This window comes from Pelophylax lessonae (genome assembly GCF_965119305.1).
Source record: "Pelophylax lessonae genome assembly, chromosome: 5".
NCBI lineage: Eukaryota > Metazoa > Chordata > Amphibia > Anura > Ranidae > Pelophylax > Pelophylax lessonae.
The window spans coordinates 327,012,695-327,156,873 of NC_138772.1; the positions used below are offsets into that span (position 1 = coordinate 327,012,695).

Genomic DNA, 144,179 nt, shown 5'->3' on the forward strand with positions numbered 1-144,179 from the left:
TTTGAAGTGTAGCTGGAAAAAAACATTTATAGATCATTTTGTTGTGTCTTAGAGCCTCCGTGATTGAAGAAAATTGTCTCCGTCTTGCTAGCATTGCCGCTAAGAGGTAAGCATAAATAGAGGTATGAGAGAAGGGCTCAGGAAGTTTACCTGCCTTGGGGCCTGCCTCCATAACGTGAAAAAAATGGATTCTTGCCAGAATGTCCCGTGGGACTGTATCTGGAAGCGAGTTTGGTTTGGCAATTCTGTGGGCTCTGTCGGTTTTAAGCAGTTGGAGGAGATAGGGAGCAATCTCAGAAAGAGAAATTGTTTCAGTTACACCTCTAAATTTGAGATTGTTTCTCTTAGACCTATCTTCCAAATCTGCAACTTTATTTTTCAGCCACTGGATGTCAGTGTCTTGCCCCTGATAGCAGTCCACTAAATCATAGTTCCATAGTTTGTGAGGTTGAAAAAAGTAATCAGTCCATCCAGTTCAACCTATGATGTGTGTGTGTGTGTTAGTACATTGTATACCCCCGTATGTTGTGGTCTTTAAGGTGCCCATCTAATAGTTTTTTGAAACTATCGATGCTCCCTGCTGATACTACTGCTTGTGGAAGAGAATTCCCCTTACGTATTTAAAGGTTAAACTGTTTTTCCTCTAGTTTTAGTGAGTGGCCCCGTGTCGTATTCCCTTTCTCTAAAAAGTTTGTTCCTTATGCTAGGGTCATCACCAGTACAGTATTTGTACATTGATAAAACACAATATTGCCGCACTAAGGATAACTGACAAAATAAATTCTAAAGCAGGAAAAGCAGCCACACTAATCTGGAACAATACAGATCATAAAAAATATAAAACAGCATCTGTGGCGCTAAACCTTAAAATACAGTCCCAAATGAATGAGGAAAGGAACAGCAGTCCATAAAGGTGCATCCCAAACTTGTAAAAGGATGAGGCAGCTTCTGAACCGAAATCCCACCACCGGACAGCACACCAATCACCACTCCTTACCAACTGTAATGGATCCCCATGACAGAGATCTCACAAGCCATTCTAAATGTGAACCAGAGAACCAGATGATCCCGCTCTCCAATCCCGAATAGGTAGACTTGACAGACAGTATATGCAAAAAAGCAGGGACACTAACATAGCGTAGACTGCTATTTATTGTAAAATTGCACACGAGTGGATAACACTTACTAGATCACAGAAAATACATCACATCTCTCTGAGTGGTGTGTGGTCCTCCCTGGATGTTCACTGGGCTGTCAATGCATTGATAACCATAGAGATGGCCGCCGTGTCTCCTCCACGCTATGGTGAGCGTCACCTCGAGCGCCACCCAACGCTCACCATAGCGTGGAGGAGACACGGCGGCCATCTCTATGGTTATCAATGCATTGACAGCCCAGTGAACATCCAGGGAGGACCACACACCACTCAGAGAGATGCGATGTATTTTCTGTGATCTAGTAAGTGTTATCCACTCGTGTGCAATTTTACAATAAATAGCAGTCTACGCTATGTTAGTGTCCCTGCTTTTTTGCATATACCGTCTGTCAAGTCTACCTATTCGGGATTGGAGAGCGGGATCATCTGGTTCTCTGGTTCACATTTAGAATGGCTTGTGAGATCTCTGTCATGGGGATCCATTACAGTTGGTAAGGAGTGGTGATTGGTGTGCTGTCCGGTGGTGGGATTTCGGTTCAGAAGCTGCCTCATCCTTTTACAAGTTTGGGATGCACCTTTATGGACTGCTGTTCCTTTCCTCATTCATTTGGGACTGTATTTTAAGGTTTAGCGCCACAGATGCTGTTTTATATTTGTACATTGATATCATATCCCCCCTCAAGCGCCTCTTCTCCAGAGAGAATAAGTTCAATGCGTGTAGTCTTTCCTCATAGCCGATGCCCTCCATTCCCCTAATTATTTTTGTTACCCTTCTCTAGACTTTCTCCAGTTCCAGCACATCCTTCCTGATGACTGGTGCCCAGAACTGGACAGCATACTACAGATGTGCCCGGACCAGAGTCTTGTAGAGTGGGAGAATAATCTCTTTATTTCTGGAGTGAATCCCCATTTTTATACATGCCAGTATTCTGTTGGCTTTGCTTGCAGCGGATTGGCATTGCACATCACTGCCAAGCCTGTTGTCCACTAGGACCCCCAGGTCCTTTTCCATCTTAGATTCACCCAGAGGTTTCCCCCCTAGTGAGTAGCTTGCTTTCATGTTTCTGACGCACCAAGTGCATTACTTTACATTTTTAAACATTAAACCTCATCTACCATGTAGTTGCCCACCCCATTAATTTTGTTCAGGTCCGCTTGTAAGATTTCCACATCCTGCATAGAAGATATTGGCATGCTTAATTTAGTATCATCTGCAAATACAGAGATTGTGCTAGATATCCCCTCCTCTAGATCATTTATTAATAAATTAAAAAAGATTGGTCCCAGGACAGAACCTTGGGGGACCCCACTTTCCACACCCGCCCAATCCGAGTACTCCCCATTTATCACCATCATCTGGACTCTCCCCTGGAGCCAGTTCTCTATCCAGGTACTCACCCTATGGTCCATACCTGCATTGCTTAGTTTGTACAGTAAGCGTTTGTGGGGAACGGTGTCAAAGGCCTTTGCAAAGTCCAGATACACCACATCCACAGGCTTACCTTTATCTAGGTGGCAGCTCACTTCATCGTAGAGAGTTAATAGATTGGTTTGGCAAGAACGATTTTTCATGAATCCATGCTGATTACTACTAATAATACCATTTTCATTACTAAAGTCTTGTATATGGTCCCTTAACATCCCCTCCAAAATCTTGCAGACTACTGATGTTAGGCTGACCGGCCTATAGTTACCCGGGATATATCTCTGCGCTTTTTTAAATATTGGTACCACGTTGGCTTTTTTCCAATCAGCTGGCCCCATACCCATCTGTAGACTATCCTTAAAGATCAGGAATAATAGTCTGGCAATCACCTGGCTGAGCTCTTTAAGAACCCTTGTGTGCAAGCCATCCGGTCCCGGTGATTTACTTATGTTAAGTTTCTCTAGTTTGGTTCTAAGTCTATCTTCTTTTAGCCATGGTGGTACTTCCTGTGGTGTATTATTTAGTTTAGCCTTACAAGCTGGGTTATTGTAGCCCCCCGATTCTTTTGTGAATACTGAAGAGAAGAAATTATTTAACACTTCCGCCTTTTCTCTGTCCTCTGTGGCCATATTTCCCTTGTCGTCTTTTATGGGGCCAATGTGTTCTGGCCTCGCTTTCTTACTGTTTATATACATATACATACATATACAATATATCATTATGTGCAGTTACAGAATCTCCTAGCTTTAATTCCACATTTTCAACCCTTTCCTCTCTCTGATCCACTTTTACTAAAATTAGTGAGTAAATTAGTGATGTTTTTACACAGTTCCCCTTTTTTAGGGAGTCGTATTTTAGGGAAATGAGCATTACTTTTAGTGTTTGCTCTGATGCTGGTTGATCAGTGGCAGGAAAAGAGGATAGTATCTCATGCGGCTCCTGTCCTAAGTCACAGTTCTCCATAGAAGTGTTGTATTTTTAACTTACATTTTCTTTAGACTGTGGTGAGGCAAAAGGAGAAGATGCATGTCTCTTATTTGTCTGCTTTTCCTCTTGCTCCATGTCTTGGTTTGCTACATCTGATGGGCTGGAAGGTGGTGGAGTCTCTGTGTTAGGAAGAGATGTGACCGAGCTGTTTCCAGTGTCATCTTGTGAGCCCTCTCTGCCGGCCCCAACGAAGAAATCTGTAAGCTTTTTAGACTGGTTAGAGCTGGAGGAGCGGCAGGAGAGAGCTCCTCTGGTCATCTCTGCTTCAGGCTGTGACAGGCGCTCAATCATGTGGGCTGAGGCTGCTGATTAGTAGCTGTAGGAGCTTTCCTCTGCCAGAGCTCTGAGGTGAGGCGTTTCTATTGAAGTATATGGGGTATATAGATAGGTATAAAAGATTGTCTAGATATACTATCACTGATATCCCTTGAGACCTTAGAGTCACCAATACTGAAGCTAGGATCTTTGTGAACACTCTTGGAGCTGTGGCCAACCCGAAGGGCAGGGCCAGAAACTGATAATGACTGTTTTCCACTGCAAAGCATAAAAATCTTTGCTAGGCCTGAAATATAGCCATGTGAAGATATGCATCCTTGATGTCTATAGATGCTAGAAATTCTTCTCCCTGTAGGGAGGCCATGAATGAAGGAATTGAATCCATACTGAAAGTATGAATGTTAAGAAACTGGTTCAAAGCTTTGAGATCCAGAATAGGTCTCACATCTCTGTTCGGCTTGGGGACTAGGAAAAGGTTTGAGTAAAAATCCCTGAATCTTTCGTCCTCTGGAATCTCTGTAATCACTCTTTGGGACCTTAAATGGTCCAGAGCCAGAAAGAGAGATCTTCTTTTTAGATGATCTGCAGGTATGTTCGACTTTACAAACCGAAGATGTGGGAACACCCGAAATTCCAGTTTGTATCACCGCAAGATGGTGGAAATAACCCAGTTGTCCTGAATTATTTTTTACCCAGACCTTTGAGAACCGTAGCAGCCTTCCCCCCACCCGACTGAGTGGGGGTGCCTCTTCACAAGGTAGGCTTGGAGGTAGACTTGGTAGATCTCTGGGCCCAGGGTTTCTTTTGCCCTTGCCCTGAAGGCTTGGTTCTACCACACGGCTGGGGCTGTCGCAACTGCCTGGGTTAGAAGCACTAGGAGTGTGAGTGCTGGGAATCTTAAAAGAAGGACATTTGCTTTTCCACTTAACAGGTAGCAATGCACTCTTCCCTCCCAAAATCCTTTGGATATACTTATCCAGATCATCACCAAATAGGCATTCTCCACGACAGGGAAAGCCAGCCAGCAACTTGTACACTGTAATTCCGCAGACCAGCTTTTTAGCCAAAGGATTCTGCGCATATGCACTGTTAAAAGAGCAAACCTTGACATCGGCTGTATGGAGTCTTTTTAGGAACATCCACTGCAAAACATAAAGTGCAAGGTAGATCCGTCAAATCTTCCACAGACTCTCTTTGAGAAGGAAGCATCCTGGACACTCGCTTAATACGGTCTTTTAAAGACTGACAAACTCCTATAGCTGCCACTGCTGGTTGTATCGCAGACCCTGCAGCAGCAAAGGAGGCTTTTAGAAAAGAGTCCAACTTCTTATCAGCTGGACATGGAATTATACGTTATAAAACCAGGGCATTCTCCACAGGACAAGTTAAATTTTGTTAACTGAAGAAATGGCAGCATCCACAGTAGGTATACTCCATCTTTTAGTGAATTTTTCCTCCATAGGATATAATAGTGAAAAACTTTTAGCAGGAACAAAAATCCTATCAGGATAATCCTAATCAGCATACTTTACCTGCTCCAAGAGTGGATGTAAGGGAAAAGCCTGAGGATTATGAGGAGGGCGCAATGAGCCTAGAGAGGAAAAAGAGACTTCAGACATCTCTAAAGGAGGTAATTTGTATTCAAACTGGACCATTTCAGTGAGAGACTGAATTAACAATCTCTGGGTTTGAGAGGCCAGGTAGGACTCCTCACGTCCTGACTTCCTAGAAGTGGATCCAGCTTGACCTTCTATAGGGTCCTCCACAGCTGCTTCTTCCACATCCTCTGCCCAATCCTGAACTGATTCAGGTGGTGGCTCAGTCGAGGGGGATCTATCATATTTCCTCCCTCCTTTCAAGGCTAAAAATCAAGCCAGCAATCTTACCCTAAAGACTGGCTAAAGCCGATGCCAAATTGTCCTTAGTGACATAGGTTGCGATAGAATCACTAGGATTAGCTACTCTGACAACAGTATTTGCTCAGATTGGCTAATCGCCTCTGGCTCTTCAGGAGGAGAAGACACAGAGGATGCATGGCTAGGATCTCCAGGGCCTGACGGTGGCATCACAGTGACCCTTCCAGCTGTGCCATACCCCCTCCCCCCCCCCCAGCTCTTTTTTTCGGGTGGACATTGCTCTTAGGCAAGACAAACTTGAGGTATTAACTTTAGTGTACTCAAGGCTTTTGCCAAGCTTATCACACGCATCACTGATTATCCTAAAGATACAGAACCTGTCTGTGCCAGTAAACATACACCACAGTTAATCACGCAACCCAGCTGCTGCTGCTCTGGGATCCTTCCAGCTTCTAACAGAGGCTTGCACGCTGAAACTCCTGTTTAAGAATTGTGCCGCTAGTGGTTATACTGTGCATGCGCTTTGATCAACGTAGCGTCCATGTGCACGCCAATCACATCCAGACACACCTCTCTTGCTCCAAGTGTATTCTTGTGTATAAATGGCGAAGATTCACGAGTGCAAACGATCCCTCGCTACAAACGCACCACTGAAGGCATTGCTTGACCAGAGCTTTCCGAGGAGACGAATGCACACGCGCTTTCGCGCCAAGTTGAAGACAACATGCCAACAACATTGGATGAGAGCAGCTTAGGCAGACAGGTGCTTTGTCACAGCTGATACCTTTCAGGTGATCAGCACAGGGTGAAAACAGAGTGTTTAAACAAACAAGGTATGCTTTAACATAGCTAACACCCCTGCTGTTTTGCACAGGCAAAGAGAAATGTTTAAACCATAAGGTGCTTTAACAAAGCTGATGCACCTACTGTTTTGCACATGGGGAGCAAACATATTTTTAAAAAAGGTGTAGTATGACATTGTTGATACACCCACTGCTTTGCACATAAAAAGCAAAATATGTTTAAATAAACAAGGTGTGCTTTAACATAGCTAATACACCCATTGTCTCTTGCAGAGACCACATGGCATCCGGTATCTGTTATCTTTTAAGGGAACAGTGCATAAAAATATTTTTACAAATATTTTTAAAGTGGACTTACTGGTCCCGCCGCAGGATTCTGTCTTGTAACAAGAAACCAATCTTCACTCTTCGCGGTGAACTTTGTCCCTTGCCGACCTTCAAGGACTGGGTTCCTTTGTTTTTGAGGGGCCACTTCCTTGGACCTGTAAAGCACCCTGCTGGAGCACCTTTAGAATTGGTTTTACCAAGGGTCTGGATCCCAGGGTCTAGTGCCTAAGGACAACGTTACAGGCAAAACCTCGTATCTGCTTTCCCGAGGCTCAGGTACCATCCTTTTAGTCTTTGACATTTTAGTATGGATCTGATTGATAACCTCTTAGATTCAGAGATCTTTGATCGGGGTATGTAGCATAATCTTCTTTCTTCTTCTTTGAGAAAACATAAAAAAGTGTGGGGTGACCATCATCTTTTAGACACTGGCCAAAAAACTGATGTACTTCCAGTGTAGGAGGGGTTATATAGGGGAACTTCCTGTCTGATTGGTTGCCAGTGTCCATTCACCTGAAGGTGGCGTATAACCCATATGGTAATGAATATGGCTCTGTGACCCATGATGTACGAAAAAGAAAAGTTCTTTACCATAATTGTCAACAAGAGACACCTAAAAATATACCTTTACATAAAGGAAACAGATACAACAGGAAAGCAAACTCAAGAAACAACTTTTCAGAATAGCAAAATATCCTGCAAACATCCTTACATCCTCAACAGCAAAAATGTCTAAGTTACAAAGAGAGAGACTTTCAGTAAAATTATCAGTTAAGTAAAACTCCAATAATTAATTAGGCATGACTATATAACATTTAAATAAAGCATAATCCTAACAAGTATGATAGTGAAGATCGCAGTTACAGTATTACAGGAAAGCTTTACCACACGCTTAATGGCGAAAATAGAGCATGCAGCATTCAGTGCCTTCTATTTTGCATCTCATTCTCTCTATGTGATTGTCTTACTGAAGGCAAGAGAACTATCCTCAGAGGATAGTGAATGAGGTTGAACTTTACTCTGTAAAGAATACCCAATTAGGTGCAAGGAAAAAAAAAATAATAATTTTGCTTGCACATGATTGGATGATGAAATTCAGCAGAACTTCAACTCATTCACTAAACTCTGAGGAAAATTCCCTTGCAAAATGCAAATTTCAAATTGAAATTTTTGCCTTTGTTAAATTAACCCCTATGTGTAGGTTAATGAGCTGCAAAGACAGATTCGGTGCATTTTCAACAAGGCAACTGCACTGAGCTACAATGCAAATTGATACATAGACTTTAGTTTCCAGACAAAGGTACTCCCATGCTCACAGTCTTTACTTGCAAAAATATTCAACAGCCCTGAGATTTTGCTAATTTCTATAACAAAACCTCAGCGCAGATAGGCCATATAAAGCATAACTTTTTATATTTTGTAAATACGGAAATTACCAAAATTAAAAGTAGCACTGGTAACAAAAAAAGGCTTAATTATTAAAAACATTACAGTGATCAAAGAGTTACATTTCATAGCAAAATTCAGAATAAAGGTGGTTCTGGTCTGACTAAAGTGTTAAAGTTTATATTAGAAGTTTCTTACAATACAAGATTATTTATACTTCCCTGTCCCTGGATTCTTTACTTTGTTTGAGAGCTATAGTCATCTGAGGAATCTTCACATCCAGCACTTCCAGGAGTGTCAATTGTCAAATTCCATTTACTACTATTTTATCCTGGACTAACGTAGGGACCGCCAGAGGAAACCACAACATTCAGTAGGGGACCAGACATGCAACAAACCTGGAAGGGTATCAGATGTGGAGGTTCTTTGCCTGTATCCCTTCAAGAGAACAAAGATTCCAGTGGGCAGGTAAGTATAAACAATCTATAGGGTGCTTTTCATATCATTTGTTCTTTTAAAGATGACAGAGCTTTCAGTAAAGTGAATTCTGATTGGTTGCTGTGCTTTTGTACCTACCACAGTTTGCTCAAAAAGCCTTATAATGCATATATTTTTTTCTTCTGTTGCATCCATGATTTGTATATTTATAGGAACTCAGGTCCTGCTCAGCTAAAGCACTGATTACACAGGCCAAATCCGTTCGTTTCTTGCAATACCCCAAGGATAAGAATACAAGATATGATGCATTCAGAGGGCTTATACATGAATAGCAACCTAAGTGGTATTATTTTTTAAATATGTGCACTTCTGTATTATGTTTTGATGCCTCATATCTCTTGTTTCAACCAGGAAAGCTTTTGCCAGCATTCCTATTTCTTTGCTACACTATAGTCATGGTAACATGCTAGAGGGTACAGTAGCAACTGTTAATGTTATAATTGATATATTAAAAGAGCTAACCTTGCAAGCAAGGCTGTTTTTAGCTTAAAGCGGAGCTTCACTCAAAAGGGGAAGCTCCGCTTGTTTGCACCTTCCCCCCTCCACTGCCACATTTGGCACTTTTTGGGTGGGGGGTACCAGGTACCTGGTTTTGACAGGTATCCGCTCCTACTTCCCTCCTGCTTTCCCCCACTGCTTTCTGGGACATACACAGGTCCCAGAAGACGGCGGGACAATTCAGAAAGTGCAGCGCGACTTGCGCACACGCAGTAGGAAAACTGCTGTGAAGCCTGAAGGCTTCACTGCCGGTTTCCCTTACTTACAATCCCGGCTCCTGACCCAAAGACGATTTGATGAATCGGCTTGGGGTGCGGATATTGCAGGATCCCTGGACAGCTAAGTGTCCTTATATTAAAAGTCAGCAGCTAAAGTATTTGTAGCTACTGACTTTAAACATTTTTTTCACAGACTGGAGCGCCACAAAGCAGCTCTGCCTGTGCTTCCAGTTTTAGACTGAACTTCTTCACCATCCAACCTCCCTTGCCCCCCCTCCTATGCCACCCATGGTCCAAGGGTTCACTTTAATTTCTTGTGATTTTGCTATTGTGATTCTGGGAACTCATGATGCCAAGCAGGGGCAGATCAGTGAACTTCAATTAAAGGCAAAACTTTATTTTTTTTTTTTTTTCATTATGGAAAATAATTGAGAGTAATAATTCCTGTTGCCAGCTGTGTCCCATTGGGGAGTTTTCCCTTCACTCTTGTCCCAAGCCAACACAAAAAGTGAGAAGTAGAGTTGAGCGGACACCTGGATGTCCATGTTCGGGGGGTTCGGCCGAACTTAAAAAAAAAGTCCGGGTCCATGTCCCGGACTTTTTCCGAACTTTACCCGGACACGAATCCCATTGAAGTCAATGGGGACCCGAACTTTCAGGCACTAAAATGGCTCTAAAACACCAATGGAAAGGGCTAGAGTGCTGCAAATGGCAGCAAAACGTAGTTAAGAGCATGGCGAGTGCTCTGCAAACAAATGTGGATAGGGAAATAACTTAAAACAACAAAAAAAACAGAAAAATTAAACAATGTTCTTCATCTGTGAAGCAAGGCCCATATGGAGTAGCAGGGAGGTTGAGGTGGTGGTGGATGTGGCGGTATCATAGGCGTGCGCACAGGGTGTGCCGGGTGTGCCTGGGCACACCCTAATCACCTAGGGTACATTAGCATTATCGCTCTGTTTGCCAGTGAGGAGATGGGAAAGATCTCCCTCGGACCTGCTCTGCCATAAGAGAAGTGCCACACACTTCTATTTCACTTTGCCAGCAGGGAGAGTAATGTACCGGGGCCATATACATGTACATCTACATATATATGTAGGCAAACACATGCATGTGTATTTAAACTTTGGGGTGCACACCCTAATGCAATAGGCTGCGCACACCTATGGGCAGTGTAGGTGGAAGTGGCGGTGGAGGAGGACAAGGTAGCCAACACTGCTTTTTTTCAGTCATTTTAAATGAGGGTACACCCCAAAAGAGTGAGAAAGATCAAAAATAGAACAATGGCTGGGTAAGGTCAGTATCCATCTCTATTCTACACAAGGTACGGAAAAGTCCTGTGGGATCCATGCCTGGTTCATTTTAATGAACGTGAGCTTGTCCACATTGTCTCTGGACAGGCGGCTGCGCTTGTCTGTGATAACGCCCCCAGCCGTGCTAAATACACGTTCAGATAATACACTGGCTGCAGGGCACGCCAGCACCTCCAAGGCGTAAAGGGCAAGCTCAGGCCATGTGCCCAATTTGGAGACCCAGAAGTTGAAGGGGGCAGACCCATCATTCACTACATGTAGGCGTGTGCACACATACTGCTCCACCATGTTGGGGAAATGCTGCCTCCTGCTAAGACGTTCCATCGTTCCATATGAGCTGCTGGTGCTGCTGTTTGTTGTGGCGTGCTGACAAAGCTTTTCCACATTTCGGCCATGCTAAACCTGCCTTCTGAGGTGCTGGAGGTGCCCTGGTTGCGTTGGCGACCTCTTTCTCCTCCTCCTCTGCCTTGGCCTTGTGCTTCCACTGTGGCCCCGCTGTCAGGTGGGAATGCCAGCAGCATCGCGTCTACCAGCGTGCGCTTGTACTCGCACATCTTGCGATCACGCTCCAGTGAGTGAATTAAGGACGGTACGTTGTCCTTGTAACGGGGATCCAGCAGCGTGGCCACCCAGTAATCAGCACAAGTTAGAATGTGGGCAACTCGGCGGTCGTTGTGGAGACACTGCAGCATGTAATTGCATGTGTGCCAGGCTGCCCAGAGGCAACGAAAGGCTGTCCTCTGTGAGAGGTGTATCGTCCGTGTCCTCTGTATCCCCCCAGCCACGCACCAGTGAGCTGGCCTGGGTGCCACCCTGCTGTGAACATGGTTCCATCTCCTCCTCCATCTCCTCCTCCTCATCCTCCAGAACTGTGCCCCTGCTGGACAATTGTGTCCCTGGCGTTTGTGTGTGCAGGAACCCACCCTCGGAGCCCCTTGCGAATGACTGCCCTGAAAGCCTTGGAAATGTTACCTCTTCATCCTCCTCCTCCTCATCCTCTTCCATCATCGCCCGAATCGTTTTTTGAAGGAGGCATAGAAGTGGGATAGTTAAGCTGACAACGGCGTCATCGGCACTGGCCATGTTGGTGGAGTACTCAAAACAGCGCAACAAGGCACACAGGTCTCGCATGGAGGCCCAGTTATTGGTGGTGAAGTGGTGCTGTTCCGCAGAGCGACTCACGCGTGCGTGCTGCAGCTGAAACTCCACTATGGCCTGCTGCTGCTCGCACAGTCTTTGCAGCATGTGCAAGGTGGAGTTCCACCTTGTGGGCACGTCACATATGAGGTGGTGAGCGGGAAGGCCGAAGTTACGCTGCATCGCTGACAGGCGAGCAGCAGCAGGGTGAGAACCCCGAAAGTGCGCACAGACGGCCCGCACTTTCTGCAGCAGTTCTGACATATCGGGGTAATTTTTAAGGAACCTCTGCACCACCAAATTCAGCACATGCGCCAGGCAAGGGATGTGCGTCAAACCGGCTAGGCCCAGAGCTGCTATGAGATTTCGCCCGTTATCGCACACCACCAGGCCGGGCTTGAGGCTCGCTGGCAGCAACCACTCATTTGTCTGCTGTTCCATGCTCCTCCACAACTCCTGCGCGGTGTGTGGTTTTTCCCCCAAACAGGCAAGTTTTAAAACTGCCTGCTGTCGTTTACCCCTGGCTGTGCTGAAGTTGGTGGTGAAGGTGTTACGCTGACCGGATGAGGAGGCGGTAGAGGATGAGGAAGCGGAGTAGGAGGAGTTAGGAACAGGAGGCAAACTGAATGTAATGTTCCGGTACCTATGGTACCCTTGTTCCTATATTTCTCCTCTCTTTGCGTCCCATCTTGTATATACAAAGGACGCATACACCTTTAAGACCGGATGACATCACTGCCGAGCGCCGCTATGAGCGGCTATTTCAATCGCCGGTTTGCTCTCACTCATCGCTCGTTCAAACCCACATGTTCATCGCACCTACGCCTGAGAAGTCGGAGCTGCTGACATACCTTCCTTGCTGAACTAGGCCGGAAACCTCGCTGGTGATCCGTATCCCGCTACGGGATCACCCCTCTCCTCTGGACATTGTATTTCCTAACCTATCTAAGTGATAAGTACCCCGCAGGGGATTCTTACTAACCAATCTCCTACTGTCATCTACTGCAATTACCAAGACTATCTGTATCTATCTATTCACTATCATCTGCATAAGACTGTTAGCTCTTGGGACTACCTTGAACTATCCTTGCACTAGGTTACTCTGTCTAAAGTATACTCCATCTGTGTCCTCTTACCATCTGCACTATACTTAACATCAGAACCTATCTGCTTACCATCACCTGCAACTCTCCTATACTACTTCTAGTGCTCACCATACCATAGCCTGTCTCTCATCTATATATCCTCATATACTCTATCTCTCCATTAAATATCTATTAATATATATAGTATATAACAGGCTGTACACGGTGATGAAGTCCTGAGAGTTGGATATGTTGTTCAACACATTCTCTACAAGGCTACTGAGTGTAATAATTCTGCAGCTGTAAATCCATCCGCAAACAAAAACGCATGAACGTTACACTGAAGCACCCTGCAATCCTCGGTGGTGGAAGGACGTGCAACAAATTGCTATCCGCCTCAGGCCCATACGCCACTGCATTTACCCAGTGTGCCGTTAGGGAGATATAACGCCCCTGACCGCGCTTACTGGTCCACGTATCGGTAGTTAGGTGGACCTTGGCACAGATGGCGCTGCGCAGTGCACACCTGATTTTTTCCCCCACTTGGTTGTGCAGGGAAGGGATGGCTTGCCTGGAAAAGTAGTGGCGGCTGGGCACGACGTACTGTGGGACAGCCACCGACATAAGGCTTTTAAAACTGTGCGTCTCCACCAGACAGAATGACAGCATTTCAAAGGCCAGGAATTTTGAAATGCTGGCATTCAGGGCCAGGGATCGCGGGTGGGTAGGGGGGTACTTCCTCTTCCTCTGAGGTGTTTGGGAGATGGAAAGCTGAATGCTTCCACGGGACATTGTGGAGATGGTTGGTGACCCAGGTCGTGGTGTTGCTGACAGATCGTCTGTTTGCGGGGTGGCAGGTGCCGGTATCACTACAGATGTGGATGGAGAGGCCGAGACTGCAGCAGAAGAGGAAGCAGGAGGAGCCAGAGACCTTTCTTGGTTTTGAAGGTGTCTACTCCACTGCAGCTCGTGCTTTGCACTTAGATGCCTGATCATGCAGGTTGTGCTCAGGTTGAGAAGGTTTATGCCTCGCTTCAGGCTCTGATTGCACAGGGTGCAAACCACTCGTGTCCTGTCATCAGCACATTTTCTGAAGAACTTCCACGCTAGAGAACTCCTTTGAGCTGGCTTTGCTGTGTTGGGCAGTAGCAGGCGTAGTGTCTAGGGCACGGCCGCTCCGCTTCTGCACCCTGCTCCCTCTTCTGCTGTGCTGGTGGCTCTGTGCTACCACCGCCTCTTCCTCCAAACTACTCAGGTCACCTGCATGACCTTCATTCCATGTGGGGTCAAGGACCTCATCGTCCTCCACATCATCTTCCACCCTTCACGTCTTCACCCCTGCCCTCCTTGTCGGTCTCCACAATTCTGAATGCCGCAGCAGTTGGCACCTGCGTTTCGTCATCATCGGAGACATGCTGCGATGGTCCTTCCATGTACTCATCTTGAGAAATAAGTGGTTGGGCATCGCTGCACTCAATCTCTTCCACTTCTGGGGCAGGGCTAGGTGGATGCCCCTGGGAAACCCTGCTGACAGAGTCATCAAAAAGAAGAAGAGACTGCTGCATGACTTGGGGCTCAGACTGCTTGCCTGATTTGCAAGGGGGTGAGGTGAAAGACGGTTGGACATTGGCTGCAGGTGCCAACTCTGACCTTTCTGCAGTAGACTGGGTGGGAGACAATGTGAAGGAACTGGAGGCACTGTCAGCAACCCAATCTACTATCGCCTCTACTTCTTCTGGCCTCATCACTTCTAGAGGCGTATGATGCCCTACCAAATACTGCTGCAGGTTCTGTCGCCTACTCACACTTGAGGAAGGTGTTTCACTTGTGCGTGTGGCTGGCACAGATCGACCACGTCCTCTCCTTGCAACAGGAGCTCTACCAGCAGCACCACGGCCCCTATTTGACGGTCTCCTCATATTTCTGTAATTTATGATCTTGCCCTAGAAAGGTGTTTATTGAATAGCGGAACAAAACAACAACAGTATCGCACGGGTGTATCTCACAGTCAAATATGCAAACTATGCCGCAATTTAAATTTTTTTACCCCAAAAGGGTGTATATTGAATAGCGGAATAGAAAAAAGGATAAAAAACGGTGTATCTCACACGTACAAACACAGACTAGGCCCCGATTACAATTTTTTGTACCCTAAAGGCAGGATTAGGAAGAGGAGTAGGAGAAGTTCGGAACAGGAGGCAAACTGAAGCGCCCTGCAATCCTCGGCGGTGGAAGGAGATGCGCCAAACAAATTTAAAAAGGTGTATCTCACATGTACCGATACAGACTATGCCGTAATTTAATTTTTTACACTCAAACAGGGTGTATATTGAATAGCAGAATAGGAAAAATTTTACAAAACGGTATATCTAACACATACAAACACAGACTAGGCCCTGATTACAATTTTTTGTACCCTAAAGGCAGGATGAGGAGTAGGAGGAGGTCCGAACAGGAGGCAAAATGAAGCACCCTGCAATCCTCGGCGGTATGAGATGCGCCCCAAAAATTGGAAAGGTGTATCTCACACGTACCGATACAGACTATCCCGCAATTTATTTGTTTTTACCCAAAGGGTGTAGATTGAATAGCGGAATAGAAAATATGATATCAAAAGGTGTATGTATCTCACACGTACAGACCCAGACTAGGCCCCGATTACTATTTTTTGTACCCCCAAAGGCAGGATGAGGAGTAGGAGGAGGTCCGAACAGGAGGCAAAATTAAGCACCCTGCAATCCTCGGCGGTATGAGATGCGCCCCAAAAATTGGAAAGGTTTATCTCACACGTACCGATACAGACTATCCCGCAATTTAATTGTTTTTACCCCAAAGGTGTAGATTGAATAGCGGAATAGAAAATATGATATCAAAAGGTGTATGTATCTCACACGTACAGACCCACACTAGGCCCAAATTACTATTTTTTGTACCCCCAAAGGCAGGATGAGGAGTAGGAGGAGTTCGGAACAGGCAGGAGGCACACTGAAGCACCCTGCAATTCTCGGCTGTATGAGATGCGCCCCAAAAATTGGAAAGGTGTATCTCACACGTACCAATACAGACTATCCCTCAATTTAATTGTTTTTACCCCAAAGGTGTAGATTGAATAGCGGAATAGAAAATATGATATCAAAAGGTGTATGTATCTCACACGTACAGACCCAGACTAGGCCCAAATTACTATTTTTGTACCCCCAGAGTCAGGATGAGGAGTAGGAGGAGTTTGGAACAGGCAGGAGGCACACTGAAGCACCCTGCAATCTTCGGCAGTATGAGATGCGCCCCAAAAATTGGAAAGGTGTATCTCACACGTACCGATACAGACTATCCCGCAATTTAATTGATTTTACCCCAAAGGTGTAGATTGAATAGCGGAATAGAAAATATGATATCAAAAGGTGTATGTATCTCACACGTACAGACCCAGACTAGGCCCAAATTACTATTTTTTGTACCCCCCAAAGGCAAGATGAGGAGTAGGAGGAGTTCGGAACAGGCAGGAGGCACACTGAAGCACCCTGCAATCCTCGGCAGTATGAGATGCGCCCCAAAAATTGGAAAGGTGTATCTCACACGTACCGATACAGACTATCCCGCAATTTAATTGTTTTTACCCCAAAGGTGTAGATTGAATAGCGGAATAGAAAATATGATATCAAAAGGTGTATGTATCTCATACGTACAGACCCACACTAGGCCCAAATTACTATTTTTTGTACCCCCAAAGGCAGGATGAGGAGTAGGAGGAGTTTGGAACAGGCAGGAGGCAGACTGAAGCACCCTGCAATCCTCGGTGGTATGAGATGCGCCCCAAAAATTGGAAAGGTGTATCTCACACGTACCGATACAGACTATCCCGCAATTTAATTGTTTTTACCCCCAAAGGTGTAGATTGAATAGCGGAATAGAAAATATGATATCAAAAGGTGTATGTATCTCACACGTACAGACCCACACTAGGCCCAAATTACTATTTTTTGCACCCCCAAAGGCAGGATGAAGAGTAGGAGGAGTTCGGAACAGGCAGGAGGCACACTGAAGCGCCCTGCAATCCTCGGCGGTATGAGATGCGCCCCAAAAATTGGAAAGGTGTATCTCACACGTACCGATACAGACTATCCCGCAATTTAATTTTTTTTACCCCAAAGGTGTAGATTGAATAGCGGAATAGAAAATATGATATCAAAAGGTGTATGTATCTCACACGTACAGACCCAGACTAGGCCCAAATTACTATTTTTTGTACCCCCAAAGGCAGGATGAGGAGTAGGAGGAGTTCGGAACAGGCAGGAGGCACACTGAGGCACCCTGCAATCCTCGGCAGTATGAGATGCGCCCCAAAAATTGGAAAGGTGTATCTCACACGTACCGATACAGACTATCCCGCAATTTAATTGTTTTTACCCCAAAGGTGTAGATTGAATAGCGGAATAGAAAATATGATATCAAAAGGTGTATCTATCTCACACGTACAGACCCAGACTAGGCCCAAATTACTATTTTTTGTACCCCCAAAGGCAGGATGAGGAGTAGGAGGAGTTCGGAACAGGCAGGAGGCACACTTAAGCACCCTGCAATCTTCGGCAGTATGAGATGCACCCCAAAAATTGGAAAGGTGTATCTCACACGTACCGATACAGACTATCCCGCAATTTAATTGTTTTTACCCCCAAAGGTGTAGATTGAATAGCGGAATAGAAAATATGATATCAAAAGGTGTATGTATCTCACACGTACAGACCCAGACTAGGCCCAAATTACTATTTTTTGTACCCCCAAAGTCAGGATGAGGAGTAGGAGGAGTTCGGAACAGGCAGGAGGCACACTGAAGCACCCTGCAATCCTCGGCAGTATGAGATGCGCCCCAAAAATTGGAAAGGTGTATCTCACACGTACCGATACAGACTATCCCGCAATTTAATTGTTTTTACCCCAAAGGTGTAGATTGAATAGCGGAATAGAAAATATGATATCAAAAGGTGTATGTATCTCACACGTACAGACCCAGACTAGGCCCAAATTTCTATTTTTTGTACCCCCAAAGGCAGGATGAGGAGTAGGAGAAGTTTGGAACAGGCAGGAGGCACACTGAAGCACCCTGCAATCCTCGGCAGTATGAGATGCGCCCCAAAAATTGTAAAGGTGTATCTCACACGTACCGATACAGACTATCCCGCAATTTAATTGTTTTTACCCCAAAGGTGTAGATTGAATAGCGGAATAAAAAATATGATATCAAAAGGTGTATGTATCTCACACGTACAGACCCAGACTAGGCCCAAATTACTATTTTTTGTACCCCCAAAGGCAGGATGAGGAGTAGGAGGAGTTCGGAACAGGCAGGAGGCACACTGAAGCACCCTGCAATCCTCGGCAGTACGAGATGCGCCCCAAAAATTGGAAAGGTGTATCTCCCACCTACCGATACAGACTATCCCGCAATTTAATTGTTTTTACCCCAAGGGTGTAGATTGAATAGCGGAATAGAAAATATGATATAAAATTGGTGATTTTTCAATAGCACATGTGAACAGCAGTGTCTTATATCAGTCAGCTCTGCTGCAGGCTATGGAGGGGGAAAAAAAAGAAAATTCCCCTTTTAAGTTTGTAATTTTTAAATAGATTAGTACAGACTATGCCAGAATTTATTTTTTTTAACCCAAAAGGGTGTATATTGAATAGTGGAATAGAAAAAAGTGTATAAATTTTGAAATCACTCAATAATAGCACATGTGAACACAGCAGTGTATTATCACAGTCAGCAGCACTGAAGGAAAAACGCTGCACACAACTGACTGATAAAAAAGATTTTTTTCTCCCTCCTCCTCAGCGGGCAAAAAGATTGTGTTTACACCACCCCACACACAGCAAAATCGATGTGGACCACTGACCCTGCCTATCTCCAGCCTCGCCCTAAAATGATCGATAAGATCGGTCACTGCCGGCACTGCAAACCCCCCACACAGCAAAATCGATTGTAGAACACTGACCCTGCCTATCTCCAGCCTGGCCCTAAAATGATCGATAAGATCGGTCACTGCCGGCACTGCAAACCCCCCCACACAGCAAAATCGATTGTAGAACACTGACCCTGCCTATCTCCAGCCTCGCCCTTAAATGCCCTAACAACTCGCCCTGCCTGCAGCACTCCGACCTGTCCCTGGTTCTGAATTATTTTCGGACACAATATAATTTATGACTGTCTGTCCCTAATCAGCAGCCAGCGCGTATGATGTGTGCTCTGTCCCTGTACTACAGCAGAATGACGCAGCGGCGCTCGGTCTCGAACTCATAAAGACTTGGTCACATGCTTCAGATGGCCAATCACAGCTACTAATACATTTGTAGGCATGGCTGGGATGGCTTAAGGCACACCAGTTAAACGCTTGTTGATTGGCTGTTGAAAGCCCGCCATTAAAAGCGCGCCAATACATACAAACACGGAAATAAAATGACCGAACACGGATTTTAAACCCGAACATACAGTAAAGTTTTCGGGTCCGCGTTCGGGTAATAAAAATCCAATTATTCGGTATGAACACGAATAATACAGTCCGTGTTCGCTCAACACTAGTGAGAAGAAATCCCTCCAAAGTGAGGGAATTCCTGGTTTTTACCAGAACTAGTGTCCCCATTAGAAGAGTTCCCCAATTCTAGGGACAAACAAAAATGTGGGATATTCTTTCACTATCAATTATCAAAGTAAACATGACAAATAGGGTGAATCTCCCTAAGGAGGGCACAGCCAGCATTAAAAAAAACTCATAGGTGTTCTTATCCGTCTCCACTCTCTCCAAATTTACAAAAAAAAAAGCTTTGCCTTTAGTAAAAATGTTGGTCCACCAATCTCGTCTGCAGACACTGGTGTTTCTGCCCTTGTACCTACCAACCTCCTGATTTTAGCAGCAAAAGTCCCACCCTAACCTTCCTCTCCTGTGAGCCACGACTTCCAAAGTTTGCAGACTTAAAGAAGAAAGCACTGCTCCAAAACTCACTGATCCTCCTTGGTCCTGACCTCTCTTGTATTAGGTGCCAGCTAAAGGGAGCTCATCTCTGCTCTATACACTGCCTCTGTATCAACCAGGGATACACACTGATGATGCCTTAAATAGAAAACTTTAATAGGCCAACACAAACACACAAGAGTCCTCACCTACAGGCTACCCCTCTCTGCATTTCACCCTTAAGGACTTAGTTGAACTTCACTGTTACTTTCAAGATGGAGAATGAGAGGAGACTGGTGAACTGCAATTCTCTTATCTCTGCAGGCACCAAGCTTTCACCACCTCCTGATTGCACTTCCTGGGTGCGGAACAGAAGAAGGTGAGCCTGGGACCTTCACCACTACAGTCAGCATACTGAGCAGGAGGAGATAGGTCTAATAGGTCTCCTTATTCTCTATAAACAGGGCATGTCAGTAACAAGAATACCATGACATGGGGGGCATCAGGCTCTTTGTGACTGCATTTAAAGTTAACATATGCTTTGCCATGCAGGGAAGTTAACAGCCTTAAGTAAATGGCACACACCAGCTGTTTAGACTTACCTACCTTTGCTCTACTACTGCTCCATTACTCCATTGGAACAAAGTGGAAACATCTTCTGCCCACTCCTGTCTTTTTGTTCCCAACAGTTGAAAAGGCTTCCAAAACTGTCATTATGCTGGCCACGTTACATTTCAATAGCTTTGTGAATCTTTCATAAAGCTGCTTGTCTGCTACACTACCCCAGTGCCCAGTCTGCCAATCATGTCTGTCTGCTCTTCTGCCATTGGCACCTATGTCCAAGAAGTAGTATATTTTAGGCAACAAAATATAGGTAAACTCCAAAATGGTATTATGTATTTTACACCACCGTAATTACCTACCGTATCTCACAAAAGTGAGTACACCCCTCACATTTTTGTAAATATTTTATTATATCTTTTCATGTGACAACACTGAAGAAATTACACTTTGCTACAATGTAAAGTACTGAGTGTACAGCTTGTATAACAGTGTAAATTTGCTGTCCCCTCAAAATAACTCCACACACAGCAATTAATGTCTAAACCGCTGGCAACAAACGTGAGTACACCCCTAAGGAAAAATGTCCAAATTGGGCCCAATTAGCCATTTTCCCTCCCCGGTATCATGTGATTTATTAGTGTTACAAGGTCTTAGGTGTGAACGGGGAGCAGATGTGTTAAATTTGGTGTTATCGCTCTCACTCTCCCATACTGGTCACTGGAAGTTTACCATGGCACCACATGGCAAAGAACTCTCTGAGGATGTTGGCTATAAGAATATTGCCAAGACCCTGAAACTGAGCTGCAGCATGGTGGCCAAGAGCATACAGCAGTTTAACAGGACAGAATTCACTCAAAACAGGCCTCGCCATGGTCGACCAAAGAACTTGAGTGCACGAGGTCAGCATCATATCCAGAGGTCGTCTTTGGGAAATAGATGTATGAGTGCTGCCAGCATTACTACAGAGTTTGAAGGGGTGGGGGGTTGGCCTGTCAGTGCTCAAACCATACGCCGCACACTGCATCAAAGTGGTCTGCATGGCTGTCGTCCCATAAGAAAGCCTCTTCTAAAGATGATACACAAGAAAGCCCGCAAACAGTTTGCTGAAGACAAGCAGACTAAGGACATGAATTACTGGAACCATGTCCTGTGGTCTGATGAGACCAAGATAAACTTAGTTGGTTTAGATGGTGTCAAGCGTGTGTGGCGCAACCAGGTGAGGAGTACAAAGACAAGTGTGTCTTGCCTACAGTCAAGCACGGTGGTGAGAGTGTCATGGTCTGGGGCATCTGTGTTATCTATACGCCCTTACACCTTATTTCTTTGGTAAGGTGCCAATCCGGATATGGTGGTGGGATCACTTGCACCCTAATTGCTGTGGATTTGTCACCAAGGAGTTCATTTTATTCACAATACATGAACTTTTGTTTGGATTGGACTTTATTTACCTCACTTTATATATTTTTTTCAAGAGTGCACCCTGATGCACCACCTATTTATTCAGTTTTTACACTGTGACACGTTATGTTTGGTTGTAATTAACAATTTGATATACGTTACACTGGTTTGTATGATTTCAAATCGCATTTTGGTTTATCCCTTTAGGGAATACCCTGTAAGAGTTTAGTGCACCTTTTTTTCCCCACTGTCACTATATACTTTTTCAGGTTGCAGCTTTACCATATTGTATCCAGCGCACTTTTCACATAACACCATGGTCTGAGGCTGCATTTGTGTTGCCGGCACTGGGGAGCTACAGTTCATTGAAGGAACCATGAATCCTGACATGTTCTGTGACATACTGAAGCAGAGCATGATCCCTTCCCTTTGAAAACTGAGCCGCAGGGCAGTATTCCAGCATGATAACGACATCAAACACACCTCCAAGATGACCACTGCCTTGCTAAAGAAGCTGAAGGTAAAGGCGATGGACTGGCCAAGCATGTCTCCAAACCTAAACGTTATTGAGCATCTGTGGGGCATCCTCAAACGGAAAGTGGAGGAGCACAAGGTCTCTAACATTCACCAGCTCCGTGATGGAGGAGTGGAAGAGGACTCCAGTGGCAACCTGTGAAGCCCTGGTGAACTCCATGCCCAAGAGGGTTTAAGCAGTGCTGGAAAATAATGGAGGCCACTAAAAATATTGACACTTTGGGCCAAATTTGGACTTTTCACTCAAAAGGTGTACTCCCTTTTGTTGCCGGCGATTTAGACATTAATGGCTGTGTGTTGAGTTATTTGAGGGGACAGCAAATTTACACTATTATACAAGCTGTACACCCACTAATTTACATTGTAGCCAAGTGTCATTTCTTCAGTGTTGTCACATGAAAAGATATAATAAAATATTTGCAAAAGTGTGAGAGGTGTACTCACTTTTGTGAATACTGTAAGTCCCCGATACAACATCTAAGCAATCTTGTCTGTTCTTTTTACATGTTCATGAAGCATTTGAGATATTAATCTAATTTGTGACTACTTACAGCAGCATTACAATGCTTTTTTGAAGCTTGACTTTTAGGTGCATAAGGTAGATTTTCCAATTTTGTTTTGAGAATGTGCATACTACATTAAACACTACATTGTTCAGATCCCACATTTGCATTTACAGTGCCTTGCGAAATTATTCGGCCCCCTTGAACTTTGCGACCTTTTGCCACATTTCAGGCTTCAAACAAAGATATAAAACTGTAATTTTTTGTGAAGAATCAACAAGTGGGACACAATCATGAAGTGGAAAGAAATTTATTGGATATTTCAAACTTTGTTAACAAATAAACAACTGAAAAATTGGGTGTGCAAAATGATTCAGCCCCCTTAAGTTAATACTTTGTAGCGCCACCTTTTGCTGCGATTACAGCTGTAAGTCGCTTGGGGTATGTCACTATCAGTTTTGCACATCGAGAGACTGAAATTTTTGCCCATTCCTCCTTGCAAAACAGCTCAAGCTCAGTGAGGTTGGATGGAGAGCGTTTGTGAACAGCAGTTTTCAGTTCTTTCCACAGATTCTCGATTGGATTCAGGTCTGGACTTTGACTTGGCCATTCTAACACCTGGATATGTTTATTTGTGAACCATTCCATTGTAGATTTTGCTTTATGTTTTGGATCATTGTCTTGTTGGAAGGCAAATCTTCGTCCCAGTCTCAGGTCTTTTGCAGACTCCATCAGGTTTTCTTCCAGAATGGTCCTGTATTTGGCTCCATCCATCTTCCCATCAATTTTAACCATCTTCCCTGTCCCTGCTGAAGAAAAGCAGGCCCAAACCATGATGCTGCCACCACCATGTTTGACAGTGGGGATGGTGTGTTCAGGGTGATGAGCTGTGTTGCTTTTACGCCAAACATAACGTTTTGCATTGTTGCCAAAAAGTTCGATTTTGGTTTCATCTGACCAGAGCACCTTCTTCCACATGTTTGGTGTGTCTTCCAGGTGGCTTGTGGCAAACTTTAAACGACACTTTTTATGGATATCTTTAAGAAATGGCTTTCTTCTTGCCACTCTTCCATAAAGGCCAGACTGATTGTTGTCCTATGGACAGTCTCCCACCTCAGCTGTAGATCTCTGCAGTTCATCCAAAGTGATCATGGACCTCTTGGTTAGAGATGTCGCGAACCTAAAATTTGCCATTTGCGAAAGGCGAACGCGAACCTCCGCAAATGTTCGCGAACGGGCGAACCGGGCGAACCGCCATAGACTTCAATAGGCAGGCGAATTTTAAAACCCACAGGGACTCTTTCTGGCCACAATAGTGATGGAAAAGTTGTTTCAAGGGGACTAACACCTGGACTGTGGCATGTCGGAGGGGGATCCATGGCAAAACTCCCATGGAAAATTACGTAGTTGACGCAGAGTCGGGTTTTAATCCATAAAGGGCATAAATCACCTAACATTCCTAAATTGTTTGGAATAACGTGCTTTAAAACATCCAGTGTGTGTATACGATCAGGTATGATGTTGTTTCAATCAGGTAGTGTAAGGGTTACGCTGACTTCACAGTGACAGACCAAACTCTGACAGACCAAACTCCCCGTTTAACGCATCGCAAACAACTGCAAACAGTCCATTTGCAGTGGGTACAGTACAGTCTGTGGACCTGACACTCACTGGCAGGCAACTATAAAAAATATATTTTTTTTTAATTTGCAAGGTGCTGTGCCACCGTATAAATCAGTGGTGGGCACTGCAGTGGGCACAGTACACTCTGTGGACCTGACACTCACTGGCAGCCGGCAGGCAACTGCAATTATGACAGAGGAAAAAAAATAATTTTTTTAAACTGCAAGGTACTGTGCCACCCGATATGAGTGTGGTGTGCACACAGTACAGTCTGTGGTGGGTTTGTGGCCTCTCACACACGGCGGGCAGGCAACTGCACAATAGATATATATATATATATATATATATATATATATATATATATAAATTTACTGAAATACTTAAAAGGGCTTTTTGGGGTGCTGTCAGGATGCTGTCCTTACAGCAGGAGTGGACCGAGAACACTATCTAACAACTGTCCCTATTAACAGCAGCAGCAGCACTCTCCCTGCTATAACTAACACACTGCTTCAGAATGATCTAAGATGGATGCTGCCCTTGCTTTTTAATAGGAGGTGGGAGGGTGTGGGAGGGAGGGTATGCTGATTGGCTGGAATGTGTCTGCTGACTGTGAGGTACAGGGTCAAAGTTTGCCTCAATGATGAAGTATAGGGGGCGGACCTGAACATTGCATATGTTCGCCCGCAGCGGCGGATGCGAACAAGCGATGTTCGCCGGGAACTGTTCGCCGGCGAATAGTTCGGGACATCTCTACAGTCTTGGCTGCATCTCTGATCAGTCTTCTCCTTGTATGAGTTGAAAGTTTAGAGGGACGGCCAGGTCTTTGTAGATTTGCAGTGGTCTGATACTTCTTCAATTTCAATATTATCTCTTGCACAGTGCTCCTTGGGATGTTTAAAGCTTGGGAAATCTTTTTGTATCCAAATCCGGCTTTAAACTTCTCCACAACAGTATCTCGGACCTGCCTGGCGTGTTCCTTGTTCTTCATGATGCTCTCTGCGCTTTAAACGGACCTCTGAGACTATCACAGTGCAGGTGCATTTATACGGAGACTTGATTACACACAGGTGGATTCTATTTATCATCATTAGTCATTTAGGTCAACATTGGATCATTCAGAGATCTTCACTGAACTTCTGGAGAGAGTTTGCTGCACTGAAAGTAAAGGGGCTGAATAATTTTGCACGCCCAATTTTTCAGTTTTTTATTTGTTAACAAAGTTTGAAATATCCAATAAATTTCGTTCCACTTCATGATTGTGTCCCACTTGTTGATTCTTCACAAAAAATTACAGTTTTATATCTTTATGTTTGAAGCCTGAAATGTGGCAAAAGTTCGTAAAGTTCAAGGGGGCCGAATACTTTCGCAAGGCACTGTATTTGAGCAAAGCCAGCCAGCTGTATGATGTGCCAACAGTTCTGTTCCTTAGGAGGTTGCAAGGGAAGTGACTCAGGTTTCCTTCAGATCACAGCCAAATAAAACATATACTCAAAAAATGTGCACAACTTGGTTCTTTGTGAAGAATGGTGGCTCTGTAAGCTCAAATATGAGTCAAAAGCGTTAGAGCCCAGTGCTTTACCAGGAGGGACCGCCTGTATTTTGGAGATTCTAAATAAACAGTATTGAAGGTTTTTATATGCTGAGCAGCCCCAACCCCCCCCCCCCAACCCCCAACCCCCTTTCTTTTTGAGAGTTTGAGTTTGAAGAGCGGCTAGCAACCAACTGCTCCCTGAAGTTGTGGTTTGTGGAGAAGTGAGGAGTAAGTTTTGTTTTCCATGCAGGCAGTGCCCTGGTGAAAATTAAACCAAGCATTGCAATTAGAATATGGCAACCACTTATTAGAAATAGGAAATGCCATACAGGACACAAAGGGGATATGACCAGATGTCTAGCCATGAATACATAAGGGTTGCTGCTGTGTCTTTATTTCACAGTAATTTACACTTTTGGTAATGAAGTCTGTGAAGTGTACTTTTGATCACTATTTATTTTTCATCCAGTTAATGAAGCCCATACGGCAGGTACCTGCTTAAAGTTGGTACATGGAGCTGTAGTGGCTTTCTACCTCTTCTTTGTGATACCCACCATTTATTTGTTATTCCCTTTTATAATTAATTATTCATTTACATTTAAAAAGAAATTCCTCTAATCTCTTCCCTAATACATATCTATCTACATACAGTACATTTAAATATACACATAAATATATGACATCGGGTCCGCCGGTCACACGCGCGGAGGGGTCCGTGACCACGCGGGAGCGCGCCTCCGGGGGCGCGCGCTCGCTCCCTAGACCCTCACAAGCTAGTGACGTAGCCCTACGTCACTTTGCCTGTGAGGGGCTGACTGCCAACGTAGATCGGCGTTAGGCAGTCGGCAAGTGGTTAACTACATAACACAGTACTTGTACTTTTACTTTCAGTACTTGAGTAGCATTTTTTTTCAAAACTACTGGTACTTTTACTTTCAGTACTTGAATAGAAAAATTTTAAAAAAAACTACTTGCAATACTTAAGTACAAAAAATGTTGAATACTTTAGTACTTCTACTCAAGTCACTTTTTGATTGAGCACTTTGACTTCTACTCAAGTCACTTTTTGATTGAGCACTTGTACTTTTACTCAAGTATGGGTTTTGAGTACTTTATACAACTCTGGTTGCATTACACACCTCCTGTTTGGCACTTTTCTCCACAGTAACTCCTTTTCATCAGTAGAAGGACATCATTCAACTCATAAGCCTAGGAAATACTGTGAGTACAGGTTGCCATTGATCACCATGGGTATATTCAGTCAGTGTTATTATGCATATGTATCATTGAGGACCATTCAGTGCTAGAGAAAAGGAGGAGAGGGAGAAAGCCCATTGCATAACGTGACTGGTCTGACATCATCTGGGAAAAAAAAGTAATTATAAAAATATAAGCATAGAGGCCTTGAGGTTCCTATGTAGGAGTGTATAAAGCCTGGAGCTGGGCTTTAAACATTGGTGTGCATGGGCTAGTGTTCACGGTAAAGGACTGTGGAGTATGCTGATGCTCAGTGAATTTAATAAAATGAAAAATACTATAAACATAAGCAGGCCTACATACACATGAAATTGCTTCTAACTTATGGAGTTACCTAAAGGAAAACATCCTGTTTCAAGTGCATCGATCCAAAACTGGAAAATAATGTTCCCACTGAAAAAAATATGATGATAGTTTTTATAGTTATCACAAAAATTTTATTTTTTTTTTTTTTTAGACAGTGCATTTGTGGACAAATTCAAGATGATATTCAGTAATACAGAATTATTGATCAATTTTCCTTGGATCGCTGATTAAATAAATTGTATTATAGTAAACACACAAGGTGTATTTCATGTTGTGTGCTCTATTCCTACAATTTTTTTTTATTTAAATTAATTTGATTAAAGGCTGCTGCTATATGTTAGGGAATAGCACCCTCTAGAGGGAGACAGCCTAATTAAGCAAGCATTTGCAGTCTGTGGAAAAACTATGGAACCTTTTTTTTTTAATGTTCCGACTAGATATTATTACAGTTAAGTGCACCAACATTTTTTCAGAAATGTCAGATGCTACAATTCTGTAAGAAAAGACAACCATACAAAAGCTGAAACCTATATGTAGCACCCTCCTAGGTAGGTGCTAGAGAGTGAGTATAGTTTTTGGCTCTGTCTACCTATCAGAGGAGCAGCAGGTAAATTCTATATTGCTTTCTGCTTAACAGGGAGCAGAATATGTGAGTTAGGTCTGCTCAATGTGCTCAGAGTGTGATTCACCTGGTCTGGGGAGTGTCCCCACTGTCCAATGGGGAGGCACATTAGACAGTGGAGGAAACCTGGCCAATGAGTACACAGGCTTTGATACAGCCCCAGTGATTGGCACAGACTGATAGCCTCAGTGAATTGTGGGGTGTGGTATAAAAGTCAGGAGCACATGTGCTCGGGGTCTTTAGCTGGTGAGCAGAGTCCCGGAGGAAGGGTGGTGGCTGCCTCTTCTTCTGCAGCAGTTGGTTTATGGTCACAGGTAGTCAGCCTGGTGAGCCAGAAGGCAGGAGCTGAGCCCAGAGGTCCAGGAGAGCTGACTAAGAGGGGTTGAGACACTGGAGAACCTGTAAAAACAGTATCGTGAGTACAGGGGATCATGTCTAAAGGCATGCCCAGGAAGGGGGCCACCCCAGAGTAGAGTAGTCAGAGGATAGGTGTCAGCTGGTGGATAGAAAGGGGTGCTAGGTGAGTACCTTGAAGAAAAGTGCTAAGCAAGCTGTCTATTCAGGAACTTTACTTTAGATTCATCTAGTGGCAAGGTGAAACTGCGGCCTAGCTGCATCCTCAGATAGAAGTCCTCAACATTGTGAATAATTCAAGTTATTCAACTCTTCCCTTCTCCCATCCCCATATAAAATAAAAAAAACAACAACACAACAACCCCTAGACTGTTTATTGACTGAGCCGAAGAGTAAAGTGTTAAGATTCTGCATGCAGTTGCTACCGGTAACCCAGAGGGACCCGAATAGGTGAGAAATCCAGCAGCCTTCAAGGGGGCAGTGCTACATTTGGGAGCGTAATCTGGGATTCACTCTTGATTACCGCAATGTTTGCTAACGGCAACGGCTGAGAAATCTTGCAAAATAACGTCATGCTTTCTCAAGAAATGTGCTGGAGTGTCAGCGAAGAGAGTGATATCTGCTCTACAGAGATTAGGGAGAGCAGAATAAAGAATCAAGTTCACAGTGATGGTTGCCAACGGCAATGGATGGACTTTTGCCAAAGTAGTAATCTGTTCTTTCAAGAAATGTATAGGAGAGTTAAAGAAGAAGAGATGCATCATACTGTACAAAAGGACTGTGTCTGCTTTACAGTAATTGGTGTAAGTGTGGATGGAGAAAGTGGCGACCCGGGGCACATGGATCGGTGTGCCGGGGGTCATGTCTGGACATGCACTATAAAGAAGAATGTTCACCGTGCAATTTATGACAGCGGAACAATTTTCCCAAATAGTGTGGAGAGTGAGATTGGAGGAGATGTTGTAAAGAAAAATGTTGACCGTGCAATTTATGACAGCGGGACAATTTTCCAAAAAAGCAAGGGAGATAAGTTGACGAGATGGAGGTGCAACTAAGGCCCAGGTACAGACAAGGATGGCGGATGCGTGCGGATTGAAGAGCACAATCTGCTGTACAGTGATCCTTATGCTGGCTGAGCTGAGTTGGAGTGGCAGTGAAGAGGTTACACTAGCCACACCAGTCATAGTGTAACCAGGCAAGAGCAGCCAGGCACAGTGTCCCTGATCACTCACCACACCAGTTTAAAGTGTCATCAGAGCCAGCATAAGCCAGCAACAGTGTCTCTGAGCTGTCACACCAGTGTTAGTGTTTTCAAACCAGTGCAGTCAACAACTGTGTTTCTGATCACTAGCAACACCAGTCCCCATGTCACCAAAGCCAATGTAACCCTGAAACAGTGTTATGATCACAGCTACAGCATACCCAGTGTCGCCAGTGTCGCCAGTGTCACCAGACCAGTGTAAGCCAGCAACAATGTTCCTTTTTGCTAGTCACACCAGTCCCAGTGTCACCAGACCAATGTAAGCCAACAACATTGTTCCTGATCACCGCCACACCAGTGCCGCGGTCACTAGAGCCAACAACAGTGTTCCTCACTAGGGATGATCGAACGGTTCTGGTCGACCATCGGTTCGACCTGAACATTGACTGTTCGAAATTCGTCCGAATTCCGAACTTTTTGCGGAAAAAGTTCGGAATTCTGCAACCAGAACCGCCCAAAATGCAATGGGACAGGAACTGGGCTTTAAAAGCCTGTGATTGGACCAGAAACATCAGTAAAAGCCAATTGAGGGGGCAGGAGGATGCTAGGAATGTGATTGGAGTGACTAGGGGGTCCAGAGGCCAATTAGTAGTGAATACGCCCCCCAGTATATAACATAGCCCCGCCAAATCTCTAGCACTGTAATACAGGGGCTGTGGAAGAGAGTGGAAGCAGTTCTGTTACTCCTGCTGAAAAAGTGTCATTTAGCAATTATTAGTGTGAGGAAAGGGATATCTAGTGTAGTTAGGGTACTATATACCACTATAGTTAGATTCAATAATCTAGTTTCTGTAGGGAAAGTGTTAAGTGTCAGGGTGACCGTAATGTGTAGTTTAGGGTGAACTGACTCTAACTGCTATGCCAGGGTGACAGAACTCATCCATGTCAGGGTGACCGCCATAAGAAAAAGATCATTTTTCTTAGAATTATTAGTAGAGCAGGGATGGGGTTCCGCTCCTGTCACACCTGGGCATTTTTGTTGCAGGCGTTTATTGGGCTTTTTTGTGGACGTCTTTGGAGGCAGGCATGACATCTGAACTTCTGTGTAGGGGTATACACACACACACACACATATATGTATATATACACATACACACATATAGGTGTGAAAGTAGAGGAACCCCATCCCTGCGCTAATGAAATTATTTGCAGGGATGGGGTTCCGCTCCTATCACCCTATATGTGTGTATGTGTATATATACATACATGTGTGTGTGTATATATACCCCTATACAGAAGTTCAGATGTTATGCTTGCCTCCAAAGATGCCCAAAAAATGCCCAATAAACGCCTGCAACAAAAACGCCCAGGTGTGTTGTTGCAGGCGTTTATTGGGCATTTTTTGGGCGTCTTTGCAAGCAGGCATAACATCTGAACTTCTGTATAGGGGTATATATACACACACACATATATATATATATATATATATATATATATATATATATATATATATATATATATATATGTGTGTGTATATATACCCCTATACAGAAGTTCAGATGTCATGCCTGCCTCCAAAGACGCCCAAAAAATGCCCAATATACGCCTGAAACAAAAACGCCCAGGTGTGAAAGTAGCGGAACCCCATCCCTGCGCTAATAAAAATTCTAAGAAAAATTATCTATTTTTCTGGTTCTGGACATGCTACAGAGCTGAAACTTCACAGGTACACTTTTAGACCCCCTCAGGTATTAAATCCAAAGAAATCTCTTTTTTTTTTCAATAATTTTTTCAATAATTGGCTCTCTATCAAAAACGACAATTTTTAAGAATTTTTTTTGTGTGATTAATAGTCCCTGGGGCATGGCCCAGAACCCTAGGCACTTTTTAGGGGCATTTATTGGGTTTTAGGGCTTCAAAATGGTGTTATTTAATTACCGAAGTTCGGGTCCCATTGACTTCCCAAAAGTTCGGGTGTTCTGGTCGAACCAAACTTTTCAAAAGTTCGATCATCCCTATTCCTCACTGCTAGTCACACCATTGCCAGTGTCACCAGAGCCAAAGCAGACTGCAACAGTGTTCCTAGTCCCTGCCACACCAGTGCCATTGTCACCAGACCAGAAGTAGCCATCATCATTCCCAGTGCCACCAGACCAATACAGCTAGCACCAGTAACCTGACTGGCAGCCACGCCAGTAAAATGTCATCTATTACCATTATTAGTTGGAACCAGTGTATTTATCACCAACGAGCACTAGTACAAGTGTCTTCACTTGTACACTAGTGAGGGCGCCTTTCAAATTATGAGTATGACTGATGAAGGCAGCGGGGAAACCTCAATCAGATTCAGATTCAGAGTAGGAACTTGAGGAAAGCAGCGATTCATTGTCGGCCACCCCTGATTCAAAGGATGAAACTACGTCACTGCTAAAGAGTGGTGTATTTAGGTTTTGTGCTGCCCCAGGCCTGACTAAACTCGTGCACCCCCTAATTTAAATATGACCCCCCTTCTTGTCAAGGTCACACCCCTTCCTCTTTAAGCCCTCTGTAATCTGAAAACCACACCCCTTGTTGAGAGGCTTTTGCCTGCTTCAAGTAGGTTTTCCATACCTATGCAAGTCTATTGGAATGCAGAATCTTCATTAGGCACAGCGAAATGCTGGTCAAAAGGAGGTCAAGTGCACCTGTCAATGAATTATGAATGATCACTGAAACATCTCATACTGATGTCAGAACAAATGCCACTGCTAATTGATAACAAAGGCACTTCCAGTGGTGAAAGTGCTCATATTCACCCGCTAAAAAAACCCTAAATGACATCACATTGGGCCAGCAGATAAGGTTGGGCTAAATCCATTTTTGTGGATTATTGGACATACAATGCTGATCTGAAAACACAGGTACCGCTCTTGGCTGTCAGTGCCACTTATCCCAGGAGGAACACTGGGGATGGGGATGCCCAACTACAGTTCGATTTGAAGGTGGTCATGTGACATTCACAAACTGTTTAACCACTTAACGTCTGCTCACATTGCTGCTACTGCAGCAATGTGGCTCCTTATCGTCTAGCGACATAGTACTACGTCGCTAGACTCCTCCCCCTGTAGGCGGCACTCGCGCGCCGCCGGAGGCGCGCTCCCACTGTTTTCAGTCACAGCAGGAGTCGGGCCAGGGGAGGAGCGGCGGCGATCGCCGCTGCTCTTCCCCGATCGTCGGGGAATCTAGTTTGGAGATCCGCCCGCCTGTGTAAACAGAGCGGGCGGATCTCCTAAGTGACAGGGAGTGACAGATCGCAGTTTTCAGCATAGCTGAACATCCGATCTGTCTCTGACTCACTCAGTCACCTCCCCCCACACACGTCAGTAAGCACCAGGCATACATTAACCCCTCCCTCTCCAATAAAATTAACCCCTTCCCTGCCAGTGTCATTTTTACAGTAACAGTGCATATTTATAGCACTGATTACTGCAGTAATGTCACTGGTACCCCCAAAAGTGTCAAAAATGTCAGTCAAGGGTCCGATCTGTCCGCCACAATGTCGCAGTCCCGCAAAAAAAATCGCAGATCACCGCCATTACTCGTTAAAAACAGAAACACCAAAAATGACAAAAATCTTTCCCTTAGTTAGTAAACGCAATAACTTTTGCGCAAACCAATCAAAATACACTTATTGTGATTTTTTTTACCAAACATAGGTAGCAGAAAACAAATTGGCCAAAAATTTTAAAAAATTTTGATTTTTACATTTTTATGGGGGGGAATTTCATATAAAAAAATGTTAAAAATATTGTTATTTTTTCAAAATAAACGCTCTTTTTTTGTTTATAGCGCAAAAAGTAAAAATCGCACAGGTGATCAAATACCACCAAAAGAAAGCTCTGTTTGTGGGAAAAAAAGGACGTAAATTTGTTTGGGTACAGCGTCGCACGACCACGCAATTGTCCGTTAAATTCGCACAGCGCCGAATCGCAAAAAGTGGCCCAGACGTAAGACAGCAAAATCCTCTAGTGGTAAAGTAGTTAATAGTCAAAGCATTAGGACTCAATCAGGCCAAAAGTGACCCCAAAATATGTCAACACACAGACTGAAAGATCTTATACCTGTGTATGTTTAATTACAATACATTTTGCTAAAAAAAAAAAAAAAAAAAAAAAAAAACAGGATTAACTGGCATTAAGGTGTTCCTTTCAAGAAAAACCTAGGACAAATCCTCAGGTTGCAAAAACCATGAGCAAAAAAGGTATATGTTCCAGCTTTACTTCTCATCCAGAAGACTACAAAAGCCGCAGAGGAGGGTAGGCAGAGCATTAGGCTGCTAAGACCTGCTGCCAGTGCCACACTTACTAGTACTGGAGGCCGCCAGTTGTATTAAGTGTGGGCGTAGGTCTGTCCAAACGTCAGGCCAGTCATCAGCCACCGGCCAGTATTATCATACTGGCAACAGTGCGTCCACTTTATGGGGGCACCGGACAGATTTGCCTCCTAGGTCCTTCCGCCCAGCTCAGTCTGTCCCATAAGACCGGCGTAAGCGGTGGGGACTCTTTTCGTGCAGGAGCGAGAAGGAGACTGTTTTTTTCATGCGGGGGCGGATTTTTTTTCTCCCTCCCCCCTCCTGCAAAGTGCCACCCTAGGCCTGGGCCTTGTTGGCCTAGGCCAAGATACAGTGTTGCTGCTAAAAGAGTAAGATGTACTATGTGATATGTACAAATATGATAGATAGTGAGGAAAGTATAGCTTCATTTTCTTTCTTCATTTACCAAATAAGTCTTCAAGAAATTTACCATGACTCCTAGTAAATATGTTGGATGGTCTGCTTTTTCAAAATGTGGTCATTTTGTGGAAATTTCTCCTGTCCTGACACTTTAGGGCCTCAAGAAATGTGATAGGTAGTCAGGAAGTCAGATGTGTCATTTATGGTCTTTGCCTGAATGTGGATCTTTGGATTTTGGGCCCCTCTATGTATGCAGGCAGCGGAAAAATCTCATATATGAGGTATGAACATACTCAGGAGAAGTAGCAGAATGTGTTATTCTAGCCCTGTCGATACCATGTGTCCTAATATCTTATTAATTGATATCTTACATAGTTACATTGGGGGAGATTTACTAAAACTGGAGCACACAAAACCATAGTAATTCTTCAGCTTTTAGGCTTTATTGTCAAAGCTTCATTGAACAAGTTGAAGTTAGAAGCTGATCGGTTACTCTGAACAGATGCACCAGATTCTGTGTGCACCAGTTGTAGTAAATCCCCCCATTGTCACATAGTTGGTAAGGTTGAATAAAGACACCAGTCCCTCCAGTTCAACCTAATAGTGTGTGTGTGTGTGTCTACTATTTTCCATATCCCTGTACATTGTGTGCACTAAGAAACATATCTAAAATATTTTTGAACCTATGTATACTTTCCGCTGAAACCACCAGCTGTGGAAGGGAGTTTCACATTATTTCTGCCCTAACAGTAAAATACTATTTATGTAGTTTAAGATTGAACCACTTCTCCTCCACCTTCATTGTGTGGCCACGTGATTTTTTTTCATAGACCTAAGATTAAGTAGATTCCTTCCAATGCTAAAGTCACCTTTCAAGGATTTGTATATTGCTGTTATATCCCCTCCTCAGCATCACTTCTCCAGGGAGAATACATTTTAATGTTTGTAGTCATTACTCAAAACTGAGGTCCTTCAGCCCCAATCTTAGCTTTGTTGCCCCTTTCTGGACTCTTTAAGAACTCTCTGGTGTAAGCCATCTGGTTCTAGTGATTTGGTCACATTAAGTTTTAAACACTGCTCTTTGTCAGCCACAATAGTGCACTTAATGTACTGTTATTAGCATGACTGTTAAAATTAATGTTATTTAATATACTGGTATTAATGTAGCACCCTCCTCTAGTTAGGTTGTTAGGCTTAATTTAGTTTTAGGCTTCCTATAATCAGTAGATTGGTAATTACTATTTTTGTTTGGTTAGGGTTTCCTAAGCTGGGTGTTTCATTCCTCCCACTTGCTCCAAGAATATCCATTTTCAGACCAGCTACATACGAAATTTGAAGTAACATAAAATAAATTAATAACTATATAACAAAAAGTGACCCCCCCCCCCCCCCCCATGCTCATGCGCAAAAGCGAACGTGCACGTCGGTCCCAGAAGCAAACAGCGATCATCTCACACATGTGAAGTATCATCGCGAACGTCAGATCATGGGCAGTAATTCTAGCACTAGATCTCATCTGTATATCTTAAGTGGTAACCTGTAGATAGTAAAATTTACTTTGTTTGTCATTGTTGCACAGGTTACTTTGGTTTCCCTTCCCTGTCCCCTTATAGTAACAGTTTATTCTGCTCTAGGGCTCAGAACTTTTTGTTGCTTTATGGCCCATGATGACAGAGCCAGATTTTTAGGAGGGGTGGATGTAGCACCCTCCTCTTAGGCTTAGGTTGTTGGGTTCAATTTTGTTTTTGTTAATGGAAACTAACACTTCTTTGTTTAGTATTACTTAATTTACCATTTTAAATTTTTTTCTTTCTTTGGCTCAACTTTATTGCTCTCAGCCCCCTATGTAATAGCATAGTCACGTGTCAGTTTCCTTAATGTTCCAAATATATCCTTACTGTCACACGCGCGGGGGGGTCCGTGACCGCGCGGGAGTAGAAGCGCGCCTCCGGGGGCGCGCGCTCTATCCCTAGACCTTCACAGGCTAGCGACGTAGTACTACGTCGCTCTGCCTGTGAGGGGCTGACCGCCGCAGTAAATAGTCGTGCGGCGGTCGGCAAGCGGTTAAGATAAAAGCGAATTGGTTACTATACATGTCTGCTCCAGTTTTAATAAATCCCCCCTAATAATTGTACCACACATATTAGTTTATCACTACACAAAATGATTCTAGGGCCATCTTTCACTGTTAAAGCAGAGTTCCGGCCTCGGGGGTCGATTTGAGCTAAAATTACCCCTGGGACAGTCAGGGCTAGTACATTCCATAATGGATAGCCTCTGAACTGTCCCGGGTCGCACTTACCTGTAAGAAGAAATACTTACCTTGAAAATTTCTTCTCCAGCGCTGCCATCTCAGGTATGGGCAGCTGAAGCCGCAGCGTCCCTCTTCGTGTCTTCTTCCGTGACGTTGGAGTCCCACAATGCACTGCACTGGCCCCGCTTGTCACTTCTGGTGCAGGCGTGGCATCACTGCACAGCTTCTGGGCATGCCCAGAAGCTGTTTAGCAGTGAATGCCGCGCCTGCACCAGAAGTGACGAGCGGGGCTGGTGCAGGCACATTGATTCCTGGAAGCGATGACGTTCAGCTCCCAGGAATCATCGCAAACCGGAAGTGACGGCGCGAGCCGCGGCCGCAGAGGGAGGAGGTGGAAGGAAGGTGAATATATTTTCTTCTATAAAAAGGTAAGTGAACAAAAAAAAAAATCGCCAGTATCCATTTCTTTTTCAGGTTACCTTCAGCAAGCGGATGGCCCAAAATCGATTTTATTGATTTTGATGCCGGAACTCCGCTTTAACTCTAAATTGATTAAGAGCTGTAAAGACCTTTAACCACTTGCCGGCCGCCAGCAGTACATATACTGCGGCAAGACGGCCCTGTCCTGCAAAATGACAATACTGTACTTCGTTTCGGGGGACGGAGGCGCACGCACTCGCCGACTGGCTACAAGGGAAGCCAATCAGCGGGTTTGATGGGCACAATTGCCACTGGGCACCTGTGATCGCTCCCCATGGAGACAAAACGGCGGTCTGCCATTGTAAACACGGCAGACCACTGTTCTGTTAGTATTGAACACAGGGCTCCTTCATAGTTTATCAAAAAATTGTGTAATTGTATGTATTGGTATGTCCAGTTGTCCAGGGGATTGTGGGAAAGTTGTTAAAGGAGCCCATGCCTGCATCTGGTAATCATGATAAGTTAAAGCGGTAGTATCCCGCTTTTTGACACTTTTACCTACAGGTAAGCCTATAATAAGACTTACCTGCAGGTACAAATAATATCTCCTAAACCGGCATGGTTTAGGATATATTTACAGTGCATGCAGCCGGGGGGGACCGTCAATTAATTTGCCGGAAGCTTGCCGGAAAATCACTCCCGCGCGCATGCGCGGGAGTGACGTCATCGCGGCTCTGGCCAATCATCGCGCTGGAGCCGTCTCTTCCGGCCAATCACCGCGCCGGAGCCGCCGAACCCGGAAGAGACGGCGAGGGATCATGGCAGCGCCCGCAGCGATGTCCGGGGGTCCGTGTCGGGGCTTCGTTCTAAGGTAAGTTACACATAATGGGCTAGTATGCGATGCATACTAGCCCATTATGCCTTTGTCTTGCAGGTTTTTTTTTTTCTAGGGTTTACAACCGCTTTAAGAAGCACTTCGCTACAGCTATATATTCACTTTAACCACTTCTGGACCGGAAGATTTTGCTGCTTAATGACCAGGCCCTATTTTGCAATTCGGCACTGCGTTATTTTAACGGACAATTGCGCGGTCCTGCGACATTGTACCCAAACTAAATTGACGTCCTTTTTTTCCCCACAAATAGAGCTTTCTTTAGGTGGTATTTGATGACCTGTGCAATTTTTTATTTTTTGAGCTATAAACAAAAAAATAAGCAACAATTTTGAATAAAAAAAACAATATTTTTTACTTTCTGCTATATAACATTCCCAAAAAAAATTTAAAAATCAAATTTTTTTAACATTTTAGGCCAATTTGTTTTCTGCTACATAGTTTTGGTAAGAAAGATCGCAATAAGTGTATTTTGATTGGTTTACGCAAAAGTTATTGAGTTTACTAACTACGGCAAAGATTTATGTCATTTTTTTTTTTTTTTTACTAGTAATGGCGGCGATCTGCGATTTTTTGTGGGACTGGGCCATTGCGGCGGACAGATCGGACCCCTAACTGACACTTTTGGGGGTACCAGTGACATTACTATTATAATCAGTGCTAAAAATATGCACAGTTACTGTAATAATGCCTTTGGCAGGGAAGGGGTTAATGTTATTGGTGATCAAGGGGTTAAATGTAAGCCTAGGAGAGTGATTCTAACTGTGAAGGGATTGGGCTTGTGAAGTGATCATAGAGACATGCGATCCTATATAGCAGGATCACATAGCCTCTGTGATCACTTCAGGGAGAATAACAGATGGCTGAGTTTACATTAGCCGTCCGTCCTTCTCTGTCAGCGGGGGAAGATTGCCGGTGTCAGACGGCAATCAGAGCCACCTGACACCCACACTGGCTTCCTAGCTGACGATCGGGGACGGGAGTGCGCCTCCGGCGGCGCGCACTCCCCCCCTAGTGGCCTCCCAAGCAAATGACGTTTACTAACGTGATTTTGCCTGGGAGAGCCACACTGCCGACGTAAAAAAGGCAGTGCAGCGACGGGAAGTGGTTAAAGTGTTATTAAAGCCATCATTTTTTTTTTTTATTAAAAATTCATACATGTCATACTTACCTGCTCTGTGCAGTAGTTTTGCACAGAGCAGTCCCGATTTTCCTCTTCTTGGTCACCTGCCTGCGCTCCTGGCCCCTCCCTCCTGATGAGTGCCTCCAAAGCAAGCTGCTTGCTACCGAGCCACTGCTCTGTGTAACCCCTGCTCTCTCTTTATTGGCTCATTCTCCGTGATTGACACTATTGGTTGACAGTATTGATTTCTCACTGGTTGTGATTGACAGCCATTGGCTCCTGTTGCTGCCTCAGTCAGTGAGGAGGAAGAGAAACAGAGAGGTCAGTTTTAGGGGGGGGGGGGGCTGCTGTACACATAGGGTATTTATCTTCATGCATAGAGTGCATAAGGGTAAAAAGCCTTAAGCCTCTACAACCACTTTAACCACTTGCGGACCACCCATCGTACATATACAGCAGCAGGGCGGCAGCTCTGTCCCAGATCATGTACCTAGTACATACTGAATGTCCGCCGGCACACGCTGATTAGACAGTACACGGGCAGAATGGCAATCTGCCTATGTAAACAATTCAGATTGCCGTTCTGTCACAAGGGAGGGTATTGATCCTGTGTTCCTTTAAAACAGGAACATGGATCGAGGCCTTTCACTTTGTCAAAGCACCTCCCCTACAATGAGAAAGCACAGGCTAGGCACACAGTTAACCCTTTGATCTCCCCTGATGGTAACCCCTTACCAGTCAGTGTCATTAGTACAGTGACAGTGCCTATGTTTGAGCACTGATCACTGTATTAGTGTCACTGGTCCCCACAGAGTGTCAAAAGTGTCAGGTGTCTGGTTTGTCCACAGCAATATCGCAGTCCCACTATAAGTCGCATAAATAAAAAATACTAGTCAAATAAATAAAAATATTCCATAGTTTGTAGATGCTCTAACTTTTGCGCAAACCAATCAATATACATTTTTTTAGGTTTTTTTTTTTTTTTTTTACCAAATATATGTCGCAGAATACATATAAGCCTAAATTGGTGAAGAAATTCGATTTTTTACATTTTTTATTGGGTATGTTTTATAGCAGAAAGTGAAAAAAATAATGTTTGTTTTTTTTTTTTTAAATTGTCAATCTTTTTTTGTTAAAAAAAAAACACAGAGATGATCAATTACCACTAAAAGAAAGTTCTATTTGTGGGGAAAAAAAGTACAAACATTTTACTTTTGGCACAATGTTGTACGACACCGCGATTGTCAGTAAAGTAACCCAATGCCGTATCGCATAAAATGACCTGGTCATGAAGGGAGGTGGAGGGGGGGGGGGGGTTAAATCTTCTGGAGGGCAAGGGGTTAATATAAGGGAGGGACAAAACTCTTCTGTATTATAAACTAGAAAAAGAGACAAGTGCGTGTTTTTCCTCTCAATGTATAAATGAAGGATGTGAAAGCGAAAACATTGATTTAGGAAGTGAAACGCTGTTGAATGAGGAACAAGAAAACATGTTGATCTATAGCCTTTTATTCAATTTGTTACACACTCTGCGTACATCTAAGTCTGGATTTCTTTGATCATGGTTATAATTTATGATTCTTTCGGTATTAATATAGGAACTTCAGAATAGTTCCAGTCATTGCCTGCTACTGCATACAGATAAGTAGAAGGCTGACCCCAAACAGCTGATTGGGATAGGAAAAGAACGGCTTTGCACCATGAAGACTTTTGTCATCTGTCTTTTAGTTTGTTACTTATGTCTAGGAGAAATGAAAGAATGGCCCAGACACACAATCTGCAAGCTGAATGACATTGAAGCAACTTACCAAAGTTGTGGTAAGTAAAAATGGTTTTCTCCGTTTTCTAAAGATCACTGCATAGTACTGACTATTGTTTTTAATAAGTTTGGTGTCACGCTGGGGATAAGTTATAGCACAAGCAATACCTGAATCACTAAGGGCATGCAATGACAGAGCCCTGCTAGCTAGCTCAGCATGAGCAAAATCTTTTTCATTAAAACTACAACTTATACGGCTTATGAAATACACAGGAGAGAACCATGTTAGACCAACGTGACGATATTGTGTGCTAATTACATGTGCAGCGAGTTAGCTCTAGTATATCATGTTTTTATAGACATGCAATCAGGAAAAGTTCATCTCCTAAGAAAAGGTACATCGATTTAAAGGATAAGTCCACCCTAAAACTAAAATCCCAGCATCTATAGACATCAACGATCTAACACTGACCTATCTAGGCCTGTAAAGAAGAAATCAGTATGCATACCTTTTTTGAAGGTGACCCGACCCGATCTCCAGCGGCGGAAGCTCTGTAGAGGACACGGCCGACAACAGCTGTGAAATCAATGGGAAGTGACGTCACCCATAGAGTTACCATGGGGCTTCCGTTGTCGGCCATGTCTTCTGCACCCGCCTCCACAACGAAGCTGCAGCTGACAGCTCAGCGTGGGATTGGGTCCGATCGGCTTCAAAAAAGGTAAGTATACTGATTTCTTCTTTACAGGGCTAGATAGGTTAGTGGTAGAACATGGAGATCTAAAGATGCAGGGATTTTAGTGTTAGGGTGGAGTTTTCCTTTAGTAATCCTGTCTTATGTAAAAAAAATACATACAGAATGGCTGTCTGCCTTGTTTACATTCTGTCTCTCCTGAGAATGATCAGCGTGTCCGGCGGATAAAGTAAAAGAGGAGCTCCAAGCTCCTTCAGAAAAAATGAGAAGCCAAAAGCTACAAATACTGTAGCTGCTGACTTTTAATATTAGGAAACTTTCCTTTCTAGGGATCCAGCGGTGCCTTCACCCCAGCTGATTTTTCCATCGGCTCTCGGGTGGTGCTGCCGCCGCCATTGCTTTCCGTTCGGCTGTCACAGGCGCTTTCCAGTCTTCCTCCTGGTTTTTGACTCTTCGGCTGCTTGATTCGCCGGTCTGTGATCATGTCTCCAGCACTAGCATAATGGAGGCACATCACCATGGCACAGAGTAATGTTGTGAGATAAGTCTGTGCTTAAAGTGTTACTAAAACCACAACAGTAAAATCAGTCTGTATACTGTATTTAGTAAAGCATGCTTGTTATACTCATTTTGTAACCTAAGGGATTATTCCTCTGCATTGTGTAAAAAGGCTGTTTGATCCTGTCTTCTCTGATCATCCCCTTCTTACACTGTCCCCAATCCATCTGCTGATAGTACAGAGCCTTGGGGGCACTCTGCACATGCTCAGTTTTGTGTGTATTGCTAGAGTTTTTTTTTTATTGGGATGGTGCATGTGATCAGCACAGGGCCAATCAGCACTGTCCAGACAGAGGGTCAGAGGTCCTGCAGTCTCATAGGACACTCAGAGTAGAATGAAAACTCATCCTACAAGCTTTAACCAGATACTGCTGATGAGAAAAGGTATTTAGCAGTTTATATTTACTAAAATATTTGTATTTCCATGTTCTTTGTTCTTTGTACTGTGGGAAAACAGATATATTGAATGCAGGTCCATAGGTTTTAGTAATGCTTTAACACTGACAGGCAGAGTGAAGCAGTTATGACTGAGGAGACCAATGGGGTGTCTTCTGTCAATAAAATTCTATCTATCTATCTATCTATCTATCTATCTATCTATCTATCTATCTATCTATCTATCTATCTATCTATCTATCTATCTATCTATCTATCTATCTATCTATCTATCTATCTATCTATCTATCTATCTATCTATCTATCTATCTATCTATCTATCTATCTATCTATCTATCTATCTATCTATCTATCTATCTATCTATCTATCTATCTATCTATCTATCTATCTATCTATCTATCTATCTATCTATCTATCTATCTATCTATCTATCTATCTATCTATCTATCTATCTATCTATCTATCTATCTATCTATCTATCTATCTATCTATCTATCTATCTATCTATCCAGCCACTTCTGCCCGCTCACACAGCCAGCCACTTCTGCCCACTCACACAGCCAGCCACTTCTGCCCGCTCACACAGCCAGTCGCTTCTGCCTGTATCTGACACAGACAGGCTTTGAGGAGAGACAGAGCCTGTCACAGCTGCATGGGATTTCCTCCCCCTCCCTCTCTTTCTCACAACTACACAGGAGGCGAGTGTAGCTCACATGGACACTGCCGCCTGCTCTGCTCTCTCCCCTGGTTCCTCATTGGCAGGGGGAGTGGGCCAATAGACGGCAAGAATTGTATGAGAAAAGGATTATGGGACATGTAGTCCCGAAGACAGGCAGCCCCATAACAATCCCCTGGGGGCAGACTACAAACCCCAGCAGGGAGAGAGACAAGGGAAGCAGGGGGAAGATACCATGAATTGGTAGATACTATATTCATAATTGGTACATCCAATATAACTCCCAAAACTATATAAGTAAAGCGACTAGTGCAAAGTGGCTTAGTGCACATCAAACCATAGTCCATACATGTGAGCAAAAAAAATAATTAAATTTAAAAAATTGTAAAAAATCTTGATGTGATCCAAAGGTGAATGGTGCAGGTGAGAAAACTCTGGTGCTCCCCTCTCTGTAAAGACCGCACTCACCAGATATATTGCCCCCCACAGGGGTAATAAGCGTAGTTTGACTCAAGAGGATATTCCCATTCAATCAAGGACATTAATAGATGGTATGTGTATGTAAAGATCCAGATATATGTGCCCCCACAGGGGTAGTAAGCGTGGTAAGGCTCAAGAGGATGTACGGTATCTCATTCAATCAAGGACATCAATAGATGGTATGCAAATATAAATATCCAGGACATGTAAGGAAGGAAAGGGCTCACATACTGAAGTACTGTTAAATTTCAACAATTTTATTTGTCAAAAGAAAGGTACTCACAAATTACGTGGTTAAAATGAGCAGTAGCAAAAAGCCCCCAGTTACAGTATCGTGGCGCGCTTCCGGAACGCTGTGCGTTCCAACTACCAGAAGTGCGTTCCAACCCAGTGGAAAAAACGCAATGATGCTCTACGCATTTCGTCTATATGACGTTATCAGGAGCCTAACTTTGTATTGACACCCCCAGTGATTCACATATGGCAGTGTGAACTGCCTGCGAGTTGAGTGCGATGTGGGAACCCGCAGTGGGATTGCAGGGTTCCCGCATCGCATATGTGTGAATCGGCCCTGAGACTGTTCTTGGGGTTGAGAGGCAGAGAGCAAAACCTAATATACTTAAACGGCTCCTTTCTATCTATCTATCTATCTATCTATCTATCTATCTATCTATCTATCTATCTATCTATCTATCTATCTATCTATCTATCTATCTATCTATCTATTCTAATCCATTTTATATATCTTCAGAATGAAGGGGTGAGGGAATATGGCGCTGCTTGGGATATGATGTAGGGGGATATGTATGCTTTGGGGGAGGTAAATTGATGCAATAGTAATGAGAATATATAATCCCATTTATTCAAGGCCCATTATTTATTTATTTTTATTAATATTTTACCTGTTGGAAGAATTGTACTTACACAGAAGATTGTCTATATATGAATTTGCACAACCGATGATATAATCTCATATATCTTTAAAGTTTGTTATATTTATTTTTCACAGAAGATTGTCTATGTATGAGATCTGTTCAATTTACTACATTCTCATTACTATTGCATCAATACAGCCCTCACAGTTTTTGTAAATATTTAATTATTTCTTTTCATGTGACAGCACTGAAGAAATTACACTTTGCTACAATGTAAAGTAGTAAGTGTACAGCTTGTATAACAGTGTAAATTTGCTGTCCCCTCAAAATAACTCAACACACAGCCATTAATGTCTAAACCGCTGGCAACAAAAGTGAGTACATCCCTAAGTGAAAAAGTCCAAATTGGGCCCAATTAGCAATTTTCCCTCCCTAGTGTCATGTGACTCGTTAGTGTTACAAGGTCTCAGGTCTCACTCTCTCATACCGGTCTCTTGAAGTTCAACATGGCACCTCAAGGCAAAGAACTCTCTGAGGATCTGACAAAAACAATTGTTTTTCTACATAAAGATGACCTAGGCTATAAGAAGATTGCCAAGACCCTGAAACTGAGCTGCAGCATGGTGGCCAAGCACAGCAGTTTAACAGGCCAGGTTCCACTCAGAACAGGCCTCGTCATGGTCGACCAGAGAAATTGAGTGCACATGCTCAGCATCATATCCAGAGGTTGTCTTTGGGAAATAGACGTATGAGTGCTGCCAGCATTGCTGCAGAGGTCTAAGGGGTGGGGAGTCAGCCTGTCAGTGCTCAGACCATTACTATCACACTGCATCAAATTGGTCTGCATGGCTGTCCTCCCAGAAAGAAGCCTCTTCTAAAGATGATGCAGAAGAAAGCCCGCAAACAGTCTACTGAAGACAATCAGACTAAGGACATGGATTACTGGAACCATGTCCTGGGGTCTGATGAGACCAAGATAAACTTATTTTGTTCAGATGGTGTCAAGTGTGTGTGGTGGCAACCAGGTGAGGAGTACAAAGACAAGTGTGTCTTGCCTACAGTCAAGCATGGTGGTGGGAGTGTCATGGTCTGGATCTGCATGGGTGCTGCTGGCACAGGGAAGCTACATTTCCATGAGGGAACCATGAATGCCAACATGTACTGTGACATACTGAAGCAGAACATGATCCCCTCCCTTCGAATACTGGACCACAGGGCAGTATTCCAACAAGATAACGACCCCAAACCCACCTCCAAGACGACCACTGCCTTGCTAAAGAAGCTGAGGGTAAAGGTCATGGACTGGTCAAGCATGTCTCCAGACCTAAACCTTATTAAGCATCTGTGGGGCATCCTCAAACGGAAGGTGGAGGAGCGCAAGGTCTCTAACATCCGCCAGCCATGATGTCGTCATGGAGGAGTGAAAGAGGACTCCAGTGGCAACCTGTGAAGCTCTGGTAAACTCCATGCCCAAGGGGGTTAAGGCAGTGCTGGAAAATAATGGTGGCCACACAAAATATTAACACTTTGAGACCAATTTTGACATTTTCATTTATGGGTGTACTCACTTTTGTTGCCAGCGGTTTAGACATTATTGGCTGTGTGTTAAGTTATTTTGAAAAGACAGCAAATTTACACTGTTATACAAGCTGTACACTTGTATAACAATTACACTTTGCTACAATGTAAAGTATTGAGTGTACAGCTTGTATAACAGTGTAAATTTGCTGTCCTCTCAAAAAAAACTCAACACAGCCATTAATGTCTATCTATTCTAATCCATTCTATCTATCTATCTATCTATCTATCTATCTATCTATCTATCTATCTATCTATCTATCTATCTATCTATCTATCTATCTATCCATCCATCCATCCATCCATCCATCCATCCATCCATCCATCCATCCATCCATCCATCCATCCATCCATCCATCTATCTATCCATCCATCCATCCATCCATCCATCCATCCATCCATCCATCCATCCATCCATCCATCCATCCATCCATCCATCCATCCATCCATCCATCCATCCATCCATCCATCTATCTATCTATCTATCTATCTATCTATCTATCTATCTATCTATCTATCTATCTATCTATCTATCTATCTATCTATCTATCTATCTATCTATCTATCGCACCCTACAGGTAGGTGCTAGGAAAAAGTATAGTGTGCCTTGTCTGCCTAACAGCAGGTCTGTGATTTGTTTAGCCAGGGTGTCATGGTTTCCAAGTGTGCCTGCTGAGGGGGGAATCTCCTGTGAGAGGCTTCTCATAGGGCAGTGGAGGAAACCCAATCAGGGGACACATCCAGGCTTGTAACTACCCCAGAAGGCAGATTATGCTGCAAAGGATTCTGGCAGTGGGTATAAGTCTGGGGGTGGCGCATGACACAATGTCTTTGGCGAGAGTCCCAGTAGGGATAGAACAGCTGTCTCTCCTCCTGTCTGAGGAAGAGAATCTCGGGTGTTGCCTGCAGATCCAGAAAGTGCTGAGCTAAGCTGAGGGGGATCCGGTGTGCTGAGAACCTGCGGAGAGTCAGAGGGGTTCAGTCCCAGGAAAGCCTACACAGGTCGTGAGTAGGGTTGAGCGAACACCTAGATGTCCGTGTTCGACGGGTTCGGCCGAACTTTAAAAAAAAGTCCGGGTCCGTGTCCCGGACTTTTACCGAACTTTTCCCGGACACCGAACCCCATTGAAGTCAATGGGGACCCGAACTTTAAGGCACTAAAATGGCTCTAAAACACCAAAGGAAAGGGCTAGAGTGCTGCAAATGGCAGCAAAACGTAATTAAGAGCATGGCAAGTGCTCTGCAAACAAATGTGGATAGGGAAATAACTTAAAACAACAAAAAAAAACAGAAAAATAAAACAATGTTCTTCTTCATCTCTGAAGGACGAGGCCCATATGGAGTAGGAGGGAGGTTGAGGTGGTGGTGGATGTGGCCGTGACATAGGCGTGCGCACAGGGTGTGCTGGGTGTGCCTGGGCACACCCTAATCACCTAGGGCACATAGCATTGCCAGTGAGGAGATGGGAAAGATCTCCCTGGGACCTGCTCTGCTCTATTTCTCCTTGCCTACAGGTACATGGCCCCGATACATTACTCTCCCTGCTGGCAAACACATGCATGTGTATTTCAACTTTGGGGTGCACACCTTAATGCAATAGGCTGCGCACACCTATGGGCGGTGTAGGTGGAAGCGGCGGTGGAGGAGGACCAGGGCCGGATTAACAGCATCATGGGCTTGGTGCTGAGGATTTTGAAGGGCCTTAGGGCCGTGCCTTGCCATGCACCCAGAGGAGGAAGGGTGCAGCCATGCATGCCTAATTCAACATGGGATGCTGTCTCTGAAGCCCATAAACACATCCATGCATCGCCAACTGTCCCTCCTTGTCCGGCCTTCGCGCTGTGTGGGGAGGTTCTGAGGGTGCTGCCTGGGGAAGTGAGCATAGAAGCTAGACTTCTGTGTTTACAAGTGACAGAAGAGCGGTAACAGTGAATATGGCCAACCCGGGGGCCTATATAAAAGGTAGGGGCCTGGAGCTGCAGCTCCAATAGCCCCTACATTAATCTGGCCCTGAGGAGGAGGACGAGGTAGCCAACACTGCTTCTTTTCACAAATTTTAAATGAGGGTACACCCCAAAAGAGTGAGAAAGAGCAAAAATGGAACAATGGGTGGGTAAGGTCGGTATCCATTGCTATTCTGCACAAGGTACGGAAAAGTCCCGTGGGATCCATGCCTGGTTCATTTTAATGAACGTGAGCTTGTCCACATTGTCTCTGGACAGGCGGCTGCGCTTGTCTGTTATAACGCCCCCAGCCGTGCTAAATACCCGTTCAGATAATACACTGGCTGCAGGGCACGCCAGCACCTCTAAGGCGTAAAGGGCAAGCTCAGGCCATGTGCCCAATTTGGAGACCCAGAAGTTGAAGGGGGCAGACCCGTCATTCACTACATGTAGGCGTGTGCACACATACTGCTCCACCATGTTGGTAAAATGCTGCCTCCTGCTAAGACGTTCCATCTGAGCTGCTGGTGCTGCTGTTTGTTGTGGCGTGCTGACAAAGCTTTTCCACATTTCGGCCATGCTAACCCTGCCTTCTGAGGTGCTGGCGGTGCCCTGGTTGCGTTGGCGACCTCCTCCTCCTCCTCCTCTGCCTTGTGCTTCCACTGTGGCCCCGCTGTCAGATGGGAATGCCAGCAGCATGGCGTCTACCAGCGTGCGCTTGTACTCGCGCATCTTGCGATCGCGCTCCAGTGAGTGAATTAAGGACGGTACGTTGTCCTTGTAACGGGGATCCAGCAGCGTGGCCACCCAGTAATCAGCACAAGTTAGAATGTGGGCAACTCGGCGGTCGTTGTGGAGACACTGCAGCATGTAATCGCTCATGTGTGCCAGGCTGCCCAGAGGCAACGAAAGGCTGTCCTCTGTGGGAGGTGTATGGTCCGTGTCCTCTGTATCCCCCCAGCCACGCACCAGTGATGGCCATGAGCTGGCCTGGGTGCCACCCTGCTGTGAACATGGTTCCATCTCCTCCTCCAGCTCCTCCTCCTCCTCATCCTCCTCATCCTCCAGAACTGTGCCCCTGCTGGACAATTGCGTCCCTGGCGTTTGCGTGTGCAGGAACCCACCCTCGGAGCCCCTTGCGAATGACTGCCCTGAAAGCCTTGGAAATGTTACCTCTTCATCCTCCTCCTCCTCCTCATCCTGTGCCACATCCTCTTCCATCATCGCCCGAATTGTTTTTTCAAGGAGGCATAGAAGTGGGATAGTTAAGCTGAGAACGGCGTCATTGCCACTGGCCATGTTGGTGGAGTACTCAAAACAGCGCAACAAGGCACACAGGTCTCGCATGGAGGCCCAGTTATTGGTGGTGAAGTGGTGCTGTTCCGCAGAGCGACTCACGCGTGCGTGCTGCAGCTGAAACTCCACTATGGCCTGCTGCTGCTCGCACAGTCTTTCCAGCATGTGCAAGGTGGAGTTCCACCTTGTGGGCACGTCACATATGAGGCGGTGAGCGGGAAGGCCGAAGTTACGCTGCAGCGCTGCCAGGCGAGCAGCAGCAGGGTGAGAACGCCGAAAGTGCGCACAAACGGCCCGCACTTTCTGCAGCAGCTCTGACATATCGGGGTAGTTTTTAAGGAACCTCTGCACCACCAAATTCAGCACATGCGCCAGGCAAGGGATGTGCGTCAAACCGGCTAGGCCCAGAGCTGCTATGAGATTTCGCCCGTTATCGCACACCACCAGGCCGGGCTTGAGGCTCGCTGGCAGCAACCACTCATTTGTCTGCTGTTCCATGCTCCTCCACAACTCCTGCGCGGTGTGTGGTTTGTCCCCCAAACAGGCAAGTTGTAAAACTGCCTGCTGTCGTTTACCCCTGGCCGTGCTGAAGTTGGTGGTGAAGGTGTTACGCTGTCCGGATGAGGAGGCGGTAGAGGATGAGGAAGCGGAGTAGGAGGAGTTAGGAACAGGAGGCAAACTGAAGCGCCCTGCAATCCTCGGTGGTGGAAGGACATGCGCCAAATTGCTATCCGCCTCAGGCCCATCCGCCACTGCATTTACCCAGTGTGCCGTTAGGGAGATATAACGCCCCTGACCGTGCTTACTGGTCCACGTATCCGTAGTTAGGTGGACCTTGGCACAGATGGCGTTGCGCAGTGCACACCTGATTTTTTCCCCCACTTGGTTGTGCAGGGAAGGGATGGCTTGCCTGGAAAAGTAGTGGCGGCTGGGCACGACGTACTGTGGGACAGCCACCGACATGAGGTTTTTAAAACTGTGCGTCTCCACCAGACGGAATGACAGCATTTCAAAGGCCAATAATTTTGAAATGCTGGCATTCAGGGCCAGGGATCGCGGGTGGGTAGGGGGGTACTTCCTCTTCCTCTCAAGTGTTTGGGAGATGGAAAGCTGAACGCTTCCACGGGACATTGTGGAGATGGTTGTTGGTGACCCAGGTGGTGGTGTTGCTGACAGATCGTCTGTTTGCGGGGTGGCAGGTGCCGGTATCACTACAGATGTGGCTGGAGCGGCCGAGACTGCAGCAGAAGAGGAAGCAGGATGAGCCAGAGACGTTTCTTGGTTTTGAAGGTGTGTACTCCACTGCAGCTCGTGCTTTGCACTTAGATGCCTGATCATGCAGGTTGTGCTCAGGTTGAGAAGGTTCATGCCTCGCTTCAAGCTCTGATTGCACAGGGTGCAAACCACTCGTGTCCTGTCATCAGCACATTTTCTAAAGAACTTCCACGCTAGAGAACTCCTTTGAGCTGACTTTGGTGCGCTCGTTCCCTTGCTGCGTTGGGCAGTAGCGGGCGTAGTGTCTAGGGCACGGCCGCTCCGCTTCTGCACCCTGCTCCCTCTTCTGCTGTGCTGGTGGCTCTGTGCGACCACCGCCTCTTCCTCCAAACTACTCAGTTCACCTGCATGACGTTCATTCCATGTGGGGTCGAGGACCTCATCGTCCTCCACATCATCTTCCACCCAGTCTTCACCCCTGCCCTCCTTGTCGGTCTCCACAATGCTGAACGCCGCAGCAGTTGGCACCTGCGTTTCGTCATCATCGGAGACGTGCTGCGATGATCCTTGCATGTACTCATCTTGAGAAATAAGTGGTTGGGCATCGCTGCACTCAATCTCTTCCACTTCTGGGGCAGGGCTAGGTGGATGGCCCTGGGAAACCCTGCTGACAGAGTCCTCAAAAAGAATAAGAGACTGCTGTATGGCTTGGGGCTCAGACTGCTGGCCTGATTTGCAAGGGGGTGAGGTGAAAGACGGTTGGACATTGGCTGCAGGTGCCAACTCTGACCTTTCTGCAGTAGACTGGGTGGGAGACAATGTGAAGGAACTGGAGGCACTGTCAGCAGCAAACCAATCTACTATCGCCTCAACTTGTTCTGGCCTCATCACTTCTAGGGGCGTTTGATGCCCTACCAAATACTGATGCAGGTTCTGTCGCCTACTCACACTTGAGGAAGGTGTTTCACTTGTGCGTGTAGCTGGCACAGATCGACCATGTCCTCTCCTTGCAACAGGAGCTCTACCAGCAGCACCACGACCCAGGCCACGGCCCTTATTTGACGGTCTCCTCATATTTCTGTAATTTAAGATCTTGCCCTAGAAAGGTTTTTATTGAATAGCGGAATAGAAAATATGATCCAAAAAAAGTGTATGTATATCACACGTACACAACCACACTAGGCCCCAATTACTATTGTTTGTACCCCTAAAAGGCTAGGAGTAGGGGGAGTATGGAACAGGCAGCACCCTCAAACCTTCAGAAGTATGAGATGAACCCCAACAACTTGGAAAGGTGGATCTCTCTCACACGTACCGACACAGACTATCCCGCAATTCAATTGATCCTCAAAGGTTTTTATTGAATAGCGGAATAGGAAATATGATCAAAAAAAGTGTATGTATCTCGCACGTACACAACCACACTAGGCCCCAATTACTATTGTTTGTACCCCTAAAAGGCTAGATGAGGAGTAGGGGGGGTATGGAACAGGCAGCACCCTCAAACCTTCAGAAGTATGAGATGAACCCCAACAACTTGGAAAGGTGGATCTCTCTCACACGTACCGACACAGACTATCCCGCAATTCAATTGATCCTCAAAGGTTTTTATTGAATAGCGGAATAGGAAATATGATCAAAAAAAGTGTATGTATCTCGCACGTACACAACCACACTAGGCCCCAATTACTATTGTTTGTACCCCTAAAAGGCTAGATGAGGAGTAGGGGGGGTATGGAACAGGCAGCACCCTCAAACCTTCAGAAGTATGAGATGAACCCCAACAACTTGGAAAGGTGGATCTCTCTCACACGTACCGACACAGACTATCCCGCAATTCAATTGATCCTCAAAGGTTTTTATTGAATAGCGGAATAGGAAATATGATCAAAAAAAGTGTATGTATCTCGCACGTACACAACCACACTAGGCCCCAATTACTATTGTTTGTACCCCTAAAAGGCTAGATGAGGAGTAGGGGGGGTATGGAACAGGCAGCACCCTCAAACCTTCAGAAGTATGAGATGAACCCCAACAACTTGGAAAGGTGGATCTCTCTCACACGTACCGACACAGACTATCCCGCAATTCAATTGATCCTCAAAGGTTTTTATTGAATAGCGGAATAGGAAATATGATCAAAAAAAGTGTATGTATCTCGCACGTACACAACCACACTAGGCCCCAATTACTATTGTTTGTACCCCTAAAAGGCTAGATGAGGAGTAGGGGGGGTATGGAACAGGCAGCACCCTCAAACCTTCAGAAGTATGAGATGAACCCCAACAACTTGGAAAGGTGGATCTCTCTCACACGTACCGACACAGACTATCCCGCAATTCAATTGATCCTCAAAGGTTTTTATTGAATAGCGGAATAGGAAATATGATCAAAAAAAGTGTATGTATCTCGCACGTACACAACCACACTAGGCCCCAATTACTATTGTTTGTACCCCTAAAAGGCTAGATGAGGAGTAGGGGGGGTATGGAACAGGCAGCACCCTCAAACCTTCAGAAGTATGAGATGAACCCCAACAACTTGGAAAGGTGGATCTCTCTCACACGTACCGACACAGACTATCCCGCAATTCAATTGATCCTCAAAGGTTTTTATTGAATAGCGGAATAGGAAATATGATCAAAAAAAGTGTATGTATCTCGCACGTACACAACCACACTAGGCCCCAATTACTATTGTTTGTACCCCTAAAAGGCTAGATGAGGAGTAGGGGGGGTATGGAACAGGCAGCACCCTCAAACCTTCAGAAGTATGAGATGAACCCCAACAACTTGGAAAGGTGGATCTCTCTCACACGTACCGACACAGACTATCCCCCAAATTTAACTGATCCCCAAAGGTTTTTGATTAAATAGCGGAATAGAAAATATGATCCCAAAAAAGTGTATGTATATCACACGTACACAACCACACTAGGCCCCAATTACTATTGTTTGTACCCCTAAAAGGCTAGGAGTAGGGGGAGTATGGAACAGGCAGCACCCTCAAACCTTCAGAAGTATGAGATGAACCTCAACAACTTGGAAAGGTGGATCTCTCTCACACGTACCAACACAGACTATCCCCCAATTTAACTGATCCCCAAAGGTTTTTGATTAAATAGCGGAATAGAAAATATGATCCCAAAAAAGTGTATGTATATCACACGTACACAACCACACTAGGCCCCAATTACTATTGTTTGTACCCCTAAAAGGCTAGGAGTAGGGGGGGTATGGAACAGGCAGCACCCTCAAACCTTCAGAAGTATGAGATGAACCCCAACAACTTGGAAAGGTGGATCTCTCTCACACGTACCAACACAGACTATCCCCCAATTTAACTGATCCCCAAAGGTTTTTGATTAAATAGCGGAATAGAAAATATGATCCCAAAAAAGTGTATGTATATCACACGTACACAACCACACTAGGCCCCAATTACTATTGTTTGTACCCCTAAAAGGCTAGGAGTAGGGGGGGTATGGAACAGGCAGCACCCTCAAACCTTCAGAAGTATGAGATGAACCCCAACAACTTGGAAAGGTGGATCTCTCTCACACGTACCAACACAGACTATCCCCCAATTTAACTGATCCCCAAAGGTTTTTGATTAAATAGCGGAATAGAAAATATGATCCCAAAAAAGTGTATGTATATCACACGTACACAACCACACTAGGCCCCAATTACTATTGTTTGTACCCCTAAAAGGCTAGATGAGGAGTAGGGGGGGTATGGAACAGGCAGCACCCTCAAACCTTCAGAAGTATGAGATGAACCCCAACAACTTGGAAAGGTGGATCTCTCTCACACGTACCGACACAGACTATCCCGCAATTCAATTGATCCTCAAAGGTTTTTATTGAATAGCGGAATAGGAAATATGATCAAAAAAAGTGTATGTATCTCGCACGTACACAACCACACTAGGCCCCAATTACTATTGTTTGTACCCCTAAAAGGCTAGATGAGGAGTAGGGGGGGTATGGAACAGGCAGCACCCTCAAACCTTCAGAAGTATGAGATGAACCCCAACAACTTGGAAAGGTGGATCTCTCTCACACGTACCGACACAGACTATCCCGCAATTCAATTGATCCTCAAAGGTTTTTATTGAATAGCGGAATAGGAAATATGATCAAAAAAAGTGTATGTATCTCGCACGTACACAACCACACTAGGCCCCAATTACTATTGTTTGTACCCCTAAAAGGCTAGATGAGGAGTAGGGGGGGTATGGAACAGGCAGCACCCTCAAACCTTCAGAAGTATGAGATGAACCCCAACAACTTGGAAAGGTGGATCTCTCTCACACGTACCGACACAGACTATCCCGCAATTCAATTGATCCTCAAAGGTTTTTATTGAATAGCGGAATAGGAAATATGATCAAAAAAAGTGTATGTATCTCGCACGTACACAACCACACTAGGCCCCAATTACTATTGTTTGTACCCCTAAAAGGCTAGATGAGGAGTAGGGGGGGTATGGAACAGGCAGCACCCTCAAACCTTCAGAAGTATGAGATGAACCCCAACAACTTGGAAAGGTGGATCTCTCTCACACGTACCGACACAGACTATCCCCCAATTTAACTGATCCCCAAAGGTTTTTGATTAAATAGCGGAATAGAAAATATGATCCCAAAAAAGTGTATGTATATCACACGTACACAACCACACTAGGCCCCAATTACTATTGTTTGTACCCCTAAAAGGCTAGGAGTAGGGGGAGTATGGAACAGGCAGCACCCTCAAACCTTCAGAAGTATGAGATGAACCCCAACAACTTGGAAAGGTGGATCTCTCTCACACGTACCAACACAGACTATCCCCCAATTTAACTGATCCCCAAAGGTTTTTGATTAAATAGCGTAATAGAAAATATGATCCCAAAAAAGTGTATGTATATCACACGTACACAACCACACTAGGCCCCAATTACTATTGTTTGTACCCCTAAAAGGCTAGGAGTAGGGGGAGTATGGAACAGGCAGCAGCCTCAAACCTTCAGAAGTATGAGATGAACCTCAACAACTTGGAAAGGTGGATCTCTCTCACACGTACCAACACAGACTATCCCCCAATTTAACTGATCCCCAAAGGTTTTTGATTAAATAGCGGAATAGAAAATATGATCCCAAAAAAGTGTATGTATATCACACGTACACAACCACACTAGGCCCCAATTACTATTGTTTGTACCCCTAAAAGGCTAGGAGTAGGGGGGGTATGGAACAGGCAGCACCCTCAAACCTTCAGAAGTATGAGATGAACCCCAACAACTTGGAAAGGTGGATCTCTCTCACACGTACCAACACAGACTATCCCCCAATTTAACTGATCCCCAAAGGTTTTTGATTAAATAGCGGAATAGAAAATATGATCCCAAAAAAGTGTATGTATATCACACGTACACAACCACACTAGGCCCCAATTACTATTGTTTGTACCCCTAAAAGGCTAGGAGTAGGGGGAGTATGGAACAGGCAGCACCCTCAAACCTTCAGAAGTATGAGATGAACCCCAACAACTTGGAAAGGTGGATCTCTCTCACACGTACCAACACAGACTATCCCCCAATTTAACTGATCCCCAAAGGTTTTTGATTAAATAGCGGAATAGAAAATATGATCCCAAAAAAGTGTATGTATATCACACGTACACAACCACACTAGGCCCCAATTACTATTGTTTGTACCCCTAAAAGGCTAGGAGTAGGGGGAGTATGGAACAGGCAGCACCCTCAAACCTTCAGAAGTATGAGATGAACCCCAACAACTTGGAAAGGTGGATCTCTCTCACACGTACCAACACAGACTATCCCCCAATTTAACTGATCCCCAAAGGTTTTTGATTAAATAGCGGAATAGAAAATATGATCCCAAAAAAGTGTATGTATATCACACGTACACAACCACACTAGGCCCCAATTACTATTGTTTGTACCCCTAAAAGGCTAGGAGTAGGGGGAGTATGGAACAGGCAGCACCCTCAAACCTTCAGAAGTATGAGATGAACCCCAACAACTTGGAAAGGTGGATCTCTCTCACACGTACCAACACAGACTATCCCCCAATTTAACTGATCCCCAAAGGTTTTTGATTAAATAGCGGAATAGAAAATATGATCCCAAAAAAGTGTATGTATATCACACGTACACAACCACACTAGGCCCCAATTACTATTGTTTGTACCCCTAAAAGGCTAGGAGTAGGGGGGGTATGGAACAGGCAGCACCCTCAAACCTTCAGAAGTATGAGATGAACCCCAACAACTTGGAAAGGTGGATCTCTCTCACACGTACCAACACAGACTATCCCCCAATTTAACTGATCCCCAAAGGTTTTTGATTAAATAGCGGAATAGAAAATATGATCCCAAAAAAGTGTATGTATATCACACGTACACAACCACACTAGGCCCCAATTACTATTGTTTGTACCCCTAAAAGGCTAGGAGTAGGGGGGGTATGGAACAGGCAGCACCCTCAAACCTTCAGAAGTATGAGATGAACCCCAACAACTTGGAAAGGTGGATCTCTCTCACACGTACCAACACAGACTATCCCCCAATTTAACTGATCCCCAAAGGTTTTTGATTAAATAGCGGAATAGAAAATATGATCCCAAAAAAGTGTATGTATATCACACGTACACAACCACACTAGGCCCCAATTACTATTGTTTGTACCCCTAAAAGGCTAGGAGTAGGGGGAGTATGGAACAGGCAGCACCCTCAAACCTTCAGAAGTATGAGATGAACCCCAACAACTTGGAAAGGTGGATCTCTCTCACACGTACCAACACAGACTATCCCCCAATTTAACTGATCCCCAAAGGTTTTTGATTAAATAGCGGAATAGAAAATATGATCCCAAAAAAGTGTATGTATATCACACGTACACAACCACACTAGGCCCCAATTACTATTGTTTGTACCCCTAAAAGGCTAGGAGTAGGGGGGGTATGGAACAGGCAGCACCCTCAAACCTTCATAAGTATGAGATGAACCCCAACAACTTGGAAAGGTGGATCTCTCTCACACGTACCAACACAGACTATCCCCCAATTTAACTGATCCCCAAAGGTTTTTGATTAAATAGCGGAATAGAAAATATGATCCCAAAAAAGTGTATGTATATCACACGTACACAACCACACTAGGCCCCAATTACTATTGTTTGTACCCCTAAAAGGCTAGGAGTAGGGGGAGTATGGAACAGGCAGCACCCTCAAACCTTCAGAAGTATGAGATGAACCCCAACAACTTGGAAAGGTGGATCTCTCTCACACGTACCAACACAGACTATCCCCCAATTTAACTGATCCCCAAAGGTTTTTGATTAAATAGCGGAATAGAAAATATGATCCCAAAAAAGTGTATGTATATCACACGTACACAACCACACTAGGCCCCAATTACTATTGTTTGTACCCCTAAAAGGCTAGGAGTAGGGGGAGTATGGAACAGGCAGCACCCTCAAACCTTCAGAAGTATGAGATGAACCCCAACAACTTGGAAAGGTGGATCTCTCTCACACGTACCAACACAGACTATCCCCCAATTTAACTGATCCCCAAAGGTTTTTGATTAAATAGCGGAATAGAAAATATGATCCCAAAAAAGTGTATGTATATCACACGTACACAACCACACTAGGCCCCAATTACTATTGTTTGTACCCCTAAAAGGCTAGGAGTAGGGGGGGTATGGAACAGGCAGCACCCTCAAACCTTCAGAAGTATGAGATGAACCCCAACAACTTGGAAAGGTGGATCTCTCTCACACGTACCAACACAGACTATCCCCCAATTTAACTGATCCCCAAAGGTTTTTGATTAAATAGCGGAATAGAAAATATGATCCCAAAAAAGTGTATGTATATCACACGTACACAACCACACTAGGCCCCAATTACTATTGTTTGTACCCCTAAAAGGCTAGGAGTAGGGGGAGTATGGAACAGGCAGCACCCTCAAACCTTCAGAAGTATGAGATGAACCCCAACAACTTGGAAAGGTGGATCTCTCTCACACGTACCAACACAGACTATCCCCCAATTTAACTGATCCCCAAAGGTTTTTGATTAAATAGCGGAATAGAAAATATGATCCCAAAAAAGTGTATGTATATCACACGTACACAACCACACTAGGCCCCAATTACTATTGTTTGTACCCCTAAAAGGCTAGATGAGGAGTAGGGGGAGTATGGAACAGGCAGCACCCTCAAACCTTCAGTATGAGATTGTGTTCACTGTACCCCACAAAGATTGAGTTCACTGCACCCCACAATGATTGTGTTCACTGCACCCCACAAAGATTGTGTTCACTGCACCTCACAAAGATTGTGTTCACTGTACCCCCCAAAGATTGTGTTCACTGCACCCCACAAAGATTCTGTTCACTGTACCCCACAAAGATTGTGTTCACTGCACCCCAAAAAGATTGTGTTCACTGCACCCCAAAAAGGATGTTGTTCACTGCACCCCAAAAAGGATGTTGTTCACTCCACCCCAAAAAGATTGTGTTCACTGCACCCCACAAAGATTGTGTTCACTGCACCCCAAAAAGATTGTGTTCACTGCACCCCAAAAATGATTTTGTTCACTGCACCCCAAAAAGGATTTTGTTCACTGCACCCCAAAAAGGATGTTGTTCACTCCACCCCAAAAAGATTGTGTTCACTGCACCCCAAAAAGATTGTGTTCACTGCACCCCACAAAGGATTTTGTTCACTGCACCCCAAAAAGATTGTGTTCACTGCACCCCAAAAAGGATGTTGTTCACTGCACCCCAAAAAGGATTTTGTTCACTGCACCCCAAAAAGATTGTGTTCACTGCACCCCACAAAGGATTTTGTTCACTGCACCCCACAAAGATTGTGTTCACTGCACACCAAAAAGGATTGTGTTCACTGCACCCCAAAAAGATTTTGTTCACTGCACCCCAAAAAGATTGTGTTCACTGCAGCCCAAAAAGATTGTGTTCACTGCAGCCCAAAAAGATTGTGTTCACTGCAGCCCAAAAAGATTGTGTTCACTGCAGCCCAAAAAGATTGTGTTCACTGCAGCCCAAAAAGATTGTGTTCACTGCAGCTCACACACAGAAAAATGGATGTGGATCACTGACACCTGCCTATCTCCAATCCCACACCACACAGCAATATCGATTGTAGTTTGTAGAACACAGTTTCCCTAAAATTCAGCAGACTCTGTCCCTAACAGGATTGAGAAGAGATCGTAGATCAGGATTGAGTGCAGACCCCACCCCCCACACAGCAATATCGATTGTAGTTTGTAGAAGACACTGACCCTATATAATTCAGCAGACTCTATCCCTAAAATGCCTACAACTCGCCCTGCCTAAACACTCCGACCTGTCCCTCAATTCTATCCGGACACAAATGGTTTTTTCCTGCCTATCTTTCCCTAATCAGCAGCCAGCACGTTGATGTGTGCTCTGTCCCTGAATCTAAGCAGCATAATGACGCCGCTGCGGCTGCCTCGAACTTATAAAGACTTGGTCACATGCTTCAGACGGCCAATCACAGCTACTGAGACATTTGCAGGCATGGCTGGGATGGCTTAAGGCACACCAGTTAAACGATTGTTGATTGGCTGTTGAAAGCCCGCCATGAAAAGAGCGCCAAAGCATGCAAAACCCGGAAATAAAACGACCGAACACGGATTTTTACCCGAACATACAGTAAAGTGTCCGTGTCCGTGTTCGGGTACAAAAAATCCAATTATTCGGTACGAACACGAATAATACAGTCCGTGTTCGCTCAACACTAGTCGTGAGTACTGAGGATTGCCCCTGGGGGTCTGCCTGAAGTTCGAGGGGACCACTCCGGTGGAGGTTCGGGGATCCAGTGCCAGCTAGTGGTGAAAGGGGGTGCCTAGGTTGAGGACCCTGAAGTGACAGAGGGGGTACATAGTCAGTGGACCCTGAAGAGTTCAAGTTTAAAGGGGGCATCTGCAGTTGGGCCCTGAATTGTACAGAGTGTGCCAGTTGAAAGTTGCAGTTTTTTTTTCAGAATCCTACAACATACTACCTCAAGCCAGTGCAAGGCGGGAGGGAAGTATTCAGTGACTTTGCAGTGAAGCATTGTCAGCAGTTCTACAATTTTCAGTCCTGGATCTTCTGGACTTCAAGTCGAGGATTCAGCACTTCTATTGAGTGACAGAATGCTATCAGAGTTAGTGAGCGTTGGCTGGCGCCAATGGGCATTTTTCAGGAACAAAGTCCCAAGTGTATATAGGGAAAATTGGGGAAGGGAGACAGCCTTCAAAAATGTATATGTGTCATAATATCCACTATCAAATTCAAAACAAAAATATAGTGGCAATTCACTTAATTTATAACAGTACACTTAAATCATAACCTATAACAAGTGAACCCCCAAGGGTTCTTCAAAGTGCTTAACTTAAAGTGTCCGTGCTTGGTATTGAATGATTCAAATATAAAGGGGCTGGTGCAAATGTGCAATAGATAATCAGGGTGGTAATTCCAAAGTGCTGCGTGCTCAGTGCAAAAGGAATGTCCACATGCAGGATCAAACACAGGGGGGAATCTGTCACCGAGTAATGCACCCACTTACCAGACGACCCCTTGGGGTCTAGCTCAGGTAAATGGTCTTTGGAATGGTTCCTATTCTTCCCAGAGCCGTTTTCTTATGTTTATCCCACTGGGGTATGATAGAGGGTCCATTCCACTATCTCAAAGGAGCCGGATGGTATGTCCACTGTATGTCCCCTTTATGGATGTGGTGGTCTTAAATAGGGCATAAGGAAGTAGGAAGACTCATGGTGTAGTATGTAATATAATCGTTTTAATCAAAAGTAGTAGTCACTTACATTTAGATTTGAAAAGTACAGCTCAGTCCCGGAAAACAATGCGATGGCCGGTTTGTGTTCCGCCTGCGTTCCAGTGGCCGGAAGTGACGTGGGCGTAGTACGTGACCGTGATGACATCATACGTTTGATGACGAAACGCGTCGGGTCACGTACTACGCCCACGTCACTTCCGGCCACTGGAACGCAGCCGGAACGCAAATTGCCACTATATTTATGTTTTGAATTTGATAGTGGATATTATGACCATATAAATTTTTGAGCGCTGTCTCCCGTCCCCAATTTTTATTATGCACACAACTCCCTGTTGTTTATGACTAGCAGCTCAAAGAATTTTTCCCTTTTTTGTTATACATTTATTCACGTAATACATATAATTTTTTCACTAGAAACCTAGCCGCGATCACGTGAATCTTTTGTTCCCAAGTGTATATAGTTGAAGCCTAAATGAGTATCCCACTCATTCCCTTCTCCCATCCCCTTTAAATCAAATAAAACAACAAACAAAGATGCCGGAGTTGTCGATGGCTCAGTGCTCACACCCTATCTATCTATCTATCTATCTATCTATCTATCTATCTATCTATCTATCTATCTATCTATCTATCTATCTATCTATCTATCTATCTATCTTTTCTGATCTATTTTATCTATCTATCTATCTATCTATCTATCTATCTATCTATCTATCTATCTATCTATCTATCTATCTATCTATCTATCTATCTATCTATCTATTCTAATCCAATCTATCTATCTATCTATCTATCTATCTATCTATCTATCTATCTATCTATCTATCTATCTATCTATCTATCTATCTATCTATCTATTCTAATCCATTCTATCTATCTATCTATCTATCTATCTATCTATCTATCTATCTATCTATCTATCTATCTATCTATCTATCTATCTATCTATCTATCTATCTATCTATCTATCTATCTATCTATCTATCTATCTATCTATCTATCACACCCTACAGGTAGGTGCTAGGTAAACGTATAGTGTGCCTTGTCTGCCTAACAGCAGGTCTGTGATTTGTTTAGCCAGGGTGTCATGGTTTCCAAGTGTGCCTGCTGAGGGGGGAATCTCCTGTGAGAGGCTTCTCATAGGGCAGTGGAGGAAACCCAATCAGGGGACACATCCAGGCTTGTAACTACCCCAGAAGGCAGATTATGCTGCAAAGGATTCTGGCAGTGGGTATAAGTCTGGGGGTGGCGCATGACACGATGTCTTTGGCGAGAGTCCCAGTAGGGATAGAACAGCTGTCTCTCCTCCTGTCTGAGGAAGAGAATCTCGGGTGTTGCCTGCAGATCCAGAAAGTGCTGAGCTAAGCTGAGGGGGATCCGGTGTGCTGAGAACCTGCGGAGAGTCAGAGGGGTTCAGTCCCAGGAAAGCCTACACAGGTCGTGAGTACTGAGGATTGCCCCTGGGGGTCTGCCTGAAGTTCGAGGGGACCACTCCGGTGGAGGTTCGGGGATCCAGTGCCAGCTAGTGGTGAAAGGGGGTGCCTAGGTTGAGGACCCTGAAGTGACAGAGGGGGTACATAGTCAGTGGACCCTGAAGAGTTCAAGTTTAAAGGGGGCATCTGCAGTTGGGCCCTGAATTGTACAGAGTGTGCCAGTTGAAAGTTGCAGTTTTTTTTTCAGAATCCTACAACATACTACCTCAAGCCAGTGCAAGGCGGGAGGGAAGTATTCAGTGACTTTGCAGTGAAGCATTGTCAGCAGTTCTACAATTTTCAGTCCTGGATCTTCTGGACTTCAAGTCGAGGATTCAGCACTTCTATTGAGTGACAGAATGCTATCAGAGTTAGTGAGCGTTGGCTGGCGCCAATGGGCATTTTTCAGGAACAAAGTCCCAAGTGTATATAGGGAAAATTGGGGAAGGGAGACAGCCCTCAAAAATGTATATGTGTCATAATATCCACTATCAAATTCAAAACAAAAATATAGTGGCAATTCACTTAATTTATAACAGTACACTTAAATCATAACCTATAACAAGTGAACCCCCAAGGGTTCTTCAAAGTGCTTAACTTAAAGTGTCCGTGCTTGGTATTGAATGATTCAAATATAAAGGGGCTGGTGCAAATGTGCAATAGATAATCAGGGTGGTAATTCCAAAGTGCTGCGTGCTCAGTGCAAAAGGAATGTCCACATGCAGGATCAAACACAGGGGGGAATCTGTCACCGAGTAATGCACCCACTTACCAGACGACCCCTTGGGGTCTAGCTCAGGTAAATGGTCTTTGGAATGGTTCCTATTCTTCCCAGAGCCGTTTTCTTATGTTTATCCCACTGGGGTATGATAGAGGGTCCATTCCACTATCTCAAAGGAGCCGGATGGTATGTCCACTGTATGTCCCCTTTATGGATGTGGTGGTCTTAAATAGGGCATAAGGAAGTAGGAAGACTCATGGTGTAGTATGTAATATAATCGTTTTAATCAAAAGTAGTAGTCACTTACATTTAGATTTGAAAAGTACAGCTCAGTCCCGGAAAACAATGCGATGGCCGGTTTGTGTTCCGCCTGCGTTCCAGTGGCCGGAAGTGACGTGGGCGTAGTACGTGACCGTGATGACATCATACGTTTGATGACGAAACGCGTCGGGTCACGTACTACGCCCACGTCACTTCCGGCCACTGGAACGCAGCCGGAACGCAAATTGCCACTATATTTATGTTTTGAATCTGATAGTGGATATTATGACCATATAAATTTTTGAGCGCTGTCTCCCTTCCCCAATTTTCACTACGCACACAACTCCCTGTTGTTTATGACTAGCAGCTCAAAGAATTTTTCCCTTTTTTGTTATACATTTATTCACGTAATACATATAATTTTTTCACTAGAAACCTAGGCGCGATCACGTGAATCTTTTGTTCCCAAGTGTATATAGTTGAAGCCTAAATGAGTATCCCACTCATTCCCTTCTCCCATCCCCTTTAAATCAAATAAAACAACAAACAAAGGGGGGGCGGAGCCGGCGAGCGAGGTGAATGGCAGCGTGAGCTCACAGCTCCTCGCTACACAGACAGTCCGGAGCTGATTAGAACGGAGAGGGTCACTCCACACATACCCAGCTACGATCCGCACACCCGTGGGCACACTCCGGCCATGCATCGGAAGAGGAAGGATCGTGGAAAGCCGGGTAAGATGCTGAATTTCTTCACCCCGCACAACAACAGGCCGCGCAGCCAAGATGGCGCCGGCCCGCCGCGCTCCACACATCCCATGCCCGTACAATCCCCATGCTCGGAGGAGAGAGGGAGTACCTCGGGCACACTGAAAGGAGGTATGGGGACCTCTCCACAGTCTTCCCCGGCATCGCAATCTAACAGCCCCGTGAAGTCAAAGCAAAAGACTGATCACACAGCTGCGGCCTCTCAGCGAGGCCTCACCATAAATGACACTCTAGAATTTCAGGAGACAATGGCTGCTCTCCCTGCAAACGACCAGCCTGTCATGGCTTCTATGCTAAGGGACATGATGCTTTCACTGCGCTCGGCTATCCACTCTGATATGCTGCAGTTGATGTCCCAATGCAATACAGCAGTAGTTGCAGTGACTGACGGGGTGTCCACTATAGAGGACAAAATGGGGGAGTTTGCCACCACGTTCAATGATATGGTCGATGCACATAACGAGCATGATGATGAAATAACATGGCTGAAATCCAAAGTTGCAGATCTTGAGGACCGTTCCAGACGGAACAATGTCAAGATAAGAGGCATCCCTGAATCTGTTAAGCCCCAAGATCTGGCAGACTACCTCACCTCCATAATGCAGGAGTTGCTACCGAATACAGCCATCTCTGATCTAGCAATAGACAGAATTCACAGGTTGCCTAAACCTAAACATATACCAGATAAGTACCCCAGAGATGCCATCGCTAGGATACATTTCTATACTGTGAAGGAGAGACTGATGACACGGATGAGAAGGGCAGTGGATCTCCCAGACAGCGTGAAAGGCCTATCCTTCTTTGCAGATCTATCAGCTCACACGATGAATCGCAGACGGAACTTAATGACCGTAACGAAACCGCTGAGGAATCATCATATACAGTACCGTTGGAACTACCCAGCTACGCTTTTGGTCACGAAGGGAGACAGGGAATTTAAAATAACGACCTTGGACTATGGACTTACATTGCTCCGCCAATGGGGCATTCTGGACTCTGATGACCCAGAAGATCAGCCTATTCCCCAGGGGTCTGATCACTCTCCTGCTACTTAAACAGTGGGTGCTCCACAAATGTGCCCCATTGGCTCACACAGGAGTTGACCCTCCATATTCAAAACATGTCTACCCAACGGTATCCGGCAGTTCTGTTCGGCTTTTTGAAGAGAGTTTTATTCTAGTTGCCCCAAGTTAGCAGATTCCTAGTCTGCTCAGATTTCCATTCGGATATCGTCTAATTTTTACCAACAGGCGCGGCCTCTTTGGGCGCCTCTCGTTTTGTGTGTTTTTGTTTTCTTTTTCCCTGTTCCCCTGTCTACTTTGAAGGTTTAATTTTTTCTCTTCTCCTGCCTTGTCACAAGAGACCTATCACCAGTGATCTTCCATGAGGAGACCTTCGGCTGGCTTACATACACCAAGTCCTCCACGCAGAACCCTAGAATATCCAGCTGCTGAGCTCCTCATCCAAACCAAGGAGTGGGGTAGGGGCCGTCGTTTTTATTTTGCTTTGTACGTTTTTATTTTTCTTTTTCCTTTTTCTCTGTGAATTTCTACCGAAGAGTACACAGCACTCTTTCCCACCATGGCTTTTAAGCTGACATCTCTGAACGTCCGCGGTCTCAACAGTCCCTTTAAGAGACATATGTTGTGGAGAGAACTCAAGTCGCAAAAATGTGATGTCATACTACTACAGGAAACCCATTTCTGTGCTGCTGCACATCCCCTACTTAGAGCTAAGCAATTCCCTCATGCCTACTATGCTAACAGCCCCAAGAAAAAGGGGGGCGTGGCCATCCTCATCAAAGATAATGTGGTATTTAAATATATCTCACATCAGTCTGACCCAGATGGCCGCTTTCTTCTCCTTACATGTGAAATCAACAATGTTGCCTACTCCATTCTCAATGTGTATGCCCCAAATGTAAACCAAAGTGCCTTCTTGAGAAAATTGTGGAAACGCCTTAAGCCTGGTATCAGGGGGTATGTGCTTCTTGGGGGAGACCTGAATACGGTTGCAAATACCCGCCAGGACATATCCAGGGACAGCCCGACACACTCCCGCAGATCAGACCTCTCCTATTTTTTAAGGACCTCAGACTTACAAGATGTCTGGAGGTGTCATCATTCTACTGAACGGGACTTTTCATTTTTTTCTAAAGCACATTCCTCCTATTCCAGGATTGATATGATCTTAACAGACAAATTTTTGCTTCAGAAGGTGGTGGACTCGGCCATAGGCCAAATCACGTGGTCGGACCACGCTCCAGTTTCAGTGACTATTGGCCCCCAAGCATGCACGACTAGAGCCAATAGATGGAAAAATGATACCAGTATATTTTGTGATCCGGAGTCTTCCTCTGAGGCCCGTGGGGCTCTGGAGGAATTCTTCCGTATTAATGATGATGGGGATACGTGTCCACTCATAGTTTGGAATGCCCATAAGGCGTTTATGCGGGGATTTCTCATGTCTAAAAGTGCAGCTAAACGGAGGCAGAGGAGGCAGCAGATGGAGGACCTTTTAGCAAGAATCCAACGTTTAGAAACTATTAATAAGCGTGCCCCACTCCCTAACATTAGTGACCAACTATCCCACGCCCAAAATGAATTGCGCCTGCTTTTAATAGGACAATACCAGGCTCAGACCCGTAGACTTAAAGCTAACTTCTTTGTTCATGGGAACAAGGCTGGTAAACTTTTAGCTAACCACTTAAAAGACGAGCGAGCCCGCCATCGCATCTCTAAACTGACTCACCATTCCACTGGAGTGTCGTTAACCAACCCCAAAGACATTGCGGACGCTTTTAGCCACTACTACGGCTCACTTTACAATTTAAAGGACGACCTATCCACTCCCCAACCGTCCCCGGAGGACATAGATGGATTCCTAGCATCTATCTCCCTACCCAAATTGAAATCTTCGGATCTCGACGAATTGAACCTCCCTATATCTGAGGCAGAGATATCCAAAGCAATCCTATCACTACCTCTTAATAAGGCCCCTGGCCCCGACGGGTTTTCTTCAGAATATTATAGGCAATTTGTGCATATTTTAACTCCGAAACTTCAAGGGGTGTTCCACAGGGCTGCCTCGTCTGCCTCCTTTCCTCCAGAGATGTTGGAGGCTACTGTGATAACGTTACCGAAGCCGGGGAAGGTCCCGGACTGTGCGAAGAACTTCAGGCCCATATCCCTATTGAACGTGGACCTGAAGGTCTATGCAAAGATCTTGGCTAATCGAATATCTAGGTTCTTGCCGAACCTTATAAAGCAAGACCAAGTGGGCTTTGTCGTGGGCCGTCAGGCTACTGACGCCACGAGGCGCCTCCTGAATCTTATCCACCATGCCGAATCCACTCAAACGCCCACTGTATTCCTGTCCCTTGACGCCGAAAAGGCTTTTGACAGGATACATTGGGGATATCTACGCAAGGTCCTGCAACGTTTCGGCATGGTGGGTGGGATTTTGGACGCGGTCATGGCTCTATACACTAGACCATCGGCATATGTTTACACGGAGGGCCTGTTCTCCTTGAAATTTGATATTACTAATGGGACCAGGCAGGGATGCCCACTTTCCCCGTTGGTGTTTGCCCTCCTGATGGAACCCCTGGCAGAACGGATTAGAAGTCACCCTGGAATCCGGGGGTTAGACATTAAAAATATACCAAATAAGATTTCATTGTTCGCGGACGATGTTATCCTGTCGTTAACATCCCCCTTAACATCGTTAACAGCGGCTCAGGAAATCCTTCAGGAATTCCACTCTATTTCATACTACAAAGTTAACGATACTAAGTCACACATGCTGGGGGTAGCAATCAACAGCAAATTACAACAAGAGATCCAACACTTAGTGCCTTTCCAATGGGAGAAGGATCATATTGACTACTTAGGCACCAAATTAACCAGTAGCACGAAAGATCTATTCAAATATAATTTTGCACCGTTTCTTGCCACATTAACTAGCGACTTCAATAAATATGGTAAACACTTTCTCTCTTGGTCAGGCAGAAATGCAGCATTTAAAATGCTGACATTCCCGAAGCTCCTATACTTATTCAGGGCGCTCCCCATCAAGATCCCACTATCGTTTTATCAAACGGTACAATCCATGGTATCCAAATTCCTTTGGGCTGGAAAAAGACCCCGCTGTTCTCACAAGCACCTAGTTAGGCATCCCCGGGTGGGGGGAATGGGTGTCCCAGATGTCAGGGACTACCACATGGCAGCTATTCTAGCTCAATCTCTTCATTGGTTGAATCCAACTCACGCACCCAACTGGAACCAGATGGAGCAATCGGTGGTTGCACCTGGAACACTGGCCGATCTTATACTTAGTATTCCTATATCTAACCATAAATACTCTGTGACGCACCCGACGGTATTAGCCACGATATATGCGTGGCAATACTTTTTCGCCCACAGCACTACAGCAGCTCAGAGAATGGACATCCCTGTCCCTCTGACGGCTCTTTCCTTCCTTTCCCCGAACTTGAATCTAGCACACTGGTCCTCGTTTGGCCTGCATACAATTCAGGACGTCGCACAAACCCCCATGGGTTTTTCATTTGTGGACTGGTGTGATAGATTCCCCTCATTTGCCAAGGAGTATCTCACATTCCACCGGGCTTCCCATTTAATCTCTACCCTAGATACAACTAGCTTTTCTGTCCCAACGCAGATCCACTCCCTATGCTTCGGGTCTAACAAAAACTTGAAGGGTATAGGCACATTCTACACTGCTCTTCAGGACAAAAATTCATTTAAGAAAAGCACCTACCATCATAAATGGGAGGGCGAACTTAGGCAGGAATTCTCGGAAGAGCAATGGCTGAGGTCTTACAAACTTACCTATGCACATACTAGATGCTCTAACATTAGGGAAGGGCTTCAGAAAATACACCTCAGGTGGTATAAAACGCCATATACTATAGCCAAATTCTGTCAGGGGGCGTCCAGTCTTTGCTGGAGACAATGTGGGCAAGTGGGCACCTTGCTACATGTGCTGTGGTCGTGTATCTCCTTGAGGGGCTTCTGGACATCTATATCCAAACTTGTAGCAGGGGTGACTGGGATGCTAAACAGAGTGACAGTGGAGCAGGCCCTTCTAGGAATCAACATTGACAGATACCCTCCCCAATTCAGAACGGTGGTCCAGAATATTCTCTTTGCCGCTAGACTTTCTATAGCTCGTAAGTGGAAAAGTAATGATCTCCCTTCCCAGAGGGAAGTTATCCAACTAGTGGGAGAATCATATATTTATGAAAAAACTTTAGCTATCAATGATTTTAAGATGCGACAATTTCAGGCCAGGTGGTCTATCTGGAATGAATTTATTCAAAAACCAGATTCACACTAGATATAATTGATATCTGGCGAAGTGAGAGGTTGAGCCCGGGTGGGAGGGGGGCCCATGATGTAGTCGGGGGGCGCAGCATGTTCCCTGTATGGGGCGCCCACCTTATGGTGTTGAAGGATGTGGCTGAGCCCACTGTGTGAAATTGGAAAGTGGCTTCCCCCCTCCTCCCTCGGGCAGATATGCAACTATGTGCAACTTACTGCTTTAGATGACGATACCTTACGATGTTCGCTTGAGAAGGTTAAGTAAGTCAGAGGTTTACTCTCTTTGGGCCATATTCGTGGCCATATGCCATACGTGTTTGTTTTACTGCATTGATGCTTTCTTTTTCTTTTTCCTTTGTTATGTGACATTGCAATCTATGTATTTGTATTCACGTTTGCCTTGTTTATTTTTCTTGAAAACCAAATAAAAAGATTTGACTAAAACAACAAACAAAGATGCCGGAGTTGTCGATGGCTCAGTGCTCACACCCTATCTATCTATCTATCTATCTATCTATCTATCTATCTATCTATCTATCTATCTATCTATCTATCTATTCTGATCTATTTTATCTATCTATCTATCTATCTATCTATCTATCTATCTATCTATCTATCTATCTATCTATCTATCTATCTATCCTAATCCAATCTATCTATCTATCTATCTATCTATCTATCTATCTATCTGTCTATCTATTCTGATCTATTCTATCTATCTATCTATCTATCTATCTATCTATCTATCTATCTATCTATCTATCTATCTATCTATCTATCTATCTATCTATCTATCTATCTATCTATCTATCTATTCTAATCTATTTTAACTATCTATTCTAATTTATTATAATCTATTTTCTGATGTAGGATTTAAGAAATATAAACTTTTTTCATTTTATTTTAGATTGCCAATAATACATTCTTATATTCTTTTGCTTTCTGATATAAAATGAGGCAGTTAAACTGAAAATCTTGTTTCCACAGATCTGTGCTTAGGGGTTGTACCAGTTTCAGTTGATACAGGTAAAAAGATGTTCATAGGTGCTTGCAGCTTTAATCTGAGCAGCAAAAAGGGGCAGACTACGCGTTGGATTTCACAACTCCTAGCAGGCTTCAAAATCACTCCACAAAGGTTCTTAACAGAAAGGCTGTGACATAATAGAGCTTGTGGACATAATAATGTGTAGCTTAGCAAAGCAACACACAAATCAGCTACATGTTCAATAAACAGTTTTTAGCCGGCTAATGAAAAATCATACCAATAACACAGCTGTGTTTTGCTATCATAAGATATACATCAAATAAAACGTAGATTATAAGAACCCAATCTGGTGCTTATCAATATAAGGCAGGCTTCGTTTGGAAACCTTGGGATCCACAATACTAATTCAGTGTGTGCTTACTAGCTTTGATAAAGACATATTATCCTCAAAATTGATTTGGCATATTAAAAGGTGAATTTGTGCTAATCAATTTGTTAATTTTAGTTTGTGCTATTACAGTACAAGCTTAGTGTATGTCATATCTGTATGCAGGGCTTTTTTTCTCAGAAAATAGGTGCAGGAACCCAACCACGACCCCCCAAAATTCCCCTCCCCCCACCTCCCCACACAACCTCCAAACCGCATCAAATAGTTAGTGGGGGTGGTCAAATTTCACTAACAATGGAAGAGTCTTAAAGTGGTATTAAATAACAGGAGTGCCTTACATACAGAGTGCAGAGTTGGGGGGGGGGGGTGTTACACAAAGCGTAAAAATGTCAGGGGTGCGTTAGGTGCAAAGTCTAGGGGTGCGCTTTGTACATGGTGCCGAGTTCAGGGGTGCGCTGCATACAGAGTTCAGTGGTGCACTACACATAGAGTGCAGAGTTCAGCCTTTTTCCACAGCTGCTTACCTCTGCACCCCCTAGCCTCATTTGACTTTCATCCCTCTTCAGGTCTGACCTCTGCATGCAACCCCCCTCTCCATTCCCCTCATCTTCTCCCTACCCCCTTTTAAGCTCCACCATCTTCCACTTGTCTTACTTGTGTTGCTGTGTTAAGCTGAAGCACCCAGCTGTCTCTAGTACCTTCCTGCACACTGTAGGAGGCTCTGCCTGTCTCACTGCAGGGAGATCATTCAGTGGGGGTGTTGGGATCTGCACTGCACTGCAGGCACCTGCATCTCCCTTGTCCCCATCCTGCACTCAGAGGGGGGGCACTCAGGAGATCAGATCTGTGAGAGCCATTAGGAGGCAAGTTGTCACATGTAAACATAAAAGCCAGATTTCTGTATTTACAAGTGCTAGGGGTAGGCAGGGAGCAGAGGGCCTGAGCTAGAGGTGGTGGAACTGAGTTCCACCAAGCTCCAGCTGAAAAAAAGCCCTGTCTGTAAGTATTCTACAAAGCATTTCCAAACGTATGCAAAATTACATACTCTAGAGCCTATCAAGGCATTTTTTTTTAAAGAAAAAAGGATCCATATGATGAATTCACCCCCTGGAGTAAGAACTGAGGTCACAGACAAAGAATCAGGTTCACCAAAAGTAAGAGGAATTTGTTACCGTTATAGAAGGTACATAACAATTTCAACAGTTTAGAGCACCAAACAGTATTAAAAAAATACACCTTTCACACCTATGTCACCTGCCCCAGTTAACATAAAATTTTATACGCACCTGAAACAATTGAGTACTGCCCCTGATACTTTTTTTATTTGCACTTACATCCAATTTTTCAGGACAAGCTTATGGGGTGAGCTCTTTTAAAGAAGGGGGTTCTACCTGAAAGCTTGTCGGTAGTGCAAATAAAAAAAGTATCACAGCCAGAACTAAATTTTTGTAAAACAGTGGTCCTCAACTCCGGTCCTCGGGGCCCACTAACAGGCCAGGTTTGCAAGATAACTAAATTACATCACAGGTGATCTCATTTGCTGCTCAGTGATTGCAGTATTCTAGTCTGCATTTCCCCAAGGTAATACTTAAAATCTGGCTTCTTCCTTTCTCTGTTCTGCAGCTCAGGAGGGTCCATCTTGCAGTGCCTATTGTGCCTTCTGGTGATGTGGTCACTGCCAATTAGCTGAAGATAGTCTCTATTACCTGGATTCTCACAGGGTCCATTAGTTCTAAATCACCAACGTCATAATGTCATGGGAAGTAGGGTAACATGATTGATTATAAAAACAGCAGAGACCAGCAAGCGATTATTAGTCCCCAACGACAGAGGTGATAAGCACGTATCTGGGATTCAAATTAAATTTTTAAGAAAAACACTGATTTTTTAAAAAGAAAGGGGATGAGACTTTTTTTTTTTTTTGACGGGGGGGGGGGGCTTTAAGGTAAATGTAGTTGAAAACATACCTGCATTAATTTTGACATCCCAGGAGAGGTGTCACTGTGTGGGGGGGAAGGCACACCATTTGTGCAGACCGTGCAGCTGCCTTGGAGCCATTGTAAATTTGGGTAAAAAAAATGTTTTCACACACACACTATACCTACAGTATACTGGGTTTTTTTTTTGTTGTACTGTATACTAGTAATGGTGTTGATCAACGACTTATAGTGGGACTGTGATAATGCGGCAGGCAATCTGACACTAACTGGCACTGGGTGGGAACTGAATAACTGACATGCCAAGTGACACTAATACAGTGATCAGTGATAATACTATACACTTTCTCTGTACTAATGACAATGGGCTAGTGAAGGTGTTAACATCTAGGGGCAATCAAAGAGTTAACTGTGTGTCTAACAATGTGTAACGTGTGCAGCTTTGCAGAGAGGGAAAATACAGCCACATCGCTGCCCTGTGTACAAAGCCCTGTATTGATAGTAAAAACAGGGCTCTTTACTGTGATTCACTAAGGTGCTCAACAGGTCCTGGCCATAAATCATTGGCCTGGACCAGATGATCGACTTGTGCAGCACTGAATGACAGCACAGATGGGGCAGCGCACGCACCCCCTACGCGGAAATGCCAAATCACATACATGTACATGATGCGGTGCAGAGCAGCCCCCACGCCACAGTATATCTACATGGGGCAGTCAGCAAGCAGTTATTTGCTATGCTGCTAGCATTAGAATATATATAGGAAGGTATATTTTATTTACTTGTTTTAACCTTTTTTGTTATTTTACATTTTTCCAGCTGCTTCTTGGTTTCTGGCCATGATCAAAATGATTATAAAAAGGAGCAAGAAATCAAAACACTGATAAGTGTAAAACCGCTTACTCACCCAGCGCAAAAAACACTTAAAGAACAGGCAAAAAATGCATACACCGTAAAGGTGGAAGCTGCTGCTATATAAAATGAAAAATCTAAAGGAGGGTGCAGCAAAAATAGAGAATGTATACACTAATTTGCAACACTAGCAGCGCTACAAAGTAAATCACATAAATCATATATGTCTAAACCATCATAGCTAAAAATGGTTGGTCAACAAACATAAAAGCTTTCAAATGTCCATCAGTGGTCAAACCTCCTGCTGATATATATAAGCCTGCGGCAAAAGTACAGTCCCAAGTACCCGTGCAAAAAGTAACATGGAAGAGTGTGCGGCTAGTAGGAATGTCCGTGTATCACCACCAGCAAGCCGTGATCACCCGTCAGATTGGAAACTCACCAAATCTGGAATAAAAACAGGCCTATATGAAGCTTTGTCCTTATCGCTCAATTACCATGTAAACGCCCTCAGTGGAAGTCTTTGATGATGAAACGCGTCAGTGCGTGAGTGAGCGGTCACCTAGCAACCGAGGACGCCACGCCGTACTGTCCGATCCGGTTTCGCTTGGCGCCAAAGCGGCCGGTTTGAATGCGGACAGAGGTGGATGGACGTTCTCATGCTTATGCATTCGCTTATGCCTTACTACATGTTTCGTTTGTGAGTATATTGCTGTGGGGAACGGGTGTTTCTTTGCTTTAATAAAATTTTTGGCAGAATTACGCTATGTGTCCCCTTATGCTTGCATTTACATGGTAATTGAGCGATAAGGACAAAGCTTCATATTAAAGAGCCAGACGGTTGGTGCAAATGGTCTCGGTGGAGGAGCCAGCGTTGACACTTTAAGGCCTGTTTTTATCCGAGATTTGTTGAGTTTCCAATCTGACGGGTGATCACAGCTTGCTGGTGGTGGTACACGGACATTCCTACTAGCCGCACACTCTTCCATGTTACTTTTTGCATGGGTACTTGGGACTGTACTTTTGCCGCAGGCTTATATATATATCAGCAGGAGGTTTGACCACTGATGGACATTTGAAAGCTTTTATGTTCGTTGACCAACCATTTTTAGCTATGATGGTTTAGACATGATCAAAATGATGTCATGCATCCCAGGAATCTTCATCTGCATTTTTTTCTGCCATCTGGAGGAGGGGCTTTTTCAGTTATGTACACCCTCCTGCATGCCTGAGCTAAGGACAGATTGATTTTAAGAAGTACATTTTACATGAAACATCTTCCCTTACTCAAGATAGTCACAGCTAGAAATGCTAGGGGATGTTTTTTCAAATTGATTTCTCAGCAAAATAAAACAAGGAGACATGGATGGATGGGCTAGTTTGCTTTGAATATTACAAATTAGTTAAATTGCTTTTCAGTTTGTGGTGCTCAGAAACAAATGAAGTTCCGCTTTAAAGATTCTCAGTTACAGACTCATATTGCTCCACAAGTAAAACCTGTTCCCCTGTTAACAACTAGACTTCCTTATAGTTTGAGGGCAGCTTTAAAACAAATACTTGCTAAATTACAGGAATGCAGTCCAGAAGGAAGCCACTCCCTTGGTACTCCCTGGCTAGCTTTGGGGGAAGATGTGCGGGCTCACTTCCAAGCTGGGCAATGTGCATCCATAGTCACACACAGTGTGCCTCAGCCCCTCTCCCCTGCTCTCTGCTCACAAGGTTTGATTGACAACAGCTAGAGCCAATGGCTCCCATTGCTCTTAGCAAAGCCTGTAAGAAGAGGGAAAGGAGAAAGAAGACCTGTAGCCAGGCACACCGTTGGATCGATGTAGGAGTCAATTAAGTGTTTTGGGGGGGGAGGGGCACAGCAAGTGACAAAACTGTTTTTACTTAACCACTTAAGCCCCGGAGGATTTGGCTGCTAAAAGACCAGGGGGTTTTTTGCGATTTTTTTACTGCGTGACTTTAACGGACAATTGCGCGGTCGTGCGACATTGTACCTAAACGAATTTGACGTCCTTTTTTTCCCACAAACAGAGCTTTCTTTTGGTGGTATTTGATCACCTGTGCAATTTTTTGATCATGCGCTATAAACAAAAAAAGAGCGTCAATTTTGCAAAAATAACAATATTTTTCACATTTTTTTATATGAAATTCCCCAAAAAAAATGTAAAAATCAAAATTTTTTAACATTTTCGGCCAATTTGTTTTATGCTACATATGTTTGGTAAAAAAAATCGCAAAAAGCATATTTTGATTGGTTTGCGAAAAAGTTATCGCGTTTACTAACAAAGGGAAAGATTTTTGTCATTTTTGGTGTTTTTATTTTTTAACGCGTAATGGCGGCGATCTGCGATTTTTTTTTTCGGTACTGCGACATTGCGGCAGACAGATCGGACCCTTGACTGACATTTTTGACACTTTTGGGGTTACCAGTGACATTACTGCAGTAATCAGTGCTATACATATGCACTGTTACTGTAAAAATGACACTGGCAGGGAAGGGGTTAACTTTATTGGAGAGGGATGGGTTAAGTGTGTCCTAGGGGCATGCTTCTAACTGTATAGGGACATGGCTATTGGTGTAAAAACAAAGATCAACGGTCCTACATAGTAGAACCGTCTGATCTTCATTTTTACACCAGGGAGAATGACGGGCGGCTTGTTTACATAAGCCGCTCCGCCTTTCTCCCTTCACCGGAGCGATCGTAGTGTGACAGGCGGACATCGAGTCCGCCGGTCACACGCACTGACTTGTCTGTGAATGAGCCGCAGCGGGCGCGCGCCCGCCCGCAATTGGCTCTCAAGTCAGTGACAGGCGAGTGACGTATCCATACGTCACTCTGCCTGGCCGGGGCTGACCGCCGCAGTATATAGTCGTGCGGCGGTCGGCAACCGGTTAAATGGAGGGAATGCATGAAGGTAAAATAAAAAAATAAAAAAATGTTTCAGCTTTAAAACCATTTTAAATGCAGCTGCTCAAGGCCCCAGATTTTCTCCCATCAAACTTGTGTTCCCAATTCTTCTTTCCTCAGCACAATGTAGCCAAAAGTAACAAAATCTTTGTTTGTCTATATTGATCTCTGTCAGGTTATTTGACCAATATTTCATTTACGTGTATCTTGTCTAATTGTACTACTGTCTTGGCCACAAGGCCTGAAATGCCTGAATTCCTATTCATATCTGCTTTCTGTTGTATTATTTTATAAAACTTCTCAATAAAGTTCTTGCTAATCAAAAGTAGCAAAAGATAGAAAAAAAAAAACACTTTAGCACGCTCTAGTGTAGAGTGCTAGGTACTGTAAATAGTTTTTTTTGTAGTGTAGGTAAATTTAGGCTTGGCTGGCAGCTGAGCCTGTGTTTGAATCTGGGTCAGGGTGAGTGACTCGGGGAGGCTGGGTGACTCATCAGGCAGCACCTCTTATACCTCCCCCTACTTATTGGAATTTTTGAAAAATTTCCAGAAGAATAAGAGGGACTTTAGGAGGAGCTGCCTGGAGTTTTTTGAGGACCCCAGCCAATACCCAGGAGGACTGGAAGGGGGCAGGGACCTCATATATACCCAGGGTCAGCCCAGCAATGGCAGTGGAGTTTGGGTGGAGGTTTGGATATGGAGTGCTGAGGAGGCTGTTGGAGGCCCTTGAGGGTAGCCTCCTAGTTGGGGGGGTGACACCTCGGGCTTGGTGCTCGGGTGCAGGAGGGATCCTTTCACAACACACGGAGGAGTCCTCTCCAGTAGCACAGAGGTGGAGAGGTGGAGGGACTCTGTAGCACTGGTATTTACACAGCAAGAAAGTGTGTGTTCACTTCACAAAGCACTTTAAAATTGGACTGATAACTTGTGGACATTTTTCACTAGAGAGAACATATCTTTTAACTTTCAAAATATTTTTATTAGTACAAAGAGCAAGGTTACAAACAAGAGCAAAACCAGAACAGGCGGTATGCAAGTTGGGATTGCAGAAGCAACTGGGTACAGGAATACAATGGGCTTCAAGGGGAGTGCAATCCAAATCAAAATAGACATATAAGAAGCATCAAGATGAAAAACCATCTTCAAAATGACAAAAGTCACAAAAGACTGTGAAGTGAAAAAAGAGGAAAGGAGAAGAAAGAGGAAGAGAAAGGCAAGGGAAGTGAAGGTGAAAAGATAACGAGTGGAAGTTGCCTTAGAGGTTCCCGGACGGGGAAGATAAGTGTCCTGGATAGAGGGGCGTGTTGGTATAGATCGCCCATGGTTCCCAGACCGCTTCGAAGGCGCTCTTCCTATCTAGGAGAGTGCTGGCCAATTTTTCTTGGGTCATAATCCAATAAATTTTACGCTTGGTGGCTAAGAAGGAAACCGATTCCCCTTTCCATGATTTAGCCAAGGTCATTTTAGCACCAAGCAAAAGGAAGAAAAGGAGTTTAGACATATGTTTGGGCGCATGATCTATTTTAAAATTGAGAAGAGCTATTTTAGGGTCCTGGGGTATAGTCAGGCCTGAGAGTTTCCGCATTAGATGAAAGATTTTGTTCCAAAACTATCTGATACGAGGACAGGACCACCAGGTATGGAACATGGAGCGTATCATTCCACAATTGCGGAAGCAAAGAGGTGAAGTGTTTGGAAACATCTTAGCCAGCCTGCTCGGAACTCTATATCATCTGGTGAAGATTTTGACATTGGCCTCGATCAAAGAGACATTTAGGACTCCTTTAAAGGAGGGTCGGAAGCACTGTGACCATACTTCGGACGAAAAGGAGTCACCCAGGTCAGATTCCCAGGCCAGCGCATAGGAAAGCTTATCGCCAACAGTCGCCAATGAGGCATAGATGCTAGATATGCCACCTCTCTGATCCAATATGTTAGAGCACCAGTGTTCATAAGGAGTAAGTTTAGGGGGTTCGCTCTTATTAAGCCACCTGGAGCGTAGGAAGTGGGCTATTTGAGTGTATCGGAACGATTCAGAGGGGGGCATTTTCAGTATTTTGGAGCAATGACCCTTACTAAGAGGGCCTAATCTATTAAAAAAAATGACCTATTCGAAATAGGCCCTTGTTGAGCCACCATTTGAAGGCCTCTATGTTCATTCCCGGAGGGAAGTCCGGGTTATGAAATATGTGAGTCAGAGGTCTCAAGTTCGAAACCAGGGCAGAGTTTTTGTGTAAAGTGTCACATAGGGCGATGGAGTGGGAGAGAACATATCTTTTACAGTAATACTTTATTGTCAAATGTGTTCACTGAGCACTTGGTTGTCACCCGTTTTTTATTGTTTTTTGCTTTGTTTTATATTTGTATGTTTATTATAAACATGAATCATATTGTATTTGGGACAGAGCATTTAATTCTTTAAATTTGGAAATTACAGTGAGGCAGGAAGATTCCAATTTCTATAATTCATTCACTTTTTGTAAGTTTCAAAAAAGCCAACTTTAAAAAGTTGTTCTACTTGCTATATGATACCAATTGGGACAAAAAATCCTAAAAAAGAATACAAGGAAGAAGTGGGAGTAAATATCAAACTCCCTTGACCAATTAATGGTGTAAGCTGGGAGCATTGACAAATTAAAAAACTTCTTCTAAATGTCTTCTCCAATAAGCAAAACATACAAGAATATGTATACCCTTCGTGACTTGTGGTTGTTAGCTCTCATGGTTGATGCCTTTACTCCAGGCCAGAAGTATAGTTTAGGGCTTTTCATAGCCACTCTTATTTAAAATAAAGCAAAAAAGTTCACAAATACATATTTTCCCAGGTAGGGCGTTCTACCCATCAATATGACAAAACAAGCCTCCTGTACCTCTTCCAGCTCTGTGTCTTTTATTTACAGCTCCCAGCTGTTCCATCTCTCATAGACTCTCTCTCTGACTCTGGCTTGGGGCACCTCTGACCCCAGGGTGAGACCCTGTCTCTCAGGTTATTTGCCTGTCCCATCCTGGATAGCACAGTGCAGACATGCATCTCTTATCTCACTTACAATTACTGACCCCTTAGGGAGGGTGAGGTACTGACCTCTCATCCTGATACTGCTAAAAGACCAGCACCTACCTGTGCCATTAGTGGGCCTGTTTTCTCCAAAACCTGGCCCAGACTGCCTTATCACATAGTGGCATGGCCTTACCCTGCAAACCTTGTAAAGCAAACTGATATGTAGGCAGGTGCAGTTGGTCCTTCATCCAGTAGGTGGTGTTGTGCCACTATACAGATAAAGCAGAGTCTCAGAGGAAACATGTTCCTTTGCAGACTCTATCTGATTGGGCATTGCAACTTCTGGTGACCATTGGTGGCCATCTTGGGCGAGGCAATCCATTTTAAATAAGGACCCCCAGGTCATTTTGGTGCACCTGGAGTGAGTGCATAGGTATTTTTCTTGTTAGAGAGAGTAATAGTGCAGGGAGAGGTTCCTGTACTAGGAGAGTACAGGGACATCACTGGTGATCAGTCAACATTCCGTTTTCCGGAGCAGCTTCTGGGAGACTCCCTTAACAAGACAGAGGTGCTGCTACTTTATCATACAGTCTGTCATCACTCTTGCAGAAGCCATCCTTGGGTAAAGCAGGCCTTGACTGAACCAATGCCTTACTGCCATAGTGGGTAAAATGCTGATACCATACTGTGTCACTGCCAAGTAATCTGTTGCTGAACCACTGTGCCATTTTGGATAAAAAAAAATGTATATGACATTTAGACATCTCAGTCTGACTTCTATGTATAAAAATAAAATGTTGCATGTACATTGTACTGTATATGGTGTACACCATTTTTGATACATCTCTCACTCTCTCCCACTCTGGTGGATGACTGGTGGGGGGATATCTCTGAAGTATAAAGGTTGTGTGGTAAGGTTTTTTAACTGGAATGGAGAGCAAGTTACTACTTGCATTGCGGAATATGTTCAAGGTGTACAATGTTGTACTGATGTACCTTTTACAGAACAGTCAGGCTGCAAGAGTTCTAAGGTGTATTGACAATGACAGATATACAGGAAACAGTTTACTATACATCTGTTCAAGTGGCAATACATTTTTAAGAGTTGAAGAGGATAAAAAAAACATGGAGGTGTGACTTTCTTTGATTACTCCTGACTCATGCATTTTGCATTGCTTAGGCTCTATTCACAGAGGCATTTATCCACACTGTGAATCCCAGCAACGAGAATCTGATTTCTGTAAATGGGATTGACTGTGTACAAATAGTAGTGGCCGCCAAGCCCATACAGTGCAATGACAAGCTGTGGTGGCCACATCTATTTATGACTGCTCACACAGCCATCGATTACCTGCGGTGATCATGGCAGGACACACACAAAGTGCATCGATTCTTTCCACTGGGATTCACAGTGCGGCTAAACACCCATGCTATTGGAGTCTAACTCCTAACACCTGAACTATGCCATAAAAACTACTGACCTGAGAACTCTACATTGTATACTACTGACTTCTGCAAACACAAAAAAAGGCACAAATTGTCCAGGACCATGAAAATAACCCAAGCACTATCAAGGATATATGTATATATGGGATGGACAAGGGTAGGGAAAGGGGATATGGCAGCAACAATAAAAGAGTCCAATACAGTATATCAAAAGTCAATACAACCAGGGGCGGCCATCCAAGGGGACCAGAAACGGATTTCCAAAAATGCTGTAAAGAAAAAAAGGGGAGAACAGGAGGCGCCTTTAATTTAATAGGTAAGTGATTTATTAGAAACAATGGTAAAACAACTCACAAAATTATAGGAGTTCAATGCCTGTGAACTGGCGTCCTGTGTCAGTCATCCATATTCGTCCTGCATTGGCAGGCGCTGTCAGGAGGGGTCTGTGCAACGTGATGGAGAACGCCAACTGATCGGTGAACCAGGAAGCCCGGCTGAGTCTGGCTGGTGGAGAAGCCGAAAGCGAGGCCTGAGGCGCAGAGAGCCGTGCTGGGAGAGAGGATGACGTCACAATTGCATGACGCGTTTCTGAGCTTGCAGGCTGCGATGACACATGCAGCGATGCTCCTTCTTCAAAGGGAAGGACAAGTATCTTACTTCAGAAAAATTGGGGCAAAAACAAAAGTGTTGCGTTTATAATTTTGTTCAGTGTACTACTGACCTCTGAACCCTGCACAACATACTAAGAACTATTGCATTCTGTGTTAAATATTACTGATTTCTGAACTCTGTGTTGCATACTAGTGACCTCTCAGCTTTGGGTTACTTACTTCAGACCTTTGAATTTTGTGTTTCAGGCTACTGACCTCTACATTCTGGGGTACTTTCTCCAAAAATCTGAACCTCTGTATCCTGGGTTACGTACTACTGACCTCTGAACTATTTGTTACTTACTCCTGACCTCAGAACTCTGCATTACATACTACTGACCTCCTCATTCTGTGCTACTTGCTCCTGAAATCTGAACTGTGTTACATATGATACTACTGACCTCTGCACCCTGTGGTACTTACTCCAGATCTCTGAACAGTGTGTCACATACTAACATCCTCTGCATTCTGAAATACACTCTACTGATCTCTGAACTGTGCATAACATACTCATTACCTCTGAACTATGCCTTACATACACTGACCTGTAAACTCTCTACTACATGCTACTGACCCCTGATTTAAGAGGTACTTACTCCTAACCTTAAAACCCTGCATTACATACTGCTGATCTCTGAACTATGAATTACATACTACTGACTTATGTATTCTTCATTAGATACTTCTAACACCTGAACACTGTGTTACAAACTAATGCAGGCATTCTTAACTAGGGTTCCAACAGAGGTTGCTACTAGTTGCTTGAGCAGTGGCCGATTCACTATACATAGAATGGTGCCTGCATAGTTTCAGTCTGAATGACCCTAAATATAAGGGGCATTTTTGATCTCACTGAATATCCCCCATTGAGCCAATAAATTATGCATTTTCTCCACTGACACCCAAAAAATGACATATTCTTTCCACTGATTCCCAATAAATGGTGCCTTTCCCCAATAAATAGTGCATCCTGGGTTCCTCCAGGGTGATAAGGTTGTGAAAGATTTTACTAATGACCTCCACACTCCATTGCATATTACTGACCTCAACATTCTGTGTTACTTGCGCCTGACCTCTACTCTCTGTATTACACACTCTGGACCCAGAGCAGTGTAAGTAGGGTAATGCCTAGTACACACGCAACGATTATCGGCCGACCGATCAGCCGACTTTTGTCCAGTGTTGTTGTGTTGGTTGAAATGTGCCTAGACTGCACACAAATTTTCTCGGCCAACAAAAATCTACTTCAGAAGTGATGTCATGTGATGGTTTACTTTCCGTGTGTTTTTTCATCTCTAAGCATGCCCAGTCTTGCTCATCAGATTTTTGTCTGCCGAAATCTGTACTGACTGACGGAAAATCGGCCGTTGTGGTGACGGCCAACAAAAATTTTATAGCCTGCACACCAGATTTTTTTCGCCCGAAAAGTCGGTTGTCGGAAGTATCATACTAACAAGCCGAAAAGCGGCCGATCGGACGTTGGCCGAAAATTCATGGCCAACTATCGACGCGTGTGTACGGGGCATTACTCTGAAAATCTGGTAACCTAGAACCTAGAACCCAGAAGGTATAGAATGACAATGCAGAAGTTAAAGGACTGTGTTTTCAGTAGAAACCTGTAGTTATCATGTGCTCCCTCCACCCTGCTTTCTAGTCTCCAATATTCTGATGAAACTACCACCCCCTGAGAGGAATGCACCAGGGGCAATATTTGGGAAGAAAGTGTGAGACATGCTATACAGATTTTGCATGATATATGTAATACAGACAATTGAAGTGATCACTTTGCTTTCTATGCCTTCAATAGTGAATTCTACAGAAATATAAACTATACTTTAGACATGTTCCATTCTTAGCAAACCTTCAGTCTGAAAGGTGACAACAGACATAAATAAGGAGATGTAAACATTTTTATACCTTGTCTCGAGGGGAACGTTTTCTAGCCTAAGTTTAATGTTACTGAAAGCTTAAAAAGTTTATTCGCAATGACAACTGAGAATGAGACTGTTGCAGTAGGTCTGACCTCTGATTTTTTTTATCCAGTTTCCTTCCATTTTTCCTTTACTCAAATAGCTGTGTTATTTAGTTATGTTTTTTTTTTTGTGTTGTTTTTGTTTTTTGTTCTCTTGCTTTTGAGTGCAGCTGAAACCCGCACCCGCTGCGTCACTAGCAACCACTGATGTCACCAGGAATTCCCGCCACTTAAGCAAAGACACGGGTATAGCAGGGACACTGGCCATATTTGGGCAATACCAGTGATTATATATGGCCATGGCCACATTTGGTCAATGATGTTACCACCACCCCTTCACTTTCCCCTATATAGCTGATGGCAGCTCAGGTAGCAGTCATTCGGCTTTGAGTACCATAGGGATCAGTTTGGTGCCCCCTTTTTTTTTTGGCAAATCAGTGGGCGGTAGGCACCATGATTGACAATGGATTTACAAGAGTCTTTGTTGGGGGATATTTATTTTTTTTAATACAAGACTTGTCAAATGTTTGGGTGTCTTTATTTCTAGGTTTGCAACTTTCTTTTTGTAAATGAGAAGGAGTATGCAGGGCTGCTGTTAGAAATCAGGGGGCCCCGTACAGCCTGCCTGCCCCCCCCCCCCCCGAATAATTTAGGACAATATTTTCACTAAAAATACAATAAATTATTTTTAGCGGACACAAACATAACAGAGAACCTGTGTGAATTAGCCCTTTTTTAAAAATGTTTTAAAGTTAGAAATGTTTACAATAATTTTATTTCACATTTTTTTATTACAATGTTTAATTGTTATTTTATTTTATTTTTTACAATTTGTTATTTTGGACAGGGAAACCTGCAACGCTGGGGGAGGAATGGGGGGGGGGCGGCACAGTGGAATGGGGGGAGCACAGGGGGGGAATCAGGAGCAGGCAGAACAGGGAGGGGGATCGGTGTCAGAGAAACAATTACAGGAATGATGTCCTGTGTCTGTGTCTCTCCCTGCAGCAGCTGAAAGCTGGCAGGAGGGGGGAGAACCTGTCTTTCAGCTGCTTCACAGGGCTTCCTTCTGTAATTGCCCCTTTGCCCGACCGCACCGATTCCCAATGCTGTTTTGGCTCCCCTTGTGTGCCCAGGCCCCTTACAGGAGGACTGGTGGTCCCCCCCTATCAGTGGCCCTGGGGGTATTATGCACCCCAAACTCATGTGGGGGGGCAGCGGTATCTGGGGCCCCCTTATTGTTAAAATAGCCTTCAGATTGCGATAAGCCTCCCACCCATCAGAAAAGGTATGTATAGCGATTTCTTCTTTAAAGGGCTAGATAGGTTAGTCTTAGATTGTTTGCCAGTAGATTTTGAGATTTTAGTATTAGAGTGAACTTCCACTTTAAGGTTTGCAATTGATTATGCTTTTATGCGGAATCTCTGAGCAGGTCTTTCCACTAGAAAGTCAGTAATACAGCCAATTATAAAAAAAAAAAAGAAAAAAAAGAAAAACATTCCTTCATACCTACCCTTTACCTTTATTTTATTCATTTTAATTTGTCTCATTTTTTTCTGCTGTCTTCTGTAAAAAAAAAAAAAAAAAAAAAAAGCTGTGGCTCATAGGATCTTGGTTTTAAGCTCACTAGATGTGCGTGTAATACTATAGCTTAATAAAGATTTTGGACAAGACATAGAGGCCTAATGTGAAACATTTAACTTTGTTACATATCCCATTTATGATATTGCTGTATGGTTGACTCCTAAAAGAGACCTTTGTTGAAAGTTGTACAGTGATTGCAACTTCCTCCACAGTACCTACAAAATATTCAAAGAATGTTCTGCTTAATTATATTGAACCTCACATATTAAAGTGTCACACAGCCACCAATCAGATTCAGATCTTGCAAATTACCACTGTCCTTATCCAGAAGAATTTGAATTAATTAACTAAATCCATTAATTGGTGGTTGATACAAGAAAAGAAAATTTTTATATCATCTATTTTGTTACTTGAAGCTCATCGTGTTAAATGGTCATTTTTTTTTCATCTTTAAACAGATCCCTTGCAAGACGCAGGGCTCAGCCTTAATCCTTGTACTAAAAATCTGCATGAGCACGTGAACATAACCATTGGAGTGATTTTAAGTAAGTAAATCAGGTTATATATTTAATACACCTTATAAAAATTAAAAAACATATAAACCCAAAACTTGCTTAGTTTTTCATAGAGTAGGTAAAGGTTTAAACCTCAGGCAATTCTTTCCTCTTTTTTTGTGTCTTTATCCCAACGGGTAGTTTTTAAACTTTTCCCACCCTTTAATTCCTGTACTAAAAACACAGTGGGGAATAGAAGAAAATCTCACCAAAGTGAAAGAAAATCCCCTCTTAGACATTTGTCATTGGAATAGGTGATTTGAAGATTTTTCCTCACCTCTGGTCTGGTGACAAATGTAAAAATTTGGATTTTCGGTTTCTGTTAAAGTGACAGCGGCCACTTGGACAAATTGAGAGGATAGATCTCTCCAGTGAGGACACAGACAGCAATGTAAACGGAACTGCCACTTTAGGTTTACATGTACTGTAAATACATATATACTGTATGTATTTAATTAAACATACATAACATTAGTATAACAGGTATATTTTACATTCTTAGGAATTATACATTTGTGAGTTAAAAGAAAGTCATAACTGTACAAACTTGATAGCAGTTTACCTGTTTCGGATTTTTTTGTTGTTTAGAAGTTAACCTTTATATAGTGTTCAGCCTCCAATAGTGAAATGCCCTGCCCTTGTTAAGGCAGTTTAATTTGGCAATGATCACTTCTCCATCAGAAATTAGGGATAAGTTGGGCAAACACCACAGATTTTGTTACAAATTAGCAAAAATGTACTAAACAACTGTAAGGGCTCTCAAGAGGAAGAGGGAGGACCCCTGAATGCTGCACTTCTAGGTGTCCTGTGAGGTGAATGGAGTAGCAACCTCAGCTTGGACTCCGACCAGGCCATGCTCCCACGCGTTTTGCTCTGCCCCAGAGCTTAGTAATGGGGATCCCCATGACTAAGCCCCAGGGGGCGGAGTGAAACACATTGGGGGTGTGGCCTGGTCAGAGTCTTGGCTGAGGTTGCCACTGCATTCACCCCACAGTACATCTAGATGTGTGGAATTCAGGGGTCCTCCCTCTTCATCTTGAGTCTATCGTAGGAGCCAGGATGGGCTCCACCCCTGCCTACACTCTTGGCAGCCGTTGCGAATGAACTAGTTGTTTACCCCCCATCTATTGAGCCTGAGTGGGATGCTACCAAACAACTGGTCACTGTAAGGGTTCCCAAGCTGCCATGTAGTGCCTTCTTATACTGAATACAATAGTTGGTTAGAGCAGGAGAAGGGGGGGGGTCTATAGATATTCAAACATTTCTCCATTCTGCTAGATTTGTGAGACCAAGAACATGAGTTTTAGAATTCAGATGTACATGTTTTTAGATGGCAAGACACACTTGCATTGAACAGTTAATTTGTTGCCAAGTAGCTGGTAAATGAGATCTAGCTTCCAGATGTTGACAGTATTTGGCAATTAGGTTGTAAAACTAGCCATAAACTTTTAGATTTCTCTCATGCAGCCCCCTGAATTCTACTTTTGTATAACTAAAGCTAGATACACAGTATACAATCTTCTTTAGATTTTTCCTTTTTTTTTTGAGTTACCAAAACCATATAATATGAGGTCAACCCTAAACCCTTTCAATTTGTATGCAATCAAGCAGACCCTTGCACTATATAGTTGAAGGTAGATCTAAAGGAAATCGAACAACAAAAGTTGTATAATGTGTATCCTGCTTAAAGCTGGATACACACTATACAATTTTCTTTAGATTTTTTCTTTCAGATTTACCAAAACCATATAATATGAGGTCAGACCTAAACACAATTTAATTTGTATGCAATCAGGTAGGCCCTTGCACTACATAGTTGAAGGTAAATCTAAAGGAAATCTAACAACAAAAGTTGTATAGTGTGTATCCAGCTTTAAAACGATACGAAAATCGGAAGTAAAATTTCGACTAACGATCTGCCGATTTTCAGATTGTTAGTATAGTGCTTTCAACAGCCGATCGCGAATTTTCGGACGATAAAAACTGGATGTGCAGGCTATAAAATTTTATCGTACGTCAACACAATGTCCGATTTTCGTTTAATCAGTATTCGTCCGAAAAAAATTGTAAGAGCAAGACTAGGCATGCTCAGAAACGAAAGAACACATACAAATCAATTCAACGCATGACATCACTTCTGAAGTTGAATTCTGACGTACAGGAATTTTCGTATGAAAGTAACCTCTTCACATTCCGTACAAGACTAGCATGCAACAAAAAAACAGACGAAAGATTGTTCGATAATCTGATCTGATAGTTAGTCTTTGGACCTAAATTTTGTCCTGTTCTGTGAACTTTTGTTCCTGGATTGTTATACTAACTGCAAAATGAGTAATAGCTGTTTGCTGTGTGGGTGCCTTTATATAATTGCCAATTCCCAATGTGGAAAATAGGGTTCCTGTGTTAGCTGGCATGTTCATAAAACCTTTATAATACCCATGCCCAAGCACTAGAGATGATGATGATGGTGGCCATGAGTGGCTTGTGACAAAATGGCAGCAAAGTAGCTACAATGGAGGGGGGCAAAGTGGGACTTTAACGGTGCAAAATGATGGAGAAAAATCTGAATTCTCAAAAATTGTACATTTTATTACACATAGGAGGTGAGGACAAGACAGTACATCAATATAAAATGATAAAATCAAGAAAATGCACTCGAAAATATCAACTCTACATGTTTCGCCATCTTCATAATAGCTTCTTCAGGAGTTTTCATAGACATTTCTCGAGAGTGAACATTTCTAGGTAACAAAAGGAAAGAACATAAAAGACATAGCATGTGTATATACATAGGGCTTATCTCAATGGTCCTAAAGTTGAGTGCCCAATTGATTTACATATTAGAAAGACAATGATACCAATAAAAGTACCTTAAGATGACCTGAACCCTTTCTTATGCCGAAGGTGGAGGCAATAAAGGTGACGCCACCCAAGCGAGCACAGAGGGGGAGGGGAACCGAGACATCCAACCTCTTAAAGTTGACCCATAGAGAGGGTGACAGCCAAGCTAGGAATGATGGGTAGAAATAATGAGACCAGAGCATGGAAATACACTTCAACCCAAGATTTCTATATCTCCAGTTGTATAGGACTAAATATCAGGTTGAAAAATTGCTAAAATATTCACCTGATTATAATGAATGTGCAGTTGATTCACTAGGTACCCCAATGTAAAAAAGCAGGGAGGGAAAACAAAGTTTCCTTAGTATCCCCAAATGGGAGGTATCCCTTAAAGAGAAAAATGGAGTTTATTAATGACAATGACAAACGCAATGCGGGTCTGTCAAGTTTTGAGGGTATGCATACTTACCCAAAATTGGCAAAAATGGGGCACATGGATTATCATGCAGTATTCAAAAGTTCAACGCCATTGTAATTGAACAAATTTTCCAATAGTACGCTCAAAATGAAAGAGACTGCACGGGAGGAGAAAGAAGAGAGAGGCATGGAAGGACATAGTCAGCATCTAATATACAAAAAGATGTAAGGAGAGAAGCAGGGTTTAGAAGATTTCATTTACCGCAAATGGTCTCGAAGCTCATATGTCGTTCCCCGGTGGTCTAGTGTAATACTGACCGTATTGCGCCGGCATTTATACACCCTCTCCACTCCCTCGGCGTCTGACGTCACCGAGGGAGTGAGAGCGAGGTACGCCCAGTGGTCCAATGGAGACCGAAGAGGAAGTGCGTCATCAAGACGCGACCGCATCGCATTGTTCCGCCGGAACCGGAAGGTCGGGGATGGCAACATCCGGTCCGGACATAATGTATGCAGAGGAGGTAGCAGATCGCCAGAGACAATCTGAAATGGATCCAAATGAAACTGACAGCATTATTAAAGGCCGGATTTCAAAAGATATATCCACAATGCCTGTATAATGGGGAAAATCTAAAGACACAAAAGGTCATAAAGAAGAAGATTAACCCAATTAGTAAATCAGTCAGTATTGTGATAGAAATGAAAATTAGAAAGAAGAGGTTTTTATGAAACTCCATTGAAGGACACCTGGGAGTTTGAAAGCGGTGCTGCTACTGACCAGGTTGGACCAATTTTCCTGGAAAAGAAGTGTAGGGCACCGCGGGTGCCCATATGGGCAACAAGGACAGAGGCTGGAAATAGGCTCGGATCCAATGGGTCCCCCAATGTGCTCACCTTAGGGTCTGCCACCCACAGTCGCATCCACATGACGGCAGGGGTCAGGAAAAAATATCCAATGGGCAAATCACAAAATGTTCTTGTTCTTTGAAAGGTAGATAAACTACATCTGAAAAAATAAACATATAATTGTTGTAAGGCAATTTTACCGAAATATATGTCATGTGCCAATATAGGCACCTAGAAAAAGGGGACTTTGTAACAAGGGTTCAAAATCCAAAATGCTGGCCAGCATCAGAAATCCTGTACTGAATCAGCAATAAATACAATTGACATTACCTAGCCAAGAAAGGGTTTGAAACTAATGGATTCATTTATACCAGGATACTGAATAGCTGATAAATTAAATATCCACTTGGTTTGACGTTGCAATAAATTTCTATCTACACTTCCACCTCTTTCATTGAGTGGGATGTGTTCCAAAGCAAAGAAGGTCATCATCCTATCATCAAAGCCATGGTATAAACCCATATGTCGGCTAATGGGACTTTCGAACTTTTTGTTCTTGACAAGTTTGACATGGTCACGAATTTGATTAAAAAAAGGCCTTTTTGTTTTGCCTATGTAGAAGGCTTTACAACTGCAATACATTATATAGACAATTCCTACTGTTTGACAGTTTGCATAGAAATTCGGTCTATACAATTTTCCATTGGGAAGAATAATTTCACTTAAATTAGGCAGATATCTGCAGAAATTGCATTTTCTGCAGGAATATGTGCCTGTAAGTGTTTTTTTACATTTATTTGAAGGAGCATAGTGACTATGAACCAATTGGTCCCTTAAGGAGCGAGACCTTTTAAAAGTTATTTGGGGGCGGGCATAAGAGGTACCAAAATTTTTTAAGAATTGACCGTACCTGGTCATGTTGACCAGAATATCGTGTAATTAGACGTACCCCATCAGTATTGGTTTTATTCTTTGTCTTTTTGCCAAAAATCAAGTCAGTCCTGTTCCATTTTTTTGCTCTATGATAAGATTTTTTCAAACAGGCCCTACTATAGCCTCTACATAAAAGTCTCCTCTGTAAGTTTTTGGCTTCTCTCTCGAAATCTTCAGATTTCGTACAATTACGCCGTAATCCTAAATACTGGCTATATGGTATACTGGATACCAAAGGTTGAGGATGGGAACTGTCTGCCCTCAGTATAGTGTTACCTGCAGTGGTTTTACGGAAGAGCGTGAAACCCAAAATGCCATCTTCATCTACATAAATGATAATATCCAAAAAGTCCAAAGACCTTTGGCTATAAGTGTAGGTAAATTTGAGATTGAAGTCATTGACTTTCAACACCTCAAAAAATCTCAACAGCATGCTTAGAGAACCTGTCCAAATCATAAAAATGTCATCAATAAATCTTCTCCAAAGGAGTATACAAGATAAAAGAGACTCCAGGTTATCCCTGGAAAAAAGGTCACGCTCCCATCCCCCCAGGTGCAGGTTGGCATATGAGGGGGCACACTTGGTCCCCATAGCCACACCCTGCACCTGGAGGTAATGGGAGCCATTGAACAAGAAGACATTGTTGGACAAAATAAATCTAAGGAGTGAGATGACAAAGGCATTATATTCCACTGAAGAACCTCCTCTTTCTGATAAGAAGCCCTCCACAACTCGAACCCCACAATGATGTGGGATGGAGTTGTAGAGGGCCTCTACATCAATGCCCACTAGCCATGCCTCCTCAGGGACTTGGATGCCATCAATGGCTTTGATGAGATCACTGGTGTCCCTAATGTAGGAAGGCAAAGCCAGTACATGGGGACGCAGGTAATCATCCACTAATTGGCTTGCTCGTTCCGTTAGACAGCCATTGCCAGAGACTATTGGTCTCCCTGGGGGTTTTTTGAGGTTTTTGTGAACCTTAGGTAAGGCATACATAGTAGGGGTTTTAGGATCCTTGATATTCAAAAATTCCCAAGTTTTCTTGTCTATCAAGGCTCTAGAATAGGCTTCAAAGATAAGCTGACGATATTTGATGATTATTCTTGCTAGGAAACTTTCAGAAATTTTTCTATACCAATCTTTGTTATTCAAAATGTCCAAAACCATAGCTTCATACCCTAATGTGTCCATTACAACGACGTTTCCGCCCTTGTCTGAGGGTTTTATTGTAAGGGAGGAGTCGTTTTGAAGTGATTGAATAGCCCTAATCTGACTATCATTCAGGTTAGAGGAATTCACATCTTTCCACTTAGTCTTCTGAATTTCCCTAATCACTTGTTGGGTAAAGGCCCAAATGTTAGGGTTAGATTGCAATATAGGAAAAAGTTGGGATTTGGATTTATATGAGGATGGAGGAGGAAAAATGGGCTCTGCTTCACAATTTTCTAGAGTGGCCGTCTGATCAATTAATTCATCAGAAAAAGGCCAACCTGATGAGTCTCCTTCTTCCCAGAGTTCCATCAAGTCATTGAGTGCCTGCAAATGGCAGCAAAAATTATACTAAGAAAAAGAAAAAAAACAACATTGTGACTAGAGTAATTTGATGGCCCGTGAGTCTGCAGTAAAGTGATCTTGTGAGGACTTTGAGATTTTTGCTGCCTGTACCTTAATGTCCCAGTGTCATCTGTTCCCCTCATTTCATGTCCTGGTGCCAAAGGGAGAAAAATGCAAGAGAAATCTCACCACTGATGTCACAAACAGCAATAAACAAATGACAGATAGCCTAATGTATGAAAATACTCTGGGATAGTTCCCTCATGCTTTATTGGACAGGTAATTTCATGGACAACAGCCCTGTTTCTCAAACTGCGGGCATTTGGCAGCTATTAGTGTGCAACCCTCAGGCCCCAGCAGCCAGTAGTCAGTGATTTTTTGGAAGAACAATGAAGGAAAATATTTAATAAACTGCTTTCTACTCAATAAATGATTATTTTCTTTTACACTTTCTTATTTTCTTTCTGTGTTGTCCATTTTTCTCTGACCTCTTTTAGATAGATTTTGGTGAATGGAATAGCTAAAGTGGTCCCAGTAACTTTTAGTAGGGCTAATAATTGTCCTGTTTTGTAAAGACACTGTAATGGTAGTGATCTCCAAAAGCCCGTATAAGAAAATCGGAAGTAAAATTTCGTCTGACGAACGATCTGCCGATTTTCGAATTGTTAGTATAGTGCTTTCGACAGCCGATTACGAATTTTCATACGACAAAAACTGGATGTGCAGGCTTTAAAATTTTTATCGTACGTCAACACAACGTCCGACTGGAACAAAAGTCTCCTCCAACTTGAGCTGAGGTGGATCTATTCCCTTAGAGCCACTGAGCCACCAGGGTTAAATGGCATGCTATCCTTTAAGCCATTCCTGGAGGGCTTTGACTCAGGAGGAATGGAAGTGTAAAGTAATGTGTTTCCAACTTGTAATATGCTTTATTACTGTCATATTAAAGATATGCATGTCCTTCTTTTTTCCACAATGTTAAATTGCCGGTTGTCTATTTTTAACATCTTAAGTCTGAATATATTTTTCTGTCAACCGTTTGATATATGCCACTGTTTTATTACATGTGATTTGATTTGTGATTATATTGTTTCTACTACAAGACCCTGGCAAATGGGTTCTTTGATCTCTAGCGGTGTCCTATATATTCTTAAACACATATTGAGATGTTTATTTGCAGCTGTATATTCAATTGATCCTATTGGATCCAATTCCTTCTCTTTTGACTTATGGTCTTTTCAGACATATTTCTTGCATTTAGGTCGCTCCTTAGGTCTCCCTCTGCAGACATCCCGGCACGGTGGAGACGCATCGCTATGTTGCGATGTCTCCCATTGGTGCTAGCTTCCATCCAGCACTTCCTCCGGGTTCGTGCGCACCAATCGAAAACCGGATGTTCTGTTGAACTTCCGGTTTTCGGACGCCGTGCCGGTGGAACGCAAGCGCCGGCCCCGCCCACACCACGTCACGCTGTTATGCGGCGCACACGTCGGATGGGGGCGGGTCTGGCACTGGCGATCCAGGAAGCCCATTTCTGGATGCCAGCTGCTGCCTCTTTCCCCTAATTAGGTTACCTTCTTATAGACTTCCTACCAGCGTTCGGACAGCACAGTATTTGCTGTCTGCTCGCTGGAGAGGATCTGCATATCTGACTATACACCCTATAAGGTAAAACTGAGCCACCTTCATCTTATTTTGATGTTATTTATAACCCTAGACTTTGAGCACTTTTGGTGCTCACAGACCTTGCAAAACATTACCCTTTTAGAATTCTAAATTTAGCCTTTCTATTTGGCTTAGATAACATCAGTGGAGGGGACTGGTTATGGCACCTGCTCTGGCTTCCTAACTCTATTGGACTTCAGATGCCTGCAGTGGGAGACTCACATCTGACCTACCTTGCTGTACCACTCTACCTGCATAATTACATCAGCAGCCTACACCGCTAGTCAGACCAAGCCCAGCCTTTTGGTTTTAATCCTGTTTACAAGCTATTAAGTCCAGATACCATCAACCTTGTAAGTGTTTCTAATACAATACTCCTGAATCTTTTTTTGTATCTAAATGTATAACCAGTATTATATAATACTTATATACATATTTTTCTATCAATAGAACACTTACTTGAGCTTCCCCTGAAGAAGAAGAGAAAGTTATTATCTTCCAAACATGTCGGGTTAAAGTTCTAGTGTTTGGTTGCATTATTGCCATCTGGTCTAGCTTGTATATGTTTTTAATCTTTATTTGTTTATACACATTTAATAAAATATCACCTTTTTGAAATTTATCGACCATAATATCATTATATTTTTCTGTGCCTTAAAAGTCCCATTTAGGGGAACCCCTCTCTTTGTATTGTATATTAGGGATGTGGCACATTTGAACACTGGTCACGTACACCCCCCTTCAGATTTACGTTTAATTAGTACAGTTTCCGTCCGAAAAAATCGTAAGAGCAAGACTACACATGCTCAGAAACGAAAGAACACATACAAAACAATCCAACACATGACATCACTTCTGAAGTTGAATTCTGTCGTACGGGAATTTTCGTATGAAAGTAACCTCTTTACTTTCCACATGAGACTAGCATGCAACAAAAAATGGACGAAAGATAATTTGATAATCTGATCGTATGTACGAGGCTTAACATGTCCTCATTCTCAGGTTTCAGCATGTCCCGATTTCTAACCCTGCCTGTAGTATATCGGTAATCTCTGACCATTTCTGGTAGCATGCCCACAGTCTCTGACCATCTACTGTAGTATGTCCAGTCTCTGACTTTTTGCTTTTGCATTACATTCACCGAATATTATTTCTGGTCCTTTATTGATGAACTTGTGGCTCCTATGTCAAGCAAGTTAGCCATAATAAATAACTGGTCTTAAATAATAAGTATATTCACAGAAGTCCTATATCCACAGCAGCATAAGAATATTTTAATTTTTGGATAAACAATGTCTGCATTTATACACAGATTTACAATGAAAAAAAGTGAAGGGAAGAGACTTTATAACAGATAGATATGCTTTTGAGTAACCCAAGCCCAAAATTACTTTTTACTTATGAATAGAGCAGGAGAGGCTTAAAATCTTCTTTTTTAATTGCTTTTTTTCCCCTGTTGTCAGTGAAGAGAATTCTTGTAAAACAGCCATCTTTATAGCAAACATTTTAAAGGCTTCCTTCAAAACCTATTAATAATATCTCTTGTCACTGTCATTTTATATATATTTAGAGCTACCAAGCAAACCATCACCCAGACATGCAGATCCCCATCCCTTAACCATTTCTGGACCGAAGGTTTTACCCCCTTAATGACCAGGCATTTTTTGTGATTCGGCACTGCATTACTTTAACTGACAATTGCATGATCGTGCGATGCTGTACCCAAATAAAATTGATGTCCTTTTTTCCCATAAATAGAGCTTTCTTTTGGTGGTATTTGATCACCTCTCCGATTTTTATTTTTTGCACTATAAACAAAAAAAGAGCGCCAATTCTGGAGAAAAAAAACTATATTTTTCACTTTCTGCTATATAACATTCCCAAAAAATAAATTAAAAAATCAAATTTTTTCATCATTTTAGGCCAATTTGTATTCTAAAACATATTTTTGGTAAAAAAAAAAATCCCAATAGGAGTATATTGATTGGTTTGCGCAAAAGTTATCGCATCTACAAACTAGGGGAAAAAGTAATGTAATTTTTATTTATATCTTTTTTTTTAATGGCGGCGATCAGCGATTTTTAGCGGGACTGCGACATTGCGGTGGACAGATCGGACACCTGACATTTTTGTTGGTACCAGTGACATTACTACAGTAATCAGTCCTAAACATATGCACTGTTACTGTACTACTGACACTGGCAGGAAAAGGGTTAACACCAATGGGCGATCAAGGGGTTAAATGTGTTCCTAGGGGGTGCTTCCTAACTTTGCGGGGGATGTACTTATGAAATGAATACAGGGACCTGTATTCCTAAATAGGAGGAACACAGGATCCCTGTGTTCATTGCTGACAGAACAGTGGTTTGTCGTGTTTACAACAGCAGGCCGCCGTTCTGTCTTCACGGGGAGCAATTATGGATGCCCGGCAGCAATCGTGACCGCCAAACCCGCAGATCAACTTTCCCTGTGGCAAATGGGCGCGTGAGCGCTCCCATTCATGGTCCTGCGAACAGACGTGCAGTTATGTCATTTCATGGGATAAAGCCAACCTGCTGCAATATATGTACTGCTGGCAGTCGGCAAGTGGTTAACCACTTAAGCCTCGGAAGATTTTACCCCCTTCCTGACCAGGGGGTATTTTGCGATTCGGCACTGCGTGACTTTAACGGACAATTGCGCGGTCATGCGACGCTGTACCTAAACAATTTTGACGCCCTTTTTTTCCCACAAACAGAGCTTTCTTTTGGTGGTATTTGATCACCTGTGCGATTTTTTGATCATGCCCTATAAACAAAAAAAGAGCAAAAAATAATAGCAATATTTTTCACATTTTTTTATATGAAATTCCCCAAAAAAATGTAAAAATCAAAATTTTTTAACATTTTCATAAAAAATTTGTTTTATGCTACATATGTTTGGTAAAAAAAAATCACAAAAAGCGTATTTTGATTGGTTTGCGCAAAAGTTATCGCGTTTACTAACAAAGGGAAAGATGTTTGTAATTTTTGTTGTTTATTTTAACGCGTAATGGCGGCGATCTGCAATTTTTTTGAGGTACTGCGACATTGCAGCGGACAGATCGGACCCTTGACTGACATTTTTGACACTTTTGGGGTTACCAATGACATTTCTACAGTAATCAGTGCTATACATATGCACTGTTACTGTAAAATTACACTGGCAGTGAAGGGGTTAACTTTTTTTGAGAGGGAGGGGTTATGTGTGTCTCTAGGGGCGTGATTCTAACTGTGATTGGCTGTGGCTTGAGGTGTATGAACAGTGATCAACGGTCCTACATAGTAGAACCGTATGATCACCATTCATACACAGGGGAGAATGACAGGCGGCTTGTTTACATTAGCCGCCTGCCTTTCTCCCTCTGCACCGACAATCGCAGAGTGACCGGCGGACATCGGGTCCGCCGGTCACATGCGCGGGGGGGTCCGTGACCGCGCCTGTGAGGGGCTGACCGTCGCAGTAAATAGTCGTGCGGCGGTCGGCAAGTGGTTAAAAGAGAAGAGAGGCGCCTCTAAGTGTAGCAATATTGGTACATTTAATGAAGGTTCAACATTTAGCAACTCACATGGTTGATGATTAAAAGAGGCACATCTATGTATGCAGGTATCCGGGGTAAAGCTGTCCACATAGACCATCCTCCGCACCTCCAGCTCTCACCACCGGCAGTCTGTAGTCATGACCGGGAAGACTACTTTTCAGTAGAGCGATTTCTAAAAAAAAATTGTAATTGTATTGTAACTCTATTCTTGCACTTTATGGTGCAGTGATCGTCCATTATGCATTCCTGGTTATGATACTTGATCTCTTGTTTACATGCCTGATCTAATGTAAAATGATTTGCTTGGATCTTTTGGGCTTGTACTATAGTACTGTGTTTCCAATAAAATCATTTGGTAAAGTCATTTATGATGCAAATATGACATCTTTTGTTTTTCAGGGCATGATATCAATTTGCTGCTCTTTCGTTTAATTGTTTCTTACAATGGCCATATACTTCTAACTCAAGAAATAATAATTTGTGAGAGAAATCTCCAAGCATATTCTTTCTGCGGGAAGAAAAAAGGAGGTAAGATGCCTTTTGGACTGGGATTTATTTTAGAGTTTCAGATACAGTATGCTTGAGGACAGAGTGACTAATAATTGCCCAAATAAAAACAGCTAGGATAGGCAACTCTTTCTCCAATACAAATACATAAAATGGCAGCGCATAGGGACACCAGGATCCAAGGGACAAAAAGCCAGGTGAATGTCCAGTTTAAAAGAATCACAGTTTATTGGTGATGGGAACCAGAGAAAGAAATACATTGAAATGCATACATCACCCTGGACTGGAGGTAAACAAGGGCACCGGCAGCGTGCAGCTTGAGTGCTGAGAAATCCAACCGGCAAAGACCACTGTTCGGTGTACGTTCAAAGCCGGAAGCCAGCCGGCGCAGGGATGGAGTATCTCTGCTGTTGTTCCGGTGTTCCATTAAAAAACCCGACCTGTGAAAATTCCCTACCCTCGTCACTTCCAGTTAGGGTATGTCAGTCATCAGCTGAGCCGCTTCCCACTGCACATGCGCGCACAGTAAATGATCTCGGCTTCCGTGAAAGAAGCCTACCCTCGTTACCAGTCCTTAAAGCGGCGGCATCCCGTCAAAATAACCTACCCTTGTTCCCCGGCGGGTCAAGAAAAATGTAAAAGTGCCTCCTAAGAAAATGTATATATATTAATTGAAATGGAATGATAACAAAAATATATTCATATATTTTAAATTTTCCTCCATTAGGAGACACTTTTACATTTTCCTCAACCCGCCGGGGAACGAGGGTAGGGTATTTTCACGGGAAGCCGACATCATTTGCTAACCCAACGCTTTAAGCACTGGGAACGGTGGTAGGGTTATTTCACAGGAAGCCGTTGTAACGTTAAAACAATCCTACCCCGTAAAAATTCCCTACCCTCGTCACTTCCGGTGTGAGCCGATCATTTACTGCCTGAGCATGCGCACTGGGAAGCGGCTCAGCTAATGCACGATGTACTGCACCGGAAGTGATGAGTGTAGGGAATTTTCACGGGGTAGGGTTTTTTAACATTACACCGGTGTGAGGACATGAACCAGAAGGGCGCCGCTTGCAGTAAGAAACCAGGAACCAGGGTGTAACGCAGTCTATCTTGTTGCCATGACTACATGTTTCGCGCCATGCACTTTATCAAGTCATGGAAAGGAATAGCAACAGAAGAATTTAAAGACAGGAGGAGGGGCGGAGCTGTAAATGGAAACCGTAAAACGGCTTGTAATATAATATTAACCTGTCGGTGTCCTTATCTCACTCCTGACTGACAAAAAGATTTAAAATATGCACAAATTCTCTCAAGCTTAAAACATTAATGATACTATTATAATTGGGGAATGTAAACAAAATAATATGATATATAAAATGTATGATATATAAAAATGCAAGTTCAACAGGTTCAGTAGTTTGTGTCTTCATCTTCTTCCTCGAGGCCATAGCCAGGGTGCCACCTTTCACAAATGAACTCTACATCACTACATCATGTGATTTTAAAATGACTGAGTATAGTTGGAAAAGGAACTCTGTTGGGGATATTTTGCTATAGGAGTAGATTGTATAAATCTGCATATAAATCTTCAAGGATGACCACTCATCTGTTTGGTCTCTTTTACATGGGTGGTTAGAGGGTGGTAAAAACAGGCAGTTGAGCTGTAGTTTTTCCACCCCCATGTCTGCCCACCTAAAATTTATAATACAGCCAAAGGGGGCTGTTCACATGCCGCAGCCATGATGCTATGCACTGTGCCAAATTAAATACGCCATGTTAAATTGACAGGTGGCACTACCTGTCACACTCGGTCATGCAAGTCAATGGGGCTGTGCCGCAACCCCCGAACCAAACTCAGATGATTTGTTCCACAACTATTTATTCATAAGTGCTTCAGTTTATAGTCCATATAAAAAGATTATAGCAATGTGATAGGTTGTGTAACCATAAAATGTCCATCCACAAATGGCGCCTCCACAAGGGGATTAGGAGCAAAATCCAGCAGGAGCTACAGAGTTTAACCACTTAAGCCCCGGAAGATTTTACCCCCTTCCTGACCAGGGCCTATTTTGCGATTCGGCACTGCGTGACTTTAATGGACAATTGCACGGTCGTGCGACGCTGTAGCTAAACTAATTTGACGTCCTTTTTTTCCCACAAACAGAGCTTTCATTTGGTGGTATTTGATCACCTGTGCGATATTTTGATCATGCGCTATAAAAAAGAGCGTCAATTTTGCAAAAATAACAATATTTTTCAAATATTTTTTATATGAAATTCCCCAAAAAAAATGTAAAAATCAAAATTTTTTAACATTTTCGGCCAATTTGTTTTATGCTACATATGTTTGGTAAAAAAAAATCACAAAAAGCGTATTTTGATTGGTTTGCGCAAAAGTTATCGCGTTTACTAACAAAGGGAAAGATTTTTGTCATTTTTGTTGTTTTTTTAACGCGTAATGGCGGCGATCTGCGATTTTTTTTGAGGTACTGCGACATTGCGGTGGACAGAATGGACCCTTGACTGACATTTTTGACACTTTTGGGGTTACCAGTGACATTTCTACAGTAATCAGTGCTATACATATGCACTGTTACTGTAAAATTACACTGGCAGTGAAGGGGTTAACTTTTTTTGAGAGGGAGGGGTTATGTGTGTCTCTAGGGGCGTGATTCTAACTGTGATTGGCTGTGGCTTGAGGTGTATGAACAGTGATCCTACATAGTAGAACCGTATGATCACCATTCATACACAGGGGAGAATGACAGGTGGCTTGTTTACATTAGCCGCCTGCCTTTCTCCCTCTGCACCGACGATCGCCGAGTGACCGGCGGACATCGAGTCCGCCGGTCACACGCGCGGGGGGGTCCGTGACCGCGCGGGAGCGCCAAACACTTAACTCCCAGTTGCAGTTCATTTGCTCTATTGTAAATGGGCATTTGGCAAAAAAAAAAATCCACCGTGAATCACTTTTTAGAGAATGGACTAGCAATAAAAGAAGATTTTCAACAACCAGAGTATGGTCACCTTTCACAATTTATATGAAACCTAGCTGAGAACAAGCCACACATTGACACCAAGGTGGATACACTGGCTTTGAAGTTCAGATCTATCTGGAGTCGTAATTATGTTATACAGTTTGCCAGAAACTAAACCAAAATATCAAAATATGTAGTAAGCACAAGAAAGGAAAAATGGTCCAACTAAATTACCAAGGACATTTACATGATTTATCTGACACATCAATTTTATTTACTGATACTGGTATCTAAATAAAATGTTGATACCTAGATGAAAGGGCTAAGGACTCTATTCAGAGGAAAGTGACAGTCTCCTAAATGCCCACCCCGATTCATGTATTTTCAGCTTCACTCTGCTCCCCCACCACTCCTTACTTCATTGTAGCTACTGAAAATACTCTGTTTAAGCTCCATTTCGGATAGCATGGAAGCGTACATAGGATTGATTCTGTCACTCCCTCCTTCATGTGACAGAGTCCAGGCCTAACAATTGGATGTCCAGGCATTGCCGGTATTGCACCATGGAAGGAGATCACATGTTCTCCTATACCTGGAAGCGACAGACATTTTATGGTGGTTCCAAATAAGCAACCGAACAGCAGAGCAGCACAGGAAGGTCAGTCTTTTAGGGAGGAGTCTGTCACCTTTAGCATTCAGAGCAAAGTGATGAAATTTATTTAGGGCATTTATTTGTTTGCCTTGTCTAATTTTAACAAATGCATTTTTCCATGCTTTCCTAAAATATTTGACTAATGCTTATACCAGACTTTTTACACTACATCCTTTTCTTTATTGCCTCTATAGATTTTGTATTTTATCATCATCCATTGAGGGTTGAGGTTCCACCAATACTAAAAGTAAGTGTAGTACTACCCCCTTGAGGACTGCTGGATTTTTCACACTTTCGGGTCCCCCAAGGTTACCGTTAGGAACATTAATATTCAGTCTATCGCTTTACTTCTTGGCTCAGTAAATAATCATTCCAGGGGTATGTAGTTGTTTTGTGTTTTATTTTATAAATTAGGGTTGGGAGAAGGGATTAGTGGGATACTCCATGTTAACTATGCACAATGTTGGGAGGGCATCTATCTGTTGATACAGCCAGGCTGTTGATCCACCTTGCCACTAGATGGATTTAAGATTAAGTCTCTTTCCAATTAACTTGATGAACTAAAGGTATCTTCAGGATACTCTTCTAGTATCCCCTTTCTTGACCACTGACACCCGTCTACTGTGTATTCTACTCCGGGCTGGCCACCTCAGGTCAGGCCCCTTGACACGATTCATCATACTCACAATACTGTTTTTCTGGGGTCTCCAGTGTCTCCCCCTCAGTCAGCTCTACTGGACCTCTGTGTTCAGTTCCGATCCTCTGGCCCTCTGGACGACCTTCTGATGCCACGTACCACTGCTACAGAGGAGAAGGCAACCGCCACCCTCCCTCTGGGACTCTGCTCTCGAGCCAAAGACCCTGCAGCATATGTGCTCCTGGCTTTTATACAGTATCCCAGAATGCACCGAGACAGCCTGTCCCTACCAATCACCAGGGCTGTATCAAAGTCTATGTATCCATTGGTCAGGTTTCCTCCCACTGTCCAACATGCCTCCCTATTGGCCCAGTGTGAAACACTCTCTAGACTCAATGAATCACATACTGAGCACACTGAGTAGACTTCACTAACAGATGCTGCTCTCTGCTAGACAGAAAGCACTATAGATTTGCCTGCTGCTCCTCTGATAGGCAGACAGAGCCAAAAACTATACTCTCTCACTTGCACCTACCTAAGTCTTTTATGTATTCACACAATGGTCAGTGGCAGCTCTTACAAACATGGCCATGACACTTAGACAAATTTTACAAGGTGTTTTTCAGTGATTCGAGTGATTGGTTTTGAAGGAGGCAGTTGGCTCATATTATAAGCCCCTCACTCTCATTCTTACATCATGAAATGATGAGTTCTGCCCTGATTTTAGTGGATACTGCTTATTTGGTTTGCTGTACTCCCCATGCCAAATTGCTGTAATAAATAAAATAAAATATATTGTTAAAGTTAATAAATATACTTACCTTTCCCCCGGCTAATATACTGCATGGGTTCACATCACAATCCTTCCAAAGAGATCCTGGGGAACACTGAGTATCTCAAATCTTGTGAAACAGTGCTAATGCACAGTGCTGGATTGTCTTCTCACGAGGCTTGGGCTACTCTGCTTTCTCTGCACTCAATCCCCACCTAAGTGCTGAGAAAACTGAAGGAAATACTAGATTGAATAACATTTTTTCTGGTCTGAAACTCTTTTTTTTTTTCGGTGAATAAGTAGGGGCACCTCCAGATTCCGATAACCTCCCCCACCTGCAGACCTCCACAACCACTGGCCAGGGTTGAGGGAAAGAGGACCTTGTCCCCATCGACATAGGGACTACATGCTTTGGATAGAGCCCTTCCTGCCCCAAAACACCCCTCATGTTGAGGTCATGTGGCCTGATATGGTTCAGGAGGGGAGGGGCACATGCTTGTCCTCTCCTTTCCCCAGATAAGGATCTGGTAAATATCCTGGGGGGACCCCAAGTCATATTTCTTTTTCAAATTTTGGCATGGGCTTTCCCTTAAAATCCATACCAGACCCAAAGGGGCTGGTATGGATTAGGGGAGGACCTCCACGCTGTTTTTTTTTCTCAAGTTTTAAATGCCTGGAATTCTTTTGTTTACATTAGACTGTCAACGGGGAACCCCACTGACAGCTGATGAGTCATACGTTCATCTGCTGTTAAGGAGGCAGTGGCCGACTTGCTGACCTGCTGCTTAAAAACCAGCTATTTACTGGTTGTTAGAAAGACCCATGGCTGCGTGCTAAGAAAAAAAAAAGCTGGAAACTGGTGCTTAGCAGCAATTAGCAGCGTTAAGGAGCTTTAGGAGCTGTCATCGTTTTTTTCTGACAGCAAATTGCTCTCAAAACACAAAAAAAATAGTTTTTTTTTCTGCTCCTAGAAGCTGCAGCTTCAAAAACGCTTCTAGACTGAAATAGTGTGCATGGACACAGAGGATAACACTATTAACTTCTGGAAGCAGAGAAATAAATGCTCAAAAGCTGCTGCTAGGAGTATTTTTTTAAGCATGTGTGCATGGAGACTAGGGTAGTCTACACTTTAACCTGATTGTATATTTTATATCAATAAAATGGCTGAAATGTAAGCCTTTTGTGTTTTATGTGTTTGATATTTACAGCTATTGTTTTTGTTCTTTAGGGGCATTTCAACGCATCCTTTGTATTGGTCAACGAAGACAACCTTGTAGTGGCATGTACAAACTTAGCAGTAAATATAGTGTAATCAATTATTCATATTAGCATCTTAGCATGTTTTATTCACTCTCATTAGAGCAAAAAAATAATAGCCCATGCCGTCTTCTTAAAGGAAAAGAAAACACAGTGGATGCCTTTGTTGACCTACTTCTGAAAAAGTTTGTTGCCTGGCTTTCCCTGACCTCAAGAACGCATAATGAAAAGTCAAAGTAAAGTCAGAACTCCAGATCTGCATGCTAAGGGTTCTATTAAAACTTTAGTTAGACACATGTCAGAAGCATTCATGCAAACTGAGCAAAATGTCTCTATATTTTTTCTAATAGCTTAATCCCTGTATCATCAGCTCCATCTAGGGGCCAAAATGTGGTATATTTTCTCATTGAGGTATTTCAGAAAATGATGATGCATTCTGGCCACTAGATGGAGCTCATATACAGGAAATATTCTATTAGAAAAAAATATTTGTTTCATGAATGTCAGAAGCATTTGTGCAAGTTAAATGGCATTTCCCCTATGTTTTATTGTGGGTCAGTGACATAGCAAGCATTGAAGTCTATGGATCAGAATAATGGTAATAAAACAAGCCATTATAAGAATGACAGCCTCCAAATATTTCCAGTAAAGGCTTTCTTTATTGTAAAATTTGGTCTTAGCACTGACCTTATATAACTCAGATTTGTGGGTTCTCCCTGCACCAGATATTTGTATGTCTGACAGATGGATTAGCATCCTTGCTAAACAACCGCAGCAAGAAAATCAATTGCAGGATAAGCCACCCAAAAAATAGTATGTGTTTTTGTCCTTGATTCAGTATCCCAGAGCACGCAATCAAATTTCAGTTTATTGAGTGTTGATCCCGGGGTATGCTTGCCATATAATGAGGTGCACAAGCTGTCCAAGGCAGCCACTACGGGTGAAAAGGCAAAGAAGGAGTAAAAGATGGGTCTACCTTTTACAACTGGTCTGGCAGGAGATATACAGTTGATTTACTACAGGTGGAAAATGTTGCCAGTGAAATTCCAAACACTTCAGTCATTCATTTATGTACAAGAAAATTTCTGATTTATTAAATTCCTCTATACATGATTGTGTATTAGAAGTGAACAAAACTTCCCTGGGCTTTTAAGTGAGCATTCTCATGCTTTAGTAAAGCAACTTTAGTATTTAGCATAGTTATATTTTATCGTTTTTTTACTCTATTATTAGGTTAAAACTCTGTTCCTAGTTGAGTGGTTCCAACATTATCAGTTTATTAGTGGCCACTGCAAAGCCAACTGCGGTAACCCCTCTATAGTTGCAATGTTGAGTGTAGAGCAAGAAAGCAGACTTAAATAACCCCTCCTTCGAAACTGGTGTTAGGCATGGAGTAAGGGAAAAAAAGTCTCCCTTACAAACTTTGCAATCAAACATTTTATTCTACTTTAGTTACAAAGTTAAAAAAAAAAATACAATCAAATGGATGAATTGGACAATTAATGAATGCTGCAAAAAAAAAAAAAAAACATCCTGACAATACAATACATAATAAATAAATAAATAGAAAAACATATTACAAGTGATACTTATAAATGGCCTTGATGATTAGATACATTTGGAAATCAAGACTTTTTACCATCCCTTTTTATCAATACCATCCCTTTTTATGATTATCTTAACTATCCATCAGACATGACCATGTTGCAAGTCACAGTAATAAATTACTTGAATGATTTTGCATACAGAAGTGTTATGGTTGTATTGCTGGTACTTGTCCTCGTGAGCCTGTAATTTATCACTCCACATAAATAGTATACAGTAAACCCCCCTCCATTGCGGGGGTTACGTTCCGGACCCAGCCGCGAAAAGTGAAATTCCGCGAAATAGAAAAACCCTATTAAAATGCATTGTAGGTATGATTTTTTTACTGTCACTGTACGTGTAGAAGCATTTTAAGGTCTTTAAACACACTTTTAAAACAATAGAAACTAATTTAAACACATAAAAGATACTTAGAGACAGAGCAAGAGCTATGAAAAACACAAAAATATTTCATTTTTAATGATTTATATAGTAAAATAACATTACAAAAAAAACTGCGAATTACCGGGACCGCAAAAACTGAACCGCGATGTAGCGGGGGATTACTGTAGTTAGTTATGTTAGTTATGACGAGACGTGTAGGACAGAGCACATTGTGATGCATAGCATATGTAAGTGAGAGTTAACTTATATAACTTAGGTAATGCCAAGCATACCAGAGTGAAAGGAATAATTTTAGGGCCATTATTTTGGGGTAACTCTACACTGATGAGCTGTAATATTAAAGGGGGGCTCAAGCCTTTGGGCCCACCTTCATGGGACTGTAGTTGCTCCCCCCATCTCCTTTTTTCTAAAGCTTCTGTTAATGTATGTAAATTTGGCTGTATGCTGTATTGGGCACATTGTCCCTTTAGGCTGGGTTCACACTGTGTGCAGAGTGACTCGCAGCAGGGGGTCCGGTGCATCCCTGTTCACTGTTTCAGGTCCGAATTCAGTCTGAATTTTTTGGCTGAATTCAGACCTGAAACGGACCAGAAGATGCACAGGACCCTCCGGCAAACAACTCTGCAGCCGCCCCGAGAGCCGATCATAGTCTCCTGACATGCGTATTGGATGCAGGGAAACCCACATCCAGCCTTAAGAATTCCCTTTAATTTTCCCAGGTGGGCTATGACAGCCAATGGGAACACCTGGAAATATTCTGGAATGCTGTCTAGGACTATAAAAGGTAGATGGACCGGATCTGGTCCTCTTTTGACCTTTTAGCAAAAGAGCTCCCTCATTCCTGCCTGTCGCAGTAATTTATGTGTTTTTTCTGCCACCCTGGATCCAGGGGGGCGTTGATATCTCTCAGTATATGCTTGAGTTCTTATAACTGAGCAAGGATGTTGGTGAATCTGTTTGTTCTCGTTGTTTATTTGAATACATTTTTCTTGCAATTAATTATTATTTGCATGTATTTGGTAAATCAATAAATTACCACGGCCATTTCATACCATTGGTTGTGTACGGTGTTTATCTTTAATACTATTATACATGTTCATGTTGGCTAGAGGTTTGCGGCCTGCGGTCCCAAGAATTTGAAGACTTCATCTTTGGAGTATTTGGGGCATCTTAGTTAGTCACTATTTCATGGCCACACACAAATTTAAGTCTTGACATCTTTCATATCCATTTACTCAACCCAGTCTCAAATTTTAAATTCTACAGAAAATTTGAGATTTTATTGTGTTTGTGTGCAATAAAATAGTTTACACATCTCTTTTACTGAAAATATAGATTTGATAAACAGTTGAGTTAATATTGTGTGACATTAAAACATTGCAACTACCATAATTTTTTTGCTTTGGATTCTCTGCTTTCAGAAAATGTATAACATTTTGCGGTTTCACATAGAAATTTACATTGCAGCATTTGTGTGCAAAATGAAAAAGGGCTTTGGCAGCAAAAGCGTTAAACAGCTGTCTATAAAATAAAGTACACTTGTTGATTTATTTTCAATAATGTAATAAGTGTTTTCTTTGGTAAACAAATATGTTAGCGTCTCATTTAGTCATATAGCAAGTGTCTGATGCAATTAAATGTTTTTTATATTGACGCCTGAGTAGCTGTATTAAAAATATAGTGCAAATTATCAGTTTTCTCATGGTGGTAAATTGCTAAAACTGCCAGAAACTGTGGTATCTCTTAGGAGAAAAGTAACGTTCATAAGGAAAGAGTGACTCCGACACAATGGACTGGCACTGGCATAAGTTTTACCTTTTCTGCTTCTAATTTACTTAGAAAAGTCATGTTCATACTGCTGTTTTCTCACTCTGTCTTTCTCAGTAAAAAAATCAGAATTTAATTGTCATTACACACAAAATGGAAAACTTTGTAAAAAGAATTCTGTTGTATAACTTTGCTTTGAAAGAGAAGTGCTCATCAAAAAATTGTAAAGAGTTGTACTTCCCCACAGGTGAAAAAATGACTGGAAATGACTTTTTTAGTGCAGTTCCTTCACATTTTTTATGCTTTACAAAGTAGATAACAGTCCCCTATAACCCAGTTAAACCCTTTTTTTCCTTGTTGTGCAGTCAGGCTCCTTAGCAAGTAAATCCTTTTACACATCAACAGTTTAATTTCATTCAAACCAGTAGGCTGAACAAAGAAAAAAACTGACAAGCTCACTGTACTAACTATGTGATGTTAGTACACCAATCTCCCCACTGAGCTTTTGTGTTCTGACAGGAATCTTGCCCCCCACCAGAACCCAATGTGGCACTAATCAGATGCCGATCAGCTGCATTTTTTTCCCAGCATGCCCATTTGACAGAAGTCAGATGTTCTGCAAGCTTCTGTCGGACAGGCTGCTGTACACACAGTCTGAATGTCGGCCGGTTTCTGATGAATAGGCCAATGCCAGCCGATATTTGGCCCATGTGTGTCAGGCTTAAAGCTTGGTACACACTGTAAAAACAACTTGTCTCTGCCCCCCAGGGGGAGCTCATGTCAAACAAAACCAAAGAAAATTCCCAGCTCAACCAGTGGCGGCTGGTGCTCAAAATTTTTGGGGGGGCGCAAACAGAAAAATGTAATAGGCATTGCTCTGCGGCAAAAAACGCTGTAAAAACTTTGAGGTCACAAAAGTGTGAAAGGGGCCTTCAGTAATTAAGGTATAGTGTGCCCCCTTTCAATGCAGAGAGACCAGCGTGCCCCCTTTCAATGCAGAGAGACCAGTGTGCCCCCTTTCAATGCAGAGAGACCAGCGTGCCCCTTTCAATGCACAGTGACCAGCGTGCCCCCTTTCAATGCACAGTGACCAGCGTGCCCCCTTTCAATGCACAGTGACCAGTGTGCCCCCTTTCAATGCACAGCGACCAGCGTGCCCCCTTTCAATGCACAGTGACCAGTGTCCCCCTTCAAAACAGTGACCAGCGTACATGCCCCCTTCAATGCAGAGATCAGCGTACATGCCCCCTTCAATGCAGAGACCAGCGTACATGCCCCCTTCAATGCAGTGACCAGCGTACATGCCCCCTTCAATGCAGAGACCAGCGTACATGCCCCCTTTCAATGCAGAGACCAGCATACATGCCCCCTTCAATGCAGTGACCAGCGTACATGTCCCCTTCAATGCAGAGACCAGCGTAAATGCCCCCTTCAATGCAGTGAACAGCGTACATGCCCCCTTCAATGCAGTGAACAGCGTACATGCCCCCTTCAATGCAGAGATCAGCGTGCATGCCCCCTTCAATGCAATGAACAGCGTGCGTGCCCTCTTCAATGCAATGAACAGCGTGCCATGCCCCCATCAATGCAGAGTTCAGCGTGCGTGCCCCCTTCAATGCAATGAACATTGTGCCGTGCCCCCATCAATGCAATGAACATTGTGCTGTGCCCCCATCAATGCAATGAACATTGTGCCGTGCCCCTTCAATGCAATGAACATTGTGCCGTGCCCCCTTCAATGCAATGAACATTGTGCCGTGCCCCCTTCAATACAGAGTTCAGCGTGTGTGCCCCCTTCAATCTGGCTCTAATTAGGTGATTGAAAAAAAAACCCATTAAGCTCCATGCGTCCGGCGCCCTGCATGCAGAGTAGGGGGCCGGACGCATGGATGGGGGGCAGTGCCCCTGCGCCCTCAGTACACCGGCGCCCTCAGTACACTGAGCTCAACTCCCTGGCCAGCCTGCTACCAACTGAATACTCCTGTGTAACAAATGGCGTTAAAAACAGGGGTTTAGTTAGCACGTATTTGCAAATACACTATATTGTAAAAAGTATTGGGACACCTGCTTTTACATGCACAGGAACTTTAGTGGCATCCCTGTCTTAGTCCGTAGGGTTCAATATTGAGTTGGCCCACCATTTGCAGCTATAACAGCTTTAACTCTTTTGGGAAGGCTGTCTACAAGGTTTAGGAGTTTGTCTATAGGAATGTTTGACCATTCTTCCAGAAACGCATTTGTGAGGTCAGGCACTGATGTTGGACGAAAAGGCCTGGCTTGCAGTCTCCACTCTAGTTCATCCCAAAGTGTTCTATCAGGTTTAGGTCAGGACTCTGTGCAGGTCAGTCAAGTTCCTCCACCCCAAACTCGCTCATCCATGTCTTTATGGACCTTGCTTTGTGCACTGGTGCGCAGTCATGTTGGGACAGGAAGGGGCCATCCCAAAACTGTTTGCACAAAAGTTGATAGCATGAAATTGTCCAAAATGTCTTGGTATCCTGACGCCTTAAGAGTTCCCTTGACTGGAACTAAGGGGCCAAGCCCAACTCCTGAAAAACAACCCCACGCTATAATTCCCCCCTCCACCAAATGATCTGGACCAGTGCACAAAGCAAGGACCATAAAGACACTGATGAACGAGTTTGGGGTGGAGGAACTTGACTGGCCTGGACAGAGTCCTGACTTCAAACCTATAGAATACTTTTGGGATGAATTAGAGTGGAGACTGCAAGCCAGACCTTCTTGTGCCTGACCTCACAAAAGCACTTCTGAAAGAATGGTCAAACATTCCCATAGACACACTCCTAAACCTTGTGGAAAGTCTTCCCAGAAGAGTTGAAGCTGTTATAGCTGCAAAGGGTGGGCCAACTCAATATTGAACCCTACGGACTAAGACTGGGATGCCATTAAAGTTCATGTGCGTGTTACTCTCTTGGGTCTCTTATTATTTTATGCCAGGAAGGCGATAGTGCTCAAGTGAAAATCAGACACAGCCCCTTATCTGCCCTTCCGGAAGCATTTATTCAATAAGGTTGTACCCCTATAGCTACTTATTTGTCCTGGGCTTGCCCTAGGAAATTTGAGAAGGTCTGCTCTTGTGGACAGATTCAGAGTGTACAACAGATGACCAGGAGTCAACAGACTGAAATCATTCCCCCCTGATAAGGTTTAGTTTATGATATGAACAAATGTATTCCTCTGCAGGGACTGACGTTACATTTGTTCAGGTAGTTACATAGTTACATAGTAGTTGAGGTTGAATAAAGACAATAGTCCATCTAGTTCAACCTGTGTAGGTGTGTGTGGACGTATTCATTTCCCAAAACCCTGAATGTTTTGATCTTGGAGATGTATGTCCAAGAATCTTTTAAAAGTAGCCATACTCCCAGCAGTTACTACCATTTGTGGAAGTGAGTTCCACAATCTTATTGCCCTTACTATAAAAAACCCTTTGCGTAGCCCGAGGTTAAATCGCTTCTCCTCTAATTGCATTGAATGGCCTCATGTCCTCTTGCACTCCTTGCGAATGAATAGTTTTTTTCTATGCTGAGATCACCGTTGAGGTATTTGTAAATCGCTATCATGTCCCCTCTCAGACATCTCTTCTCTAGGGAGAATAAATTGAGCGCTTGTAAACGCTCCTCATAATTTAGGTCCTCCAATCCCCAAATTAGCTTAGTTTCCCTTCTTTGGACTCTTTCCAGTTCCAGCACATCCTTTCTGAGGATTGGCGACCAGAACTGGACAGAGTACACCAGTTGTGGCCAGACCAGAGTTTTCTAAAGTGGTAGGATTATAGATTTATCTCTGGAATATATCCCGTTCCTTATGCATGCCAATATTCTGCCGGCTTTGGCAGCTGCAGCTTCACATTGCATGCTATTGCTTAGTCTATCTTCTACTAAGACTCCCAGATCTTTCTCTATTCTTGATTCCCCAGAGGTTCCCCCCCAACGCGTATTTTGCATTTATGTTTTTTGTCCCCAAGTGCAATACCTTACACTTCTCCACATTAAACCTCATTTGCCATGTAGTTGTCCACTCTGTTATTTTCTTCAGGTCATTTTGTAAGATTTCTGCATCATGATGTGAAGTTGAACAGACAAGGACTCACTGCTCAAGGTGGTGTAATTGCCTGATGACTCACACAGGTGCATGCCCCGACTCGCCTCTGTGAAAACTTGATAAAAGAAAAGGAATTGGCAGCACTCCAGGTTGAGTCAAAATCCAGATTTATTGACTGGACATCCAAATATGACAATCGTGACAAGGTAGACGCGTTTCACACACTGACTGTGTGCTTAATCATTACCGGTTTTCTTTTATCATGATGTGAAGTTATTGCCCTGCTTAATTTTGTGTCATCTGCAAAAACTGAGATTGAGCTATTGATCCTGTCCTCAATGCTATCTATGAATAAATTGAACAAAATTGGTCCCACGACTGAGCCTTGGGGCACCCCACTTATCACTCCAGACCAGTCTGAGTACGCATTATTTATTACCACCCTTTGGACACGCCCCTTTAACCAGTTTTCTATCCAAGAGCAAACCTTGTGATCTAAGTCTGCAGACTTTATTTTGTAAATTAATCATTTGTGGGGGACTGTATCGAATGCCTTAGCAAAATCCAGATACACCACATCCACAGGTCTCCCTCCTATCTAGCTCACAGCTCACCTCCTCTTAGAATGTTAACAGATTGGTCTGACAAGAACGTCCTTTTGAAAACCCATGCTGATTACTGCTGATGACTGCTGTTGACTTTAGCGAATTCTTAGATATAGTCCCTTATCATCCCTTCCAGTAATTTACATACTATTGACGTCAGGCTGACCGGCCTATAATTGTCGAGGATTTGCCTCTGCCCTTTTTTAATATTGGTATCACGTTAGCTTTCCGCCAGTCACCTGGTACAGTTTCTGTCAAAATACTATCTGCAAAGATCAGAAACAGTGGTCTAGATATAACCTTGATAAAGGAAAAGGAATTGGCAGCAATCCAGGTTGAGTCAAAATCCAGATTTATTGACTGGACATCCAAATTATGACAATCATGACAAGGTAGACGCGTTTCACACACTGGCTGTGAGTAATGATTAAGCACACAGTCAGTGTGTGAAACGCGCTGCCAATTCCTTTTCCTTTATCAAGTTTTCACGGAGGCGAGCCGGGGCATGCACCGGTGTGAGTCATCAGGCAATTACACCACCTTGAGCAGTGAGTCCTTGTCTGTTCAATAGATATAACCTTACTGAGTTCTTTGAGTACTCTCGGATGCACCCCATCTGGTCCTGGTGATTTATTTGTGTTAATGTTATCAAGCCTTTTCATGATTTCACCCTCTGTTAGCCATAGCGGCAAGTCCTGTGAAGTACTGCTAACCATACAGTCATGGTCAGTAGTCAGAGGGGAAGAAAGCATTTAGCACAGTTGCCTTCTCTGTGTCTCCTGTAACCATCCTCCCATCATCGTTAATTATGTGTGCAACATGCTCTGACCTCGTTTTTTTGCTATTGATATATTTAAAGAATTTCTTAGAATTATAAATACGAGGTAATCTTATAATTCATCAACCCTTGAAGTGATTTTATAAGAGAATGAGACAGCAAGGTGTATGGAAGGTGTGTTGTTTCTTTCCCCCCTTTTTTTCTACAATAGGAGGTGTTATTAGTTGTTCTATGTTTTTTGTATTAGCCGGGGAATGCCCAAAGGCTATGTTATGTACCTACACATTCAATAAAACTACGGTTTCAAAAAAGTTCATGTGCGTGTAAAAGAAGGAGTGCCAATACTTTTGACAATATTGTGTACATGCGTAAGCTGCAGAGCCACTCCATAACACCCCAGTATTATCTCCAGTCCTAACTTTGTAATTTTATAAGAGCCTCCATAGTAGAAGCACATACATTCTAATAGATAGATTAAATGCACAGGGGTGCACTGGACACCCAGCAGATAGCACAATGGCAGCAAAGGTGTCTAGTGCATCCCCTCACCAATATTACATCAGTACAAACAACTGGCCACTGCCCCAACCTATAATTGGCCTTCGCAGCAAGGAGCACATGAAAGGGCGACGCATATCAAATAAAACCAAAGAAAATTCCAAGCTCAACTCACCAGCTAGCATGCTACCAACCGAATTCTCCTGTGTAACAATTTGCATACACACTGTGTTTTTGTTTTTTTTCTCTTCAAACAGCAAAAAAAAAAAAAAAACAACAACTCAAATATTCTTGCATCCACACTAATAATGTGGATGCAGGGATCTCCCCTACTGCAGAATTCAATGATTAGTGCTGCAGACATTGGCTGCAGCAGCTGATTGAATGCTGGTTTTCCAGTAGGACCGTTCAACAGAAGCCAGTCTAATGATAGGCTTCTGCTGAACAGAGAGTGGTACACACAGATCCTGCTGAACCGGCCGAGTTTTGGTCCATGTGTCATGTATACTCAGTTTAGGAGAATACAGTATATATAATATATATATATATATATATATATATATATTACAGTATATATTGTGACAGGAAGTCAGGTAAATCTGGGGATGTAGTCACAGAGAGGAGAAACATTCCCACCTGATTTAGAAAGTTCACCAATTACTATAGGGTGTTGGCTACAGAGCTAGCCAGCAGGAAGTTGAACAGACTTCAGCTGTTCAGAATGAGGAAATGAAGGCCTCTTTAATTTGTCCAAAGGAAGTCCTATTGATTGCTGCCTCCTGTCGCCGTGTGGGCTGGGAGAGGAGGACAGACAGATGTGTGCCTCCCGACGCTGAGGAAGCCTGGGAGAAGGACTGCTGCCTCCTGTCGCCGTGTGGGCTGGGAGAGGAGGTCAGACAGATGAGTGCCTCCCGACAAGCTGGTGAGCATGGGAGAAGACCCCCTGAAGTGATGTGCGCTAAGGAGGGTAACCAGTTGTGAAGACTTCTCAAGGTAAATAAACGAACTATTTCTATGTGGAAGAAATAAAGGAATGTTTGCCAAGCAAAGAGAAAAACAAAGGGACAGCTTAAATGAACATGTGCTGTGGTGGAGAGATAAAACATGGACTATTGAGAGACTGCTGTATGACCAGCCAAGTCTGCCCAACAGTAGGTTGGGGACAGACTTCATTAGATAGGTTCCAGTGTGTGAGAAGGTAGCCGCCCACAGTGGCAAGGATTTATTTTATTTTTGTTTATTTTGAATTATGCTGTTTTTGGAGCTTGCAATTGTGTGAAGTAAATTGCATGAATAAATCAGTGTTGTTTGCAACCACTGCTCGGCTATCTCTCTGTGAAAACGCACCCCAAAGGGGTCATCCACGCCTACCACCGAGCTAATCCCTTACAATATATATATATATATATATATATATATATATTACACACTTTTGTGGTAAGTACAGTATATGAGCTTCATACGGTACAATATGCCCTGTGTCAGCAGCACACTGGAAGGCCACACCTTACACAGAGCGGACACAATGGGGTTGGTTTAATAAAACTGAAGAGTAAACCAATCAGCTTCCAGTAACATCGCTTAGGGAAGTGATGACATAACTTATAACTTATTATAATGTGGTTGAATTACTTAAAGTGATTGCAAAGGCAGAATTTTTTTTATCTTACTGCATTTTTTGCATGAAGATAAAAAGTCTTCTGTATGCAACAGCTCCCCTCAGCCCCCCTAATACTTACTGAGTCCCATCTCTATCCAGTGATGTGCATAAGTGCCTCAGCTGTCCAGGACTCTACCTCTTGATTGGCTGGCACACAGTGGCAGCGCCATTGGCTCCCACTGCTGTCAATTAAAGTCAATTAGCCAATATGGAGAGAAGGGGCAGGGCCGGACTGCGGCTCTATGTCTGAAAGGACAAACAGAGTTGTGGCTTGGCTTGGGTGCCCCCATAGCAAGCTGCTTGCTGTGGGGGCACTCGACAGGAGCCAGGAGCACTGGCAGGGGACCCGAGAAAAGGAGGATCCAGGCTGCTCTGTGAAAAAACATTTCACAGAGCAGGTAAGTATAACATGTTTGTTACTTTTAAAGAAAAAAAAAAAACAAGACTCTAATATCACTAATATTAAAGAGGTTGTAAACTCATACACACTTTTCTTTTTTTTGTTCGACCTGAAAGAGAAACACACATCATATACTAGCTCATTATGCAATACTTACCTTAGAACGAGCCCCCGCCATGCTGTCCGCTTACCTCTATTCCGGGATCGCGGCATCCGGCCATCTGACTGTCACTCCCGCGGACGCGCGCGGGAGCCGATGGTCACGGCACGGGACTCTGAAGGAACGGCACCAGCGGCTGTTCCTTCAGAGCGCATGCGCCAGTGACGTCACTGGCTGCATGAAAGGTAAATATCTCCTAAACGGTACATTTTAAGAAGATATTTACAGTACCTATAGGTAAGCCTTATCATAGGCTTACCTATAGGTAAAAGTGTCATGGGAGGGTTTACTTCCTCTTTAATAGTAATAGAAAGTTTCTTAGCCTAGTGGACCACTGCTCACTTCAAATACCCAAAAAATAGGATTTTCCTTTGCACATGATTTGTTGATTGAAGTGAACATCTTCTTAGAAAACATTCTGTTCCTGTAGCAAAATTACTTTTTTTTTTTTCATTTTCTAGCCATGTTCTGAGCAGAATGTATTTTTACAAACACAAATTTTTTATTTTTTATTTGTTATTTTCCAAATATGACAGCTACTATGCTCAAATAAGCAGAAAATAAACATAAAAGCATATTTGAAGGATTGCGGTTTAATTTGCCTCTCTTGGACTTAAAGAAGAACACAGGTTCTTTCCAGTACTAATATTTTTTGCAGTTAAATACTAATAGCAATAGAAATATGAGTGAAGTACCCATGGACTACACATCTCACCAGTGTCTGTAGGTCTTTGTGCACATTGTGGATCTAAAGCTGGCCATACACTGAAAGATTCCTCTATCAATGCTTTGGAGCACGGATGGACAAATCTGCAGTGCTGGCTATTGTATTCTAACAGCAATAAAATGTTGTCAGAATACCCAAAGCATGGCTGCAACTCGATTCTGCTGCCACTAATCTTGAAATGTTCTGCCTAGATCCTTCATATTTTGAATTTAAAGAATGTTGGGAGGGTTACGACAGAGCCCCCCATGAAGCAAATTTTGGTCAGTTCATCAGGAACTGGTCGAAATTCACTCACGTGTATGGCCGGCATACTGAATACAGCAGGAAAGAGTTAGGAACTATCAGCTTTCCATTTTCTCTATAACAAAAATAAAACACTTAGAATAGTCTGAAGAAATATAGACAATAAAGTGATCCTCTGCGCTTAAAGGTACTAATAACTGAAGAATTATATTGCTGCTACTTAATAGATTGATAATATAAAAATATGAAACCACTCCACCGGATCAGCTTGTCATTCAGTGAGACTTCCTGTCTGCCATCTTGCCCGACATTCGTCTGGCCTCGTACCACACCTCGGATGCTGTCATCTAAAGGCCTTATTTTCAAACAGATTTTGCTAACAACATCATCAATGTTTGACAAAGAATGTTCAGTTGGAAACAGAGTGTTAATATATTCAAGAGCATTAAAGTCTGCACGATCCAAGGGGTCCAGACCTGGGAAAAACTGCTGTTGAATATATTAACACTCTGTTTCCAACTGAACATTCTTTGTCAAACATTGATGATGTTGTTAGCAAAAATAAGGCCTTTAGATGACAGCATCCGAGGTGTGGTACGAGGCCAGACGAATGTCGGGCAAGATGGCAGACAGGAAGTCTCACTGAATGACAAGCTGATCCGGATTGGAAGAGTTGTTATTGCTTACATGCTGTGCATGCCTGATCCATGAAAGTGGGGAGGCACATTGATCTGGTGAGTCTCTAATCCAGCCATATACTTCCCGGCACAGTGGTGGTGGAAAACAAGGGTGTTCCCTCTAATCTGCACTATTAGCAACCTTTTGTGGATGAATACTTCTTTTTGTTTGTTTCAAGTGCAATATGGACTTTTTATGGACATTCGCAGACTGAATTTTATGTGTTTTTAGTGGTTTTACCCTGTTAACCATAATCTCAATCTGGTGCATCAGTGTCATTGGTGGTTCAGTGGAACCTTGATTGTATTAACTATTTATAAGTGAGGTGATAATAGGTTACCACCATTCCTGCGCTACTGAAATTTGCATCCAATACTCTGTGTTTTAGAGTGGTTTTATTTTTTTTATATTTCCATTTTCTCTGCTCGTATCTGGGAGTTTACCCCTCACTTCTTGTCCTAGTCACATCCACATCTTTGCTGAGAGTTGACCTTCCCAGATGCCCTCTCTGGAGTGAATTGTGCATCTATTTGCTATGGACTACACACTAAGAGCTCCGTGACAATGTCGTTGGTAGAAAGTGAACACTGTATCCAAAACATTTGGGCAGAGTGTGTGTGTGTGCATGCATGTGTAAACTACAAATACAGATGTCCCTGTTGAATATAATTCCATCTATTTGTTCCATTAAGGAAAAATATGTTGTTCAATGTTGTTCTTTTATATTTTTGTAGTATCCTTTACAGAAAAGACTTTACCTGGGCATTTGAAAATTGTTAAGAATTGTTAATGCCTGATTATTTGCTGCACAAATAATGCCAACATTTTAATGACTGAGAGTATAAATAAATAAACTGATAAATTATCGAAGTTGGTTTGTTTCTCCTTTCAAACATAGAGTACAGTACTTTCAATATTCCTTTTAAAACTCATACTTGATTTTTAGATAACCTTCTATACACATTTCTGTCTGAGAGTTGTTATGTTAAACAATATTTTATTCATAAAAGGAGATATTCATTACAATGATAGAAAACCTTTTTAACCTTTTAAATAAAATATCTACAGAGTTCACAGCTACAGTGGGTATAGTAAAGAACCCCCCCCCCCCCCTTGTAAAATAATCACATTTGGTGCTTTGCAGCCTGAAATAAAGACAAACACAGATTTTGTTTTATCCAGCTGTATATACACCAGTATATTATGCTATGACACCAACATGTAAAAAAAAAAAAAAAATCATAAAACAGAATCACTAAGTTGGAAAAAGGATCACCCCCTTGTGTCAGTATTTTGTTGAACCTTCTTTTGCCTTAATTACAGCCTTTAGTCTGTTGGGATATGTCTCTACTAACTTTGCACATCTAGACTTTGCAATATTTGCCCACTCCTTTTTACAGAACTGCTGAAGTTCAATTAAATCTGATGGTGACCATTTGTGGACTGCAGTCTTCAAGTCATTCCACAAATTTTCAGTGGCATTTAAGTCTGGGTACTGACTAGGCCATGCAAGGACATTCATGCCTTTTCTCTGCTGGGTGCTTTGGGTCATTGTCATGTTGGAAGGTAAACCTTCTTCCCATTGACACATTTCTGGCAGAGGGCAGCATATTTTCCTCAGGAATTCAACAGTATTTAGCAATACACACCAAACTGAGCATGTGCAGAGTGCCTCCAAGGTCAGCAGATGGTTTGGGGACAGTAAAAGAATCAGAGAAGATAGGATCAATCAGTCTTTTTACACAATGCGGAGGATTACCCCTTAGGTTCCACAGTAATTATAACAAGCAAACTTTACTGCATATACAGATTGATTTTACTGTTGTGGGTTTAGTAACACTTTAAGAAGTGGAAGGTATTTGGTACAGCAGAAAACCCTCCCTGGATCAGGACGTCGCTCCAAACTGGATGAAAGAGCCAGGAGGAAACTGGTCAGAGAGGCTACCAAGGGGGCTACTGCAACTCTGAAGCAGTTGCAGGAATTTATGACAAAGAGAGGTCACTGTGTGCATGTGATAACAATATCACAAATTCTCCACAAATGTGGCTTGTATGGAAGGGTTACAAGAAAGAAGCCATTCCTTAAAGAAAGGCCACCTGCAGTCACAACTAAGCTTTGCCAAAACACACCTTGAGGGCCAAATGGAAAAGGGGTTATGGTCAAATTAATGATCGACCGTTATTGATTTTTTGTTGCCGATACCGATATTTTGGCCAATGCATATCAGTATCAGCCGATATTGGCCGATATTTTTGTACATTTAAAAAAAAAAATTGTATATATTTTTTTTTGACAGGTACTTTTGTGGAGGGATCTGGGGGTCTAAAATACCCCAAACCTCTCCTCTGCAGTTAAAAGCATTCAAAATGCCAAGTTTGGCTGTTTTGAATGCTGTAATTTTTTTTAAACTGGCGCCAGACAGTACCCGGAAGTGATGTCACTCATGACATCACTTCCAAGCTTTTGCATGGAGACCCGATCAGAGCCGAGTGCGGCTTTGATCGGGTCTTCAGCGGCTGTATAGGCTGGTTACCCGGGTCTCCCGGTGGGATGGTAGACCCGGGTGAGCCATGGAAGGCGGCGGGAGGGGGGGCATCCCCTCCCGCTCCTTGTAATGACAGCCGAGTGGCTTCTCAGCCGCATCGGTTGTCATTACAAGACAGCCAACCGTCGGCTATGGACGCCGGTATCCGGGCGATGCCTCTAGCTGCAGGCATCACTCCGGTACATGCACTTTCCTGAAATATCGGCAATATCGGTAACCTCCGGGGCCGATTCCGATATATTGGGAAAAGTGAATATCGGCCCTCGATATATTGGCTTTGCCGATAATCGGTCGATCCCTAACTAAAATTGAATTTTAGCAGCTTCTGATTGAATGTTCCCTGTATAAGTCAATTACTATGATCATTCTGTGTAACTATTTGCAAAGGTTAGATTGTAACTGTGCAAATCACTTCATCTCCCGCACAGACTGTAATCTGAAAGCAAGAGAGTTGCAAATCAGCACTAATGTCACAAAATTGATATAATAGTTTTTAAAAGTTTTTTTAATAAATCCCATGACTTGCCCTTTTTCGCTATGAATTAACATCTTCTCCATTATTAACCCTACTTAATTTCTATTTATTCCCAAAGCCCTAATTAGCTCCTTCCTTCTCATTCTCTCCATAGCTAGGATTTTTACCTATCAGGTCTCTTGCACATGATATTCCTGTTTGAGCATCTACTTTTTCAGATGTGATTTCAGGCATTTTTTGTATGTATTTGCACACATTTATTCTCGCATTCTCAATTTACATAATATGCAAATTAGCATTTTGGCGCCTTTTCTTTGCATTTGCGTGCATTTTTTTAACTGAAGAATGAGCAGTAAAATGGTGCGTGTGTTTAGGCACATTACAAATAATGGGCTGTATTTTAGCTCAGTAAAAAAAAAAAAAAAAAGCTGTACGGAGCTTTTTCACGCTGCAGTGTGTAAGGGGCCTAAACCCCATTATTCCTCAAACATTCCCTTTATTACGCTATCTCCATAGTTAATTTTGTCATTTTGGAGATATTTTTTCATAATTTTTATGCTTTAAAAAGGCGAAATTCTTTTCACTGGCCCAACTCACATCATTTCTTCATAGGGTAAGGCTGAGGATTACCGGGCCAAGACTCAGCACCAGATCACTCAATTTCTTGGTGGTATGGAATTTTGGGAGAGGGGACTTGTCAGACAGAACTCCCATTTATATCAAAATGGGAATCATACCTCCAGACCTTCTTTATGTTCAGAGAACTACACACAACATAAGCTGTCCATGCCATTTTATTTTCAAAAAAAGAGCTACAAGATATTGCCCCTTTGGTACTGGAGACCCAAGTAGATCTCCATTGGATGTACCCTTCTTCACCCAGTGAGTGTTGGAGATGTAGGGAGGAGGTAGGCTCTCCGTTACATATCTGGTGGAGTTGCCAGTTAATCTCTACTTTTTGGCCAAAAATGTTCTCCTCTTACAATTCAATGTGTATTTCTAATATACAGACATCTCCAGCAGTGGCTCTGCTATCTCTGACTCCTGGGTCTATTTCAAAGGTCAAAAAGGACATCTTGTGGCACTACCTACTGGCAGAACCGAACTGCTTTCTTGTGACACTGGAATTCTGCCTCTCCCCCTAGCCTACTGGAATGGGCCTAGAACAATTTTAGATACCGTGGTTTGTCACCATTTTACAAGACCGTACAATTTTAACCGTTTGCCGACTGTATACTGTACATATACAGTGGCAAAGCGGCTCCCCTGTGCAAAATCACATACCTGTATACGATTCTGCACTTCCAAGTCTGGGGCGCATGGCGGGCTGCTCCTGCTGTGATTGGACACAGTGGGAGCCAATCAGTGTGTTCGGCGGACACGATGTCCACCGGGACCTGCCAATCGTTCAGGAGACAGGCAGAACGGCGATCTGCCTATGTATAAAAGGCAGATCGCCTTTTTGCAACAAGGGAAGGCTTTGATCCTGTGTTTCTGCAAAGCAGGAACACGGATCTCTGTCTTCCAACAGTACAAGCACCCCCACACAGTTAGTAAGCACTCCAAGAAACACATTTAACACTTTGATCACCCCGGATGTTAACCCCTTCCCTGCCAGTGTCATTAGTACAGTGACAGTGCATATTTTTAGCACTAATCACTGTAATATTGTCACTGGTCCCCAAAAAGTGTCACGGGAGTGTCTGATTTGTCCTCTGCAATGTCACAATCCTGCTATAAGTCACTGATTGCCACCATTACTAGTAAATAAAAAATAAAAACAATTCTATAAATCTATTCCATAGTTTGTAGACGCTATAACTTTTGCACAAACCAATCAATATATGCTTATTGGGATTTTTTTTACAAAAAACATGTAGCAGAATACATATTAGCCTAAACTGATGAAGAAATTAGATTTTTTTTTTCCATTTTTATATTGGATGTGCTTTATAGCATATATTCTAGATTGCAAACTGTTGGCGCTATATAAATCCTGTATAATAATAATATAGCAGAAAGTAAGAAATATTGTTTTTTTTGTTCTTGTTTTCAAAAATGTTGGTCTTTTTTTTGTTTCTAGCGCAAAGAATAAAAATTGCAGAGGTGATTAAATACCACCAAAAGAAAGCTCTATTTGTGGGGGAAAAAAAGGATACAAATTGTATTTGGGTACAGCGTTGCACGACTGCTCATTGGTCAGGTAAAATAAACACAGTGCCATATCGCAAAAATGGCGCCTGCTCATGAAGGGAGGCAAACCTTCAGAAGAGCAAGTGATTAAGGCTCAATAAAAACGTCAACTTTTTTTTACCAAAATATGAGTAATATATTGTGCCTGGGTGCACTAAAGAGAGAGAAAGAAAGAAAGAAATCCCAGGACAGATTGTTGCCACACACTTTTTTTTTGTAATGATATAAAGTAACGACAACAATGTCAAGTTTACCATGCTCTATTAGAAGATGACTACAAACAGATAGGATGAAACATTTGAGAAAACAGGTAGGAAACAACATGCTCTCTGACATTCCTCTTATAGGGTAAAGATACAAGCAAGATGCAAGGATGTAGATGAATGAACATGGTATGGGACATAGGAACCCACATTACAATAGTAAAAATATACAGATGCTGGGACATGTGAAACTGAGGCTTGTCACAGAAGAAGGAGCTGTGCCAAATCGACACCGGAGCCAAACCTCACCCCTGCCATCTCCATCCTCTGAATTACCTGATGTAGAAGAGACTCTATTGTCACAGGAAGGGGAGGGCAAATGATAGTGATGACAGCTGCATAGGTAGAGACAAGCTGACTTGCACACAGGCTGGTAAACTAAGAGGTGAGAGAAGCAAGAAGGCAAACAGAATGACTGATGTACAGACCGGACAGCTGAATAAACAGGGAGAGTGGGTGGATGGGTGCTTGGTAAACAGAAGGAACAGTATTGATCAGCAGGGCTCTCAGGAGGGTTTACAAAGAGCAAATGACTCCTGCTCTTGAGGGGTGGCCTTACGGCTGGTATCCTGAAAATGCGATTCAGGTCGAATTGTAGTAAATTCAGGCTGTGCTGCCACTCTCAACAGGTCATGGTAACCCAAAGCAGATACTGGAAAAGAGAAATGGACAGAGGGCGCACCAGCCTAGTGCATGGAAGTTCGCCAACCGACGAGCGCCCCATAATGCACTGTGCGATTGCAGTGCATTAAGTGTTTGTGATTGGCCAAAGCATGCTCATGACCTGTATGCTTTTGCCAATCACAGCACAATTTCCTGTCAGAGCCATGATTGGTCAAATGCAAGGTGCCTTTAGCCAATCATGGCTCAGTGGCTTAGTCCACGCCCCAAAGCAGCCCTGTGTAGTATGTTAGGAGTGGAGATTAGGCAGGTAGTTAGTGGATTGGGCTTTCATTCAGCTTAATTCAGTCGGTGCAGTGTAGTGTAGGGCTGATTCTTGTGTAACACAGTGTAGTGCAGTCAGTGTATTTCAGTCAGTGTAGTGCTGTCAGTGTAGTGCTGTGCTGATTCTTGTGTAACACAGTGTAGTGGTTTTCATTGATATTTTTTTTTTCTTTTTTTTTGCAGCATCAGGTTCTGTTGCTGCAATATTAGTACTCCCCCTTCTGTATCACAGGTGCTAATCCCTCTTGCGTCTGCAGTGATTTTTTTTGTGGCACAGCAGCACTAATAATATTTAGGGAATAATTTCTGTCCCCCCTTCTGCATCGCAGGTGCTATTCCTTCTGCGTCAGTAGTGGGGGTTTTTTCGTGGCACAGCAGCACTAATAATATTTAGGGCATAATTGCTGTCTCCCCCTTCTGAATTGTAGGTGCTATTCCTTCTGCGTCAGCAGTGGGTTTTTTTTTCATGGCACAGCAGCACTAATAGTATTTAGGGCATAATTGCTGTCCCCCCCTCCCCTTCTGTGTTGTAGGTGCTATTCCTTCTGCGTCAGCAGTGGTTTTTTTTCATGGCACAGCAGCACTAATAATATTTAGGGCATAATTGCTGCCCCCCCCCCTTCTGATCCATAGGTGCTATTCCTTCTGCGTCAGCAATGTATTTTTGATTTTTTTTTGTTTTTTGTGGCACAGCAGCACTAATAATATTTAGGACATAATTGCTGTCCCCCCTTCTGCATCACAGATGCTATTCCTTCTGGGTAAGCAGTGTGTGTGTTTTTTTTAAATTTGTTTCTGCATCAGCAGGGGTTTTCTTTTTTTTGTGGCGCAGAAGCACTAATATTATTTAGGGAATAACTGCTGTCTCCCCTTCTGAGTCGCAGGTGCTATTCCTTCTGCATCAGCGGGGGTTTACTTTTTTTTGGCTTTATTAAAAAAAACTATAATAAAACAGTTTATAGTGCACCAAGCACAAAAGTAGTGCACCCAAGCACCATATTTCCTTCCCACACCCTATAATAAAAAGTTATAAAAATCCCCCACAAAAAATCCCCATCATGTTCAAAAGGCCAACAAGGAGAGGCAGATGCTCACAGGCCACTAAAAGAGGGTAAGCAGCCTCTGTGCCCATAGTGAAAATTGGTGGTCGTGGACATGATGCATCCTCTGCAGGCGGGGCACGCTTGTTCTTTTTTTCCAGTGCTGGCCGTGTTATTGAGCCACAACATGCAGAAGAGTTGGTGGAGTGGATAACTAAGCCGTTCTCATCCTCCTCATCTTCTATCACCCAGGCTCATACTAGTTTGCCTTCCATTGCAGCTGCCAAAGTGGCCTATTCCACAGACTCCTTGTTCATAGCTACTCCTTCCATAGCTCCACCATCATGCACAGAGAAGTCACCTGAATTATTCAATCATAGTGTCAGTTACATGATGCTGGAGGATGCACAGCAATTTGAATGCTCCGATGTTGCTTCCCAGGTTGAGGAAGGGAATAACATGAGTCTATAGAGAGGGGGTGACAATGACGGACATGAAACTAGCAGTCATGTTCCCCGAGCTGCAGCATACTGCCAAGTTTGGTCCAGTGACAAGGAGGGAAGGAATGATGAGGTCACTGACTGTACTTGGATGCCTGAGAGAATAGAGGAGGAAAGTGGGGAGGAGGAGGAGACACAACTCCAATGAGGTAGGATGTCCTCCAGGGGACAGCTTAAGAGCAGCCACCCTATTGCCTCACACCACAGAGCGCCATAGGTGCAGGGCACTGCTAACTCCCCGCTGACTTCCAAAAGTTCATTGGTGTGGGCTTTTTTAAATACACGTGGCAGCAGACCGCAGCGTTGCTGTTTGCAATCTTTGTCTGAAGCGGATCAAGCGTGGCCAGAACACCAGCCGCTTGGGCACCACATGCTTGACAAGACACATGACGACCTACCAAGAAGTCCATTGGCAACAGCACCTGAAAGACCCACATCATAAAAAATGCAGACTTTTCCTTGCTCCTCATCTGGAATCTATACCCCTACTGTACCTCAATCTTCTCAAAAACCTGCACTGAGAGGGATGATGGTATAGCAATGGGTGCCACAGGTACTTGCAGTCAATCTGCTAGCAGTACATCACCTGTTGATTTTACCACCAGGCAAAGTTTGCTATCCCAGTTGCTGAACCGTAAAAAAAAAAAATACTGTCCCAGCCATCCACATGCTCAGCGTCTAAATGCTTGCTCGGCCAAATTGATAGCACTACAGTCTTCCTGCTGGAGCACGCGCTTCGTGAAATCATGGACAGGACACTTGAGGCAGATCAGCGGGAGGAAGAGGAGGACTTCCTTTTCTCACAAGACCCCCTTTATGCAAATATTATTCCTGCGGGGCCAGTAAAACACACAGGAGGAAGAGGAGGATTGTGGCAGCATGGATGTAGAGGATAACATACAGCAGTCTTCAAGGGATGGTTTTCATTCCCCAGAAACCCCAGGAGTAGTACATGGTCGGGGAGAGGTTGCTCTTGACAATGTCATCCTTAGTGACCCAGAGGACTCATAATCTTATGTCTCTTTAAACTTACGCTATATGGGCGCCCTGATGCTGCAAAGCCTGCGAAAGGACCTGAGGATTCGTGGTATCAAGGAGAGGGATCATTACTGGTTGGCAACCTTCTTGATCCACGTTACAAGAGTAAAGTTGCAGAGCTCATTGTGCCTTCGCACAGGGAGCAGAGGATGAAACATCTTGAGGACGCCTTGAAGAAAAATTTGTGTAACACCTTTCCAGACACTGGGAGGTTACCATTTCTTGGACAACGTGTTTCTGAGGCTTCGTTGGGTCAAAGGAGGAGCGGTGAAGAAGGCAGCCGGCTGCCAATGCCTTTAATTAATTCTTTAGTCCCCAGCGCCCAGGGCTGTTAGGTTTAAGCAACCATTGGCAGCATCTGCATAATATGGTGCAGGATTATCTAGGGGCAAGAGCAGACTTGGAGACATTTCCAACTGAACATCCACTTGGTTACTGGTTCTTGAGGATGGACCACTGGCCAGAACTTGCTCAATATGCAATTGAGCTAATGGCCTGCCCTGCTTCCAGCATTCTTTACGACCGGCTGACATTTATCAAAATGAATCAGTCCTAGATCAACAGCCGCTATAAAGCCCCCGATGCTTATGTAACTGATTGAATTTGCTAAGGATCTGGGATCCCTTGAAGACTGCCTATGCTGCCTATTCCTGAAACTTGATTATGCTAGCTTCCAACAATGTTTTTGGTTTAGAGCACCACCAATACCCAAGGCCCAATTTTTCTGCATCTGTTTGACAAGTGCACGTAATTTAAATGTTTTTTTTCTAATTTTATACAGCAGAGCCCGTTCCTATGCCCAGTAAGAGTAACTGTGAGGAGTTACAGTGTTCGGGCACCACTAACACCAAGGCCCAATTTTTCTGCACCTGTATGACAGGTGCATGTCATTTAAAATGTTTTTCAAATTTATAACAGCAGGGCCCGTTCCTGCACCCAGCAAGAGTAACTGTGAGGGGTTACAGCGTTCAGGCACCACTAGAGATGGGTGAACGGTTTAGGCCAAGTATAAGTTTGGCCAAAACATCACCCATTCAGGTACTCGCCTAACCCCTGAACTTTCTTGGCTTCCCTGCTGAGAGCTGAATTTAAACAAATTTGTAAAAAAAAATGTAAATGGAAGAAATTGCAGTAAAAACAGCTTGGGGGACCCTTTGGGTCTTGTATGGCTTTTAAGAGGAACCCCATGACAGAATTAAGAAAAAAACAGTGTGGGGGCCCCCCAAAAATCCATACCATGCCCATTGGATCTGGTATAGATTTGAAGGGGGAACGCCATGCCAAAATTTAAAAAAAAACACGGCGTGGGGTCCCCCCCCCAAAATCCATAACAGACCCTTATCCAAGCATGCAGCATGGCAAGCCAGAAAAGGGGAGGGACGAACGAGCGCCCCTCTCCTGAACCATACCAGGCGCGTTGTCCCCATCTTGATGGGGACAAGGGCCTCTTCCCAACAACCATGGGCTGTGGTTGTGGGGGTCTGTGGGTGGGGGGCTTATTGGAATTTGGAAGCCCCCCTTTAACAAGGGGGCCCCCAGATCCACTCCCCCATGTGAATGGGTATTGGGAAAATTATACCCCTACCCATTCACCAACAAAGTGTACAAAAAAAATGAACACACAAGACAGTTTTTGACAAGTACTTTATTTAAAAATAAAAAAAATAGTGTCCTCCGATGTAAATCCATCATCAATCACGCAGCCTGCCACACACGCTGACCCAAAAAAAGAAAAAAAAAAAGCTCCGCTCTCGGTGAACGCTTCCCATGGACTGCCTACTTGCGGTTTGATTGTTCTTATATAGGAATGCCCCCCCCCCTGCCCCAGAGCATTCCCCCCTCATGTTTAGGGCATGTGGTCTGATATGGTTTGGGGGGGGGACCCTACCCTGAAGGGCCAGGTATGGACTGCGGGGTGGGGGGACTTTAAGCCATTTTTTAAATTTGTTTTATCTGTATTGCCAAATGACTTTTTTCCTTTACAAATGTCAGTATTGCTGCAGCAGGCTCCATACATCATACAGATTACAGGCACATCAAGGGGACCCCCAGGCACAATATTTAAAGGAATTTTCATTTTTACTGTTTCACTTTAAGCATCATTAAAATCACTGCTCATTTTAAAAACATTTTTTTGCATTAATACATGTCCTCCAGGGCAGTATCCAGGTCCCCATACACTTTTTAGGGTAATAACTTGCGTATAAGCCTTTAACCACTTGCCGACCGCCGCACGACTATCTACGTCGGCGGTCAGCCCCTCACAGGCAAAGTGACGTAGGGCTACGTCGCTCGCCTGTGAGGGTTTAGGGAGCGAGCGCGCGCCGCCGGAGGCGCGCTCCCGCGTGGTCACGGACCCCCCCGCGCGTGTGACCGGCGGACCCGATCGCCGCCGGCCACTCTGCGATCGGCGGGGGAGAGGGAGAAAGTCAGGCAGCTTGTGTAAACAAGCTGCCTGTCATTCTCCTCTCTGTATGAGAGATGATCACATGGATCTACTATGTAGATCCATTGATCACTCTGCATACAGTTGAAGCCCCAGCCAATCACAGTTAGAATCACGCCCCTAGGGACACACACAGCCCCTCCCTCTCAAATAAAGTTAACCCCTTCACTACCAGTGTATTTTTACAGTAACAGTGCATATATATAGCACTGATTACTGTAGAAATGTCACTGGTAACCCCAAAAGTGTCAAAAATGTCAGTCAAGGGTCCGATCTGTCCGCCGCATTGTCGCAGTACCGCAAAAAAAATCGCAGATCGCCGCCATTACGCGTTAAAAAAAAAAAACAACAAAAATGACAAAAATCTTTCCCTTTGTTAGTAAACGCAATAACTTTTGCGCAAACCAATCAAAATACGCTTTTTGCGATTTTTTTTACCAAACATAGGTAGCATAAAACAAATTGGCCGAAAATATTAAAAAATTTTGATTTTTACATTTATTTTTGGGGGAATTTCATATAAAAAAAAGGGAAAAATATTGCTATTTTTGCAAAATTTACGCTCTTTTTTTGTTTATAGCGCGTGATCAAAAAATCGCACAGGTGATCAAATACCGCCAAAAGAAAGCTCTGTTTGTGGGAAAAAAAGGACGCCAAATTCGTTTAGGTACAGCGTCGCACGACCGCGCAATTGTCCGTTAAAGTCACGCAGTGCCGAATCGCAAAATACCCCCTGGTCAGGAAGGGGGTAAAATCTTCCGGGGCTTAAGTGGTTAAAATTAGGACTTTTGATTTTTCATGTTTGTGTCCTATAGATTTTAATAGAGTTTGCATGTTCGCTAGAACTTTTTTCCCTGTTCGAGATGTTCTGGTGCAAACTGAATAGGGGGGCGTTCAGCCCATCACTAGTTGCTTTAAGTTCTCCACTCCGGGAAACACAATACAGTCAGACACGTGGTCAATCACTAAAACTAGAGGAAAAATGGTTTAACCTTAAAATACGTAAGGGGTTCTTTACTATCAGAGCAGTAAGGATGTGGAACTCTCTTCCACAAGCAGTAGTATCAGCAGGGAGCATCGATAGTTTCAAAAAACTAGATTAGATGGTCACCTTAAAGACCACAACATAAAGGGGTATACAATGTACGGTTAACAGCAAACACACACACACATCGTAGGTTGAACTGGATGGACTGATGTCTTTTTTCAACCTTACAAACTATGTAACTATGTAACAAACATCCGACTTACAAATGACTCCTACTTACAAACAGAGAGAGACAACAGGAAGTGAGGAGAAATCTAGCCCTAGGAAGGGAAATTTCCCCCGTAAGAGTTCTCATGGGAAAAAGGTGTCTCCACTGAAGCTTTATCACCAATCCTTGTTTCCACAACAACCCAAAATTTTCAAAATACAGTTGTCATAGGGACAGAAAGTGAGGTGAAATCTTCTGAACAGGGGTACAGACAGCAAAACAAAAAATTATTATTTTTGCTGGGGCTACACTTAAAACATTTACCTGTTCCGACTTACAAACAAATTTGACTTAAGAACAAACCCACTGTCCCTATATTGTTAGTAACCCGGGGACCCACCTGTATGCCTGGCTTGGAGGGTTTTGGTGGTGTACATTATTTAGCACACAGGAATACCATACTCTTAGAGGTCTGATTGACCTCTGGGAGGAAGGTCACACAGACTATACAACAAGTTTTGGAATCTCATGTTAGATCTGGATATGGAGAAGTAGATTGTTTGGGTGATGGATCTTTGGACCGGTTGAGAGCTCAACAGACTCGGGAAAGTAAGTTACAGGAGATATTTCTGCAAAAAAAGTCCAAGTCTTTCCCCCCTTTGTCCGCTGTCCTGGGTATTTTTTGTTACAAGGCCATAAATTAGATGCCTAAATTTTCAAATATTGATTAAGGCCCTTTTCACACATGAAACAACAAATCACTGAGAATATTAAGTTGTGTGATAATCTGAATAGCTCCCTTTCACTAGCACCCCCAGTGTCACCATTGGCACGGCTACCCATGGTTCCCTCCTGGGGAGAGTTAAACCATCTTCAGATCCTGGGCACGAGATTGGTTGTTAGCCTTGCCAAATTTTTTTGGCGGGGGGGGGGGGGTACTTTGGGTTTTACTGGATTCTCTTAGGGAGTGATACGGCTCTTTTCCCCTCGTTTTTTTGGCGATATCGTCAGCTTCGTCATTTTTTCTATACTCGGGGAGCACGCTCCTACATGTGGTGCGACTGTCCCAAGATCAGGCCCTTTTGTGAAGATATATGGGACTGCATAGCTGAGATCCTGGAAGTTGACCTTCACCTCTCACCGTCACACTTCTTGCTCCATATGTTCCCACTATTTGCCTGAAGCAGCTAAGTGCCTCATACCGATTCACTGTATAAAGTGCTTGCGTTCCTAGTCATGGGGACTGGATCAGGAATGTAACGGAGATTATGGAGGCTGAGAAGTGGATTGCTAAATGCAAGGAAACACAAGGTGCTGGGCACCTTGATTCTGGGCACCTTGGAAGCGATATACAACTAGGTCAAATACGGTTTCCTCTAGTTTAGCTATTGCATTACTAGCCTTAGCTGATCCTTTATTGCAGCAACTTTTCCAAGCAAACCAACAAACTTGCTCTTCCTAACTTCTCTTTACAACCTTTTTTGGGGGGCCTTTGTCATAAACCCACCACGATTGGGTGTGGTGGGAGAACATGTGACTTTCAGTCGTACTTGTGTCCCTTTTTCCCCCCATTTTTTTCTAATTTTTCTTTTCTTTTATATTTGGTTCTTACTTACTGGTACGCCTTGGTTTAACGATTTAGTAGTAGCATCCCTGATGTGACTTAGTTGGTACATCCTAATTGACAATCAACATAGGGAGGTACCTCATAGCCTTGCCGCCTGAATTATGGACCGGGCAGTAATGCTGAGGTCATAGAGATAATGCAAAATCTGCAGTGCTTATTTTGATCTATTTTCATGCCATTTATTTATATTGTGAGAATTCACTAGAGCCAAAAAGCATGCACATGTGTTATTTTTGGGGATTTTTAAAAAATTTTTTTTTTTTTATTATTATTTTCCTTTTTTTTTCTTGTATAGCTTTGGAATGTTAGATGCATACGTCTGGCACAGATCGTATTGTACACTTTGTTTTTCATGCAATGTGATTGTGATTATCTTACTGTTGCTATAATGGACACCTTTACTGGCCTCACAGAAATGACAATGTTTTTCTATGTACAGTACCTTTTTTTCTGTATTTAAAAACCATAAATAAGGATTATATAAAAAATGAGTTATACACATTGCATTAGGATTAATTGAGGAATTTAGATACCAGTTTACAATATGAGAACAAAGACTGAAGAGCAGACTAACACAGACAGACAGGGATTGAATAACCACAGATAAAGGCATTATATGCATTAAGGTACAGAACCTTTCAATTGCAGCCCCAGCCCCCCACTCCCTCCTCTTATATACTTACCTGGCTCCTCTTTCATTCCAGTGCTGCGGCCATCAGCAGCAGTGCTGACCCCTATTTACAGGACACAGAGCCATTGGATTCTGCTGCTGCCAATCAAAATCTGTGAAGAGCTGCCCTGTCCATGTCTATGGTTTGCACACAGCCCACAAGTGCCCCCATAGCAAGCTGCTTGCTATGGGGGCACTCAGAGGAGTAGCTGAAAGTAACAGAAGAGAATCCCAGAAGAGAAAGTTTGATGGGGCACAATTTAACAAATATGGTACAGTGTTCATACTTCTTAGTCTGTGCAGTGCATCAAGAAAGTATTCACAGCGCTTCACTTTTTCCTTTGCTCAATACTATGTTAAAGCACCTTTGGCACCAATTACAGCCTCATGTGTTTTTGAGTATGATGCTACAAACAACTGAATTTCCCCAAGATGGACTCCAATCAAGTTGTAGAAACATCGCAAGGCTGATTAATGAAAACAGAATGCACCTGAGCTCAATTTTGAGTATCAATGCAAAGGCTGTGAATACTTGCGTACATGTGTTTTTTTTTTTTTTTTTTTTTTTTTTTTTTTTTTAATAATTTGCAAAGATTTTAAACAAAGTTCTTTCACATTGTCATTATGGAGTATTGTTTGTAGAATTTTGAGAAAAATAATTAATGTAATCCCTTTTGGAATAAGGCTGTAACATACCAAAATGTGGACAAAGTGAATTTAGCTTTAATAGAGAAGAAAGGGTATATATAAAAGAAAAGTATCATTTTTACCATCAATCCTTTATACTAGATCGCAATTACAGAACGGAAGAATGTCTTTTGGTTGTCATTCAGAAACCACAGGCAAAGCTGTTGCCAACAATGCAGGTGCATGAATTGTAAGTAGTGGAAGAGTTAGGGGAAACTAAATTCCATTTAAAAATGTTTTATCTTTTTCAAATCAATTTTGAACATTGAGTTAAAAACAGCACAATCTGATGCCATAATTTAAAAGATAAAACTGAGTTTAGGTTTTTACATAAAAATACCCCCCTAATCCTAAGCTATAGCCAGTTACACTAACAATAACCCCACATTACAGTACAGTAAATGAATAAAGATAAATTCTTACCTTTAAAATTGATTGCAGAGCACGGCCATCTCCGGTGTGGGCATCTGAAGCTGCTGTGTCCCCCGCTGTGTCCCTCTTCCTGGTTCCTGGCTACCCAGAATGCCAATAGCAATCTCGCGCATGCGCTGTAGATTGCCATCGGCAATCAGAGTAGTGGCCGGCCATTTCCATTGCATCCTGGGATTGATGAAGCTCATCTCCCAGGATGCAATGCAAAGGAGGAAGTGACGTCAGGGGCCGTTGCTGCATAATGAGGAAGAAGAAGGAAGGTAAGTTCGTTTTCATTAAAAGCAAGGTAAGTGAAACAAAAAAAAAACATGAATTATCCAATTCTTTTTCAGGATTTTTTACCGTAACTGATGATGTAAAGTTCATTTTTAGGGTGGAACCCTGCTATAAATACACTTTTAAACAAAATGCAATAATCATCCCCCCCACTGTCCGTTCTGCCAGTCTAAACCCCACCCCAGATGCATACTAAGGCTGCATTCACACCTGAGCGTAGCGTCTTTGAGCTTTTTTTCTAGTGCTTTTATGCGCAGTCTTGCACATTTTTTACAGCATTTTTGAGCTTTGATGGGTTTTTTAGCTATTAGAGAAAACTATCATCTTTTGCATCATTTGTCACTAGGCATTTCAGCTTTTTTAGCTTTTCCATTAGCTTGTATTTCTTTTTTATTATTATTATTAATTTATTATTATTTATTTTCATTAGGGTAAGGGGTTGGATTTAGGTTAGGTTAGAGTTAAGATTAGGAGTTGGGGTTAGGGTTAGGGTTATATATTATTTTTTTGTTTTGTTAGGGTGTTACTAATACTACTACTAATATTACTGCTACTACTAATAATAATAATAATGATAATAATAATAATAATAATAATAAATGTAAAATAAATACACAAATAAATAAAATTAATCATAAATAATTAATATTGAATACATTCAATAAGTGAGTACTTAGTAATAATAAATAAATTAATAATTAACCCCTAACTTAAACCTCTAAACCTTTAAAAAAAATAAAAATAAAATGATAATAATAAATAGCTAAGGACCCTAACACAAAATAAATAAATAAATTATTATTATCATGGTTATTATTATTATTATTATAGTAATTTATTTATTTTTTTTGTGGTTGGGTGTTTATGTATTATTATTTTTTATTATTAATAATAATAATAATAATAATAATAATAATAATAATAATAATAATAATAATAGTTTATTTATTTGTTACCATTTATTTCTATAGGGAGAAAAACGTGCCAAAACGCTCAAATCTACCCAATTCGAGCTACAAAATAAGCTCCAGAACTTTTTTGAGCTTCAGGCGTTTGGTTTCAGGTGACTTGGAGTGGAGATGTGAACCATCTCCATACAGAATGATTGATTTTTTTTCTCCTCCAGCATTTGGGGCTTGAGTTTCAAGCTACAAAATGCTGAGGTGTGAATAAGGCCTGCAGTAATTTTTGGCACATCTCCTCTTTGTTTAAAATCTGCTGCTGATCCTCGTTGCACTGGTCGTACCAGTATTATTGTTTTCCATAATGTTTTATGGGCCGTTTCCCTAGTGCCTCCTGCCTCAGATGATGGTCCTATAGAACCCTCTAAGCACTGAGGATCAGCACCTAAATGTAAACGAAGAATAAAGGCCATGGGTAAAATAATAAGGTACAGTATGTATGTTTGGTGAGGGGTTTGTGACTAGCAAACTGGGAAGGGAAAGTAATAAGTGAATTGATCCTGTAAAACAAGTAAAGTAGAGTAAAGTTAAAGTGTTTGTTACCCTAAAAAAAAAAAAAAAAAATATATATATATATATATATATATATATATATATATATATATATATATATATATATATATATATAGAGATCCTGTTTCTTTAAGCATGAACAACAGAACAGTGCTTGTGCTGTGTAATTTGGCCTCTTGTGTCATATAAAATACCCGGCTGATCCTGCCTGGTTCTGCCCTCCCCCCTGTAAACTGACCACAGTTTATCATTGCTGCTGAACCCTGAAAATGTGGTTAGTCTACATGCCCCTGTAATCTGCTGCTCTCCTCTGTCCTCTCCCTCCTCCCCTCCCTGCCTGTCAGCTCTGTCCGCTCCCCAGGCTTCCCCTGTTGCTGCTATCATAACTCAGTGTTCTTTCTAAAATCCCCTCTGTTATAGTAAATAATGTCTCCAGTGTATGTAGTTTTTTTTTTTAAATAAGCAGCTGTATACCTTTTTCATAGCGCCACTCGGCGCTCACGTGACCAGCCTCCTCTCTCCTCCTCTTCTTTCCTCCTCCTGGCTGACATCAGAATGGGATTTTCAGCCCCTCCTGCTGTAGCTGTCAGATCGAGATAGGAGAGAGGCGGCCGGTCACGTGAGCGCCGAGCAGTGCTATAAAATAAGGTGTATAGGGGGTCATTTTTAAAAAAAACACATACACTGGGGACATATTTTACTATAACAGGGGATTGTAGAAAAAACACTCTTAATGGCTTAACAACTTCCTCTATGGAAGGGGACTTATCTCCCAAAATGTGTCAGTTTTCCAACTACAGATACTGGGTATCCACCATACTGAAGTTGTGATTTGACGGGCTTATATTTCTTCTTTTGTTTGTATGTTTTTGCCATTTGAATAAATTGGTTTTAGTACTGAAGGCAATGCACTAGGCGTTTGCGCCCTTCTTTTTTAATATAGTGTTTTGGAGCCTCCCCAGCTCATATTATAGGCAGCAGCACCACCTATAATATTGCCTCATGGTCGGATGTGATGCCTCGTACACACGCAACGATTATCGGCCGACCGATCGGCCGACTTTTGTCCAGTGTTGTTGTGTTGGTTGAAATGTGCTCTAGACTGCACACAAATTTTCTTGGCCAACAAAAATCTACTTCAGAAGTGATGTCATGTGATGGTTTACTTTCCGTGTGTTTTTTCTTCTCTGAGCATGCCCAGTCTTGCTCATTAGATTTTTGTCTGCCGAAATCTGTACTGACTGACGGAAAATCGGCCGTTGTGGTGACGGCCAACAAAAATTTTATAGCCTGCACACCAGATTTTATTCGGCCGAAAAGTCGGAGTCGGTTGTCGAAAGCATCATACTAATGCCTCGTACACACGCAATGATTATCGCCTGACCGATCGGCCGACTTTTGTCCAGTGTTGTTGTGTTGGTTGAAATGTGCTCCAGACAACACAAATTTTCTCGGCCAACAAAAATCTACTTCAGAAGTGATGTCATGTGATGGTTTACTTTCCGTGTGGTTTTTCTTCTCTAAGCATGCCCAGTCTTGCTCATCAGATTTTTGTCTGCCAAAATCTGTACTGACTGATGGAAAATCGGCCGTTGTGGTGACGGCCAACAAAAATTTTATAGCCTGCACACCAGATTTTATTCTGAAAAGTCGGAGTCGGTTATCGAAAGCATCATACTAACAAGCCGAAAATTGGCCGATCGGACGTTGGCCGAAAATTCATGGCCAACTATCGACGCGTGTGTACGGGGCATTACAAGCCGAAAATTGGCCGATCGGACGTTGGCCGAAAATTCACGGCAAACTATCGACGTGTGTGTACGGGGCATGAGTCTAAAGCCCCGATTGTCGGCCGTAAATATTTGGCCGCCGACCGATCGGCCGATTGTAGGCTTGTTAGTATGATGCTTCCGACAGCCGACAGCGCATTTTCGGCCGAACAGAATCTGTCGTGCAGACTTTAAAATATTTGTTGGCCGTCACCAGAACAGCCGATTGTTCGCCAGTCAGTACAGAATTCGGCCGACAAACAGCAGATTAGCAAGACTGGGCATGCTCAGAAAAGAAAAAACATACGGAAAGTTAACTATCACATGACATCACTTCTGCAGTCGGCTGTTGTTGGCCGACAAAATTCGCGTGCAGTCTTTAGCACTTTTCAGCCGACAGGACAGCACCGGACAAAAGACGGCCGATCGTTCGGCCGACATTCGGTACGTGTGTACGGGGCTTTAGTGATCGCTGAGTTTGCAGCATTCATCATAACAACTTGACCAATCAACAGTGATACAATTAAAGCTGCTATCATTAATTTCCAGAAAGCTGCTAAACACTCAAAAAACAGTAACTACCAAGTATTTTCCAGGATGCAAAGCTATACAAATTACAGGCAGCCCAACACTCTAGAAGAGGCCCCTCAACCTCATGTAGTCACTTCACTTAGTTCTTTATCTATGACTATGTGCATGGATGTTCTATAAGCCATGCATTCGGTGTTCTGTGCTTGGTACAAAAATGTAGCTGCTGCAGGAGGTCTGACCTCTGTGCATTCACGAGGAAGGCCTGCCGTGTTGACCCTTGCAGTATTGCTACTAATTAGGACCAGATATAATGGAAGGGTAAAGGTCAGACAGACCACGAGACTGAAGTCATCTATACTGAAGTACAGCTTATCTGTTTACAAGCTACAGCAATAGACTCATTCTTTTTCTATCTCTTTGATGTTCCTAATTAAAACACATAATGCTTCAAGTTATAACAACTCACAAACCATTAGATTTCTTGATCCGTTCTGTACGTGCTAGGTCTTGATGTGTATGTCACACACACTCACACTTAAATCACCATGGATTTGTTCATCTGCCAGGCCGCGTTTGACATTTATATTAGCCAGTATAGACATAGCTAGGGGTGACATTTTGCCAGCAGACCATAATAACTTACTGCACTGACTGACATCGCTTACCATTACCTCTCCAATCCTCCAGATACTTCAGCTCTGCAACATACGCATTTGCTTAACTGCCAACAGCTTTATATTTCATATAAAATATGTATTAAATACTAAACACACGTACGCTAGGAAAATCTGATTCCCAGAGACATTAATCAACACATCTTGTCAAATACTTAACATTTATTGTGACTGAGTTTTCAGAACGCTGATTATAATTACCATTTCTTCTGCTAAATTGTGTTGGAAAAGAAACACACATTAGATTTTGCCCATAGCACTGGAATCTTGGATTCAAATCCAGTACACTTTTACTTTGAGTCTGCATGTTTCTTCCAGTTTCATCCTGGTAAGCAGTGGAACCGCTGCCAGCACACGTAGCTGCTTTAAACTGGCCATACATGGTTTCGTTTTTTTGGTAAGCCAGCCAGTTGATTAAAAAAACTAAACTGATTTCCTCAACCACACATTCCAGATGGGTGGAGGAATCCTTCCCACTGTGCTAGGCTCCCCCGCTGTCAGAATACACAGATCAGCGCTGCAGCCAATGGCTGCATCCTCTGATCGAGTGGCTTTTATCCAACATGGCTTTTGAACAGAAGTCAGTCAATAGATTTCTGTTCAACTTAAGTGGCCACACATAGATTGAAATTCGGCCAGTTCCTGCAGATCCAGTTACATTTTGAACCATCTACACCCTTCTTTACTCTCTGGAGACAGATGGGATGGTGTAGGATGCTCCCCTTTACACTTGACCATTAAACACATCTGCAGTATACTTGACAGTCCAAATAGGCTGAGGTTGTATCCCTTAGCCTAGGCATCTCAAAACTTTTGAAACAGAGGGCCAGTTTACATAGTTACATAGTTTATATAGTTACACAAAGTGCATCTAGTTTAACCAATAAACCAGTTTGCTGCCCTTCAAACTTTAGGGGGGCCAAACTGTGGCCAGTGTGAGTAGAAAATTCCCTGGCATCGATGGGAGTAAATTATGCCATAGGTTTGGCGGTCAGTGGAAGTAAACAAATTACATCATTGGTGCCAGTGGAAGGGCTGGATAAAGGCAAGCAAAGGGCCACATCCAGCCAACAGGCTGCAGTTTGGGGACCCCAGCCTTAGACCGTTATTTCTTAAACTATGGGACACAAATTGGATTGTGGAACTATGTGGGTCACCACTTGACTATGTAGTAAGCATGCCTAGTTTGTCCAAGTGCAAAATCAGTGGCAAGTGATCTAGTGAAGTGTTCCAGCAATCTTTGTTTCAAATCCTATAATACCACAATCTGAGATGTAGCCCATAAACAATGTGGTTGATGTGTCATAGGAGTGTGTTTGTAACAGTTGGGTAAAAGCATAAAAAATATTCCTGCCCAGAGCACCACCACCTATTTCTTGGTTTTGTAGAGTTTACAGAATTAGTGAAGAGTGCCCACAACGCCATTGATTTTTGTCTTTGTTTGGTTTTGCTGACATTTTGGTAATATTTCTCTTCTTGGGTCTCAGTATGGCAACAATCTTCCTATTTGGGATCTCAGACTAAAACATTTAAGAACCCCTGTCTAAAGCCAACCATACATGGTTAGAAATTCGGCCAGGTCAGCAGGGACAGGCCGAATTACAATCCATGTACAGGCAGGCTGACTGTACCCAAGCCGATCTATCAATCAACTGTCGATATTTTCCTCATGTGACTATTGGCAGCGGCTATAGCCATTGTATTCTGCTGACCCCAACCCCTTCCCCTATTGGCAGAATACAATAGAGCTGCAGGAGGCATTCCCCCCATCAACACATTCAGTGTTAATGGGGGAATCAATCGAGTAGTCTATGGGCTTAGAGAGCTGCCAGTGTGTATCTATGTAAAATCCACTGCATTTTTTAAGAGGGTACAGTTCTTCGCAAGCTATTTGCCACTGTTTGTAGTACACAGGCACCTGTCCACCATAAAATGCATCTAATACAGTGTGCTCCCATGATACAGGATTTATAGAGCATTATGAGAGGCATTAAGAGAACACTGCTGAGTCTGTTTGCTTTTAGACTCTTTCTCAAACTCTGTATGGCCAGTTGGAAAAAATCATTGGGAGAGGTGGAGTAGCTAATTGATTTGAATGAGCAAATTTCTCCTTTAGCTACTAAACTGTAAACAGCAAAAAACAGATAGGTAAAGATGTAAAAAAAGAGAACCTAGTGCAAGAAACAAAAATACAAGATTTTCATATGCAACCTTGTCAGACAAAAGTTTTTTTCTAAAATGTTACTTTATCTCTGACCATATAAATAAAAAAATAAAATATCTATAATACCAGTATAAGTTCCACTTAAGATTTGTGTTAATGTAAAAGTGAACTCTGTGCGCCATGTATAATAAACAAAAGGGTGTCTGCTTTTAATAAAATACTTTTCACCTTTTTTTTTTATCCCTCCTTACATCTCAGTGCTGCAGATCACCAACAGACTCTTTCTAGCCACTTCCTGTGTTCATTCACTCCAGTAAAGGATTTATCAGGATAGTGAGAACAGTTGACCATGCCTGCATAATATGTGTAAAAATGCCCCCTTGTAGTCTCTATTAGAAGTCTGTCGGACAATGTGGCAACAAAGAACAATTGGAAAACAGGAACAAAGCATTGTCACCCTCTAACAGAAACTGCCTGAGCAAGGACCTTAAAGAGGTAGTAAAGATCTTAAAATCTGAAAATTATGAAAGACTTACCTTGAAATTAAGCCTTCCAGTGGCACGCTGTCACCACTGCAGAAGCTTCCATCTTCACCTGGTCTGTCTTCCTTGCAGGTTCACGGACTGCGGCCGCTTGAATGGCCGAGCCATGATGACGTCACTCCCGCGCCACAGGGTATGCCATTCCTTTCGAGCACAAACACCGACGAGGTCACTAGCTGCTGCTTTCTAGAATATTTCCTAAATGGTGCGCGTGTAGGAGATATTCATTTAACCTACAGGTAAGCTTTATTTTAAGCTTACCTGTAGGTAAATATAATAAAAATACTGCGCTTACTACCACTTTAATAATAGAATCACCAGGTAGACATGTGCAATTCGTTTAGTTATGAATTAGTTTTCGGAGGAAATTCGGCATATTCGTTTATTTTGGAGCATCCTAATGAATGAAAGACTATTTTGACGAATGCGCACAAAAACAAATTGTCAAAAAGAACGAAAATCCAAAAGAACGAAAAACAATTAAACCTACAAGTTTGAACAATAAATTACATTCAGATAATTTAGTTTTGCGTATTTTCATTCTTTCTGAGTTTTCGTTATTGCTGAATATAAAGAAACAATTCATGAATGCATTCGTATTTATATTTCTGTTGGAAATATATGGATTTATTTGATTTTCAGATGGGCAGTGTTAGTGTGGTATCTCTGGCCAGTAAGCCTTATGCCCTTGTGTCTTTTTCTGTGTCAGACTGCATTCCAGTGGCGGCTGGTGAAGTTTTAAGATGGGGGGCGCAAGACCCCGCCCTTCTTTTTTGACCCCTCCCATTTATCAGAAGCCCCATCCCTTATAGACTCCACCCATTTTGTCCCCTATATTTTGCTTGCGTGAACAAATTCTCCCAATATATCACATATTAAGGGGTCTCTCAGTACTAGTATATCCCATAATAGGGAGCAGGGGCCCTATTATGGGATATACTGTGAGAGACACCCTATTATGGGATACACTGACAGAGTGGCACAAACCCCACAGTACAGACCCCGCCAGCACAAACCCCACAGTACAGACCCCTTGGCACTAATCCCACAGTACAGGCCTCCTAGCACAAACCCCACAGTACAGGCCCCCTAGCACAAACCCCACAGTACAGGCCCCCTAGCACAAACCCCACAGTACAGGCCCCCTAGCACAAACCCCACAGTACAGGCCCCCTAGCACAAACCCCACAGTACAGGCCCCCTAGCACAAACCGCACAGTACAGGCCCCCTAGCACAAACCCCACAGTACAGGCCCCCTAGCACAAACCCCACAGTACAGGCCCCCTAGCACAAACCCCACAGTACAGGCCCCCTAGCACAAACCCCACAGTACAGACCCCCTAGCACAAACCCCACAGTACAGGCCCCCTAGCACTAATCCCACAGTACAGGCCCCCTAGCACTAATCCCACAGTACAGGCCCCCTAGCACTAACCCCACAGTACAGGCCCCCTAGCACTAATCCCACAGTACAGGCCCCCTAGCACTAATCCCACAGTACATGCCACCTTTCAATGTAGTGACCAGCGTACATGCCCCCTTTCAATGTAGTGACCAGCATACATGCCCCTTTCAATGTAGTGACCAGCGTACATGCCCCCTTTCAATGTAGTGACCAGCGTACATGCCCCCTTTCAATGCAGTGACCAGCGTACATGCCCCTTTCAATGTAGTGACCAGCATACATGCCCCTTTCAATGTAGTGACCAGCGTACATGCCCCCTTTCAATGTAGTGACCAGCTTACATGCCCCCTTTCAATGTAGTGACCAGCTTACATGCCCCTTTCAATGTAGTGACCAGCTTACATGTCCCTTTCAATGTAGTGACCAGCTTACATGTCCCTTTCAATGTAGTGACCAGCATACATGCCCCTTTCAATGTAGTGACCAGTGTGCATGCCCCTTTCAATGTAGTGACCAGCGTACATGCCCCTTTCAATGTAGTGACCAGCATACATGTCCCTTTCAATGTAGTGACCAGCGTACATGTCCCCTTTCAATGTAGTGACCAGCGTACATGCCCCCTTCAATGTAGTGACCAGCGTACATGCCCCCTTCAATGTAGTGACCAGCGTACATGCCCCCTTCAATTCAGTGACCAGCGTACATGCCCCCTTCAATTCAGTGACCAGCGTACATGCCCCCTT

The 144,179-nt window shown here is 43.2% G+C and overlaps 1 protein-coding gene across 1 annotated transcript; it reads left to right on the top strand.

Annotated features, from left to right (window-relative positions):
• The first annotated feature begins 40,797 nt into the window (after window positions 1-40,797).
• On the top strand, window positions 40,798-105,181 carry LY86 (lymphocyte antigen 86). The gene is made up of 5 exons (XM_082257485.1): window positions 40,798-41,024; window positions 86,251-86,337; window positions 98,565-98,693; window positions 102,500-102,552; window positions 104,943-105,181. The coding sequence occupies exons 1-5, from the start codon at window positions 40,907-40,909 to the stop codon at window positions 105,024-105,026; spliced, it is 471 nt and encodes a 156-aa protein (XP_082113611.1). The 5' UTR covers window positions 40,798-40,906; the 3' UTR covers window positions 105,027-105,181.
• Window positions 105,182-144,179: the final 38,998 nt, after the last annotated feature.

Coding starts and splice junctions, on each gene's coding strand:
- LY86 (XM_082257485.1), top strand. CDS start 40,907: ATGAAGACTTTTGTCATCTGTCTTTTAGTTTGTTACTTATGTCTAGGA. Junction 41,025..86,250: donor AGCAACTTACCAAAGTTGTG/GTAAGTAAAAAT, acceptor ATCTTTAAACAG/ATCCCTTGCAAGACGCAGGG. Junction 86,338..98,564: donor AACCATTGGAGTGATTTTAA/GTAAGTAAATCA, acceptor TTTGTTTTTCAG/GGCATGATATCAATTTGCTG.